The 144,179-nt window shown below is 42.9% G+C and overlaps 1 long non-coding RNA gene across 2 annotated transcripts; it reads left to right on the forward strand.

Moving 5' to 3' along the window:
- Positions 1–32,881: 32,881 nt before the first annotated feature.
- LOC119564462 lies at positions 32,882–92,121 on the forward strand. 2 transcript variants are annotated; one of them, XR_006291031.1, is made up of 3 exons: positions 32,882–32,967; positions 79,243–79,330; positions 81,686–92,121. It is a non-coding gene; the product is annotated as an uncharacterized LOC119564462 (long non-coding RNA). The 2 variants fall into 2 exon arrangements; XR_005223356.2 differs by lacking the exon at positions 32,882–32,967 and adding an exon at positions 73,601–73,621 and having other exon boundaries at positions 79,273–79,330.
- Positions 92,122–144,179: the final 52,058 nt, after the last annotated feature.

The raw sequence follows: 144,179 nt of genomic DNA on the forward strand, positions 1-144,179 counted from the left end.
TTAAACCACATACTCTGGACTTCAGCCCTGTGCAGTGACCCTTTAAAGAGCCTGTGCACCATTTCAGTCCCACTTATCTTTTGAACCTCAGAATAGCTAACTCAAAATTTCAAGCACCAGTAAGTTATGAAGCCATACCATGTATACTTTTACAAAGACATAGTTTTAACAATCTCTTTAAAACTATGCAACCACAAATTAATCATTAAGGGACAGTCGTGCTGCCCTCACATTTTTAACTTCAGAAGGTCTAAGACATGACTACAGGCTGCAGTATCACTTTAAAATGGCAAATGTCATTTGTCTGAAAATGTTAATTTAAAAAAAGAATCATTCCTAGGTTGAGAGGAAGGGAGGGATTCCTGGAGGGATTTTTTCCCCTCGTTAAATAATTATAAAAGTGCAAATGTGCCATTATAATATTTTCAAATAATACATGTCAATTTTACATTCAGGATTATTTCAAAAACAATGATACAAAATGCCAAGTTTGAGGAAAAAACCCAAACAGTACATCCATATAAAGATGAGACCATGCCTATAAAAAGAGCCAAAGCAAAGAACAGTTGTCCATTGAAATGGACAGATTAAAGAAGAGAAAGTTAATGCTAAATTTGGACTTCCTATTAATGTTTATGAAACCACACAAGGGAACTGTGAACTAGGGATTGGACCAAATTAATCCTAATTGTGTTTTGTTGTCATTTGACCACTTAAATGGCTAATCCTCCTGTAGCAAGGCTGGGTTTTTTAGATAATGTATCTAGCTCAACCATTCTTTTTTAACTACTAGAATGTTCTGTATGTTTTGGACTGGTTAACATTTTGTTTGCTTTAGAAAATATTAAGTTACAGTATTCAACTGCAGTCACATAAATGGGATAGACTTATTAGAAATGTTAATCAAAACACAACACCCATCTTGCTTCCTTGTAAATATAATACCAATACTTTGGGCCAAGTGTTTTAAAAGGATAAGCCAAAATCCACAAATCACCTCCATTTGTGTGTGCAGATTATTTAAATTCACATGCAAATAGATATTTTCCAACACATATCCAAATGTGGATGCATAGAGACCTGGGCCTCTATATTTCAAAACACTGGCCTTTTGTCTGTTTGCTTATTATACTGATGTTATTATATTGGTCACTGGAGGGCTTCCATGTTGTTCCATGGATGAACAAAAATTGAATTTAGATATCCATAATAAATCCCCCAAAATTCAAATAAAATGAATTCATTACTTCATACTAGCTTGTACCATCACTGAAAATGCCACAAAAATTGTATTTAAATTACTCAGTTTTGCTTTAACATAAAAATAAAACTTTTCCTAGTTTTTCAATATGAATTTCTCTATAAATAGGACTACAAAATAGAATTTATATGCAGGCCAATACCATAAAACAGACTGTCTCAAGTTACAGTGCTTGGTATTTCCTGGGGAATATGTAAATTTCCCATCAAGTATGGACCAGAGTAGACAGTCCCTGTTCTTTTCTAACCTTCTGAATCAGTATGGTGATTCGTCTGCACGTGTAGCAAATGTTACCAACACAGAGTAAAAGTTTCTAAAGTTCCTAAGTAGCCTAGGAGTCCAAGTCTCATTGACATTCAAGATGCCTTTTAGGTGACTCACTTTCCAAACATTTCTTTAGTCAGTTCTACACCTCTTGAGATGGAGAAGGCGCTACCTTCTTCCATTATTTGCTCCAGGTGGGAGCGAGCTGTAGCAGAAAAGCAACAGCTCAGCTACATACTCACCTGCTGACAGAGGTCTCCCCTCTTCAATGCTGTGTAGTAAAGGGCTACAAATCTATGGGAGTAGAGTATGGTGATATGAGGTTGAGCTGAGACCATGGTGATATGCAAAGAGTTAATTTGATGGAGTATTCTACTGCCTAACCCTTGGCTTTCAGAGTGGAAATATGCTTGATAGCTACTGTATCTTAGAGCAGCAGTAACTCACTCCCTTTCATCCCTTTTAATTCCCTTTGGAGTTGGGAGAGGCACACCCCAGGACTGGAGTACATGTTTGCCAATGGCAGCTGAGTTGGTAAAGAAGCCAGAAAAAGTTGGCAGAGGTCCGTGTCCTACCTACATGGGGATAGCCTGGGATCCAAGGATTTATTTCCTGCATTTACCATGGTCAAGGATCCATGAGATTTGCAGGCCACTCCCCTAGCCATCATCAGCCCCCAACCCTTCCTCTCCGACGGGAGAATCCAGATGGAAGTGCAAGTTCAAACATACAGATATTTTGCTGTTTCTACACTCCTGTAGGTTTTTCTACGAGATGGTAACACGTTGTCCATAGTTCTCTGACTGGAGGTAGCTTGGTATCTCAGCTTCCACTTGTATCATTTTTAGCTCAGGGAGGGGAGGTGAACATCTTCCATTAGTGTCCAAACTAGAAATTTTTTTCTCCTTATATTTCTGCCACTGTGGCTACTCTAAACCTTTTTTCCCTTTTTGGCAAATATTTGCAGTGAGGGTTTAAAAACCCATTTGCGTTAAAGGAAAGCTCTAGCACTGCCACTGATAGTTCCTTTGAAAAGTGGCATTGAACAATGTATGTCCTTCTGTCCCCCTTAATGTGTTTGGGTGTTTTCATTCTTTACATTTATTATTAATATTGTGTAGGGTATTTTAGTTGCCAGTGTTGATCAGTGCAAATCCTGGAGGGATGTACATTTGAACTGGCAAAGAAGGAATGACTGGCATCAAGTTTAAATATTTATTGTCAATGCTGGGTTTTTTTGTCATGTCATTCACTGTGAAACTAATTCTAAAAATGCCATCTAACACCTTCAAGGTCTGAAAGGTTTGTGACAGCATATTTCAAATGCAGATTATCAATAGTCACTAAAAACTTTAACATTTTTGCTTTTGATCTGTACAGATTCAACGTAGGGAATAAAACAGTAATTTTTATGATGGGTCAAATCATGCTGTCTCAACCCAGATAAAACTCCCAAGGAAGTCTCATGGGAGTTTTGCTAAAAAAAGCTTCAGAATTTGGCCCATAAGCGAAGCAAGTAGGGCCGGTTTTGCACTGGTTAGTTCTGTAGGGACTGAAGGAGGTATTTCTTCCATAGCTGCAAAGCACCACCTCTCACAGTATGATTCTCAAAGTCAGAAATCCATCAATGCTGCATCTTTGCATCACCTATACCCATTTTTTTTTCTGGAATTGGTCACAGCATGCAGTATAGCATTTTGCCTACCCTCAGCCCCTATGGTAGAGGGATGTCAATGATATAAGGTTCCTTCAAGGCCATGGAGGATGGGATAGAATTTGCACTACAACTGATAAGGTAATGTATGCTATCCCCGTGAAATGTCCTTGAGCATCACATACGTATAATATTTCCTTCTTCATATATAGATTTTTCCACAGAAATATTTGCCTACCACCTGCTCTCAAGCATATATGGTCACTTCTCTTTAAAATCATATGTGGCTTGTAAAAAATAAAATAAAAAATAACACTCTGCTTGATTGACCCTAAATAATCCCCCCGCCATTACTAATGTCTTAATTTTATAGATGCTAGTAAGTGAGATGCTAAAGTGCATTGTCTCTGGTTTTAGCAAAGTATTGTCAGTTTGCACACTTTATTCACCCAAGCCATTTTAAATAAACTATTATCTGAATGTTTACACGCTTATCCATGAGAGGTTATAAAAAGGGCATTTACATTTTTTTGCCTAATAATACCTGTCTCTCCTCTATTTTAAGAATTACTTTGTTCTGTTTCACTGTGCTCTCATTCAAGTTAAGTTACATGCAGTCCTGCCTTATCTGTATTTAATACATTGTGAGGATATAAAGAATTAGGCAGTGACCCTTAACAGAGAGATGGAGAATAAATTAATGAATGCCTCGGTTTCTGCAGTAAATTCATTCTTTGGTACCCACTGTCTCCTTGATAAGAGAGAGAATTTGAAAGGGAGAATTTTTGAATGACCTTGTGCTTTTGTTCTGGCACACAAGTTATTGGCTGAGTTCCACTGTAAAGAAACAGGTTGTGGTATTACTACTACCTGACCCCATTAAGTGCTCACTGCAGTTTGGTATAATGGCTTGTATGGGGAAAGGGGAGCGAGAACAATTTGACAAAATTCAGCATTTATTCATGTAGTCAGGGTTAAATTGGTTTAAAATAAAATAGTTGAGTAGAGTGTGGTGCTGCTGAAGAGGGCTGACTTGTCCGTTTTAAGTACCCTCTTTGAAATCAAAGCAAAGTTATTGTGTTTCAGAAATGCACATGTCAGGAGGTTTCCTGTACAAATAGAGTGAGGGAATGGAAGTTGCCTTTCCTAGTAAAAATAATTGACATAAACAAGTTGCTATTGTAAGGAATCCTGGGGAAGTCAGTGGGTTCTATTTTCCTTTCATTGCCTTAATACTAACTTCTATTAGTACTAATGAATTATCCATTTTAGTGCCTTGCTTCAAATGGCTAATACTTCATGTGAATGGAAATTATACGCATAAATCTTTTCTGCACCGATATAATAGATTGTAAGATCTGTGAGGCAGGAACTGTTTCTTACAGCCCCGAGCAAAGCAGGACTCCAATCCTGATTGGTGCCTCTGAGTGCTACTGTAATATAAATAATAAGGACCAGATTCCAACACCTTTGCTCTCATATTGAGTAGTTTTTTTACTCCACAAGTAATCTTATTGGGTCAGATAGTGCTCTGCCTATGCTGTCATGCAGGAGCACAAAGGGAGTAAGACATACTTCCTTGGGACAGACCTTGGGATTGGGGCAAGGAAGAAAGCAGATTCTGTGTGCCCACTACTCCCATCCCTAGCAAATGAGTGGGAATGGATGGAGTTTTGGCCCTGTCCCACCTATATGCTGTTCAACATAGGTGAGCTAGTGCAAAGGAGACTAACACAGTCCTGGTCTTGGCCACTAGCAGATTAAACACCCCTGGAGCAAATTGGGTGTAGAGACACAATTCTTTCCCTTTTCTGCTCCTGGAATTTATAGAAGACAGACTTCATATGCAAAAGCAATCTCCTGGTTTACAATGAGATTTATTGAACAGTACCTGACTCTGTAAAGTGTTGTAATTTGACCCTGTATAATTAATAATAATAATAATAAATTAATTAATGTGCCTTACTGTTGTGCACCTTTACAACACGGTTGGCTGTAATCTTAGACAAAGGCATTTTATTATATTTGTCATGTTAGATAATAGCAATTTGAAATTTTACATAAGGATAATTCATTTAATATTCCTGCCATAACTTTAAGTCAATATTATAAGGCAGTACTCAACTCTCTCAGCAATTACAATAGAAATAAATACATTTAAAATAGCTAAAGGTATGACATTTTATATTTAGTACAGGAACAAAGTAATCTGTTCAGAACCAACAACTCCCAGAACTCCTGTCATAAAAACAGATTCTCCAGAAAAAAATATACTGGCTTTGATTAAATTCTTATGGATATTTATTATTATATTCTTAGCAGTAACCATCAATATTAATTATTTCTAAGGAAGTATGATAATAAACATGGTTGGAGGAATATCATATCATAGCTTTTGTGTTATTCCCAGTTCAAGAAAAAAACTTAAATCAACTGATCTTTATAATAGTTATGGGCATAATAGTCAGCTCTCCTATTATTAAATCTCCAGCCACTTCACATTAAGCATGGTTTTTTTAAATTTAAATACAATCAGCATCCTTCTGTCAGCAAGTGCTGCCCTTGAAAGGAAAAACTTCAATAATTGTCTCTGCTATTAAGTGCCAAGTCAAACAGGAAAATGTTAGAGGGGAGAGTAATGAGGAGTGAGGAGGTAAAGCATAACCTAGAGTCCTCTGAAAACCTACGGAACAGACTTGGGGTTATACAGTAACACATACCTTTGCAGTCTTCTCTGCCTGGGAGGTAACTATGATAGAGGTAATGCATTACAAACAGAAGGTGATGTCAAGTAAGAGAGTTCACAACACAAGAGGACTATTAGCAACAAGAAGGTCAGGGAAAGTGTGGGACCCTTACTGAATGGGGGAGGCAACTTAGTGACAGATGATGTGGAAAAAGCTGAAGTACTCAATGCTTTTTTTTGCCTCGGTCTTCACAGACAAGGTCAACTCCTAGACTGCTGCACTGGGCAGCACAGTATGGGGAGGGGTGAGCAGCCCTCAGTGATGAAAGAACAGGTTAAAGACTATTTAGAAAAGCTGGACGTGCACAAGTCCATGGGTCCAGATCTAATGCATCCGAGGGTGCTAAGGGAGTTGGATTGCAGAGCCATTGATCATTATCTTTGAAAACTTGTGGCAATCGGGGAAGGTCCCGGACGACTGGAAAAATGCAAATATAGTGCCCATCTTTAAAAAAAGGGAAGAAGGAGAATCTGGGGAACTACAGACCGGTGAGCCTCACCTCATGGAGCAGGTCCTCAAGGAATTCATTTTGAATCACTTGCAGGAGAGGAAGGTGATCAGGAACAGTCAACATGGATTCACCAAGGGCAAGTCATGCCTGACCAACCTGATTGCCTTCTATGATGAGATAACTGGTTCTGCGGATATGGTGAAAGCAGTGGACTTGATATATCTTGACTTTAACAAAGCTTTTGATATGGTCTCCCACAGTATTCTTGCCAGCAAGTTAAAAAAGTATGGATTGGATGAATGGACTATAAGATGGATAGAAAGCTGGCTAGATAGTCAGGCTCAAAGGGTAGTGATCCATGGCTTGATATCTAGTTGGCAGCCAGTATCAAGCAGAGTGCCCCAGGGGTCTGTCCTGGGAGTGGTTTTCTTCAACATCTTTATTAATGATCTGGATGATGGGATGGCTTGCACCCTCAGCAAGTTTGCGGATGACACTAAGCTGGGGGGAGAGGTAGATACACTGGAGGGTAGGGATCGGGTCCAGAGTGACCTAGAAAAATTGGAGGACTGGGCCAAAAGAAATCTGATGAGGTTCAACAAGGACAAGTGCAGAGTCCTGCACTTAAGACGGAAGAATCCCATGCACTGCACAGACTTGGGACCGACTGGCTAAGCGGCAGTTCTGCAGAAGAGGACCCGGGGATTACAGTGGAGAGGAAGCTGGATATGAGTAAAAGTGTGCCCTTGTTGCCAAGAAGGCTAACGGCATATTGGGCTGCATTTGTAAGAGGATTGCCAGCAGATCGAGGGAAGTGATTATTCCCCTCTATTTGGTACTGATGAGGCCACATCTGGAGTATTTCATCCAGTTTTGCATCCAGTCCCTGCGGCTCACGCTGCTTCCCACAGCTTCCATTGGCCGGGAACAGTGAACCGTGGCCACTGGGAGCTGTGGGAGCCCGTGCCTGCAGATGGTCAATGTAAACAAACTGTCTTGCGGCCTGCCAGCGGATTACCATGATGGGCTGCGTGCAGCCCGCGGGTCACAGGTTGCCCACCACTGAGAGAGGCTGTTCTCAGTGGTGGCAGATGACAGAACAAGGAGCAATGTTCTCAAGTTGCAGTGCGGGAGGTCTAGATTGGATATTAAGGAAAACTATTTCACTAGGAGGGTGGTGAAGCACTGGAATGGGTTACCTAGGAAAATGGTGGAATCTCCAAGCCCTGGCTGGGATGATTTAGTTGGTGTTGGTCCTGCTTTGAGCAGGGGGTTGGACTAGATGACCTCCTGAGGTCTCTTCCAACCTTAATCTTCTATGATTCTATTGGAATTATGATTTAATGTAGGTGATTAGCCTAGTGCATTTAAATGATCATTGAAGTTGTTTCTGTTTAAGTAATGCTAAACATTGCAGTGCTCGTCATCATGGGATGTCTGATTGTTCTAGCAGGCTGATGAGTTTGTGCCCTTCAAAAACAGAGACTGGTTGCTAATGTGCTGACAGAATGATACTAGATTTAATACTGAAATAATGTATATGTGCCTAAGGACATCCTTTTTTTGTTTCATATAGTATCTTATAAGCATAACAGGCCATAGGGTTATGATTCTAGAATAAACTGTTCTCTCATATACCAACTGTAGAAACGCTGGACAAGAGAGACCTTTAGGAGAGAGTAGACATGTATTTTTATTTATTTTTTCAAATATGTCTATTGCATAACAAACAAAAACCCTATGTTAAAAGATTTTAAGGTGGCAGAACCAAGCACATAGATGTTAGAAAATGCCAGAATTAAGGTTGCCTTAATTGCATGGTCAGCTTCAATTCTGGCATTTCCTAACTTTGAGTGCTTAACTTTGCAACCTTAACGTTCTTTTAACATACTTTTTAAAAAGTGTAATTTCCTATTGAAAAAAAACCAACCTCCCCACGAAATTCCATCACATGAATATTGACCTCCAACTCAGGTCATCAGCAGGTTTTGAATCTTTAGATCTACAGCACAGACAACTACTGTTTGAGCTAATAGAGTAACCGGTAGCAGTAGTAGGCTGTTATCCTCTCTGTGAAGCAGTCACTAGAAGGAACTGAGACACACACTTTGCAAGTGAGTTTCACAGATATTTGCTGATAGCAAAGGAATTAGAGATTACATTCCTGAGTTAATTTCTAAGTTCTGGAGGGGAGTGGGCTCTAGTAGTTACAGACCTTTCTTCCCCTGTGCCCCCAGCTTTTCTTCACCCCTTTCTCCTCTTATCCACCGACCTCATCCTTTGCTCCTATCCACCCCTCCCACGCCAACCTCCCTGGCTCCTGCCCCCTTCTACTTCTCTGCAACGCTTACCCCCTGGGTTCTGCCCCCTCCTCTTCTGTGCCTGTCTACCCTCTACCCCACCCCTCAACTACTCTATCCCTCTCCCTCTGAATCTATATACTCTCCCAACCATCTCTGCTCCCACCCACCTCCTGGCTCCTAAACCCTCTCTCCCCATCTTCTATTCTCCTCCATCCCTCCGCCTTCCTCCTCTTCATCCTTCCTGCCTGGATACCATCAGGGGATGCATTGAGATTACAAGAGAAACTGTATCCTTATTCTCTGTTCCTATACCCGGCACCACAGAGGGCCCTGGCAGCAGGGATGAACAATTGCATAGAAAGTCCTACTAAGCCCTGCAGCTCTGGGCTGGGACATGCTCAATACAGAAGGAATCTTTGGAGAATTTAGCTGCCAAACTCTTCTGAATGTGTTTGAACTGAGATTTTTCAAAGTCTTATAACTTGGTCACATTCAATCCGATTTTCATAAGGATAGTGAAAAGGCACATTCCTGACTCTAGGAAATTGTCCTGCCAAATTTCAAGTCACCAAAGTATGGGGTCACTACAACTACTCAGTGAAATGGTTGTAAGACATTTTTGAACATAGACAAAACAATCTCAGTCCTGGAAATGGCTGAACCATTTTGGCTGAGACTTTCCCAAAACTTTCAGCCTGAGGCAGACACCTGGCACGGAAAATTTTCATCCCGAACTGCGAAAGTTTGGCAAATTTATAAGTGACTGAAACAAGAGTGCTTTAATGGAAAGTGTCAGTGTGACCCTGGGAGTCCCTCAGTGCCAACTGGAAGAACGTGCTCTATACCATGACCCACATCAGGCCTGACCCACTCATTGCCCCAACATACTGTTGTCATAATCTGTATCTAAAAGGTTTCATGTAAATTATTATATGCAAATTGACAACATGCTGGTCCTGAAAATTATGGTGATGCATGTATAGAATGTGTACAAAATGTATGCTGGAAAGATCTTAAAATGTATTTGGCAGGCAGTGCATAAAGCCCAGCCAGCCCTAGACAAAGCAATGTGTATTTACTTGGTCACAGAAGACAGTGAAAAGTACATTTACATATAAGGTAAATAAAGTAATCAAGCTAGCAAGTCGTGGAGATAACCACTTAATGATCATGATGGAGTCTGACTCTTGAAACAGAGCTAATGAACCTTCTCTCGATAAATAGAGGCTATGAACTTTGGGGTAATATAAGGGAGGGCAAAGAGACATGCAAGTCATCCATCACCTGAGAGATCAAAGAAGCCAGCACTTTGTATCTGTGAAAGATTGGTCCCCCTGCTAAAACAGAATGGAGAATGCTGCCAATTTGATGTGAGTAAGAAAATATGTTAGGCAAAGATATATCTTGCTAAAATTAAATTTTAAACACTAGAAAGTATGTTATTTTTTGTTTTGTTTGTATTTTTTGTTTTGTTTGTAACCCTTTCCTCTCTCTTTCACTCTTATTTGAAATCATGTAAATCTGTTCTTTGTTAATAAATTTATTCTTAGTTTTACTACAAACCACCTCAGTGCTGTGTATTAAGGTGGAGTTTATACCCTAGCTGGACTAACAAGCTGTTGCATGTGCAGGCTCTTTGGAAGCAGTGAACTTGGTGTTATGTCTCTGAGTATCCAGGGAGAAGGACTGGACACTGGCGGGGAGATGGTTTTGGGGAGACTTGAGACTGGAAAGGTTGTTGGGGGTCATCCGGCAAGGAGTAACTAGGCTTGTGGAAGCCAGGGAGCTGTGGGGATGCTGCTGGTGTCAAGGCTCTGAACCAAAGCTGCATAGCACAGAGGGATACAAGTCAGGCAGCAACAGAACCCCTCACTGGTCTAGGTGAACCCCCAAAGTGTCACAGACAACCTTAACTTTAGGCAGCACTACTACCTCTATCTATAGTACACCTAGCAGATCTCTTTGTGCACACACACACTAAAAACATTGACATACCTTTTTAAATCTAAAAAGAAATACTAACATTTCTAAAACAATTCCCCATCTATCCTCCAAAAACAAACAAAAAACAAACAGCTTTTTACCTACCCCTCCCCCACTTAACCTAGTCCTTCACAAAAAAATATATGGCTGAACTGCTCTTCTTCCTAATCAGTTGTATTAGTATATTTTAAAATATATACTATAGATCTATCAATATATTCATTTCTTTGGGAAAGTGATAAGGATTAATCTGTAATCATGTAATCACATTAATGGAGTAATGATGCTCAGAATTTTTTTAATGGTGATTGCTTCCTTGCTTGAACTGTTAGCCCCTTAAACAAATGAAAAGATATGAGGTCAGCCTATTTGCCTCCCAAAAGTGTACCTCCCACAAATTATAACTGATGTCATGCCAATTTCCTGGAGGCTGATATGTTTCTATTGTATCTTGGGACAAACTAGTTCTAGAACACACAAGAAGAGAGGCTATTCTTGACTATATCATGAAGGCATAGGCTCAAGAAATAACTACAGGTGAGTCACAGGGTAAGAATGAGCACAATATAAATATGTTCAACATTCTCTAGGGATTGTCCCAAAAACCAATCATTGTGACACCAAACTTCTACAAAATGGGACTTTTTAAAACCTGAATCAAGAATGAGGTGCCACTTAGTCTCCAGTCTGAAACTGAGAAACTCTGGGGCACTGATTACAAAGTTCCCGATCATATTTCTAATTGAAATTTAGAGCACCTAAAATTCCCATTTTATGGAGTATAAAAGTTTTCTTTCGCAGTCCAAGCTTCCCAAATACTGATGAGCTACCCTAACATTCAAATACAGGTATCTCCCAGGTGTCCCATTATAATCGCAGCATAATGCAAAATAGGCTAAATTAGCTGGCTAGTTTACTTAATGGTAATCCATTATTCCTGTGCCTAATTCAACTTCAGTAACTCAAACATTGTTAGTGTTTGGCATCTTTCAAATGTTTTGCCTGTTGAGCTCTTTGCCTGCCTCGTTTCCCTACCATTGATTTACAGTTATAGAGTAGAAACTCACTAAACAGCACTTTGCTGAACCCGTAAATTGCACAAATACAACAAAAAATGATCTCTCCCTACTTTTCATCAAAGATTTAATAGCTGAGTGCTGTAGTGAGATTTCAAGTAACTAAGAATTCATGCAGAACATTTCCTAGTCTATGATGCATTATTATTAGAAGTAATTTAAATTGCACTTCACAATTAAATGTGCAAAATATTTTGTGCTACATTACTCCTGCTTTATGTCTGTGTACCTGGTAATCTATAAAATTCAATTATTTAAAATAAGTCTTTAATGCAAAATAATGAAATACTACTGCTTTATAAAACACTTCAGGATAATTTACACTCCTGTTTTTCAAAAGTCCTAAATTTCAGAATCCAAACAACTTCCCTTCTTCCGTACCCTGTACACATAGCATTAAGGAAGTTCCATTAGTATAGAAACTATTTGCCAACGTGAAATGAGAGCTCTTCTTTGGAAAAAAACAGTCTGGAAATGCTCTAATAGTTTAATTGACTGAAGATCTATGACAAAATGTGAGCAACATAGTATATTCAAAGTACAACTTCCTGGGTGCCAAGAGAGTGTCTCTAGTTGTTTAAAATCAAGACAAAAGTGTCATTATGTCTTGTTATAAACTGAGATCCTAGATAATTTCTCAAAAGCTGCAAAATTCACCAAAGATCCCATTATATGTAGAGCTTCCGGCCTATTATATGTTTTGTAGAAATCCTATTGAATGCAAGAGACCTGATTCTCATTTATACTAAAGGTACTTTGGCAATGTGAAGGGGCTGTAAAATGAATGTAAATGTAATTTGTTTAAAGTTTAAAGCCCATTTAGGCTGCCAAAGTTATGTAAAGCTCCTTTAGTGTAAATGAGAATTGGGCTCAAGATCATCAAACTATTTAACCTCCTTTGAATAGTTACTGCACTCCATCTCTACCAATTGAATTTCAGCTAATGTTCCATAGCAGAAGAGTTCCAGTCTTTTCCTGGGCATTAACTGATAGCCTATTTAAATCATCATTTTGCCAACATGTATCTTACTATGTGGACATTTCATCAGCTAAGGAATACCACATGCATGAAGTAAATATGGTAAAATCCTTTAACACAACATTCCTTACTAATTAAATGTCTCTCTTTTATAGGTATTTTATGGAGAGCTTATATACTAAGTCTGTCTATCTGTATGTTTCTAGAGAGACACAAGGTAGGTGAGGTAATATCTTTTATTTGACCAACTTCTGCTGGTGGAAGGGACCGACTTCTTATTTTCACAGAGCTCTCCATCAGGTCTGGATTGGAGAAGGTAACCAGAGTGTCTGAGATAAATACAAGATGGGACAGATTGTTAAGTGTAAGGGTTCACCCATGCTGTAGGAGACCACTCAAACTTAAATGGATACTTAAGGGTTAGCATGCAATAGGGAGTGTTCCAAATTGTTGTAATGAACCATAAAACCAGAGTGTCTGTTAAGTCCATCAGTTTTAGCGTTCAGTACAGTTATGAATTTAAGTTCCTCGGCTCATCTTTTGAAGGTGTTATACAGCCTTTGAGGATGAGGACTGAGATATCAGATATGGTGTGATTGCTTTGTGAAAAGTGTTTTCCCATGGGTATTAGGGTGTTTTTATCTAATCATTTTTCTATGTAAGTTCATTCAAGAACATAGTGATTGTCTGGTTTCACCCACATAATTGTTGTTGGGGCATCTGATGCACTAAATGAGGTACACCGTGTGTTATGATTGGCATGTGTTGGAGCAATGAATCCTGAAAGGTGTGTTGTATGGGTTTCAATTATTGTAGCAGTGGGGACATCTCTGCAGGTTTTGCATCTGTTGTTCTGGCAGGGTGTGGTGCTGCTTTAAGTTGGTGTGTCCTGTGGGGAGCTTGCTTCTGATGATGAACTTGGCAAGACATAGGCACCTAAATCCCAGTTTTAGACTCAACTGCAATCAACAATAGCTCTGCTTAGCTGCTGTCTAACCCTGTAGTTACCTGCATTCACTCAGCACCTCAGAGTTCACTGTGAAAGTTCCCTAGGTCCCTATGTTTCTCCCTCTGGGTATGCGAACTGCTACCTCACTCTAGGCATCTGGATGCCTATCTTGTGTGATCCACGATCAGGGAGAATATAGGTGCTCCTTCACCTCTCTTGCCTGCAGGCTCCAATCAAGTAGGTGTGTTCAGAGGCTGCCTACCAGATTGGGTCCGGTTCAAAATCTGGATTTGAACAGGGGTCTCCCATACCTCTCAGGAGAGTGCCCTAACCACTAGGCTAAGGAATGTTTTGAGGTGGAGCTCTTTCAGTCTCTCCTGTTGAAGCTATTGCACTTGTATAAATAGAGTATTTGGAACAGGAGGACTGAACCTTAGGTCATCCACCTCCTAAACTGGTGCCTTAGTCACCACAGTCAGTCTCTCTCTCTCTTTCTCCCTCCCTCTGTCATTCCTTCCCCCCTCCAACACTTTTTCAGTATTGAATCCAAAGTGGGACAGTTTCAACAGGAGAGACTGAGAGAGCCCCACATCAGACTATCCCATAGCTCGGTGGTTAGAGTTAGCTTCTATAAGGTGTGGGAGACCCATTTTCAAATCCTTTCTCCCCCTCAGGCAAAGGGAGGAACTGACCTTGGGTTGCCCACATCCCAGATGAGTGCTCTTGCACTGGCTAAAAATTATAAGGTCACCACCTCTTCTTCCTTTGGTGTGGAGTGAGACAGACACCTAGTTCATTCTCACAAGAAATGACTTAGGCACCTAACCCACCTGACTCCTGGAGAAGGGTTCCCAATTATGGATCACTAGCAGAGGAAAGCACTTCCCCGCAGCCTGGACTTAGGCACCTATCTCTAGGAGAGGAAAGGGGCTTAGGACACATTCCCTGTCATTGGTCTCTCCCATTGGCTAGTTTATGCAGCTCCCCACCTGTGCTGGCTTTTGTGAATCACATCCTAGATGTTTGTGGATTGCAGTGTGGTTCCTGTGATTTTCTAGGCATCTGAAAGCTAGGCGTTATAATGTTCAGTGTTGCTATGCCTAAATCCCTTTGTGGATCAGGCCTCAGTGACCAAAAGTGTAGAGAATAAATAGCTTTTTAACAATTTTTCTTAATTTCATCAGCAAGTCCAAACTAGATACGGTAGCAGTAATATAAGTTTTAAACTGAGAATAAGATCTTTCCCCCTCTCCAATACACTTGAGTAGTTGTACAACAAATAAAAATACAATAAAATAACATTAAAACATATATGTATAAAGATGTCCAGTTTCCATGGGAATGGGGAATGCCCACTGCAAAGACTGTCTGGCATGTAGAGGACTGAGAAATCACTCTTCTCCCAGCCCTAATTTAATTACACAGTCTTAGGGTCCAGTACGGTCAAGGGGGAAAAAAGCTAAGTGGGAAGACTGTGTAATTAAATTAGGGCTGGGAGAAGAGTGATTTCTCAGTCCTCTACAATCATGCCAGACAGTCTTTGCAGTGGGCATTCTCCATTCCCGTGGAGACTGGACGTCTTTGCTGTGAGTCTGAGCTCAGGACCATCTCTTAGAAAGATCTCCCCAGATTTCTCTGCCTCCATGTAGCACATGGGGCAGACAGTGGGGGTTGCTTGGTAGCAGAAGTTTCACAGTGTTTTAAATAGATTTTTAATGTCTGTAAGTTTCTTCATTGGCTTTGAAGTTTCTTCTCAAAACTGCTAAACTTATATATGTATTTTGAGAAGGGTTAGCAGGACAGCACCGCTTCTCTCTCAGAAATGGCAGACACAGCCAGCACGTCACAGGAACCCAGCACCTGGCCAGAATGTGGGTGAATTCCACATGGAGAAATGAGTAGGCCACAAGAACCCAGCTCCCAGCCAGTGTGTGGACAAGGTACAGGCCAAGACAGTTAAACAGGCTGCATGGAAGTTCCCTTCACTGAGACCAGAATCACTAGTATGGAAATAGGAGAAAGTTTTCAAAGCCCCCAACTGGTAGGCATGGGACCTGTATTCCCACAGCTCATAGAGCAACCAGGAAAGTTTCACTGGAGCCTGCTGGATCTCAGAGGAAGGCAAGGTCCTCCTGCAGCAACCAGGAGGGAGAAATTCTTGTTCTCATACCAGCACATAGGCAAGGCATATGCTAAGATGGCTGAGAAGGCTACAGTGCACCCCCTCTCCTCAGAAGCTGTTTTATCTGTGAGGCCCCAGCTGCTATGAAAGGTGCCAACTCCTGTGACCGTTCTCATACCAACAAATTATCTGTCTTCATTGGCGCTGGCTGACTCCTCATTCTGCCCAGTCAGTCCCCACTTAGTCTGGACTCAGCAGTAGGAAGCATGGGGTGAAGTGATTCAGAGCCCTTTCTTGGGAAATGAGCCTACCTCCTTCACTCCTTCCAGCCCCTAGAGGTCCCACAGATGGTCATAAAGAGGCTGTTTTCCTTAGGGAGATGTGCTGAGTACATGCCCATAGGCTGTCCTATTAATTTCCCTGATCACACACTCACCCCCTCACAGGGCCCCTACCCTCTTCTCAGGGGTTTGGCCCAGGGCCTGGTGAAGGAAATTGGTCACAATCAGCTCTTAAAGGGGTATTCAATGTTTTAAGACCTCTCACATGAGAGTCTCCCTCTAGATCCTCTAAACAGAAGGATGCAGCTGTACTGCTGTAGCGCTTTGGTGAAGATGCTACTGTGCTGAGAGGAGAGCTTCTCCTGTCAGAGTAGTTAATCTGCCTGCATGAGAGGCGGTAGCTAAGGCTACAGGAGAAGCTCTACCGTCGACATAGCACTGTCTACACCAAGGCTTAGTCAATATAACTATGGAGCTCAGGGCTGTGGATTTTTCACACCATTGAGCAATGTAGTTATACTGATACAAATGTGTCGTGTATACCTGGCCTAAAGCTGAGGTATACTCTGGTAAGCTCAGACTCTCAGACAGGCTTCCCAGAATTAACCACAAATGTTCTTATGTTTTTAGAAAATGAAACACCAAAAAAACCCAACCAAAACATCCTGCAAAATTGAAGAAGAGCTGTGTAACTCTTCTTCACCAGCTTTAGGAGGGGGTAATTAAGGTGGAATGTGAATTCTCTATTGAGACCTACTTGTACCTAAGGACTAAAGGTTCTTCATCATTCTGCCTATGGTTAAGCCTGCTGCAGCCTCCTTAGTAAAGGACATAGTCACATCAGCTGTGGGACTATTCCTGCCCAACCCAAACAGGAAAATAGGATCATCACTTAGACTAAATCTGGATACAGCAGCCTCAGTGCAATCTCCCATTGTGCAGGTTTATGCGTGACTGAAAGGTCATTGTGTGCATGCAAAAACCCACCATCAACAAAAAACCCTGAAAACTAGATTTTTCCGAGCAGCTTTTTCAGGACTAATGCTTCCTCTGACTTTGATATGGCCACAGTGATGATACTCACTTTCTCATTAACCCTCAACTCTTGGTTCTCAGACCTGATTTAGAAGCAACTGTAATCTCCTCTCAAATTCCCAAAATACACACACAAAAAATATTGTGCAACAATGATCTATCCTAATCCAAAATCCATTGCTGCCTAACCCATCAGCTGGGAAGCTGAGAGGAAGGAACTTTAGTCTCTCATTCTGAGAAGGTCATCGCATCTTGGAGGAAATTCTGGACCACGTGAGGTTTAGATATTAGTATTACAAGGGACCAACTGTGATGCTGGCAGACTATGTGCCAGCTCATGCCAAAGCCCCAGGCCTCATTGAATGCTTACAAATGCATAGCCAGGCCAATACACTTTTGTATTAGTACAGATCAAAGTGACTGTTAAATGTATAAGAGTGCATTTGGTGTTTAAACTTCAAGAAGACTAACGGGATGTTACTTGCATTGTTTTCACTTACCTGTATCCCATTATAATGTAGTAGCAAACATTTACATTGTGTATACACTGTAACTAAATAACCCATCAAAGGAGGAAGAAGCCTTGTGGAATGCAAATGAAGAACTTTGACAGAAAAGTACTAATTTCAAAGCAAGTGGTCATTGTGTGCGATGATCGGAGTTCAGAGACTCTAAATGCATTCCTCACTCTCAGTCATCAAAGGAAGAGCCTACGTGGGTAGTGACCCTGTAAGCTTGTTTTAAGTGAGAAGAAGCTATAAGTATGGATTGATGGAGGAATCTTACTTCTCTGGACTGTTTGAATTCTAACAGAGTGAACCATAGGTGACAACTTTTCCTGGCACTGGTGGGTGCTCAACTCCCCACCCCCAACCCTGCACCAACTCCACCCCCTGTCCTGTCCCCATTCCAGCCCCTTCCCCAAAGTCCCTGCCCCAACTCTGCCCCCTCCCTGCCCCTATTGGACTCCTTCCCCAAATCCCCGCCCGGCCCTGCCTCTTCCCTGAGCATGCCACATTCCCCTTCCCACTCCCTCCCACCACTTGCCGCCGCAGAACAGCTGTGTTGCGGTGTCAAGCACTGGGAGGGAGCAGAGAACGCGGCGCGCTCAGGGGAGGAGGCAGAGCGGAGGAGGAGGTGAGCTGGGGTGGGGAGCTGCTGCACCCACCAATTTTTCCCTGTGAATGCTCCAGCCCCGGGGCACCCACAGAGTCGGTGTCTATGGGGTGAACATAAGAACGGCCATACTGGCTCCGACCAATGGTCCATTTAGCCTAGTATCCTGTCTTCCAACAGTGGCCAATGCTAGGTGCTTCAGAGGGAATGAATAGAACAGGTAATTGTCAAGTGATTCATCCCCTGTTGCCCATTCCCAGCTTCTGAGAGACTTTTGGTAAACTGGCAGATTACTACATCTCTGCTATCATTTGGAATTATAGGCTATGACTCGCCTGTACATATATTTTACCTGCTTTAACCTTTCAATAACTCTCATTTCCTTTCCTTAGCCAATAAACTTTTAGTCAGTTTACTATAGAATTGGCTACCAGCATTGTCTTTGGCGTAAATACTAGGGTGCCAATTGCTCTGGGGTAAATGACTGGGCTCTTGGGACTAGGAGCAACCTCATATGGTGTGATTTTTGGTGTAAATGACTTTTTATCGCAAAGTCCAGTTTGTCTGGGTGGCAATATAGCCTGGAGAGTCTAAGGGTGTTGTCTGTGATTTCATGGTAAGACTGGTAGAGCGATCCAGGCATTCACATTTGTTACAGGCTTGGTGAAATCTAATTCTGGAACACACTACCAATTTGGGGTGTCTGGTCTGTTTTCTGATAGTCTGCCCTGAGATAGACACTCATGGTCGTGAGTCACTTCAGAGAGTGTGACATCAAGATCAGGGCAAATTCAGCTGGAACAAAGGACATTCGAGTATTGTTACAAGATGACCTGACATGGGACTCAAGGCCAATGCTTTTTGGAAAGACAATTCAGCAACTGCAGGCATACTGCACTGTAAGAAGCCCATGCAATTCTCTTATCACCACCATGCACCAGATTCCTGAGTATTACCAGTCCTCTGACAATATGCAGATTCCTGACATGATCTTGATCTGTATACTACAACCTCTCAGTTTCACAGTTAGTAGATCTCTTTGTCTTAACACTGAAAGTATCTTGCCTCCTGCCACCTGTTTGTCTAAGGGTGTTTTGGAGTGCTCTTAATGAAACTTGAATTACATGTTCTATCAAACATAGTAGTTCTGTGAACTAACCAGGCCTTGGCTCTCAAAGTCAACACAGTCATTCTCATATAATAGGAAGTGGTCTTGTTATGGTTCTGGATAATAACATCCTAAGAACTGCTCCCTTCACCCCCCTTCCCTCATATCAAACTATCCCATATCTCACCAGTTAAGGCACTCACCGGGGAGATGTTAGATCCCAGTTCAAATCCCTACTCCCCTTTAGGTGGAGAGGTGTCCCACATCCCTTGTGAGTACCCTAACCATTGGGCTAAAAGTTATAAGGGAGACCTCCTCCTCCTCCATCTTTGGCTGGCTTAGGCGAGGAGCAGCCTAGCCTTCTGGTTTTGTTTTTTTGTGTGAATCCCATCCTGAAGTTCCCATCTCCCCCCATTCATTGTATAGGGAGCCTTGGCTTTGTGAATCCCATTGATTTTCTAGGTGCCTAAAACATAGGTGTGGTGACCCTCAAGTTTTTTTGTGAATCTAGTCCTTAATGTTTTTCAGCTTTGGAAATGATCATTCTGAGGAGTTCTTCCTGGGAATGGGCCTAAGTCCCGGCTCAGAACAAAGATCTGGGCTGACCCAACTTATATGGAGATGGGGAATGTCCACTGTAAAAACTGTCTGACACGGAGGATATTGGACTGAAAATTCACAAGTAAGAGAGAACTTTCCCTGTCTCTCAAAAAATATTGCAAAGTAGGGAAATGTGAATGTCATTGTATTGGGGTATCAGCTTTTGTGGGTCTGGATGTTGACTAAAATATCCAGCAAGTATCAGAGCAAATTTTAAAAATGAATTTGCTTCTTATGTCTCTTTAATATTCACTTTCCACACACCTTTGGGGTAACACATTTCATTCACACTAATGCTCATGGAAGTTTTAGTTTCCACACTAAGGTATTCTAACTGGAAAAGGTACATTTATATGGGATAGAATGCTGCTTGACACAGCAGATAACACTTCTCAAAAACCCTCACCAGAGACCTGGAACAGAAGCAATTTAACAAGCCAGAAAAGGAGCTTGGTCAATATTCATTGCAAAATTCAGGTTAGAAAACAAAGCCTGTTTGAATTCTGTCAGCACCTAAACTCTGTTTTGTTTTCACTCCTGCAACTTAACATTTTTAAAAAATAAATTTAAAACTCCTCCCCAGGTATGCATTTGTAAGCCCAGTGTAGTTTTGCAGCTGCGCTCTAAGCCCATAAAATAGGTGTTTAAATGCTGACATAGCCTTATTCAAGGGCACACAAACAGTGCAACTACAGTACTTCACTTAGTAAATGTTGAGTCTACTTGTGTTTTCAGAATAATGTGCATGATCATCTTATACGAATGAAACTGGATCCCAATGTTTTCTTAAAACAAGGAGAACTTTAGTGGGATAAGATCTTCTATTAAAGATGCTTCTAAATGTGCCAGTTAATGTTAAAAGTAAACAGTGGGGCAGTAGCTACAGAATTCTTTGGAATATCTAGAACTTCAGCAGGACCAGAAGTAAACTAATAATGGCTAAGATGAGTTTTGGTGTCAGCTGAACATAGAATAAGAATTTCAATTTCCATTACGTTCCCAGCTTCTCAGGGAACCTAATCAGCTGTAGCTCACGAACGGTTATGCTCAAATAAATTTGTTAGTCTCTAAGGTGCCACAAGTCCTCCTTTTCTTTTTGCGGATACAGACTAACACGGCTGCTACTCTGTAATCTAAGTTTAGCATTGATAAAAGTATCAAAATAACAGATCCCTAGTTTAAATTCTCATATAGGGCAATGCTGTATGGGCATTGTCAAGTGCCTAACTGACTGCTTCGTGGAGCAGTTAGTCCTGGAATCCACAAGGGGGGAGGCAATTCTTGATTCAATCCTAAATGGAGCACAGGATCTGGTCCAAGAAGTGAATATACCTGAAACGCTCAGTAATAGCCACCATAATGTAATTAAATGTAACATCTTTGTAGGGAGTATGTGATGGGGCATGCATGCCCCACGCTGGGACTGCAGGAGATTAATTCCTCTCTTTGGGCTGAGGAGGCAATGCCCCCTTGACTCTGCTGTGCTTGCTCTGGCTGGAGGCCAGGTATAAAAGGGAGCAGCCCAGTTCATTTGTGGCTGACTGCTGGAGAGGAAGGAGGTGTGTTGCAGGCTCCTGCTGAAGGACTGCCAGAACTTCACTATGTGGAGGCCAGCCAGACGGCAGCGACCCCTGACCCCCAGGCTCCAGACGCCACAGAGGGAGGAGAAACAAGGGGAACCACGAGACCACAAGTTGTGGAGAAGCGGATAGGACCTAACCCAGGGAGTCTTTGCGGGGAGATGGTGGGAGAACTGGAGACTTAGCTTTGTGCGTTTTGGCTGGATCCCTGCGAGCTGGTAGCAGGCAACCCTCCCACAGACAGGGCCCTGGCTTGGGACCCAGTGGAGAGAGAGGGCCCGAGTCCCCCTGTCCTGGCTGCCACCCACCTGGGGGTGGTGGCCTGCCTCACCAGCTCTATTGACTCTGGCCTCTAGGCTGCCCTGATCATTCAGGCAGCTCTGCTGACTGGCCCCTAGGCCACACAGCCCTGATTGTGAGGGCAACCCTATTGACTCTCTCTATTGACTCTGGTTGCTAGGCTGCACAGCCCTGATAGAGAGGGCGGCAATAGGGACTCTGACTGCCAGACCACCCCACCAGGATAGAGAGGGTGAGTAGACTGACTTTGGCTGTTAGGCCACATTACTCGGAGATCTGGAGGGGTCGTGCAGACTCGCCCATGGGCCTATGATGACCCATGCCCCATCCCAAAAGAGAACAAGGTGTGCATGATCTGCGACGGGGGAGAAATACCAAAGAAGCCCACCACAGTAGCATTTAACTTCAAAAAGGGGAGCTACACAAAAATGAGTAAGCTAGTTAAATGGAAATTAAAAGGAACTGACACAAGAGTGAAATGCCTGCAAGCTGCATGAAAATGTTTAAAATACTCCATAATTAGGGCCCTACCAAATTCATGGCCATGAAAAATGCATCACAGACCATGAAATCTGGTCTTCCTCATGAAATCTGCCCCCACCGCTCCCAGCCATGGGGGAGGGGTCACTATACAGGGAGCAGCCATGGAGCTTCTTGCAGCTGGGGGAGGTTCACAGAGGTGGGTCTCACCTGGCCCTGGGAGCAGCCCCTGCAAGAGAAGAGGAAGTTCCATCCCTCCCTAGGCAATAACATGACATTCCCACCCCCAACCCTCTTTTGGGTCAGGACCACCATGGTTATAACACCGTGAAATTTCAGATGTAAATACCTAAAACTGAAATTGACAATTTTTTAAATCCTATGACCATGCAATTGACCAAAATGGACCTTGAATTTGGTGGGGCCCTAGTCTTTCGTGACTGATTCAACTGAGTTTTCACCACTATCAGCAAATTGCTTAAAGTTAGATTTGGTTTACTATACCCAATTAATCTAATGATCACCTGCTAAAAATGCAGATCCACCCCCATTCTTTGGAAAAAAACCAGGCTTTCATCTAAAAAACAAAACAAAACTGGAAGTCCAAGATGCAGACCTAGTGTTACCCTCACTCTTTCTCAATCCATTCATCAGTTTCCACAAGTACTGACACTGTGTTTCCATCTTTATAAAAGAGTTATGCTGTTGAAAAAAGGGGTAGGATTTGGGAGGCTGCATAGAGGCCTCTAAGAATCAGTTTTCATAGAGCAAGTGCCCTCATTAAATTGTATCACTTACACAAACCTTTACAGATGAGGTTAAAAAATAATGATACTAAGTGATGGAAATGTATCCCACATCTTCCATGAGCCAAAAATTCTTTTTCCTAGACCACTTTTTTTCTTGTTTACCTTTCTTTTGAGGATTACCAGTTTTTCCATTCAAAAGCCTCTGTTTTTGTATATAACAACACAATATGGGGACAAGTACGAAAGCAAAGCCAATTGCCAGTTTGCATTATTGTAAAATCTTGCAACCTCTATAGCAGGGATCGGCAACCTTTGGCACGCGGCCCGTCGGGGAAATCCACTGGCAGGCCGGGACAGTTTGTTTACCTGCAGCGTCCGCAGGTTCGGCTGATCACAGCTCCCACTGGCTGTGGTTTGCCGTTCCAGGCCACTGGGGGCTGCGGGAACCGGCGGCCAGCACATCCCTCAGCCCACGTCACTTCCCACAGCCCCCATTGGCCTGGAACGGCAAACTACAGCCAGCGGGAGCTGCGATCGGCCAAACTGGCGTAAACAAACCATCCTGGCCCACCAGTGGATTTCCCTGATGGGCTGCATGCCAGAAGTTGCTGATCCCTGCTCTATAGGGACTAGACTCTCTAAAGGGAAGAGTGATTACTATCCTGTCATAAACATGAAAGCAGAATTGCTTTTCTGCTTGGTTTAGGAGTAGCAGCCGTGTTAGTCTGTATCCAAAAAAGAAAAGGAGGACTTGTGGCACCTTAGAGACTAACAAATTTATTTGAGCATACGCTTTCATGAAAAATAAAAAAAAATCAAACCCTTCTGCTCAATGTTTTCAGGACTCTGATCAAAAGTTTTCAAAAAATGGCTGCTTAAAGTTAGGCTTCTAAATCCATATTTAGGCACCCAAATAAATGACTTGATTTTCTAACATACTCAACACCTGGTGGCTCCCATAGAGGTTAATGTCAACTGCCAGGTGCTCAGCATTTTTGAAAATCAAGACACAGACGTAGGTGCCTAAGTGTGGATTTACGGCCTAATATTAGGCAGCCATTTTTTGAAAATTTTGGCCTTTATACCCACTGTTGTTGCTTTTGTCTCCGTTTATATTTAACTCAGACGACTTTCAATTTTACAACTGGTTTTGGTCCATTTTGCATTCATTTAGCTCTTATGATAGTAAGTGAATGTGTATGAACCAAGCTCCAAGGGTGGTCAGACTTTTTGCAGACTTTATCCATGCTCTGTCACTCCAACTCAGTCCTAGACTTCTCTGCCACCAAGACACTCAATCATGTCCAGTTTGTGTGGTGATTGGATGGGGAGATGAGCCCGATCTCCAGCTATTTCTTAAATATATGTTCATTTAATATATTTAAATATATCTTAATATGTTTAACTATCTTTAAAATCTAATAAAATTGTGGTCTTTAAGTGTGCAATTCACAAAGTTACTTAGTCACCTAAACCCAGATTTAGGTGCCTAAATTTGATTTTTAGGTGCCTACGTCCCCACTGCAATCCACAAAACTCTCGCTGAACCCTGTAGGCCTAAACTCACTCAGAGACTGATTTTCAAAGTAAAAATTCCTTAGGCACCTTGGTTTTTGGCTGTGGGCACTAGCATTGCTGCCTCACTCTAGGTGTCCAGATACCTATCTACCACCAAAGTCGCAGAGCGATTCACAAACCAGGGGTTCAGCTGCCTAACTTGTCCAAGATTCAGAGGCCTGATCAGGGAGGCATGGTCAGCAGGAGCCTACTGTATTGGGCCCTATTAATCCAGGAGGAGGAGGTGGTGGTGTGCTAACCTCTGAGCTATGGGATATTCTGATGTGGGGCTCCTTCAGTCTCTCCTGTTTAGGCTGTTGCACTCTGGATAAAGAAAGAGAATGAGATAAAGGAGAGAATGATTGGATTTGCCGTAGGTGCCCTAACTACTAGACTGCAGAGTTATTCTATCTCTCCTACACACACACACGTGCGCATGTGCACTCTGCCTCTCTCCTGGGAGGCAGGAGATCCCTGTTCAAATCCTTTCTCTACCTCTGCCAGAGAGGGATGGAAAATTGATCCCGGGTCTCCCACAATCCAAGTCAGAAACTAGCCAGTGGATCAAAATTTATAAGGTGGGCACCACCACCCCTCATTTTCTGCGGAGTGAGGCAGGCACCTAACTCATTCCCACAGAAAACTATGCAGACACTCAAGCTGAAGAGGGGGTTCTCATTCATGGATCGCAAACCTCACTGCAGCTGAGACTTAGATGCCTATCTCTGAGAAGGGGTCGGGTTTTAGTATATTGGTGTCTCCCATTGGCTTACTTAGGCAGGGAGCTGCCTAGCATTTTGGATTTTGTGGCTTACATCCTAAAGCTCCTTTCTCTCCCATTCATTTCATAGGGCACCTCAGCAACTTACTTGCGGATCACAGTGTTGTTGCTGTGATTTTTTTTTTTTTTAGGTTTTTAGTTTGGTGCTGTGTTGCTCAGCATTGCAATGCCTAAATCCTTTCCTGGATTATTCTCTAGGACCCCAGTCCTGCAATGAGATCCACATGGAAAGGCCCCCTTTGATTTGATTTAATTTAATTTAATCTGTCCCCCTCCTAAAGAATACAGAATCATCCCCTGCTCTGGAGTTTTATCCAGTCTAATTTTAAATATCCCAAGTGATATATGCTACCCAGCTTTAACCTTACCATTTTATCATTCTCCATTCTTAGGAGTAGATTCACGACTAGCCCACTCTGCAGGCTGTTTAACAATATGTGGAAATATAAAATCCTGAGCTAGTTCTGGAAATATGCAGTGTTGCTGCTTTCCCAAATTTTTGCGGTGCAACCATTTCAGTCTATGGCAGAGTAATTATAAACCTATTGTATTATTCTTACACACTTTGTGATGCTGTGTATAAGAAAGGTGACCATTTATATCACCATTATTACCACTGTTACATGATTACCATAAATTTTGTACAAAGTATGAAATTTAAGGTATCAATAGAAAAGTTATGAATGCTAAGTATGATTATCTTTATATGTATGTATCATCAAATTCATCTGAAGTTATGAATATTGGTTATGCACTTGAATCTTAAACGTGTTGTATTCCTGGGTAACACTCCCCACCCCCACCCCAGCCCCCCCAGATAGATTTATATTAGGGCTAGACAGTTATATGCTGGTAGCCCATGAAGGACACTATACTCTTGCAATAGGCCATTGAAGAATCTCATTTCACCTAGCAGGCCTTTCCTGTGGATGCCTCAGACAGAGAGGAGCCAATGGCCATGCACTGTGAATCAGCAAAACATGTAGGGGCGTATGATATGCTCATGTGACCCTGGACTCCATCTTGGGCCACTAACTTTCCATACACAGGGGCTGTGGGTTTTGTTTGGGACAGTAAATTTCCATGCACATGGTGAAGGATATAAAACACTGGAGACATCTCCATTTTGCCTCTTTCTTGCTCTAATTCTCTTGACTGTGGATTTACAACTAAAAGGAGTATCTTGCATTATGGACTGAGGACCTGCCAATCATTTGGAAGTTACTGGAGAGACTTTTGCAAGCCAGTAGTCTATTCCATCACTACTACAAACTTAAGACAAACAGTCTTCAGTTATCAGAGTAGCAGCCGTGTTAGTCTGTATCCGCAAAAAGAAAAGGAGTACTTGTGGCACCTTAGAGACTAATAAATTTATTTGAGCATAAGCTTTCATGAGCTACAGCTCACTTCATTGGATGCATGTAGTGGAAAATACAGAGGGGAGATTTTATATACACAGAGAACATGAAACAATGGGTGTTACCATACAGACTGTAACAAGAGTGATCAGGTAAGGTGAGCTATTACCAGCAGGAGAGCAGGGGGTGGGGGGACCTTTTGTAGTGATAATCAAGGTGGGCCATTTCCAGCAGTTGACAAGAACGTGTGAGGAACAGTGGCTTGGGCGGGGGAGGGAAATAAACATTTATCACTTTGTATGGGGAAATAGTTTTACTTTGTGTAATGACACATCCATTCCCAGTCTTTATTCAAGCCTAATTTAATGGTGTCCAGTTTGCAAATTAATTCCAATTCAGCAGTCTCTTGTTGGAGTGTGTTTTTGAAGTTTTTTTGTTGAACAATTGCCACTTTTAGGTCTGTAATCGAGTGACCAAAGTGATTGAAGTGTTCTCCGACTGGTTTTTGAATGTTATAATTCTTGATGTCTGATTTGTGTCCATTTATTCTTTTATGTAGAGACTGTCCAGTTTGGCCAATGTACATGGCAGAGGGGCATTGCTGGCACATGATGGCATATATCACATTGGTATATATCACATATTTAAACTTTAAATATGAGTCTTCACTTAGTTTACTAAGGATTGGCTGACATGGTGTATTTGGGTAAGATTTCAGATACATATTGACCTGAGGATAAATGTCTGATCCTTTGGGATTAGTGAGAACCTCACATACGGTGAAATGGGTTTTCAGTAACCTCTATTAGAGCTGTTTGTCTGGATGGGAGCCAAGGGCTGGAATTCCTAAAGGGGACTGTGTTTGGCTTCTGGTTAACTGGCATGATACTGTGGAAGCTCTTTTGTTACTGGCTTGGTGAATCTAATTATAGAATAAATCACCCATTCTTAAGGATAGTCTGCCCTGATTCTTGCAGTCTGCTCTGACTGTGGCATTCTCAGTATGGCACCCAGTCACACTTTACACCTGGAAAAATATTCTATCGATCATTATATATTCTACATACTGCCCAAGAAGTCTATGGCACGGTAAATGTGCAAAAATTACTGGAAAACATTAATATTCCTAATGTCTATCCAAATGAGATTTGCTGTGTCTCCTGAAAATTTCAGACTCTAAAACATGCAATAAAAGAAATAAAAATAAGCAATCTGTAATTTCTAAAAGCAAACTAGGTTGAGTTTACAACCTTGTGAAGTGTGTAATTCAGGTTATCTATAAACATTTATTAGCCAGACATCTAGCAGATAAGTTCTCTATCTTCTTTCAAAATCTAGCATATATCTTAGATATCTTTTAGCACACAGTCTTTATTCAGATCCTCTGAGAACATTTTAAAGTTTTCTGCTTAGAATGGTGAAAGTGATGAGTTTATTTTGGAAATCTCTTATCTGGCACAGGTCATGGTTTTTGGATCTGGGTCTGGAAATTGATAATGTTTTGATTTGCTCAGATCTAAACTACAGTTATGATCTTGGAAGGGTTTTAAAAGCACAGTGGTATGAAGACTGCCCTGATATGATCCTGCTAATGCAAATTAGAGTTAGACAGGGGGAAAAAATCAACTGTTTAATAAATGACTTACTTGGGATCAGACTACTGGTAGCTAAATTCATTAAGAAGTTAGGGGGAAATTAGCCATCTAATAGTAACACCTAGTTTTTAATGAAGGTTTATATATTTAGATCATCTGGCTTTGAAAATTGTTTCACACCCATAATTATTTTTAGGACAGGAAGGCAATACCTGAAAATCACAAGTACGCTAAAATTGATTGTTAGACTAATTTGTCTGAATGAGACTACATCTTTATTGAAAACCTCATCTACCTTGCTTACAATGCTAAGCTCAGACAAGTAATAAAAATAACCTCCATTTATTCAGCACCTTTTATCTTAAAGGATCCTAGATTTTTGGTAGACTGCTCATATAGGGCCAGATTCTAATATGCTTACCAGTTTTGAACAGTACCTTTGTCATAAATATAAAGGGAAGGGTAAACCCCTTTAAAATCCCTCCTGGCCAGAGGAAAAATCCTCTCACCTGTAAAGGGTTAAGAAGCTAAAGGTAACCTTGCTGGCACCTGACAAAATGACCAATGAGGAGACAAGATACTTTCAAAAGCTGGGAGGAGGGAGAGAAACAAAGGGTCTGTGTCTGTCTGTATGCTGCTTTTGCCGGGGATAGACCAGGAATGGAGTCTTAGAACTTTAGTAAGTAATCTAGCTAGGTATGTGTTAGATTATGATTTCTTTAAATGGCTGAGAAAAGAACTGTGCTGAATAGAATGACTATTCCTGTCTGTGTGTCTTTTTTGTAACTTAAGGTTTTGCCTAGAGGGATTCTCTATGTTTTGAATCTAATTACCCTGTAAGGTATCTACCATCCTGATTTTACAGAGGGGATTTCTTTACTTCTATTAAAAGTCTTCTTGTAAGAAAACTGAATGCTTTTTCATTGTTCTCAGATCCAAGGGTTTGGGTCTGTGGTCACCTATGCAAATTGGTGAGGATTTTTACCAAACCTTCCCCAGGAAGTGGGGTGCAAGGGTTGGGAGGATTTGGGGGGGAAAGACGTGTCCAAACTACGTTTCCCAGTAAACCCAGTTAGAGTTTGGTGGTGGCAGTGGAGATCCAGGGTCAAAGGATAAAATTAATTTGTACCTTGGGGAAGTTTTAACCTAAGCTGGTAAAAGTAAGCTTAGGAGGTTTTCATGCAGGTCCCCACATCTGTACCCTAGAGTTCAGAGTGGGGGAGGAACCTTGACAACCTTTGAAGCCCATTTATGGAGTACGGTGCTCCTCAGTATGAGTAAGTGTCTCTGGATCTGGGCCATGTTGATCATTCACCTGTCCCTAGAAGGCAATCCTTCTGGGATGGAACATGGCAATCATTTTGTGCCAACCTCATGGCACAAGAGAGAACCTGAAGAGAAACATCTACATCGTGCTTTGGAGGATAGGATTAAAAAATTATCTGCACAAACTGGAGAAATGAGCTAAAGTAAATTGGATGGAACTCAATAAGGACAAATGCAAAGTATTTTACTTAGGAAGGAACAATCAGTTGCACACCCACAAAATGGGAGATGACTGCTTAGGAAGGAGTACTGTAGAAAGGGATCTGGGGGTCATAGTGAATCACAAGCTAAATATGAGTCGACAGTATAATGCTGTTGCAAAAAAAGCAAACATCATTCTGGGATGTATTAGCACGAGTATTGTAAGCAAGACATGAGAAGTAATTCTTCTGCTCTAGTCTGCACTGTTTAGGCCTCAACTGGAGTATTGTGTCCAGTTCTGGGTGCCACTTTTCAGGAAAGATGTGGAGAATTTGGAGAAAGTCCAGAGAAGAGCAACAAAAATGATTAAAGATCTAGAAAACATGACCTATGAGGGAAGATTGAAAAAACTGGGTTTGTTTAATCTGGAGAAGAGAAGACTGAGAGGGGACATGATAACAGTTTTCAAGTACCTAAAAAGGTTGTTAGAAGGAGAAGGGTGAAAAATTGTTCCCGTTAACCTCTACAAATAGGACAAGAAGCAATGGGCTTAAATTGCAGCAAGAGAGGTTCAGCTTGGACATTAGGACATCATTTTGTGCCAACCTCATGGCACAAGAGAGGACCTGAAGAAAAACATCTACATAGTGCTTTGGAGGATAGGATTAAAATTCAAAATGATCTGGACAAACTGGAGAAATCATCTAAAGTAAACAGGATGAAATTCAATAAGGACAAATGCAAAGTACTACACTTAGGAAGGAACAATCATTTGCGTACATAGAAAATGAGAAATGACTGCCCGGGAAGCAGTACTGTGGAAAGGGATCTCGGGATTATAGTGGATCACAAGCTAAATATGAGTCAACAGTGTAAGTAACACTGTTGCAAAAAAAGCGAACATCATTCTGGGATGTATTAGCAGGAGTGTTGTAAGCAAGGCACGAGAAGTAATTCTTCTGCTCTACTCTGTGTTGATAAGGCCTCAGTGGAGTATTGTGTCCAGTTCTGGGTGCAACATTTTGGGAAGAATGTGGACAAATTAGAAAGGGTTCAGAGGAGGACAGCAAAAATGATTAAAGGTCTAGAAAATATGACCCAGGAAGAAATATGGAAAAAACTGGGTTTGTTTAGGCTGGAGAAGAAAAGAATGAAATGGGACATAACAGTTTTCAAGTACCTGAAAAGGTTGTTAGGAGAGGAGGGTGAAAAATTGTTCCTGTTAACCTCTACAGATAGGACAAGAAGCAATGGGCTTAAATTGCAGCAAGAGTGGTTCGGCTTGGATATTAGGAAAAACTTCCGAACTGTCAGGGTAGTTAAGCACTGGAAAAAACTGCATAGGGAGGTTGTAGAATCTCTGTCACTGGAGATTTTTAAGAACATTCTATTTTATCATCAGCTTATTTTAAATACCCCCTCTGTGCTCCCTGGTGTGACTGCACATTTGCAGTTGTCTGTGTGGAACATCTTGGAGGATAGGGGCCTAATACATGAAGTGAAGAAGAATCTCATATCCAGTTGAAACTAGAGGCAATCTAGGAATGGTGAATAATACTGAAACTTTTCATACTTCAGTATAAGTGGTCAGAACCTGGACTTTACATCTCATCCAAAAGAATCTAAAATATAGTCAGACTACTGTAGAATTCCAGTGTAGATATTAGACTGTTCTAACATTGCTTCTCAATACTAGAAATAAGAGTACAATTAAATGAATGCAAACATTCTGTTTTCAGAGGCAATGGCAATGATTTACTGCTCTTCACATAATTCCCCTCTTCTTGGCTCCATACCGAGGTTCTTTGCACTGAAAAGGCTCTTGACAGCTAGTGGAATACCACAAGTCCATCACAGCTGTCGTGGTTGCTGTTCATCGTATTTACATATCGAACAGCCACACACATGGAGGTGACCAGCAGAGAGAAAACATTTTATGTATCGTTTTCTGGTCCTGTAAGAACAACAACAAATTTGAAATTGCTAGGCAGGGTGTAAGGCTCGGGGTAAGGCTGAATGTGACAAGGGAACAGTTTCAGAGTTGGTTAAGAACCAGCAAGGTCTGCATTGGCTATTTTCCCCTCAAGATTTATTTGTAATTGATTTTGTTTTTTACAGAGTTGCATGTTCTTTAAACAGTTTAATTGCTTGTCTCAATTTTATTGTTTAGGCTACGGATGTTTCGTTCAGTGTGCAGTCATGGCCAGTAAAGCCAAATAATTCAGAATAATTGGTCATACTATAATTAGATTTGATTGTGTGTTCTTGTGTTTAATAAAATGCTCCAGATACACATTAAGTTTATTTGCTTGATACAAGTAATTGGGATGGGACTGCAGGTGCTTGGGTAAAAGGAAAGAAAGGTTTGTCTGGTTTTATTGCAGATGCTGTGGTGTGGTGGTGAGGTACCCACCTGAAGGGCTGGGGACTTAAGATACAGCTACACAGCAAGTGGCAGAGTCTCAGAGCCCCAGTCGACAGACTTGGGCTCAGGGGGCTTATGCTACAGAACTAAAAATAGCGATGTAGATGTTACAGCTTGGGTTCTGAAGCCTAGGGAGGGAGCTGGGCTTCACAGCCTGAGCCGCACTTCTACACAGCTGTTTTTAGCACTGTAGCATGAGCCCCAGTCTGTTGACCTGGGCTCTGAGACTTGCTGCTGAAGGCTGTTTAGATGTACCCCTAAGGTCCAGTCCCCCTGGTCCAAAGTTTCCCTAATAATTTGTCCACAGTGGAACAGCTTAAACAGGAGATTTTGAGAGGAACCTTACATCAGAATATCCCATAGCTCAGTGGTTAGAGTACTCTCCTGAGAGGTGATAAACCCCTTGTGATAGGGTATACCAGACCCTTTTGGAGGCCTCATGGCCCTGCCACACCCCATTGCAAGGGGTCTATAACCTCTCAGGAGAGTACTCTAAGCACTGAGATATGGGATATTCTGATTAAGGTTCCCCAGAAAAGGGCAGTGGAGAGGGTCCTTCAAGCTGCCTAGAGTGGCTGTGTAGGACACTGCCAATCAAGGCCCAGCAGCCTAGTATAAGAAGAGTTGCAGGACCATAGGCAGGTCAGTTCCTTGCTAGAGTTGGAGGAGTGTGACTGGCTGATGGATGGAGCTGCAGAGCCTCAGACAGGGCAGTGCTGCCAGAAGCTGGGGAAAGCGAGAAGGAGGTGTGAGGTGGTTGCTGGGACTCAATTAGAACAAGGCCCTGGGGTAAGGGTGATGATGATGTGGGGCTTGGGGAAGTCGCCCAAGGAATTAGAGCAGCAGTGTGACATAGATAAAGGGACACAGTGGATGGCTCCTATCTACGGGGTCCCTGGGTTGGGACCTGGATTAGTGGGCAGGCCTAGGTTCCCTCCACCCCCTCATTAGCCACTAGGGGAATTGACCTGAATGTTGAGGCACCGAATGGTGGTGGCCCAAATGGAGAGCTGTGACCAGAAAGGATATGATAGGCTGAAGATGCTCCCTTCAGGGAGGGAGCCCTGGGCCACTGCTCTATCCTGGAGCGGGGAAGAGTGCAGGCACATTTACTCAGCCAAGGGGGTGCTTGTCAGAGGTGTGTGTGCCCTGTTACACCCCTGTCATAAATATAAAGGGAAGGGTAAACCCCTGTAAAATCCCTCCTGGCCAGAGGAAATCTCCTCTCACCTGTAAAGGGTTAAGAAGCTAAAGGTAACCTCGCTGGCACCTGACCAAAATGACCAATGAGGAGACAAGATAATTTCAAAAGCTGGGAGGAGGGAGAGAAACAAAGGGTATGTGTGTCTGTCTATATTTTGTCTTTGCCGGGGATAGACCAGGAATGAAGCCTTAGAACTTTTAGTAAGTAATCTAGCTAGGTACGTGTTAGATTATGATTTCTTTAAATGGCTGAGAAAAGAATTGTGCTGAATAGAATAACTATTTCTGTCTGTGTATCTTTTTTGTAACTTAAGGTTTTGCCTAGAGGGGTTCTCTATGTTTTGAATCTAATTACCCTGTAAAGTATTTACCATCCTGATTTTACAGGGGGGATTTTTTTTTATTTCTATTTACTTCTATTTCTATTAAAAGTCTTCTTGTAAGAAAACTGAATGCTTTTTCATTGTTCTCAGATCCAAGGGTTTGGGTCTGTGGTCACCTATGCAAATTGGTGAGGCTTTTTATCCAACATTTCCCTGGAAAGGGGGGGTGCAAGTGTTGGGAGGATTGTTCATTGTTCTTAAGATCCAAGGGTCTGGGTCTGTAGTCACCTAGGCAAATTGGTGAGGCTTTTTACCAAACCTTGTCCAGGAAGTGGGGTGCAAGGTTTTGGGAAGTATTTTGGGGGGAAAGACGTGTCCAAACAGCTCTTCCCCAGTAACCAGTATTTGTTTGGTGGTGGTAGTGGCCAATCCAAGGACAAAGGGTGGAATATTTTGTACCTTGGGGAAGTTTTGACCTAAGCTGGTAAAGATAAGCTTAGGAGGTTTTTTTCATGCAGGTCCCCACATCTGTACCCTAGAGTTCAGAGTGGGGGAGGAACCTTGACATGGTGGCAGAGTGGTGGGATTAACCTGAAATCATTTTGAGATCCAGTTGAGATTTTTTTTTGAACTAGAAATACAGATTTTAAAAAAGGAGATTTTTTTTTTCTTTCCTTTGGAAAGGAAGTCCAGAAGCAGCTGAAACTGAAAGCAGCTTGTTTTTTTCTCTGCTTTGTGGCCAAGCAGAGACAAAAGGGGATTATCTTTGTGAATTGCAGGTTTTCTTTGCCTGGAGGCAGGGTACTTAACTCCTGCAGGGAAATTCACAGTCTTCCAACCCAGAGTTTTTTTTTTTCCCTAAAAGTAAATAGAAGGGGGGGTGTTCTACCCATTTGCCTGGAGACAAAAGTGGCAAGGGTTTTTTTTTTTGGATTTTGATTTTTTACAAGGAGCACAAGTTTAAAAAGGAAACTTGGTTTTTCTTTGGGCTGGGTAAACAGGTTTCAAAGTAGCTGGAAGTTTTTGCTTTGATTTGGGCCCAGAGCAGAGACAAGGGAATTGTCTTTTTTTTTTTTTTGTAGGCTGACAATCACTATCAGAGAATAGGTATTCTATTCCAGCACAGCAAAATTTTACAGCCAAGTTTTTTTTTTGTTTATTTCTAAACCTCGGGTGTAAAGTTAGTTAAAAACAGAGAGGTTAGAATGACAAAATCTGCGGCTCGACTACGGCTGGAATTAGCCAGATTTCAGGCTGAGGAAAGACAAAGGGAACATGAAAGACAGATAGAACTCATGCGGCTGAAGAAGGAGGAGAAGGAACAAGAAAGGGAGGCAGCGAAAGAGGCAGCGAAAGAGGCAGAACAACACCAAGCGGCTGCTCACAGGAGAGCTATGGAAGCAAGGGACAAAGAACTGGAGGAGAAGGAAAAAGAGAGGAAGTATGTGGAGGAGATAGAGAAGATAAAGGCTCAGGAGAATATCCCAACAAACCCTAGCTATCCTTCTCCAAGTACCACTTCCCATCCCAGAAAGTTCCCCACCTACAAAGCAGGCGATGATACTGAGGCCTTCCTAGAAAACTTCGAAAGGGCCTGCCTTGGGTACAACATCTCTACTGACCAATACATGGTAGAGCTGAGGCCGCAGCTCAGTGGACCCTTAGCTGAGGTGGCAGCTGAAATGCCTAAAGAACACATGAACAAGTATGAACTGTTTAAATCCAAGGCGAGAGTCAGAATGGGGATAACACCCGAGCAGTCTCGTCGGAGGTTCAGAGCCCTAAGGTGGAAACCAGATGTGTCATTTACCCGACATGCCTACCACATTGTGAAGCATTGGGAGGCCTGGATATCCGGAGCAAGTGTTGAATCTCCAGTAAATTTGCCCTTCCTAATGCAAATGGAACAATTCTTAGAGGGTGTTCCTGAGGAAATAGAAAGATACATCCTAGATGGGAAGCCCAAAACTGTAATCGAGGCAGGAGAGATTGGAGCCAGATGGGTGGAGGTGGCAGAGAAGAAGAAAACTGGTCGCAGTTGGAGCGGAGACCAGAAGGGACAACCCCAGACCACACCCTATTACCGGGGGCCGCCCAAAGCCCCACCTACCTCCCAAAGAACCCTCCAGACCCCTTATCGTCCCTCCACCCCGTTCTCCAGCAACCCTCCTCGCCCCAGTGACCAGTCAGCTGGACGATGTTTTAAATGTAACGAGCTGGGGCATGTAAAGGCCAACTGCCCCAAGAACCCCAACAGATTACAGTTCATTGCACCGGAATCGCACCAGAGGTCCACAGGCCCAGATACCTCCCAGATACCCTTGGAGCGGAGGGAAACTGTGAGTGTGGGCGGGAAGAAGGTCACCGCGTGGAGGGACACCGGAGCACAAGTGTCAGCTATCCATGCTTCCTTAGTGGACCCCAATTTAATCAACCCAGAGATCCAAGTGACGATTCAACCCTTCAAGTCCAACTCTTTCGATTTGCCTACAGCCAAGTTGCCTGTCCAGTACAAGGGCTGGTCCGGAATGTGGACTTTTGCAGTCTATGATGATTATCCCATCCCCATGCTGTTGGGGGAAGACTTGGCCAATCATGTGAAGCAGGCCAAGAGGGTGGGAACGGTCACCCGCAGCCAGGCTAAACAAGCCGTGAGGCCTAGCTCTGTTCCGGAAACTTCTATCAGGACCCGGTCAGAGGTGATGGATCCGGACCCCAGACCAATGTCTGCAACAGCAGTAGTGGATCCAGTCCCAGAGACCCAGACGGAACCAGTCCCAGAACCGGAACCAGCCGAACAACCAACACCAGACCCATTGCCAGCACTGAATCCAGTACTTGCAACCTCAACACCAGAGGGCCCCACCGACCCTGAACCGACAGCAGCCGATAACCCGACACAAGAGGCTCAGCCGGAGCCTGAATCCCAACATAGTTCACCAGCGGAGAGCGGTTCACAGTCAACAGAAACAGCCCCATCCCCTATATCGCTTCCAGAGGGACCAAGCCTAGGTCCACAATCCAATAAGGAACTGATGTCTCCAGCATCAAGGGAACAGTTCCAGACCGAACAGGAAGCAGATGAAAGCCTCCAGAGAGCTTGGACGGCGGCACGGAGCCACCCACCGCCTCTCAGCTCTTCTAATCGATCCAGGTTTGTTGTAGAAAGAGGACTTTTATACAAGGAAACTCTTTCTGGTGGACACCAGGAAGACTGGCATCCTCAGAGACAGTTGGTAGTTCCAACTAAATACCGGGCCAAGCTCTTGAGCTTAGCCCATGATCACCCTAGTGGCCATGCTGGGGTGAACAGGACCAAAGACCGTTTGGGGGGGTCATTCCACTGGGAGGGAATGGGCAAGGATGTTTCTACCTATGTCCAGTCTTGTGAGGTGTGCCAAAGAGTGGGAAAGCCCCAAGACCAGGTCAAAGCCCCTCTCCAGCCACTCCCCATCATTGAAGTTCCATTTCAGCGAGTAGCTGTGGATATTCTGGGTCCTTTTCCGAAAAAGACACCCAGAGGAAAGCAGTACATACTGACTTTCATGGATTTTGCCACCCGATGGCCGGAAGCAGTAGCTCTAAGCAACACCAGGGCTAAAAGTGTGTGCCAGGCACTAGCAGACATTTTTGCCAGGGTAGGTTGGCCCTCCGACATCCTCACAGATGCAGGGACTAATTTCCTGGCAGGAACTATGAAAAACCTTTGGGAAGCTCATGGGGTAAATCACTTGGTTGCCACTCCTTACCACCATCAAACAAATGGCATGGTGGAGAAGTTTAATGGAACTTTGGGGGCCATGATACGTAAATTCGTAAATGAGCACTCCAATGATTGGGACCTAGTGTTGCAGCAGTTGCTCTTTGCCTACAGAGCTGTACCACACCCCAGTTTAGGGTTTTCCCCATTTGAACTTGTATATGGCCGTGAGGTTAAGGGGCCATTGCAGTTGGTGAAGCAGCAATGGGAGGGATTTACACCTTCTCCAGGAACTAACATTCTGGACTTTGTAACCAACCTACAAAACACCCTCCGAACCTCTTTAGCCCTTGCTAAAGAAAACTTACAGGATGCTCAAAAAGAGCAAAAAGCCTGGTATGATAAACATGCCAGAGAGCGTTCCTTCAAAGTAGGGGACCAGGTCATGGTCTTAAAGGCGCTCCAGGCCCATAAAATGGAAGCATCGTGGGAAGGGCCATTCACGGTCCAGGAGCGCCTGGGAGCTGTTAATTATCTCATAGCATTCCCCACCTCCAACCGAAAGCCTAAGGTGTACCATATTAATTCTCTAAAGCCCTTTTATTCCAGAGAATTAAAGGTTTGTCAGTTTACAGCCCAGGGAGGAGACGACGCTGAGTGGCCTGAAGGTGTCTACTACGAAGGGAAATGTGCTGGTGGTGTGGAAGAGGTGAACCTCTCCATGACCCTTGGGCGTATGCAGCGACAGCAGATCCAGGAGCTGTGCACTAGCTACGCGCCAACGTTCTCAGCCACCCCAGGACTGACTGAACGGGCATACCACTCCATTGACACAGGTAATGCTCGCCCAATTAGAGTCCAACCTTACCGGGTGTCTCCTCAAGCTAAAACTGCTATAGAACGGGAGATCCGGGATATGTTACAGATGGGTGTAATCCGCCCCTCTGAAAGTGCATGGGCATCTCCAGTGGTTCTAGTTCCCAAACCAGATGGGGAAATACGTTTTTGCGTGGACTACCGTAAGCTAAATGCTGTAACTCGCCCAGACAACTATCCAATGCCACGCACAGATGAACTATTAGAGAAACTGGGACGGGCCCAGTTCATCTCTACCTTGGACTTAACCAAGGGGTACTGGCAGGTACCGCTAGATGAATCTGCCAAGGAAAGGTCAGCCTTCACCACACATCTCGGGCTGTATGAATTTAATGTACTCCCTTTCGGGCTGCGAAATGCACCCACCACCTTCCAAAGACTTGTAGATGGTCTCCTAGCAGGATTAGGAGAATATGCAGTCGCCTACCTTGACGATGTGGCCATATTTTCGGATTCCTGGGCAGACCACCTGGAACATCTACAAAAAGTCCTTGAGCGCATAAGGGAGGCAGGACTAACTGTTAAGGCTAAGAAGTGTCAAATAGGCCTAAACAGAGTGACTTACCTTGGACACCAGGTGGGTCAAGGAACTATCAGCCCCCTACAGGCCAAAGTGGATGCTATCCAAAAGTGGCCTGTCCCAAAGTCAAAGAAACAGGTTCAATCCTTCTTAGGCTTGGCCGGTTATTACAGACGATTTGTACCGCACTACAGCCAAATCGCCGCTCCACTGACAGACCTAACCAAAAAGAAACAGCCAAATGCGGTTCAGTGGACCGAAAAGTGTCAGAAGGCCTTTAACAAGCTTAAAGCGACACTCATGTCTGACCCTGTACTAAGGGCCCCAGACTTTGACAAACCGTTCCTAGTAACCACAGATGCGTCCGAGCGTGGTGTGGGAGCAGTTTTAATGCAGAAAGGACCTGATCAAGAATTCCACCCTGTAGTGTTTCTCAGCAAAAAACTGTCTGAGAGGGAAAGCCACTGGTCAGTCACTGAAAAAGAATGTTACGCCATTGTCTACGCTCTGGAAAAGCTACGCCCATATGTTTGGGGACGGCGTTTCCACCTGCAAACCGACCATGCTGCACTGAAGTGGCTTCACACGGTCAAAGAAAATAGCAAAAAACTTCTTCGGTGGAGTTTAGCTCTCCAAGATTTTGATTTTGACATCCAACACATCTCAGGAGCTTCTAACAAAGTGGCTGATGCACTCTCCCGTGAAAGTTTCCCAGAATCAACTGGTTAAAATCGTCCTTGAGATGTAGAAAATATTGTTAGTCTTTATGTACTTGGTAGTATATTTAGAGATGCATGTGTCTTATTAACTCTGTTTTTCCTAGAGCTCCAGGAAGAAATCCCAGCCAGTGTTTCACCCTAGCTGAGATTTGGGGGGCGTGTCATAAATATAAAGGGAAGGGTAAACCCCTGTAAAATCCCTCCTGGCCAGAGGAAATCTCCTCTCACCTGTAAAGGGTTAAGAAGCTAAAGGTAACCTCGCTGGCACCTGACCAAAATGACCAATGAGGAGACAAGATAATTTCAAAAGCTGGGAGGAGGGAGAGAAACAAAGGGTATGTGTGTCTGTCTATATTTTGTCTTTGCCGGGGATAGACCAGGAATGAAGCCTTAGAACTTTTAGTAAGTAATCTAGCTAGGTACGTGTTAGATTATGATTTCTTTAAATGGCTGAGAAAAGAATTGTGCTGAATAGAATAACTATTTCTGTCTGTGTATCTTTTTTGTAACTTAAGGTTTTGCCTAGAGGGGTTCTCTATGTTTTGAATCTAATTACCCTGTAAAGTATTTACCATCCTGATTTTACAGGGGGGATTTTTTTTTATTTCTATTTACTTCTATTTCTATTAAAAGTCTTCTTGTAAGAAAACTGAATGCTTTTTCATTGTTCTCAGATCCAAGGGTTTGGGTCTGTGGTCACCTATGCAAATTGGTGAGGCTTTTTATCCAACATTTCCCTGGAAAGGTGGGGTGCAAGTGTTGGGAGGATTGTTCATTGTTCTTAAGATCCAAGGGTCTGGGTCTGTAGTCACCTAGGCAAATTGGTGAGGCTTTTTACCAAACCTTGTCCAGGAAGTGGGGTGCAAGGTTTTGGGAAGTATTTTGGGGGGAAAGACGTGTCCAAACAGCTCTTCCCCAGTAACCAGTATTTGTTTGGTGGTGGTAGCGGCCAATCCAAGGACAAAGGGTGGAATATTTTGTACCTTGGGGAAGTTTTGACCTAAGCTGGTAAAGATAAGCTTAGGAGGTTTTTTTCATGCAGGTCCCCACATCTGTACCCTAGAGTTCAGAGTGGGGGAGGAACCTTGACAACCCCTGTTCTAATCTCTTCTCCAGGCATCGAGGAGAATTGAATCTGCGTCTCCTGTGTCCCAGCTGAGTGTTCTAACCATTGGGCTAGAAGGAGCACCTGGGTGTTACTACCTTGTGCTGGTTTTTTGTTGTTGTTGTGGCATTAGGCAGGTGCCTAACTCATTCCTGAAGAAACAGGTTAGACAACTAAGCAGCCTGACTCCAGGAGAGGGTTCCCATTCGTTGCTCACTAGCAGAGCTAGGTGCCTCCCTGCAGCTGTAGCTTGGGCACCTATCTCTGTGACAATGGAAGGGCTGAGGACAACCCCCTCGCCCCCCGTCATTGGCATCTCCCATGAGCTAGCTTATTGTAAGTTTTTTTTATTTACATTTGGGATTGTTTGTGCAGACAGGAAGCTCTCTGGGGTAATGACTGTCATTTTTTGTTCTGTGTTTATACAGCGCCTAGCACAATGAGGTGCAGGTCCATCCCTGGGGCTCATGGGCACTACCACAAATAATAATAATGATAGCAAGTTCTGAGGGACTGAACAGAGAATTTGAATCTGACTGCTTTATTTGAGGTTATCTGAGGCTAATAAATGGGGCCTCTCAGAAGAAGCTTTGATTTTGCTTTCAGCAGAATTGCCTCCGGCTGTTTTTGTTGGACAACTGAAATCGGGGCAAGGCCATACCTATGCAACTTGCTTTTAGCTAATAGGGTCTCCCAAGTGTCACAGAGGACATCATATAAGGAGAAGGGAGTTGTCTCTTTCTGCCAGAGCTTGTACTCTTGTTCAGCTGGAGTGTCCTTGAGCAAAGACCAGTCTGTCCTTTACCTTTCTGGGTTAAGACAACTGGATTTGCCCATGAGCCTCCAACTGAAAACAGATTTCTAGCCACATCCTAGTTCAGAATCCAAGCTCAGACACTCCAATCCAGCATCTGCTATGATGATGATATGGGGAGATGATCAGTTGCCCCCTATAAACTTCTTTCCTTCCTTTTTCCTGTCTTCAGCCCATTCCCTCTGCACTGGAGGTTGGGGGAATAAGGTGGGATCTAATGGGGCTTTTGCTTCTCCAAAACACTTGTTTTTTTTTTCTGTAGTACACTGTAGCAAAGGACAGGTACAAGAAAGTCCAGTGTGCTAGGGTATTTTGTGTAACTTGTAATTAATATTAGCAAAATTGTTAGCTTTGTAAGTGGGCATGATTTTTTTTATATTGAGTTGGAAACTCTATTTGGAAATAGACACATTTTCTTGCAAGGACCAATAACCAGGGTAACTACAGAACTTAGAAGGATTTATCTCCTGTAAATAGATGCAGGAAGGAAAGGAGTGGTACTTCACAAGGATGATTCTGATCTATATATTTGGTAAATGGTGATAATTTTGTGTTGGTGGAAGGTACCATATTGGCAGCTCTTGAAGACTTGAATCCTACTTATCCTCAGAGTAAATACAGCACAGGGAGTGGCGGAACAAGCTTCCTGCAAACACATTGCTCCACCAATGTGCCTAAATCCTGTGCTGCAAAGACTTCCTCTAAGGATGCGAGGTCAAATGAATCCTTTTCTCTCTGCTGAAGTTGCAAACAAGAGGTGATAATTAGGACCAACTCGAGCTGGTAGGGGAAAGTGGTGGGGTTTTTTTGTTTTTGTTTTTATCCTAGTAAATATATAGAACTATTCTTGGTTTTTTTTTCAAAATTAAAGAAAGTCAAATTCAGCTTTATCAAAAATTTTAAGTTGTCCAAAAAAATTGGCCCACTACAGAGCTGGCGGAAAACCCCCAAAATATTTGACCTTTTTTTGTTGGAAATTTTTGTGAACTTTTTTTAATTCAAATTTGATTTTTGTTTCAATGAAAATTTTTGTTGAAACATGGTGCTGCAAAACTGCAGGAAAGCATATACTTTCCAATCTCTGACATTTTCCCCTAGATAAACTATTAAGAGCTGTTGCATCTTTGAGGCTGTAAGTAGAAAAAAAAGTACACTATAGTCACTGGCACATCTTTACATGCCATCTATTGTATGGTTTATCAGATCAGTTATACCTGCCTTGTGAAAATGGTGAGCTCCGCAAGACTATTGCGAACAACATGTGAACAGTTTGATACTTAATGTGGAGAAGCGGTGTGCCCTACTAGACAGAGCATTGGACTAGGATTCAGGACACCTGGGTACTATTCCCAGTTCTGCCACTCACCTGCTAGATGACCGGTGGCAAGTCACTTCACCTCTTTGTGTCACAGTTTCCCCATCTGTAAAATGGGGGTCAATGATTCTGATCCCTTTTTAAGTGCTTTGACATCTATTAACCCAAAGTGCGATATAAGAGCTAGGTGTTGCTACCTATTAATCTTCACGTTGATATGTTCTCTATTTGTCAAAGTGGATGGTTCCAAAGAGACCGTCAGCTGCTGTGTAACTACTTTTAAAGTGGATGTTTTGCTCTTTAGGATCCTACTTGCTTTCTGTACATCGACACGTCTCCAGTTTTGCCCATATAAGAATGTCAGGATATAGTTGTGCTAATTTTTTCTTGCTGTCCATGTAGCTAGTAAACTTGAGAGCCTGGAATACTTTAAGACTTTTTGCTTTTGCAACTGGCAAGAGGTGGGTGGTCCTATTCTGGCCTCCAGAAATCAAAAGTAAGAATACGCCATTTACTCCCACATGCCTTTCACTACATGCCCACTTACAGGAAGTCAGTGCTACTGCTAACAGCAATCCAAGATGTTGGTGCACCCAAGATGCATATAGTTATGCTTGAAGTTCTGTTTCTACAAAGAGAAAATAATAAGGTATGTGAGTACCATAAAATGAAGTAATCTCATGTTAAAAATCTACTTCAGGCTATAATTAACAAGACATGTTTCTGTAAGATTGACCATATCTTTTTCCCTATGATGCTAGTGATTTTTAGGAGGGTTTTATTATTCCAAACAAAATGTAAATTTTGGATTACACTTTAAGATGGAAAATCTACTTTTGAAAAGTAGAAGTTCTGTATGCTGACTCTGCATTTTTGAGTTACTCCAACTGTCTGATTTCCTTTAACAACAAAAAAGGCAACAGACTTGAAATCCAGGGTTGGCATCTTTGCTAATTCTGGTGTTATCTATTTCTTTCAATATATACAATGCACCTACCACCCATTGCTGGTCATACCCAGTTTGAAAAGCTCATGTATAAATAGTTTAAAATGACTATTTTTAATGGAGCTAAATGAATTGCACATGCACATTTAACAAAAAAAAACACCTCTTTTTATTGGACTCACACCTTGAGGAAAAGGCAGAAAATGACTCATGGCAGAAGGCAGTTCTAGATTCGAAGGGCCTTCCACTGAAAATATCATGGCCTCAGTCCCCAGGACCACACCTCTGCTGAGCTTGACTGTCCATTAAGAGTTTTAAAAATCAAAGTCAGCATCTTGAGTTGCACCTCAATGAACTGGAAGCCAGTGTAGTCTCTAGTATAATGTGTTCCGTGTGTGAAATATTACTAAGTGGGGAGACACATCTGACATTAGCTGAAATCTGAATGGTCTTCACATGTGCTCTTAAACTAGGAGAAGATTTTTTGATAACCCAGAGCCTAGTAACATGTATTCCAGCTGCTGGCGGTGGTTTAAACCAATTATGCTTATTACTGAAAGCAGCTAAAAGGAGGACTTTCTGAAACCTTAAAGGAGTGAACATGACCCTATGCCCTCCTGACTTGAGCGTGTGTGTGTGTGTGTGTGTGTGTGTGTGTGTGTGTGTGTAAGCATGTGGTTTTTGCAAGATTGAAAGTCTGGTAATAGTTAACTATTGCTATACAGCTGGTTAACTGATGGAAAATTCCCTGCCTAACAGGCTGGAAATCTCCACACTTAATTTAGCTTCTGCTTACCAGTGTTGGGGTGTGTATGTATTGGGGCTTTTTATGAACAAGCTATGTAATACTAACAAATTGGATTGAAAAAAGGAAGAAATCTGAGCTCGATGGACACTTGAATGCTTGGACATCTCAAGTTCCCCGGCAGACGGCCGGCTGGCCACTGGACATTTGCAGTTATTCACTTGAGGCCTCCTCAAGACCCTGAGTAAATAGGGATTTTTGGGGGGGGGGGTTTACTAACCTGTTGTGGACATGTAGAAGTACTTGAGACTACAAGTATAGCTTTAAGTGAGAGCACTCTTGTATCATACTGTTTGTGCAAGCCATCTATCACGAGGACGGCCATGTCTCCATTAGGGTAGCCAACCCTCCCAGTTTTCCCGGTAGTCTCCCGGAATCGTGCTCTACCTCCCGGAAGCTACTGCAGCCAAGCCAGGAGATTTTAGGTGCTAACAGTCTGGGAGGGCAGTGGGGCTAAGGCAGCCTCCCTACCTGCCTTAGCACCACACCACTCCTGGAAGCAGCTGGCACGGCCCCTGAGGGTGGGGGTAGGGGGTCTCCACGCACTGCCCATGCTCCAAGTACCAACTCTTCAGCTCCCATTGACCAGGAACTGTGGCTGGTGGGAGCTGCAGGGGCAGTGCCTGTTGGCAGGGACAGCCATGTGTGGAGATGCCCCCCCCCGCCCCCCCCCCCCAGGAGCCACTGCCAGAAGAATGTGCCATTTGCTTTTGGGAGCCACCCTAGGTAAGCACCACCCCCTCTTACTCCCTCCTGCACCCCAGCCTAGAGCCCACACCACCTCTTGCACTCCAACCCCCTGCCCCAGCCTGGTAAAAGTGCGTGAGGGTGGGGGAGAGGAAGTGATGTATGGAGTGAGGGATGGAGTTAGCTAGGGCAGGGCCTTGGAGAAGGGGTGGGACAGTGGTGTGTCCTTGGGGCAGGGCAAGGGTGTTTGGGTTTGTGCAACTAGACAGTTGGCAACCCCTGGTCTCCATTGATTTATTTTGTGACACCAGCTCACACAGAGTAAAGTTACCAAGAGCTTTGGGTTTAAAGAACCCCAGGTAACAAGACAAAAATGGAAATAAGCATTTTTGGCTACTGCTGCTGTTTGGGCATCTAGAAGGAACTAGGGCTCTGTTATATCTGGACCCAGCAGAGAAGGGGATGCAGACACAGAAGAGCCCATTTAAGCACAGCTAGCTGTCATAGAAACTTTTGTATTGTTCATGCAGCAAAACTGAAACAACCCAAAAGCGAGGCTTTGTGCTGCGGAGGGGAACAGTGCTCAAACATTTAAAGGGTCAGGATATCACAGGATCCAACAGTAATTCTAGGCTGCAACTTCTTTATCACAAGGTAGTCATAACTCCTCCATCGTCTCCTCTGAATGCTTCTCCAACATTATTTTTCTTTTAAATCTGGATTGAGTTGCAGCCAGCTACTTCTTGGCCAGCCACTGGGAAATCACACAAGTAAGGCCTGATAAAACAGGGAAACTGAGCTGACTATTAGTAGCATGCTAGTGGCATTGGAACTCAGACCCTCACTACAGTGTTATTTATATATTAAATAAGAGGGCTGACAAAATAGAAATACACTTGAGAGAGAGAGACCTCTTGAGTCAGAAGAGCAATTACACAGCACTACCCACTGGGCTCTCTCCAAAAAGAGCAAACTGAACTACCCCATTGCTACTCCATCTGTCTCTGCCAAAGATGGCAGATGTGCCATCTCTGTTCCATGACCAACAACACCAAAGACAGCTGATAAGTCTAAGATGATCAGCATGGTCATTCAGCCTTTTCTCATTATCAGGAAATCATTGACCAATGAAATTGGCACAGGCACTATCCAATACCTATGTCTAAAATCAGATTGAAAGAAGCCATTATTTGTGGATAGTAAGTGGACATAAAGATGTGGGAGGGTGTGCTGCTTGTACCAGACACGTCTCATAAAATAGACCTTCTCTGAATGGCAAGTCTCACATACAGCATACTTCTGAAGCACATCTTTAAGAGGTGCTTGTTTGGGACCACTGTCACTTTCCCCTCTTTTGATTAAGAATATGTTGATTGTTGTAACACTAAAAGCGAAGTGTCTTCCCCCCCACACACACCAAAACAACTTCACTAATTGTATAATTCTGCTTATACAAGATGAATTTGCTTATTAGGATCTTAAATAATAAATTCTGCCTCAATGCATATGGAGTTTTACTATCTGAGTTCACTAAAATCAGGTTCTTCTGTGTTTACCTCTGAAACCTTTTTTTAAAAGGTGCAGTTGTCTCATAAGGTTTCAAGTGAAGTGGAATACGATGGGAGTGCTCCCTTTTCATTGTGCTGCAGCGTAGGGCTTGGTGAATGTTGTTCAGATGTTACTGGAGTATGAGCAACAGAACAAAAATAAAGGAAAGCACAGAATGCTACTCCAAGCCACTTCTATGTTGAAGTTGCAAATGGCCACTTAGAATGTTCCAAATAAATGTCATGCCTAATTTTTTTTTTTTTTGGTTTTTTTGGTGCATGGTAATCTTCCTTCCCTGGGGACTTGTCTTTGAGGAGATGGGAAGGCTTGTGTTCTACAATGCTGGGATGAATCTTAACTCCTGCTAGGAACACCCAAGCTGGATAGACCAAAGGGTAGGGACTAAATGAGAAGCAGCCCCTGGTGCTTTAAGTAGGGGGTTAAGCAATAGGTCAAGAAGCTTATCTTCAACTCATTACCAGATGCAGCATACTTCCCTGCCCCCATCGCTTCCAGTAAGCTCCTTTTGTGGTGGGGAGTTGGAGTAATGGAGATTGGCAGGGAGTAAATGGAACCATCTCCACTCTGGCCCTACTCTGCCCACTTGCTCAAAAGAGGCAAGGTGTATTGGGTATACAGCCCCCACTGTTCTCCCTGTATTTGTACTCAAAATCTAGTAAGTCCTATGTGGCCTTATGCCCCCTTCCTCCCTTGTGTAGCTGTGTAAAGTCACAATCCAGCTATTTAATTAAATAGGGCATAAATCCAATCCAAGCTATGTAATGATACAGGAAATGAGAAATACTTAGATACAACTCCTGGCACCCTTGCTATTCTAAGCCATGATTTCATGTTGAGAGAGAAATGCTTTCAATATGTTTAGCAGCTCAAAATATTACAGACTTTGATAGCCATTGCTTCTAAATGGCTATTGTTATGACCTATGGTCACAGAATTTTTTTTTCTTGTGCTTTCCTTTACACTTCTACCACAATACTAGGTTTTCCAAAGTTCCCATTTCTCTGGTTAAGGTAACATCTATTGTGTCCAGAGGTTAGTGCACCTTGGAAGTCTGTATAAGTAGTTTCTTTTGATCATTTCAATTAGGAGAACTGTCAAAATAATTCTTTGCACTTAAGGGACTGCGTTTTAACATCATGGCATTTACAACTATTGTATTTAATGTAAACCTCAGTTGCTTTCTGGAGTTTTAATGAAGTCTTTGACCAGAATATGCAACAACAATGTTTGGGCAAATATTCATTTTCTAATCTTTATTTGCTGTTTCCTTAACTTTGAATTTTCTTGACAACTTGCTATGACCTTGTATAAGGGTGTATTTATTTATTATTATTATTATTATTTATGATCACTTTAATCTAAACTCTTTTGTTAGCTTCACTTTCAGGGGAAGGGGCAAGTTAGATATAAAAAACTTATGTCTATGTAGTGTTTCATCCCAGTGGATTTCGAAGTGCTTTATAATTGTTGGGTTAAATGAAGCCTGCAATGAAATGGAATTACATTCAGAGTGGAGGACAACAGTCAGGGATAATGCTACATAACAGAGGTGACAGGAGAAATTATTTACAAGATAGTTTGCTTTTTTAACGTTCTTTACTGTAAAGCAAACAAGAATTATTTTAATAGAGATCCTCACTTTATAGAAATCAGTATTTCTGATTTAAGAAGCTGGCCTCTTTTCTCCTTGAAATTCTTCCATAGAGTACTTTACTTGTATGCTGTGGAAACATAAAACACTGATTTGATCATGCCTGAATCTGACTTGAATCTGTGTAAGTAGGGATTCTAGGTTTCAAGTCTGAAGTTTATTATAGGTGGAGTAGGTAGTGATGCCTATTAAAGTAGTCCCACACTTTTTTCATTATACTACATGTTTTTCATTTTCTTCTAACATTGCCAGATTTTAAGTTTGCGATACATTTTCCATGTCAGGTGTCTGTTCTGGACTGAATTTTTTGGAAACTTTCAGTAAAATGGGTCAGCCATTCCCAAAGACAATCTGTCCTATGCTTGCACTATTCTCATTGCTGGTTCCCAGGCAGAGTGGTGGTGGAGGAGGAGGAATAGGCTTAACTTGAATACAGATGGTAAGGAATAGGAGAGGGGAGGGTGAAGAGATGTAGGGCAGTTGAGAGGATTGGAAGGATAGGAGCATGATCCAGGATCAACAAGGGGAGACAGGAGCAAAGGAAGATGGGGAGGATAGGAGCAGGGATGGGGTAAGGCAGGAGATATGTGGGAGGGGAAGATAAGAGCAGAAGTGGGGGAAAACACAGTGACAAGAGCAGGAGCTAGAAGTGGAGGGCACAGTTACAGGGTGTAACTGTGTGCCTCTGTGGGTCACAACTGAGAATACCAAATTCAGGACAGACTGCTGAGAAATAACACCCCAAAACTGGAGCTTATTCTCCCATGAGATATATCAAACCAGCAACAAAGGTAAACTTCTGTTTCACCACAGTGGCTAACAAAAAGTCATAAAAGCAGTTTCCTTAGGTTTCCAGTCTTTGTAATACCACTGAAAACACTAGACTTAGCCCTGGTCTACACTATGCCCTGGTCTACACTAGGAGTTGAAGTCGAATTTAGCAGCATTAAATCAATTTAAACCACTTTCCTCAAATAAAAGGTTCTTCTGATACAAAAGGACCAGCCACACACCCAGGTCAATATACAATTCATTTCTTACCCCAAAACCACGCTGTTGCCAATCCTTTAGTATCTAAAGCATGGATCAGCAACCTTTGGCACGCAGTCTACCAAGGTAAGCCCCATGGCAGGCCAGGCTGGTTTGTTTACCTGCTGCATCCACAGGTTCGGCTGACTGCAGCTCCCACTGGCCGTGGTTCACTGCTCTAGGCCAATGGGGGCTGCGGGAAGTGGCGGCCAGCACATCCCTTGGCCCGCGCCGCTTCCTGCAGCCCTCATTGTCCTGGAGCAGGCTACATATGTGGGCCTGCAGGTATGAGCTTGCCCTGTGCAGATTTTTCTATACAGTGCAAGAGTTTTATTTTGGGTTTACCTCCCAAAAGAGGTGTGCACATGAGTGTTGGGGGGGTCTTCTCACACAGAATTGACTTCAGTCTGGGTCTGCAGTGGGGTGTGGCCCTACCTGTGTGTGTGTGCTGCAAGAGGCCGGAAAGCCTAATTCAGCAAAGCAGGGAGAGGGAGCCAAGGCTCGTTGAGCAGGAGAGACTCAGTGAAATTCCAGTACCTCAGGTGGCATCCCAGAAGGGGGGCTCAGCCCATCACAGTGTGGTCCTCAAGGAATCTCTCCTGTCATATGGACATCAAAGAGCTAAGGGCTGCCCGCCTCACCTGTCAGGCCGCCTTACTTCATACCAAGGAGTAAAGCCTGTTTGTTTTCACAGACAATGCTGCAATGATGTTTTATTTCAACAGGCAAGGGGAAGCTCACTCTTTCCTGCTTTGTTAGGCAGCAATTCTGCAATGGAACTTTTGCATAGCCAATTCAATCAACCTCAAGGCCTCTTACCTTCCAGGGGTGCAAAATGAGCTAGAAGACTGCCTCAGCAGGTCATTTATGAGTCACCACAAGTGGTTTCTGCAGGCTGCGCTCACAGTGTAGGGCCAATACAGTGAATGTATCAATAACGTCTCCCACACCACTCCCAAGAGAAGGAGGCGGGTGGTGGTGGTCGGGGACTCTCTCCTCAGGGGAACTGAGTCATCTACCTGCCGCCCTGATCGGGAAAACCGAGAAGTCTGCTGCTTGCCAGGAGCTAGGATTCACGATGTGATGGAGAGACTGCCGAGACTCATCAAGCCCTCAGATCGCTACCCCTTCCTGCTTCTCCACGTGGGCACCAATGATACTGCCAAGAATGACCTTGAGTGGATTACTGCAGACTACGTGGCTCTGGGAAGAAGGATAAAGGACTTTGAGGCACAAGTGGTGTTCTCGTCCATCCTCCCTGTAGAAGAAAAGGCCTGGGTAGAGACCGTTGAATTGTGGAAGTCAACGAATGGCTACGCAGGTGGTGTAGGCTTTGGATTCTTTGACCATGGGATGGTGATCCAAGAAGGGGGAGTGCTAGGCAGAGACGGGCTCCACCTAACAAAGACAATTTCCTGGTGCCAGTGCTGGAGGAACCAGCTAGGGGCAGAGCGCTTCTTGACCTGCTGTTCACAAACCGGGAAGAATTAGTAGGGGAAGCAGAAGTGGATGGGAACCTGGGAGGCAGTGACTATGAGATGGTCGAGGTCAGAATCCTGACACAGGGAAGAAAGGAGAGCAGCAGAATACGGACCCTGGATTTCAGAAAAGCAGACTTTGACAACCACAGGGAACTGATGGGCAGGATCCCCTGGGAGAATAATATGATGGGGAAAGGAGTCCAGGAGAGCTGGCTGTATTTTAAAGAATCCTTATTGAGGTTACAGGGACAAACCATCCCGATGTGTAGAAAGAATAGTAAATATGGCAGATGACCAGCTTGGCTTAACAGTGAAATCCTTGCTGATCTTAAACACAAAAAAGAAGCTTACAAGGAGTGGAAGATTGGACAAATGACCAGGGAAGAGTATAAAAATATTGCTTGGGCATGCAGGAGTGAAATCAGGAAGGCCAAATCACACCTGGAGTTGCAGCTAGCAAGAGATGTTAAGAGTAACAAGAAGGGTTTCTTCAGGTATGTTAGCAACAAGAAGAAAGTCAAGGAAAGTGTGGGTCCCTTACTGAATGAGGGAGGCAACCTATTGACAGAGGATGTGGAAAAAGCTGAAGTACTCAATGCTTTTTTTGCCTCTGTCTTCATGAACAAGGTCAGCTCCCAGACTACTGCACTAGGCAGCACAGCATGGGGAGGAGGTGACCAGCCCTGGGTGGAGAAAGAAGTGGTTCGGGACTATTTAGAAAAGCTGGACGAGAACAAGTCCATGGGGCCGGATGCGCTGCGTCCGAGAGTCCTAAAGGAGTTGGAGGATGTGATTGCAGAGCCATTGGCCATTATCTTTGAAAACTCATGGTGATTGGGGGAGGTCCCAGACTGGAAAAAGGCTAATGTAGGGCCCATCCTTAAAAAAGGGAAGGAGGATCCTGGGAACTACAGGCCAGTCAGCCTCACCTCAGTCCCTGGAAAAATCATGGAGCAGGTCCTCAAGGAATCAATTCTGAAGCACTTAGAGGAGAAGAAAGCGATCAGAAACAGTCAGCATGGATTCACCAAGGGCAAGTAATGCCCAACTAATCTAATTGCCTTCTATGACAAGATAACTGGCTCTGTGGATGAGGGGAAAGCAGTGGACATGTTCCTTGACTTTAGCAAAGCTTTTGACACGGTCTCCCACAGTATTCTTGCCAGCAAGTTAAAGAAATATGGGCTGGATGAATGGACTATAAGGTGAATAGAAAGCTGGCTAAATTGTTGGGCTCAACGGGTAATGATCAATGGCTCCATGTCTAGTTGGCAGCCGGTATCAAGTGGAGTGCCCCAAGGGTTGGTCCTTGGGCCGGTTTTGTTCAATATCTTCATTAATGATCTGGAGGATGGTGCGGATTGCACCCTCAGCAAGTTTGCAGATGACACTAAACTGGGAGGAGAGGTAGATACACTGTAGGGTAGGGATAGGATACAGAGGGACGTTGACAAATTAGACGATTGGGCCAAAAGAAATCTGATGAGGTTCAACAAGGACAAGTGCAGAGTCCTGCACTTAGGACAGAAGAATCCCGTGCACCGCTACAGACTCGGGACCGAATGTCTAGGCAGCAGTTCTGCGGAAAACGACCTAGGGGTTACAGTGGACGAGAAGCTGGATATGAGTCAACAGTGTGCTGTTGCCAAGAAGGTCAATGGTATTTTGGGATGTATAAGTAGGGGCATTGCCAGCAGATCGAGGGACGTGATCATTCTCCTCTATTCGACATTGGTGAGGCCACATCTGGAGTACTGTGTCCAGTTTTGGACCCCACACTACAAGAGGGATGTGGAAAAATTGGAAAGCATCCAGCGGAGGGCAACAAAAATTAGGGGACTGGAACACATGACTTATGAGGAGAGGCTAAGGGAACTGGGATTGTTTAGTCTGCAGAAGAGAAGAATGGGGGGGGATTTGATAGCTGCTTTCAACTATCTGAAAGGGCGTTCCAAAGTGGATGCATCTAGACTGTTCTCAGTGGTAGCAGTTGACAGAACAAGGAATAATGGTCTCAAGTTGCAGTGGGGGAGGTTTAGGTTGGATATTAGGAAAAACTTTTTCACTAGGAGGATGGTGAAACACTGGAATGCGTTACTTAGGGAGGTGGTGGAATCTCCTTCCTTTGAAGTTTTTAAGGTCAGGCTTGACAAAGCCCTGGCTGGGATGATTTAGTTGGGGATTGGTCCTGCTTTGAGTAGGGAGTTGGACTAGATGACCTCCTGAGGTCCCTTCCAACCCTGATATTCTATGATTGGTCAATTGTTTTATATATATATATATATATATATATATATATAAAACAATATATATATATATGGATGAATAGAGAGTGTCTCCAGAAATCATACTTCCTCTGTTTGTAATAAGGGCTGGGAGATGTCTTAGCATATGATACTCTTTTGGTGGTTTTCATTAATCATTTCTGAACACAATTGGTTAAGGTCAGAGAACAGATTTTGGTGGAAAATGGTGTGTGTGTGTGTGTGTGGAGTTATCTGGCAAGGAGTTATCTGCTAGCTAGGTTGCCCCACTGTGATTCTGTCTGACCAACAGAGCTTCAGTGTTAATGATTTCATTTCCATAATAATTATTGTTTAAATACTTACTAATGATTCCAGAATTGGATAGCTCGAACCAGGCAGGTAGTAGGAGGAACCTGCAAAGGAGTACTATTGCTTGGGAAGGGAAAAGCCAAGTAGTGCCCATCAGTGTCTCTGCCCAGATGTAGCCAGACACATTTTCCAAAAGTGGGGGACTCCTCACGCCTATTTGCAAACAAGGCCAACATAAATATCATCTGTTTTGCTCCCTACAAGGCCACCGTCCCAGCTCAATCACAGATGCTTTCCTGCTACCCTCGTCAAGCATGTTTTACTACGCTTTCTCCTGAGTCCCATTCCTGCACTGAATGCTGGTTCTACTTGATCTTAGCAAGGCTGAGTTATATTAATAGTCCCAGAATGGCCTTGCCAATATTGGTTCTCCACTCTTCTGGACCTGGTGGTGGCAACTCCAATTTCACTTTTACACCTGGATTTGATCTCCCAAGATCATGGTCAGCTGCTCCACCCTCTGAGCCCTTCTCTTAACAGCCTGGAAGTTCCATGGCTAAATCCCAGGCAGGAGTCTTCCTCGGAGTAAGTTCACCATGTCTTGCTGAATAGTGCAAAGCTTTTCATTGGAGCTGGCTAACCTGTCAAAATGGAGATGTTTTTCTATCTGGGCTCTTCAAACCAGAGTCTCACCAATGCAGTCCTCTATGCAACGCATATCTATTGCACCTAAAACAGCATGGGTTTCTTCTATCAATTTCTTCTATCACAGTCCCACTGGCAGTAATATCAACTTTCCATCTTCATGTAGATAGCAGTCTGTATTCTCGAATGACATGACAATCAGGTTTATGAAGGTCCTGAAAAGGTTAAACCCTTAAATAGAGAACCTATTTCCCTTTGGGACTTGAACCTACTTTTGCCAAAGCTTATGGGACCCTCATCTGAGCCTCTAGCAACATGCTCCTTAGTACACCTTTCTCCAAAGGTGTCTTTCCTGCAGGGCCGGCCAACAACATTTTGGCACCTGAGGCAGGGAGCTCAAATGACGCCCCCATGTCCTCTCGCTTGGGCCAAAACTTTGAAAGGTCTCAATTCTGCCTTCTTCCTGTTCTACTCCTCTCATGGTATTGCTCTGCTACCTACCCCAATAAAGGAGAACTAAAAACTTAAATGCCTTGTTCAAACATTTTAAGTAACACTTACCTTTGCTGTTCAGGCATTTGAAAGTTAACTTTTCTTGTCTGCATAATAAACACTGGCATTTTTATCTGTTTGAATAATCAAAGTGATGCTTTCCATGCCTTCTTGGTTGCAAAGATTTGAACTGCTTCCTGAAGGTCCACAGTCTGGGCCAGCTCATGCTCTATTGAGATGGTTGCAAGGCCGACCAGCCTCTCCTGTGTCATTGTGGAGCGCAGATGTGTTTTTATTAACTTCAGCTTGGAGAAGCTGCGTTCTCCACTGGCAGCTGTTACAGGAAGTGTTAGAAGTATGTGCAGAGCAACAAAAGCATTTGGAAAGAGAGTGGTCATTTTATTTGTGCACATATATTCCAGAACAGCCTTTGGAGTTGATCCTGCTGAAATGTATCTTGAAAGGGCTTTCAGTTCATCACCTAAATCACTCGCATCAATATCACGCATGTCATCATGTGTCAACACTGTCTCTAGTGTCCTGCATTGCTGGTCTAGGTCTTCAGGTATAGTGAGGAGTTTCGGAATATCATACAACATCCCAAATATACTGCTGTGTTCCTTGAGCTGCATGAAACATTCTTCAACTGACTGTATTGCACAATCTAGCACCTGGTTAAAGAATTCAACTTTGAATTGTTGTTTGGGGTCTCTTATGGGTTTATCCCGTGCCTCATAATCAAAATGTCATCGTCTTTGGTGACTCTTGTATTCTTGAATGGGTGGGAAAATAGCTTCAGTGTGAAGTTCCTCTGCCAACTTCTGTGCACTCTTCAGAACGTTTTGAAACCCCTCATCTGACCAGTAAGACTGTAGGTATGACTTTGCTTTGTCCAGTTGTTCCATTGCTCCAGATATATCAAGGTGAACACCTTGGAGTCTCTTGCTTACAACATTTATTTCAAACAGTATGTCATGCCACAACACTAAGCCACACAGAAATGTGAAGTTATGTATGTTTCTGATTCCATTTCCCTCTGCCACTGTTCTCCCATGAACAATTCCTGTCATAGCCTTATCCTCCATAATAGCAACGATGGCATCATCTATCATTCCAATTTGGTGTGTGTTAGGCTTTATCACCTCCATTCGACTTTCCCATCGTGTGACACTCAGTGGTTTCAGTGTCAGAGGATGTCCAGATGTTGCTTCAAAATTTGCCATCAATGAGTTGATGCAGAGAAAAATATATAGATGCTTTGAATTACATTAAAAAATTCAGCAGCCTCGCTAGAAGCTGATGCTGCATCATTGACCACCAAGTTCAATGAATGAGAACTTCATGGAACAAAAAAATCTCGAGGGCTTAACTCTCAGATCTGAGTTTGCACTCCTCTGTTCTTTCCTCTCATGTTGACACCATTATCGTAGCCCTGACCTCTCATGTCCGCTATTGCAATTCCCATATCTTCCAGCTTTTAAAGAAGCACATTTATCATACCAGCTCCTGTAGTATCATCAATGTCAATAAATTCTAGAAAATGCTCTCTGACAGTCACCATTGCAGGGACATTTTCACTACGTTCTGTTACAAAACGCACCATTAAAGTCATTTGTTCCATATGGCTGATGTCAGGTGTGCAGTCCAGAATAACAGAGTAATATCTTGCTGACTTCAGATCTGTCACAATCTTCTGTTTGACTTTTGTTGCCAGTAACTGTTTGATCTCATTTTGAATTGTTTTTCCAAGATGGTGGTGTGTGTACATTTCTTAGATGCTCCTGGAGTACAGCATTAAACTCAGCCATCAGCTCCACAATTTTAAGGAAGTTTCCATTTTTTGGCACATGCAGCTGATCTGAAGTACAACGCAGTACTATGTTTTGGGTAGCAAACAAGCATTCTCACAATGGCAATGAGCCTTTTCAGAACATTTTGCCAGTAAAGAGACTCTGATGCAATCTTCTCTTGATGCTGATCATCTATGGTTGCATTTAACCTTAATCTCATCTCAAGCTCTTTCCACCTATGGAATGCTCTCTGGTGATTTGCTGTCTTCTCATGGCATGCCAGATTTCTAGCCAGATTTTTTCCAGTCCTTTGTTCCTGTAGAACCCAATGTGGCTGGAACATTAGACTGGCAGAGTTTGCAACAAAAACAGTATGCAGCATTCTGGGGTTTTGAGTACATAAGCCATGGCCTCTCCACTTTGTCACCATTGGGGATTTCACGCCAGCAATGTGTTGGATGGAAACTTCTATTTTCATTGTCTTTGGGGAACATGAAGTTTTTCACTTGCTGTGGCCCATGCAGCACAAGGAAGTCCTTCAGGCTACTGCTCAAGTGGGTCCACAGTCCTGGATCATCTAGACTTAAGGAACTAAACTCAGCAGCAGTTGTTTCTTGTGCCTCCACCACACTCTTCTCTGATCTACACTTTTCTTCAGGAATGAGCATAGTTACATCCATTTGAGATGGAGATACGGATGCTGCAGTAGCTGCCAGGTCACCTGCGCTCTGACTAACTGGACGATCAGGCATCTCCTCACCACTCACATCCTCACTGGGGCTGGAAGGCTCACCAGGAACATTTGTGTCTATGTATCTCAGGAGAGCTCCTTCCTGCTTTGATAGAAAAGCTTCCTTTGCTTTCTTTCTTTCTTCTAAATGCTACCCAGAGGGGAGTTTTCTTCCTTTACTCATGACTGTTCTGTGCCAGCTTTTGTGGCTCTCAACACTCAATTGAAGGGGACAAATAAGCAGACTGGTAGCAGGGCCTGAGTGAGGGAAGATATCAGCGTCTTAAGGGCCTAACTGGCTCCTACTACTTCAGTTGACTGCCTGTTCTCCTCAAATGGGTTCAGGGAAGCAGCAGGAAACAGGAAGCTCCCTGAGAAGCTGGTGTTAATCAGTCCAGGCTCCTGGGGGTGCTAGAGAGGTACATAAGAGGCTCCTCCTCCTCTCTCTCCCTGCAGCTCCTGCTTTCTGTTATTCCCTCTCACCTTTTCTCCTGCCTGCCTGTTATGTCCCTTGTGCCCTCATTCCTCCAGCACAGCACTCCATCATCTCTGTGCATCTAGAGTAGAGAGAATACATATGCACCAGCAGCAGACCCAATTTTCTACCCTCTGGGTCCTAGTGGCCCCCCCACCACAGTCTGGCATCTGAGGTGGCTGGCTCAGTTCGCCTCATGGTAAGGCCAGCCCTGCTTTCCTGGTGGCTATCACTTCAGCCAGGAGGGTGGCTGACCTGCATACTCTGACATCCAGACCACCTTATACTTTTTTTTTAATGCCCTCATCTAAGATTTCTCTCAAGTGGTATCAAATTTCATATTAACCGGTCAATGTACTCACCTGCATTTTACCCAAACCCCCACACCAATAGAGAAGAGCAACTGCTTCATACCTTAGATGTTAGAAAGGCAGTGGCTTTCTACACAGATGGGACTAATTTTTTTTTTTGGTCAATTCAACTGTTCATGGGTATAGCAGACAGAATAATAGGTCTGTTTCTTCACAAATTTTGTCTTGGATTAACTTCCTGTCTTCATGTTTGTTATGATCTGGCAGGCATTTCCCTGCCAGGCAAACTGACGGCATGTTCCACAAGATCAGAAACAGCCTCAGCAGCATTCCTTGCACAGGTCCCTATCCAAGACATATGTAGAGCAGCAACCTGGTCTTCAGTTCACACCTTCCCATCTCATTATTCCATCATTCAATACTCTGGAGATATTCTAAATTTGAATGAGTTGAACTCTAATCTGTGTGTATATGAACTCTGATTCCTCTTCCTGCATTACTGCACATGAGGCATCATGAGTGCAGTGCATTTGTGCAATCACTCAAAAAAGAAAAAATGGTTCCTAACTTTTTTGTAATTCATCTTTGAGATGTTTTACACATTTCAATTCCATGACCTCCCCTCCATCCATCTGCATTGGAGTCATCTGCCAAGAAGGAACTGAGGGGTCCAGGCTCAGCTGGACCCTTTACACTGGTGCACAGTGACGTGAGGAAGTACAGAGGGCACTCAAGCCACCCCAATGGGTATCACTGAAGGAAAAATTTCTGACGACTGTGCACGTGGTGTGTGCACACCAAGAGTGGATGGACATGTGCAACACAGCTTGAAGAACAACAGTTACAAAAAGTTAGTAACCATTTTTTATATGGCCACACTTTTAATGCAGGACCCCTGCCTCATTTTTTTTCTTCACTCTTGTCTGCAGGACCCTTGCCTCATCTGCTGCATAAAATTGAAAGGGGGTGCTGAATAAGGCAAAGGCTAGGGTAGTTTTTTTGGGGATGTAACATTTATGTAGTTTAGTCTTACTTTCTGCTGACCAGGATGATGCTGGTCACCTGCAAATGTGACTGTTGCACAATTAATATGACAAACCACCTTATACTTTCAACTGGGTGTCTGCAAAGCTGGGAATACAGAAAACAGATTTTCCCCCTATGTGTATAAGGGCAAGTGACCTACTAATCATTGAGGAGATCAGCATCTGACATAATGACCAAAAGTCAGACAGTCAAGTTAAGGTCCCTGGAATTAGTTTTGGCTCTGATAAATGCCATCAGAACTTGAGTAATGTGTGACAGATTAAGTCAGTGATTTATTAATTATCTGTGTTAGACTGAAAATATTTCATGTAGGATTGTCTCCACACATGTCCTTCAGGAATTATTTTTTCGCAGTTGCTTATTTGTCTTTGCTTATAGGCTGGCTTCAGAAGCATTTACCTTTAAACCTGGGGGGAAACGATGAATTCATGTTTGGCTTTCTCTTGAATAAGATCAAAGCCTATGTACCTTTTTAAAATTTCTCTGGTATATTTCTCAGCATTTTGTGCATTAGCTCTTTAGAGGTGAGATCACTTCATGTACAGGAAGAGCCAATTCAAACATACATTTCACACATTAATGGGAGTTACTTTCATAAATTCCCAGTAGGCTGATGAGAGATGAAACCTGTCTATTGCACATCCTGTACAAAGCATTCTTCGAAACATTCATTCAATTCCTTAGGTAATTGCGTCCATTTGTTACCAACCATCTGCATGTACCAATATTTATCCCACAGGAATTCTAACTTCCTGGCACAATGATGAAAGTTAATTTAGTCAATGAACATAATGGATGTACCCTATTAATATATTGCATCATTTTCCAATAGCATGGAATCTGTCTATGCATACAGTATTTTCAAACCACATTAGTCATAGGAAAATATCGTCTAGTGCAGAGGTTCCCATGCTGTGGCCCATGGACCCCTGGTGGTCTACCAAACACTTGCTGGTGATCCTTGGAGAGCTGGCTGAGCACATGGTTCTCGCTCTTTCGCCACATTTTCAGTCACAACATTTCATTAAAAGACAGATAAAATATATTAAATACATGGCTAATATTCCTGTTCCCTGTAAGAAACTGCTGTGGCTGCATTATCTGGTCAGTGCAGGAGCAGGAAGTAGGGGCAGGGGCAAAAAGTGGCTTCATGCTCTAATTATGGTCTCCTGGGAATTCTGTGAGGGACTGGGCAGCTGCTCTAAATAATGCCCAACTATCCATGGCCCTAGGTGCTGTTCTGGCATCCAGAGATCTGTCAGAGAGACTCCCTGCCAATACTCACTTATCTGGGTGCTGAGAGGAGAACATGGCACATGAGCAGCTATGTGAGACCTATGCCACCTAGAAATTCTCATATACAAGGGGAATCCTTGGATAGCTGATTAGGCTATCTTTCTGGCTGTGTTGCATTGGTGGAGCAGCTGCTGGAATGGGTCCCAGGATAAGACCCATGATATTTACATCCATATTTACATTAAAGTGTTAGGAAATATTTCACATATCTAAATGCAGTAAAGCTATCAGGAGAGGTAATCTTCTGATTCTCATTGACTTTATCAGGAATAGTTTATTTGGAACTAGCAAAATGAATACATTATAAAAGAGGTCTGTATGAACTGCCTACAAGCCTTAGCATGCATGTGGCCTGATTTTTCCTCTCATTTACACTGGTTTTACTCCAGTGTAACTCCTTGAAGTTTCTCTTGATTTACATCAGTAGAAGTGAAAGGAGAATTTTAAGTGCACCCACATTGGCTTATAAATTTTGTGCCTTGCCTTTCTGTTGAAAATGAGGTCCCGTCTTTTAAAGACATCTGACATATACATTTTTGTACTGGTAATTTATTTAGTCAGAATTCTCTCACACCTAGCTCAGGCAATTGTACAGAGAGCCTAAGGCCAACTGAATCCTGATAGCTACTAGACATCAGTAAATAACAGAGGCCAGAGGTTTAGGGTGAGTTACTTTAACTGATATATTTATTTACAGTGCTCACTGTAAGGTGAAATGTACATAATTAAATAAGACTTGGGAAGTACTGTAGACTGCAGAAAGGAGGTTATTGCTGAAGTAACATGAGCTATATGGCTGGAGTCTGAATGAAGTCTCACATCAGTGTCAACATACAAGGATTTAGTGAACACTATAAATGAACACATATATGGCAGATCATACCCATGCCAATGCTCCAGGATCCAGCCAAGCTGGGACGCACCTGGCCTCCCAGACGGAGGTCTCGACAGGAGGGGATGGACCGGAGGACCCCCTCCCCCGCCAGAGTGGAGAACACGACGTTGAGGGTAGGAAGTGACCCAGGGGAACTTTAGAGACAAGCGGCGTTAAAGCTGCACTGACACATGTTGTGGGCAGATCCCCGCTGAGCTAACCGCGAGGGGGAACCCTGCCAATAGTCAAGCCCGGGGTCAGGACCTGGTGGAGAGGGCGGGCCCAGGTCCCCTTACCACTCCGACATTGGGATACACTTCACCGCCTGAGAGGGCGAGTTATATGGACTCTGTCCACTGGGCCACGCTGCCCAGATACACGGGGCGAGTTATATGGACTCTGGCCGTTGGGCCACGCTGCCTGGATATGCTGGGCGAGCATGGGGAAACCGGCCATTGGGCCACATTGGAATGCCCTTAAAGGGACGGGCGTGGGAACTTAAGCGTGACAAGGCCCCGACACCCCATCCACCCCTGCCAGAAAGCGGTGCTGTGGTGCCGGACCTGTCACAATGCCTCACAACCATATAGAGGTGTGGTTAGCACAACTGCCTGATAGACCTTTAGCTTAGTGCTTATTTTGACACCCTTATCTTTCCATAGGTAGTGTGGCAACATTCCAAATGCAGAGCTGCCCTGGGCTATGAGATGGTTAATTTCATGATCACGTGCTGCACTCTGCAAAAGTAGGTAACAAAACTTCTCCATGGACTCGAGGAACACTGTCGATCTTAATAGTTGGGTGGACATGTGCATACCCTAGCACAGCATGGTACAGTATTTCAGTTTTCTTTAGGCTAATTGTGAAACCAAAATAATTGATTGCACAAGAGAAGTGATCAGTTATAAATTGAATGTCATTGATCAAATGAGCAGCTCGTGCACAGTCATCAGCAAATAAAAGTGCCTTAAGTAAATCTGCCACTTCTGTGTGATCACAGAAGCATTGCAGATTAAGCAACTTCCCATTGGTGCAGAACTGAATAAATGCTTCTCGGTCAGTGTTGTGAAATGCATCCATAAGCAGAGCCGAAAGAGTGTGGGAGCCAGCACACAGCCCTATTTGGTGCCATTAGTGACCGGAAAGGGGTCTGATATCTTGCAGTTTCCCACCACTCTGGCCATCATACAATTGTGGTAGGACCGAATGACAGAAATAAATTTTGCAGGGCATCCAAAGATCAACACAAGCTTACAGAGTCCCTCATGCTTTAAAGACTCAGAAACCTTGGCTAAATCAGCAAACCATATAAAGGCTGTGGTTTTGCTCTCAACATTTTCTCTGAAGCTGATGGCTGTGAAGACCAGGTGTATAGTGCCCCGTCCAGACCAAAATCTACCTTGAGACTTAGGGAAAATGGTTTCCACAAAATAGATATTAAGTCCATTCAATATAACCCATGCAAGGATTTTTCCAGGAACAGAGAGTAGGGACACAGCACAGTTTGCCCTAATACCCTTACATTTATAAAGTGAACAATGCTGGTATCCTTGAAATCCTGTGGCACCGACTCTTGCTCCTAGATAATGCAGAAGAGCCTTGTAAGATGTCTTGCAATATGGTGGACATACTGCTTGTAAATCTCTGCTGGAATGCTATCCAGTCCAGGTGCTTTCCCTTATGACATCTGCTTGACTGCTGTTGTGGTCTTGTATAAGGAAGGGGCTAATGCAAGCTCTTTTAGTGGGTGTTGGGGAACAGCATTGATTGCTTCCTCAGAGATGTTCAAAGGGTGGTTGAGAAGCAAACTGAAATGTTCCATCAAGCAAGTATTTCTTTTTTGTCAGTTAAGAGTTGATTGTCATCCCGTATGAATAGAAGGATTATCCTGTTGCACCTGGGGCCATACACAGCACAGAAATCAGCAAAAAAGCTTTTAAGGTCTTTGTGGTCTGCTGCCAGTTGTAACTCCACCACTTTCTTTTCCCACCACTGGTTTTTCATTTGCCAAAGTCCGATCTGAACCATCTGTTTTGCTAGATGATATGCAGCCCTCCTAGCTGCCAAATCCTTATCCTCTAAGTAGGCTTGATGGATAGCATGTGGTGAGTTCAAGAGCTGATATCAGCTTTTTTCTCCATTGTCTGTCAGGGCCGTCCTTACCCATACGTAAAGCACATAGCTGCGTAGGGCACCAAGAAATGTGTGCCCTGCGCAGCTGCATGCTGCTCCAGCCCTGCTCCAGCTCTTCCCCAGGGCCCCTGCCCGAGCCCCACCTCTTTTTGCCCCCACTCCCCTGAGCTCTGCAACAGGGCTGGGCCTGCACTCACCGGCAGCGGGAAGTGCAGACCCGGCCCAAGCCGTGCTGGAGGGTAGTTTTCCCCTGCCCCCTAAGCCAGCCCCTCTGCTCTCCCCCCCCCACCCCCGCAGAGGCCTGCCCCTCCCCTTCCCCTCCTGCACCCCCACAGCGGGGCTGCATAGGGCCCCAGAATAGCTAGGTATTACCCTGCTGTCTGTTATCTGTGTTTGGAGTGGGTGTTTAAGGAGAGAAGGTTTTCTACTGATGGTAGGCACAGTATGGTCTCTCCCTGCCCTGTGCTCAGTCCAACAGGTGCTCTAGTGTGATATGTTCTAAACTTCACTCAGTTTTATTTGTATTTTGAAATATTGGTTAAAACTTTCTCCTCTCCCCCCTTCCCCCCCCCCCAGTGGCTTTCAGTGTTCCCTAGCACTGGGCTGTCAGTGTAATACTAACACCTGTGCTACCTCAGGCTTAACCCCTCTGCCCCTTTACATGCAGTATATTGAATTTCCACAAATTGCAGGGTTCAGCTATTTTTGCCTCTTGAAAAATAAGAGGTCTTTTTCACTGTACTTCTGTGCCATTATTTGACATTCAAATGAAGCTTAATAAACCAAACACAGACTGCAAAGTAACGTTTAAATTCCGTGAATATGAGTTCCCCTTTGCACTTTGGGTGGCTCTGTGTTATTCTGGATTTTTATGCTTTTTGGTATGAACCATTTTGTAGTAAAGGGAATAGGAAAAAATCTTAAATTGCAATGAGAATAGCAAAGAATGCAGGCAGTGCCATTCTATAGGTCTCAGTTTAGCTTTCTTAGTGCTGTTTATATTGATACCATACCTATGTTTGTGTCAGGATTTTAGCATTTTTTACCCATTACCCCATTTTTTCTTCAAGACAAATTTCATTTAGGCCCCAATCCACATGTTTAATTGAATTGCTGGATTGGAGCCAGAGTATTCAGCTGTTTGCAGGATCAATCCCCAAGATGTCTCCACTGTAACCAAATTAGGGCTGCAGTTATAATATTGAAGTATTGTTGTTTGATGAAGAGAATTGCTCTTAGAGAACTATTGTTTTAGGTTCACTTTTCTACAAGGCGGCACCTCTGGCCTTTGGTTTTCCTGCTCCTATCCTCTCCGTCCTTGTGGCTGTCATGAACTTGAGTCCAATATGCAGCTTCCCATCCTTTAAATATAAAGTAAAAATGGTGCAATATATTTAAAAGCTGTAATCTCCTCAACGGAGCATTTGTTGTTTGGTGATGCCATGCTGTTTACATAGAGAAATGAAATGGCATCTTCCTCATTATCCTCCTTCTCTCACTTATTTTATACCCATTTTTTCATGTTCTCTATGTATATAAATCTCCCCACTGTATTTTCCACTGAATGCATCTGATGAAGTGGGCTGTAGCTCATGAAAGCTTATGCTCAAATAAATTTGTTAGTCTCTAAGGTGCCACAAGTCCTCCTTTTCTTTTTGCAAATACAGACTAACACAGCTGCTACTCTGAAACCTGTTATTTTATACTTGTTACTATTCATTTTTATTCCAAAAAATAAATAGCAGAAAAGGTGGAAAATTGCTCAGTATTGTGAATGATTCATACATCTATTTATATTAGGCAACATGGTTTCTCTCTCGCTCTAAAGATTCATAACCCTCTTTTCCTATTCTGGCCTCTCTCAATCTCTCAGAGCTATAATCAGTAATTCACCGACAGCTGTGCTGTCTTTTAACATTCACTTATTATTTAAAATCTTAGTCCTTGACATATTTTTTTTATCTTAACTTATGCTGGCATTTTCTCAGTAAAATTTACTATCTAGAACAACCATAGTGAAGCATTATTGAAAACCACAGACCCACTAATCATGACAGGAAAAAATGGGTTGTGAAACATGTGTTTAAGAGAGACACAACCTACAAGCTTTAGAGTACAGTATGGACCTACGTCCATATTCTCTAATAGCCTGGTGAACTCATATATCATGCTTTCTCCCTTGGAATGATGTTTTAAATACCAAACAGATTTAAAGTATTTTGTGGTCTTCTCTGGACACAGACTTCCTGGTGGTTTGGCCCTAAGTCTGTAAGGGGGAAAAACCGGGGGCCAGAGGATGGTGTAAATTGGCATAGAGCCATCCACTTTAATTGAGCTATGCAATTTACAGAAGCTGAGGGCTGTACCATACTTAATCACACAACCACCAGGGGTACCTTCCTGCCAGCTTTCAGGTAGGGAAATGATGTATTAGTTGTGAATGTTTAGATCCACCACTAGGGGGCTTAGATAGAGTTGCCAGGAACGCCTGGTCAAAAAGGGACCCTGGTGGCTCTGGTCAGCACTGCTGACCAGGCTGTTAAAAGTCCATTCGGCGGCGCAGCAGGGCTAAGGCAGGCTCTCTGCCCTGGCTCTACGCAGCTCCAGGAAGCAGCCAGCATGTCCGGGCAGCCCCTAGGCACTGGGATGGCCAGGGAGGCTCTGTGCATTGTTCCTGTCCCAAACGCCAGCTCCGCAGCTCCCATTGGCCAGGAACCATGGCCAATGGGAGCTGTGGGAGCAGAGCCTGCGTGGATGGGCAGCGCACAGAGCCATCTGGTCACGCCTCCACCTAGGGGCTGCAGGGACATGCTGGCCACTTCCAGGAGCTGCCTAAGATAAGCACTGCCTGGAGCCTGCACCCCAATCCCCTGCCACAGCGCTGAGCCCCCCTCTCTCCCAGAGGTTGCACCCTGTCCTGCATTCCGAACCCATTGGCTCCACCCCACAGCCCGGAGACCCCTCCTACACCCCAAACCCCTCATCCCCAGCCCCACCCCACAGCCCATACCCCCAGCCAGAGCCTTCACCCCTTCCTGCACTTCAACCCTCTGCCTCAGACTTGAGCTCTCTCCCACACTGAAACTCCTTCCCAGAGCCTGCACCCCCACCCATACTCCAAACCCTTCAGCCCGGAGCCTCCTCCTGCATCCCACACTCCTCATGCCTGGCCCCAGCCCAGTGAAAATGAGAGAGTGAGTGAGGGTGGTGGAGAGGGAGAGGGATGGAGTGAGCGGGGGCAGGGCCTTGGAGAAGGGGCAGGATGGGGAAGGGCCTCGGGGGAGGGGCAGGGGTGAGACAAGGGTGTTTGGTTTTCTGTAACCAGAAAGTTGGCAACCCTAGCCTTAGAGCAAGGAGGCAGACTGTGTAAACAAGAAATAAAGGCAGTCTTGCGCCCCTCCCCCCTTCTCCTCCCTCTCCATTTACTGTGTGCTAGATTTCTGTAATCTCTAAAGGGAGGGCAGCAATATTTCCCTCCTCCCAGCAACTTTGAGACTGTGGCTAAGGGGAGGGGAGGGAGGCCATGAGAGAGAGGCCATGAAAGATCAGTCCCAGCCCCATAAGTGTGTGAAGCAGCAGTAGGCTTTGTACTTCCTCCTCTTCACTTTGTGGGAGCTGCCTAATAGCTTATGAGCTAATGTGTGGAGAAGAAGAGACAGTTGAGAGAATTGGATGAAAGAGCCTTGCTCTCCTCCTCCTGGCTCCTCTCACAGGAAGGGGAAGGAAAAATATGTCCCCTCCCTGCCTCCACATCCTCCCCAAGGCCTAAAGTACATGGGAGGAGGCAGAGGAGACCTCTGGAGATAGGAAAGTACTTTTTGAGAGGACCCTTATTTTGGAGAATGCCCCCAGAGGGGACAGGGATGCAGACCACAGATGCGGGTGACAGAGCACTGAGGGCCATGGAGATACAAAACATGGGAGATAATGCAGAACATGGCGGGAAGTAGGACATAGCACTGGGGGAGTGCCACAGAGGGCCCAGAATGTGCTGGGTGGACATGGAGCCCTGGGAAAGACAGAGCCCTATTCAAACACATGAATGTATGCTTCTGTGCATGTGGATGCACTTGTCTGGCATAAATGTAGACCATGCTGCTACTAAGGAGCTTTTGGAAGGGGAACTGAGCTCCAGTGTGCAGCCAGTTCTTCATCCCTTGCCATGTTTAGGGCAAAATATGAGTCCACTGGTGTTATTTCTGCCCCAACATTTTTCTGTGGTTGCCTCTATGGGCCCATACTCTTTACCCCTCAGCTCCTTATACAGATGCTTGGACCATGTAATATTTTGTCTGAAGAGAACTCTCAGTGAATCACACAATTAATTTTGATAATGGACTATAGTATTTTCCAAAGTATTAACCAGTGTGGAATATTTCCAAAAGACAGTTCTCCTGAATTATATGCTAAACCTTTGAAGAAATATTGTTTTTAATAGTATTAGTTGGTAGTAAGTAAGGCTTATAAATAAAATTGAAATATGAATTGCTGATTGCAGTACTGAAAGATTAGAAGCTGTGGGTTATCATTTGGTTGACTACTATAAGTGGCAGTCATGAGCCTGTCAAAACACATAGCTTAGATTATTACTTAATTCAATAACTCTAAGGCAGGGTTCCAGAGAAATAATAATACGGGTTATGTAATTACAGACTATTCTAATGCCCTGCCACAAGGGACAGTGTTAAGGCTACAGAAATAAACTTACCTTGATCATTTCCTAACTCTTGAGTGCAATCTTAACATTATTTTAATACCATTTTTAAAATGGAATTTCCTAAGGGTCTTTCAAGCTTCCATACTGGATGAGACCAGTGGTCCATCTAATTGACCATGCTGTCTCCAACAGCAACCAGTTGCTGCAGAGGAAGGTGCAAGAAGCCCCTCAAAAGGCAGTTATGGGATAACATGTCCCCAGGGAAAGATCAGACCCCTTCCAAAACTCAGTCTTTCAGTAGTTTTACATAACTTGTTTAGTCTGCTGAAAGTCTATATCTGTCTAATGAAAATGCTGGAGTTATGGAAGTATGATGAAATAATGCAATATTTGGAACAATAAATAAATATCCTAGTTTCTATCCTAAATTTCATAGTTACTTCTCTTTACTAACAGTGCTTTGCATCTTGCATCTGCATTTCAGCCAGATCTACATGACTTTCTGGCAGAACCGATGGAGAACTGTAGTACTGAGATGGATATAGTGAATGCTGAAGATGGACTATATTCTAGGCTGTTTATAAATTGCATCCTCATGACTCAAGTCTTCTAACTGAGGATGGATTGACAAATTCTTCTTAAAGAGAAAGATACTGTTTTTTCTTCTAAAACATAGTACTTTTAACCATTAATGAGGGTCTCTTCTATTGGCTGCTATGTGCCAATTTGCCTAACCAGATTATACACTTCCAGTTTATTTTGACCAAAAGAGATCTCAGAATAGATCTGTAATAAAAGAGCAGCACATTTGCAACTTAATATTATTTGTTCACTTTTACACAGGGAAACTTCTTTAGTCTTCTTAGTTAGTTGTTTTCTATTACTTATTAATAGAATAATAACTTGTTGAAATTAGACTTTTTATGTACAGGGAGGAAGTATATTGCTTAAGTTTTATATTTCACTTAATGAGTCATTACTTTCATTCCTGAACATAGGCTACAAATTAAAGATCTACAGTATATATTTTACATTCTGTTGGAGATAGATAAGGGTACTGTGGAAAAATAGTATGTGATCATGTAATTAATGTCATCATAATGCATATGCACAAGAAAGTAGAGCTGTGTTGCACAGGGAATCTTAATTCTGGCATTTCCTAACTTTGTGAGCGTTTGCAACCATAATAATCTTCTAAAATACATTGTGTGCATAATTTCCTAGGCTTTTAAAAAAACAAACAGAAATATCAGACATTCCATCATGTAGTATCATATGGATACTCACATGAATCATCAGAAGGATTGGAACTTTTGGATTCAATGCACAGAGCTCTGACACTTGAACTAACAAATAGTAGTTATAGCAGTAGTAGGTTGTTATCCTCTGTATGGACCAGCACTAAAAGGGGTGAGACACTGTGTCAGTGGGTTTCACAGATACTTGTTAGCTGCAGAGGAATGGTGAAACTCAGAAATCTTTGGTTAAATTCCAGGTTCTGGCATGGGAGGGGCAGTGTTCTCTAATGAGCACAGACTCTTCTGCCTATTACCCCTTCTGCCCCTTTCCCTGCAATTCATTCTTGCCCTACTCCTGCCTCTTTTCCATCCCTGGCTCCTGGTCCTAGTGCCATTCTCCTTGACCATCCAGTCCTAGTCTCACCCCCTAAACTCCTCATCCCAGTCCCCACCTCTCAGTTCCCTTACTCAGCCATTTCAAGTTCACCCCATCCCCCAGTTCCTTGTCCCCAGTTTCCTTGCCCGCCCAGCCAGCCCCCAGTTTCCCCCTCCTAATTCCTCATCGATTCTCTCTGCCCACCCCCTTGGCCTCCATTTTCCCTCCTCTTCACTCATGTTTCCCAAGGCCACTGGCACACAGTTCCAGTCTCCCACACTGGGCTCTCTTCCTTGTCACTCCCCAGACTCACTCCGTTGTTCAGTCTCTGTGTCCCCCTCCACCAGTTGTCCTATTCTCCTTATTTCACCAGTTCCAGTGTCCCCCTTACTCCTACTACTAGTCCAAGTTTTGTCTCCTCCCTTGGTTCCTTGTCCCAATCTATTCCCCCATCCTTCACAGGTGTGGCTCTTGTCTCCTTTGCATTCGAATGAAGCAAATTCCTCCTTGCTGCCTGGGCATCAGAAGGGTGGTCACTGAGAGCAAAAGAAACACTCTCCATGCTTTCAGTTCTGGTTCCCCACTTTGACCCATTCTGCAGCAACCCAGAGCTCAGTTGCAGAGAAAGTCTTGGTCAACTACAGGCTGGATCATGCCTATTGTATATGGAATCTTCAAGGAACTGAGTGCAAAGCTGTGGCAATCCTCTAGTGAGCATGTATGAGCTGTGATAGTTCAAAGGCTTATGACATGGCCAAATTTAGGCAGATTTTCACGGAGATGGCAAAAGGTGCATCCCTGGAAAAGAGGACATATTTCAAGTCTCTACTCCAAGTCATGGAGGTGCTAGAGCTTCTCAAAGAAAAGGTCATGAGAATTTTGTAAGATGGGCAAAACAATGTATTTTTTTCCCTACCTTCAATCTTGGAAATAGCTGGACGGTTTGGGTTGAAATTTTTCAAAAACTATGGCAGACACTCGGCATGGAAAATTTCAACCCCTGTGGTTCAAGTCTGGCAAAGTTATAAGCAACTAAAATGGGATCTGATAATGGGAAGTACAGGGCAACCTTAATCATAGGCAGTGCTACCGGCCCTCCCTATAAATAAGCTTCTAAAGAGTTGTTGTAAAGTTACAGACACACACAACACACAACACACACAATGGGGATTCTCTGCTGGCATAACCCTGTTCGACTTCAGCGGGGTTACACCTGTAGAGAATTTAGCTTATGGTCTCTGGCTCAAATGGTTTACAGTCTTAGGGTCTGAAACAGTAAGCACTTGTTACCGGGCATAGTGCTTACTGTGATAGCCCCATTGACTTGAACAAGACTTCTCTTTGTAGTAAGCACTATACTGCACTGTTTGTTTGCAGGATCAGGACCTAAAGAATACCACCTGGGAGTGTTTCAGCATCAGAATAGTAACTGCTCTGCCATATCACTAATGTGATCTTTCCATTAGTTTTCTTATCAAGAATACCATTCAGTAAGAAGACTATAGCTCCTGGCATTCCTTAAGACGTTATAATTCTTAGTCCCAAGTGGGGCAAAGGTAAGTCAAACGGTATGAAATCTAAATGATCTGAGTACGGCTTACATTTGCCTTTTGTCAAGCAACACTGAGCAAATTTAATGTATGTTCACTGCCAGCTAACTGTTTCTTTTTTCCTCCCAACATGTCTATTATGCCTATTTTGTGTGTGTACCATATTTACACTGATAGCTTGCGTGGATGTGACTATGGAGGATTGCTCCTGCTAAATAAACAAGGCAAAAAAATTACAGTATTGCCTGTCAGAGTTATTTGGCCTACGTTTTATTATAATTGGATGCTGACAAGATGCTGCCAGTAGTGAACCAAATTTGTTGTAAAAAATTAACTTTCATAAGAATATCTGAAATTAACTTGGAGCCATTTAGAGCTATTCAACTTGTCCAACACCTTTTTTTCTCCTGCAAGTGTGACAAAAGTTTGCAGAGGGAAATATCATGCTCTCATTTTTTGAGGAATTTTTGCCTTTTTCTTGGCAAAATGACATTTTTTCATCTGTCTGAACTGCCTTTGTTTCACAAAGATCAATGGAGAAATTAGAGGCAAAATAAAGAATTTGCTAAGGGTGAAAAATCTCTTCAATCAGCCTTCATTGGCTGCCTGTTGTGCACCATAACTGAAACCCAGACTTAGAAGTGACCCTACCAATCTGCTCCTTTCCTATCCACTCCTGAGTTGGCTGAGCCCAAATGAATCAGATTTGGGGCATTCGTACTTGCAGGTGCCATAGCTTGTCTGTCCGTTGGACATATTCTCCATTTGGAATCATGAATGATGGCCAGAAAGGAAGCATTGGTAGCGTAATAATAATTAATCATTTATATGTTTCACTGTTTCTTGAGTCTTGTATTAAAATAGATAAGATCTTCAGGGCAGGGACTGTTTCTTACTTAGCATTTCTGCAATGCCTAACACTACAGGCCTCAGTCCTGATCTGGGCACTTTTGTAATAGAATTACACATGGGGAGGGGAAACCCCAATGTTAAAAATGTTCTATAGGATGCAAGTTAAGCATTCAAAAGTTAGGAAAAGCTAAATTAACAGTTGAACATGCAACCTTCATTCTGCCCCCTTGTGCATCTTCTATTTCCCCACCAACCCCGGTGCAGTTGCTCCAGCACCTCCCTGGTATTCCCAGTGCAGTTGGTGGTGGTGGTGGTGGTGGTGGCAGTGCTGCTGCTTTAGCAGCAATGTGAACCTGGCCTCGGAGTCATAGGCGCCGACTCTGTGGGTTCTCCAGAGCAGGTACACCCACAGGAAAAAATAGTGGGTACTCAGCACCCACCAGCCACAACTGTTTGGTGGGGCGCTGCCAATCTGCTGTTTGGCAACTGGGGGAGCGGCATGGGGAGGGCAGAGAGCAGCGAGCGGCAAGTGGCAGGGGCCTCAGGAAGGGGCGGAGCAGCAGTGGGAAGAGGCCCAGTGAGGGCGGAGCCTCCGGGGAAGGGGTGGAGTGGGGGCTGGGGCCTCCGGGCAGAGCAAAGGTGGAGCACCTCCAGGGAAAAATAAGTCCATGCCTATGCTCAGAATGTTTAGTGTTTTGGGCGGGCTGGCAAAATTTCTCATGAACATAAATGAGAGAAGGGAAATGGCTGTTTCGACTAGTTCATATCTCAGCTGAATCTAAATGAAATTTCAGTGGACAAAGAAAAGTTGTTGTAGTCCAAATGGCTTCCTCCTGCTGAATAATCAGACTTGTTGCAAACACTGGAAGTGTGAGAATTCCTCAAAGAAAAGATCACAAGAATCCTTTATAGTGGAAAGTGTTAGGCAATCTAAATATAGGGGTCACTAATGTTTAATCACTCCAACTTCCCTTTTTATAAAATAATCTGAGAGCTGGGGGAGAGTGAGCGGGGCCTGGTCTACACAGAAAAGTTATATTGGCATAACTACATCAGTCAGGATGTGAAAAAAGCCACGACTCTGACTGATGTAGTTATGTCAACATAACCCCCATAGTAGACACAGCTTTGTCAACAGAGCAGGACTTCTGTCAACAGGTAACTTCGTATGGGGAGGTGGTGTTCCTACACTGATGGAAATACCTCTTCTGTTAGTGTACGCTATGCCTACTCTACAAGACTATGCCGACATAGTTATGCCTGTGTAGTCTCTATAGTATATCTATATCCATATATAGATATAACATATTGAACCAGAAAAGCCTGATGCAGATAGGAGAAAGATATAAATGGATTTGGAGTAGTAAAAACTGGAATCCTGGAATAAAACAACTAAATTCACTAAAACAAAAACACACAACTAAAACACTGATCCACAAAACAATACTGGTGGTTTTAGATTTTAAGAGTACTATGTCTGATTCTGCAACTATGCTGACTGATTTATGTTCTTGATAAGGTCACCTGAAGATACAGTATGTATACGTTTGTCAATATGATAACTTCTGAGGACACTGAAATACATAAGAGTTCACCTTTGTTTCAGACAGAAGGAAGCAATCTGACAATGTTTTAGGTAAGCCCAAATAATTTGAGGAAGACATTAATAATGCATTTCCAACTAACAAAAAACCAGGCATTTGATGCATTCATATTTATTAATGTAATATTAATGGTCAAGCTTTTTATAAATGACGAGTGATTTTCATGAACTGCTGAGCACCCATCTCCAGAAAATCAGGCACTTTTAAGGAGTCTCAACTTGGGCACCCCAAAATCACAGTACCTAAAGTCACTTGTCATTTTTTTAAAAACCTTGACCCATAGCTACAGTTTTTCACCAGGGTTCTCAGAGATTTGGAGACCATAAAGAGGCTCCAAGTTTAGGCTGCTTTAAATCAGTGGTTTTCAAACTGTGGATTGTGACCCAGTACTGGGTTGCAGAATATACGGCACTGGCTCCGGTCAGCACCGCCAACCGGGCAGTTAAAAGTCCCATCAGCGGTGCTGCCTGGCTGAGGCAGGCTAGTCCCTACCTGTTCTGACACCACGCTGCGCCCCGGAAGCGGCCAGCTGTAGGTCCGGCTCCTATGCCAGGGGGCTCAATGGCTCCATGCACTGCCCCCGCCCAAAGCACCAGCTCTGCACTCCCATTGGCTGGGAGCTGGGGAGGAAGGGGTGGTGACTGTAGGCAAGAGCTGCACAGAGCCGTTTGCACACCTCCATCTAGGAGCCGGACCTGCTGTTGGCCACTTCCGGGGCACAGTGTGGTCTGCGGTGCCAAGACAAGCGGAAAGCCTGCCTCTGCACCCCGGCTGCACCGCTGACTGGGAGCTGCCAGAGGTAAGCCTGCTCCCCAGCACCATGCCCCAATCTGCTGCCCCAGGCCTGATCTCCCTTCCTCAAACCCAGGGCCCCTTCCTGCACCCCAAACCTCTCATCACTGGCCCCACTCCAGCACCTGCACCCCCAGCCCAGAGCCCTCCCAGACCCCAAGCCCCTGCCCCAGCCCTGAGCCCCCCCAAACCTGGAGCCCCCTCCTGCACCCCAAACCCCTCATCCCCAGCCCCAGCCCAGAGCCTGCATCCCCAGTCCAGAGCCCTCCCCCCGTCCTGCACCCTAACCCTCTGCCCCAGCCCTGAGCCCCTCCCATACCCCAAACCACTCATCCCCAGCTCCACTGGGTCACGGGCATCAACAATGTTCAACTGGATTGCCAGAAAAAAAGTTTGAAAACCACTGCTTTAAACCTTCAATACTGAATATCCCATATAATGACCACCATCTTATTGGCCATGGCTGACTTGAGAAACTTCGTTGTTGTTGTTTGTAATATCCAGACCTAAATAGAATAGGATTCCTTTTAGAACCAAGTAGTTTACCTCATTATTCAGCCAGAATATTGAATGTATTATTGCAGTCTCCCCTTAGTTGCTTAATACTCTGTTGTTAAGCACTCCCATCCCAGTTTTGCAGTCTGGTCTTCAACTGGTATATATCCACATAGCTCCACCTGGTCTCCTCATTCCAACATTTTAAACTCAAAGTGTATAGATAAGTAGCCCATCCCAAATTATTGAATTTGAACTTCAAAATTCATAAGAGTTAACCAATCGCAACTAAGATATAATTCTGTTCCAAACCTGCAAGGGATTATTATGAAAAGGAAGTCCAAAAATCACAATTTGTTAGCAAATACCTTGACCGTTTCCTTCCACGAATGTATGTTCACCAAAACACCATTTTTTATAGTTTCACTTTGGCACCCCATATTTTCACTTTCGTATGAACCTTGGTAGAGTAATGATGATGTCATCTATATGTCAGATGCCTGTGTGGAGGTATACTGTTGCTGTGGTGATGGTTGTTGGAAGCGAACTAGCAGATCATTATAGGTAGAAGGTACAGATCATTATAGGTAGAAGTGCTTTTTGTGTGCTTTTTGTGTCTTCTAGCATGTCTCTGGTGGTTAGCCTCTACAGCTTGCTGAAATAAAACCTGATACCTTTTGTCTGTGTCTTGTGGCTGTTCTTGGATAATGTAGTGGATATTGTATAAGTGAACAGGTGTGAAAGTAAAAATGCTGAGCTTGATTCTGATCTCACGCTGGTTTTATGCCAGTGTAACTCCATTAAGGGAGGTTGGTCTTGTGGTTGATACAATAGATAATAAACAACAATAATAATTAACTAAGCATTGGGTTGGAACTCAAATGATCTGGGTTAAATTCCCAGCTTTGACTAGGACTTCCCATGTAACCTTGGACAAGTCATTTAATTCTCCTGTGCCTCAGTTTCTCATCTATAAAACAGGAATAATATCTGAGGATAAATTCATTACATTTTGTGAAATGCCTAGATACTACAGCAGAGTAGGTAGATGAGTATGTAGATGGATATACACTTCATAAGTGAGATCAGAATCAAGCCCTTTGTGTGATCTCTCAGATGAAACAACTTAAATGTTGAACATTAATATGATCTATATAAATGGATACCTGCCAAAGATCTAATAGGTAAAATGGAAATAATCTGGGATATGATGGACTTGGGAAGGGTGGAATTATACCATCATTGCAATATCTTTGTGATGGGTGGCCTCAAACATTAAAATGGGGATTAGACATACTGTATACATTGATCACTGGTGGAAGAAAAAGGAGAGGCAAATGCAGTAGTTTTGAACCCCCTTTTATCAACTGCTGGGATGGTGGCTTGCTTATAGGTGGTAGAGAGGATGAGAAAAGAAACCTAGAAGCCACAGAAAGTTGTCTTTCTTGGCTACACAAGGTCCCCATAGGTGTGTAAATAGATTACATGTTCTGCTATCACACATGCTGAATATTGTAATTGAAAGCTTTACTGGATCATATATACATATTGAACTAGATTGTGGCTTTTAAGCCACAGCCCTATGTAGGGCCACACTGCTCCAGGAGGAGAACAGAAGGGCTTAGATAAACACAACCTCTCTGGGCCTGCTTTTGAGCTTGGAGGATGACAAATCTGCTCTCTCCATTAAAATGGAGCAGATTGCTTCCCCTTGGTGCACCAGCCTCACTCTGTGGGAGAATGCAAAGATGAGGGAAATAGGGGATGGTGGGAAATTGGGCCCTGACCCCCTCTCCCTCTTCACAATTCTCCTCTTTCTCTTCTGAGCCCTGTGAAGAGGAGTAGGACCATGCATTCCCCAGAGTACAAGGTTGGTTACTGTGAGCTGCACAGCTGACAAGGAGAAAGGTAGTTGACTTCTTGCTGGTCCAGTGGTTGCTCACAATCTGGGCCATAACTAAGGCAAGTGTAACTCAGAAATCAGGAAGTTTTATTGTCTGTCTTGTGCTGAACAGCAATAGCTGCTTGGTGGCAGAGGACATGGTAGGATCCAATCAACTTTTCTGCTACTGTCAAGAGACCCTGATTAATGACTTTGTTTATTTTCTATAGCTTCTAGGATTTTTTTTCTTCTGTTGACATTCTGTCTCATAGCAAACCTTAATTTTTATCAGATATTTCATTGTTGTGTGAAAAAGGGATGACGTTTCACATTTTCTCAGATTCACTTCAGTGAAGAATATAATTGTGTGATCTTTGTATCAAGGGGACATTTAAAATAATTTTAACTGATCTGAATGAAATAGTTTTCCCAGACATTATTATTATTTATTTAGCAAAGCGCTTTTTGCAAAGCAACAAACTGCTATACTGAAGCATAATAAAACGTTAAATGGGAATGATCAAAATTGGTAAGATACAAAAATGAACTGATTGAAAAGAGACTAATTTGTTTCAAGTGTCTAGAGCATTAGTTGAGTGTTTAAATAAAAGGGAGCAGTATCTGTCAAAGCCATTTGGTTTGAAAAACCAGCAGCAGTGGTTGTGGTGATTGCTGAACAAGTAACCTCAGCAAATAATATCAACAAATTCAGTCACTTTTTCTCGTTGCAGAATGGCTATGAACAGATCAGGATTTTCTCACATTTATTTAAAACTTACTGTGTTTTGCAAGTTATTTGTAGACAGGGGCCCTGGAACAATTTGTGTAGTGGGGGTGCTGAGAACCCTTGACCCAAACTGTAAACCCTCAATGATGGAAACCACTTCAAGCCAGGAGCTGCTGCCATATCCCCAACACCCCTATTTCCAGCACCTATGTTCGTAAAAGGGAAGGAAGAAGGCTTACTCTCTGGGTCAATTTTGATCAGTTTGCTGCAGGTATCTGACGTTCATTATTTGAAATTTGAGCTGTTCTGGTTGGTGGGGGTGATCATGTAAGTCACATGATGTTGTTTCTGTTCTCAGAATGGATAAGCATGATCATGAAGAGCATAATCCTGCCAGTTTTTCCACATGGGCAGACCCTTGCTCCCATAAAAAGTCCTACTGAAGTCCACCTGCATGGAACAACTTTCAGGATCAGAGCCACTGTTAAGAGGCAGACTTGAGGAAGTTAAGGAAGATGTAAATATCTCTGAGAGAGGGAGCAGGCTATGGAAATGTAGCAGATAAACAGGTTTAGGGAATTAAAAAACAAACGCTTTTTCCTTGCTGGTTCACACAGTCCTTGCCTGAGCAATCTTTTCTAGAAATGGTAGGCTACTGATAGGTTCACTGGCTAGGTACAGAGTTTTAATATACGCTTCATAAACAGGAGTGCCCCCTTTTAATTGCACAAATTTATCCATGATCCATTTAATTGTTCAAAAAATCTATTGTGGGGGTCGTTCCATTGATTTCAATAGGGTTTAGCTCAAGCTTATAATGGAGAGGCTTTCCAAACTCTCTTCTACACCTTTGCAGAATGGGGCAAAGATTGTACAGTAGTCCCAGAAACCTTGAGTCCCATTTGTACACCCTTTGCCTTCACCATCCCACAGCTCTCTGACAGGTCAGCTTCAGAGGAAACATGCTTCCAGGTAATTCCCAGGCAGCAACTTCTTAACACGGCCTGGGGCCACCTCAGGTTGCATTAATTTTTCAATGAATTTTCCAGAGGCCTTGTAATGAATGATGTGCATCCTTTCTCCATCCTTGCATGCTCCCATTCCTGGTCACAGATCCATATCCCTGCAGAGGGGACATGCCACCATCTCTGCCCTATGGCCTGGCAGGTTGCATTGAGTTTGGTTTCTTTCCATTCACGGTAGTAGAAGTGAGAATATGGCCCTGAATATAATAAGCATTGTAAAAAGCTTTTTCATGTTTGTCTATAAAATGACAAGCTAATGAGAAGATTAAGAAAAAGAAATAAAATATGGTAACAAAGTAAAGAAATCTTTAAAAATATCTTTAGTTATCAGAATTGTTTTATATAGATTGTTAGGACAGCAAACACACCTAAAATAAAACTAGCTATTTTCCCATTGATTTTTCTTTTAATGGCAAGATTCTGTTAAGTCCCAAGTCTGATTTCTGTACTTCCCAGTTTCTCTCATGAATTAATTTTGGCCATTACCACCATAGGAGGATACATCATTAAGTATAAACCTGCTTTATTCCCCCTCCCCGGATATCATTGGTAAATATTAGCTACACTCACTGAGCTGTAACTGAATTTACTGACAGTGAAATGATTCTTTTTGAAGACATGTTTATGTTAGGTGACAGCTGGAGGGTTAGTAATAAATATTACTGGTTACCAAACACAGTTTATCAGTCAAACCTACCTCATATTTTAAACTGTATTTTATTTTGTTTCCAGATGTTTTGTTTACATTGTCCTGTGTTTCAGAACTATGGCAAATGGACTGAGAGGGCTTGTTCACAGATAGCATCAGAGCTATTACCAGGTAAGAGAGCAAGGTGAACATTTTCAGCATAGTGAAACTCTTTGGGGAATTAAGTGCATTGAGCTTGTTGTAAATGGAAGCTGCTCACTAATGATGAGGGCCCCAATTCAGCACAGCTCTTAACCATCTGCTTAACTTTAAGCCTGTGCTTAAAGCCCATTGAAGTCAATGCATTGCTTCATAGTTCTTGCTAGTTGCACAGCATCCTCTTTTACCTATAAAAGCCAACCCCTTGGAGCATGGGTGGTGGAACCAGGAGAAAATGGGGTCGTAACATACCTGCAATGGAAATACTGTGGAGACTCTACCCTTATGTAAACTTGCACATGTGGTGGGAGGGGGCAGAGGTGAGAGCAAGACCCGGGGGGCTGGAGTGGCCGTGGTGGCACCCGGGATCAGATCAGTGAGCAGGTAGGAACCATTGGCTCTCCCCAGTCTGAAGCCAGCTCAAGTAGTCTCCACCTCACGTAGCTCCCCTCATTGCCCCTCTTATACTTCTGCCCCACATCCCATTCACAGTGAGCTTCTGCCCCACCCCACCACCCACCTTGCAAAAGCAAATCCCTGATTCCTCAGACTAAAAATGGTACTAAGCTTTCCCATCCCAGCCCTGTCTCCTACGTTCTGAGATACATTTGCCATCTGTCCAGAAAAGAAAAACTGTTAGTCATTAAGCAATTTTTTTTTAATGACCAAGCCACTCAGCAGTGTCTGGTGAGAAGCAAGTACAACCCAAGATACCCATTCATTTTCCAAAAGAAAGGGGTCAAAGAACTATGTATCCTTCATAGCTACAAGATTCAGTCTAGCATAATTTTGCAACTGCTTTTCAATATCTACCAGCTGTCTAAATATATGTCCATACAGAGGCACGCTCAAAGAAGCAGTTATCCTCAAAGATGCACTGTAATTAAAAAAAGGGACAAAATAATTCAGTAAATAGCAGGGTGTATCTCATATTTATTCCAAAACAAAAATGACAGAAAATCCATTTAAGGATTCAGAGTCAAAACACTGAACTGACCTGTCAGATCATTAAGAAAACACAGTGCTTAAATGCCAGGAAATAAATTCATTACAAAATTTACATTGTCCTCATAATTAAAAAAATTATTCTTATAAACTGTAAATAATGCATGTTTCAATATAACCTTAACTCTGACCCAAAATGAACACTCTTCTTTCACAAGCAATTTCAAAAGATAAAGGAAACACTAAGCCTTTTTGAATATTACATGTTCAGATTAATGACACACAGAGTATGCTATTATGTCTCCTTAATTTAGAAGTATGTTTGGGGGGTGAAAAAAACAGTAAAAGCAATTAACCTTGGAATGAATAACCAAGGGAAGTGGTCATGGCAACATCACTACCGATATTGAAGTCAATGACATTAGTGGGAATGATTTAATGAGCAGCTGTGCAAAATGTAGGTCATTCTACATAGTACAGATGATTGGATTTTTTTAACCCTAGTATCTATGAAGGTATGAAACTGAAGGCTTCAGTTTCTATGGCTGTCATTCTGTCACTTTTCACTTCCTGGAAGGACCCTCCTCTGTTGGCCATCTTCCCTGCTTAACGTGGGTGCAGTGCTGTTGCTGCTGCTAAAGGGAGAAGTGTGGATTTCTCTCTCCACCCTACCATGATCTGGCCACCCTGTACTGTCCTTTACTTCATTTTCCCTTCCCTTTTTTCTTTGATCTTCTTCTTTTGTTGTTGTAGTTATTTTTTGTGCTGTTTGCCCTTCCCTGTCATGTTTTTTACTTCCTTCTTTCCCTTCCCTTTTCCAGTCCAGACCTCTCCTTGTCCATCTCCTCTCCCAGTCTCTACCTACAGTGAAGAACGTGGGAGATACTATGTTATTTTTATGAATACCATGTGCACCTCTGTTTGATAGTTGTTGTGCTGTCTGATACATGGGTTCAAAGGGTTAACTCCTGTAGGAGCTCTCACCATGTTCACAGGAAGGCAGCCAATGACTTTAGGTAAGTACCAGTTACTGGTACTTAATGGACAATACAGGTGTTCAATTACTTCAATGTTTTGCCTATGATCAAGCTGAATCTCTAGCTTCTGACAGGGAAGGGGGCCTTTAGGTGGAAAACCTGGACCAAAAACCTAAGCTCATGGGACACAGTGTCTGCAGGAAAGTAGGCGGAATACCAGTCCCCAGAAGTAGGGGTACCTGGATGAGTTGTGCCTGCCTAACCTTTGAGGGAAGCGCTAAGCTTTAGATAAAACAAGATGTACATAAGCTTCTTTGTTGTTATGTTCCTTTGGATAACTAAGCAATACTTTGTCTTGAATAAGCTGTTCTACTGGTCATAGCTCCTGAAAGGAAGTCTCTTGCAGGTGCCAAACCCAGTTGGATCTGCTGAGGAAACTTCATCAGTAATCATGGATGCTGCATCCTGCAGACCTGATCTATGAGTGGGAGCATCACAGAATTCATTCTGAGAGGAGTGGAGGTGCAGGGCCTGTCACTTCAAAAGGTGCACTCAGGAAAGACCAGAGATGGGTTGAGGTACAGCTAACTCTCTAACTGTGACATCTGCCTAGGGAGACCTTTTAACCTTTAGAGGACAGGTTGCCCCAATCCTGTCTCCTCTTTTCTTTGTCACATTTATATTTCCATTTCCTCGTCACATTTATATTTCCATTTCCTCCTTCCCCCTACCCATTTTTGCATATCCCAGAACACGTGTTGTACAATCCCCATCTACGTGCACAGCTGTGGAGGTTCCTTCAGTGCACTGGAGGTTGGTTCTAGTGGGTGTCACCAGTCAGAGAGCTCCTGGACTATAGCTGGCAGGGTTGGGTGGACCCTCCAATGCTCACCCTGTGCATGGGGCTGCTCCCCCACATGTTCCTCTCTGTGTGCTTGAGGAGGTGAAGACTATCCAGTTCCTTGCAGATCCTGGGAAGGAATCCTCTGAAGCTTGACATTAGGTCCCTATCCTATGAGCTCTCCTAGTTGCTTGCAATGAATTCACATAGGCCAGCTTTCATTCCATGTTGCTTACAAAGCCTGCTTGGGACATAAGTGGGTGCCACCTTCACATAGCTGTGAGGATGGGCATATTGTTGGCATGGTTTACAGTCTCCTACCACCTGCCATTTCGGCAGTGACTCGGAGAGGAAACCGTGGAGCATGCTTCATTCCTTAAATCACACATGTGGGCAGAGTTCCTTTAAGCATTGTCCACTGATTTCTTAGAGTCTCTCTCCAAACAGTGGGCATTATCCAGGGTTCTCTGCTCGGTGGCCTCCTCTGGTTCCCTCATTCTGACCCTATGACTTGCACTCCTGTTCTCGCATACTTTGTCCCCCATGATTAATTGATCCTTGTTCCTCTATAGCTTGCCTCTCCCTGCCTTTTGTCAAGGGAGGAGCCCCTTTGGCCCCACCCATCCCTACAGGGATCAGATAGTCGGGCAACTTCATGAGCAGTCAGTTCACATTATATTAAAAAAACAAACAGACAGACAAAAACCCTATTGTTACCAGAATACCAGGATTATCGAGGAGAACGACGTGCCATACTGAAATTACAAATGGATGATTTAGAGCGAGCAGCCTACTTTTACAAAAGAAACCTGTTACATCATATTCATTTATTTTGTAGTTCATGACAATAATCAGTTCTGCACCCTTGTTAGATATGTGACAAAAGCGCTCAAGAAGATGAAAATTACTCTGCAGTTCACCAGCATGAAAAGCCATCTGGGCTAGTTGTCTTCCAGACTATCTTCCTGCTGTGCTAACTCCACCCACAAATTATAACTCACTAATAAGGAACATGGTGGGGCCGTGAAAGTTACTTAAAAAAAAAGCCCCATTAATCACAGTAGCAGCCAAGATACATTCAATGTGAAAGTTAAAGTTTAAACCTGTAGGGTCAGATTCTGCCAAGCTACTCACACTGCATAGTCCCTTACTGCATGAGGAAAGAAATGCAACTTCTCCCAGAGGGAGGTACTACTTAACATGAATAATGGGGGCAGAATCTGGGCCATCCTCAGGTGAATTATATTTCAGTCTGCTGGACGGGTGCCTGTTGGCATGTTTACAAATTGAAATAAATAAACTATAACCAATTAGTTATTGAAAGTGCAGTCAGACTTATCTGATGCCATTTACCTCCTCTATGGCTGTATTGTGACTATTCTGAAGATTAAATAACAGATGTGAAGGAAACATTTAGTTTTTTGCCAGATCATTTTTCAGTAACCAATAATTCCTTACTTTAGTGCTCATTTAATGGTCTCACCTTCTTTTTTTTGTCCAATAAAGTTAATGAATCTCTTATTGCTTTTCTAAATAGCCTTAGCTAAATTATTCATTTTTCCTGTTTGTGAATACATTCTTTACATCCTATAGAAATTAACAATGCTACAATATTTTGATTGCTGTGACTAAAGAGCTTTGATTTTACTGGCAATTAACTTTAACTGCTTATCACTTGTTCACACTGGTCTTGAAGGTCGGTTCAGTTTTGTGTGGCAGGAAACACTCCTCTTGAATCAACTCTGCTATCACTTTACCATTTAAATGCCTGCTAATGAATGTTGCCAGTTCATTTAACTTCAGTTAACCCTCAAATTTAACCTTTTAAAGAAATTTAATTAAATCTCTTTGTGCACCCCAATTTTTTCCACTGGTTAAAATTGAGAACTGTATTGAACTGTGATCACAATTTCCCAAATCATCCTCACTAGGTGTTTTATTTAGCATATCTTCACTGGCTCATATTTAGTCCAAAATGGCTAGTTGACTCAAAGACATAACTAATTTTAGAAAATAGATTCTCTACAATACAACTTCTATTCTGTTCTTACTGATCTGTGATAAACTTCTAACTGTGACTCCTAGCCTGCTAGGATTAACTATCTTTAGTGTCTCTTATAAGATTTCAGCAGCTTTCTTTAGTAAAGATTTCCTATAAAAACACTTGACCTTTGCCTCTTAATACTTCAATCCAAATTGCCTCAACAATTCCTCTTATTTAAACAACAAAAAAAACCCCAAACCACCCCTATCCCTCAGCTGTAATTTATCATCACTATCATAGACTGCAACTTCACCCCCTTCCTCCTGTGTCTCATTAATATTTTCAAATATCTAACCTAACTCTACCCATCACCCACCTAATTTAGTAATTCCTACAGGGTGAACCATGTCGGCTCCTGCACTGGTACACTAGTAGGAGGAAAGGGTGCAGGTATCCTGGATTCATCCTCAGGAATAGGGTAAAAAAGAGGTGTGCCTTCTAGCGATGTTACTGGGTGACCTCAGTAGCAGTCACACCTGTAACTGACAGCAGAAATTAACAGCATAGCTTTTGTATTCCCAATCCCAAGGGGATGAATAGAATTAAAAAAAAACACTTAAGAATGTTTCTTAATTTTTGGCTTCCACAAATAGTGAAAACTGTATATGGCACTTGAGAGGAAATCACTTACCACCAATTCCCTTCAAAACGCAAGAAGTCTGCTCTTTCACTTATAATTGCCAGTTAGAGAAAATAAATTGGAGTACAGACAAAACATTTGCTCCAATGAATTACAATAGCATTTGATAGCAGTTACAACCTTCAGATAAGTCAGGTTTGGTCAGGTAGGTCACCTACAGTATATATTTCACAGAGTCTTTTGCTGCAACTGTAAAGTAATTTCATTTATTTTTGAGAGGAAAAAAGCAATTTGACCTATCTAAACTGATATAACCCCTGATGGGAGAAATGCCTAATAAGTTTATCAGTTACCTAGGGTAGCAGATGATGGGGATAGAATAAATAGGAATCACATTTACAGTTGAGTTCACCTTTGGTGCATGTACTTTTGTTTAGTTTATTTAAGTTTTATATATCTTTCTACAGATGTTACGCAATGCAATATAATGAAGATAAACTCTTTGGCCCTGATTGAGTCTCATTTCTTTTAAGGCCCCTTTAAACTGCTAGAGAAGTGTAAATGGATATTAATGAGAATGAGAATCAGTCCCTTTATCTTAAAATTAAGGGTTTGGTGGGTAGGTTTTTTTAAATTTACATTTATAAAGCATATTTCCTGCCAAAATGCTTTTCAGCCTGTATAACACACCACTGCTGAAATACATAACAGCTGGAGAGGAAAACATGAGACACATGGAGCATAATATAACTTCAGTAAAAGAAGAAAAAGTTTTGGGCAAGGAAATTGGTGTAAACCATTAATCTTAGGAAAGGGCTTATGAGATCTTTGCAATTCACATAGTAAAGACAGGGCTGCAGCTTTAAGGCCTCATAAAAGACCAAAATATATTAAATTGCATGCCAGTTTAGTCTGTCACCTCAGAAGGAGTAAGGGCTAAGTCAGTCCTGTCAGGATTTGAACCTATAGTTCAAGGGAGTGTGGTGATCCTTAGACTGCTGCTTTATCACTTTATATTATGGCTGGATAAACCATTTTATCAGACCAAATAACAAACATTGATATACTCTTGCATCCAAATCCTTAATCATAAAAAGAGTTTTCAGGCAGAGTCCTCAATCGATAGAGGATTTTTTCTCAGAGTGCTGTGTATAAAAAAAAGTTCATATTATTGTGTAGCTATCTTTTTGCATATCTACCTTTATATCTATCCATCCATTCATCTGTCCAATTCAATCCAAATCCTAGTAACTGGGTCAGTTTTCTGCAGTGGCTTCTTGGTGAATTAGAAAATGAAAAAGCAGACAACATTCTCCCCCCCCCCCCCAAAAAAAAACAAAAAAAAACAAAAAAACAAAACAAAACACAAACCAACCAATCAAACACCATTCAATCATATTTGGTTTTGGTGCATAAATATTTTACTTGGTGAGGGAACTGGGTTTTTCACCAGCTTTCTCAACCTAAAACATTTTTAAAAATTTTTGATTTTCTCCCTTTCACTGGAGGGAATCAAACTGGTTAACCCTAGCATTCCAATACAAATATAATATAAAAGTTGTCAATATTTTGAATGTATAGATGAATGTGAGCAAACACTTTTATGCTCAGAAATGATGATCAAACAATTAATATTCTAATAAATATATGAGAAATGCTGGAGTCTCTTTCTGCTCTGTACTGTGCCTCAGAAAGGAGAAAGTAACGTTGCACTTTTACTTAATCCACACTGGAATAGCTATATGGAGGTGACAGCAGTTCTCTTTGCTTTTGCATTTGCTTTTTAAGGATTTCTTTCATCTATGACATGACATTAAATTCTTTGGACCAAGAAATATAGGTCCTGATTCTCCATAGCCCTGTACTTTGTGTAGTCATTTACACCAAGGTGAGGTGATTGCACAGTAGATGTAAAATGCTACCAAATCAGAATGGTACCATTTAACACCCATTTTGCCCTGGTGTAAATGTGAGTCAGACCTACAGGAGACAGAAGGTGCCTCAAAAAATTCTCTTTACAGAGTACCCTAGGAAGCATTCCTCAAGTCGGAGAAGGTTTGGGAGCCTGGAAATTTTGCAGGGAGACAGGCCTTCCAGGCTCAGAGATCCACAAAGTTTATGACAAAGGGACTCCTCCTCTGCTCTGCAAAGGTTAAAGCTATCCTGTATATACTACTGCTCCTTTCAGCTGGCCCCCCATCCCTATGGCTCCAGTTTGCCACAAACAGTTTGCTAAGCAATGCTCTAATTGATTGCAGTGGGTCTTACAGAATTGATCAGTAATGTCCACATTTCTAATTTGTTACCATTCCCCTCTCTTAGGGCTCTTTCCTTTGACAACCTAATGAAAGGAAAGCAGTAGCTAGGAGACAATTATAAACAGCAGCACATTAGGCAAGTCTGCATATTTTCCCCTTTGTGAATAGTATGTTTTGAGTTCACAAACGTTCCCCTCTGACTCCAATACATGTAAATGAGGAATATTGATGACAGTGTAAACCCTTTCCGGCTGAAACTCGCTCCAGCTGAAAAGATATTGATGTGATGCCAAAATTTTAACACATTACCCTTAAATTGTTCTACCTTAATCTGCGATGCTGTTGTTCATCATTGTACTGTGATAGTGCCTAGCTGCCCCACTCATGGGACACATACTAGGCATAAAAGAAACATGTAACAAAGAGATCCCACCTTGAAGAGCTTACAATCTAAGTAGCACAATCTGTGACCAGCAATATATATGACATCCCCTCAGTAAAAATACTCTTCCCTCTGTCTGTTAAAAAAATACATGCCACTGATTGGTCAGGTAGGGAGTGGGTCCCCTTTGCTTTTTGCAGGGGGCAGGTCTCCTCTGACTAAAGGTGGTCTACCCTGCCTGATGCAGTGTTGCTAACCTTTGAATCACAAGTAATGTGATTTTGGCCCCTTGCTCAAGCCAGTCTCCAGCCATAAAACTCCCACAATTTCCATCCTAGCATGGGGGAAATCCCCCAGGATTGGCTGCCCTCCCCACTTCTCTGCCTCCTGGGTATGACTCAGGCACAGCTCTCATTCCACACTTACCCCAAAGTCCTCTCTGCTCCTGAGGTGGGTAGGTAAGGGGGGAAGGGGGAGAGGCCAACATCATTCTCACGAGAGGAGTGGGGGAGGAGGAAAATGTCCAGCAGTTCAGGGTGGCACTGCTCCCTCCTCCCCATCTGTGAAAAATGGCTCAGGAGGACTCCACTCTCTTCTCCTCCCCTTTCCGTTCCTGCACCACAAGGCTTTGGAAGAAAAGGTGAAGAATGCAATGAAATGTACTCCATGCAGGCCTGGAAAGGGGTAGAAGAGGACCTTATTGCAGCTGCTCTCTGGGCCTGGAGAGAGGGGAAATGGTCTGGGATGTCCCTCTGCTTTCTCTCTCCCAGATATTGTCTGCTCCCCAACACCATCTTTCTCTCTCCCTCAGTGTCTGCTTCAGTTATTTTCTAGCCTCCCTCTACTATCCCTAGACACAGAGAATGGTGTAAAAGGCCACCTAAACTACCTCCTCTGGCCTTAAAGTCAGACCTAAAATCTTCTGACATGGGAGGAACTGAGAAACACACCTTGTTGGTCCATTCCCAGACCATTTTAAGTAAGCTATCTTCCACTAATATAATGCATTCAGAAATGGGTAGCTGGTCATTAGGGACTAATAGGGCTAAAACCCACTAATAATGTCATGGTAGTGTGACTGATGTTCTACAGGGTGCAGAACTGCCCATTTCCATTGGAGGACTACTGGTGCAGCTGGTGAGCCCTTAACCCCACCACTACCCACTGAATAGAAGAAACCTCCTCCTCTAGCCTCTTCTTTGCCTGAGCCAGGAGAAAGCCTTATCCCACCCCACCCTCTCTCTTCAGTAGTATCATCATACCCCCAAAATGAGATTTTAAAATAAATCTCATGATTTTGAGACCAATTTGTCCTTTTTTGGGGGGAGGGGGGCTGTCTTTTGATTTTTGAACTCCCTCTGCCCCTCCCAGTGTATGGAGCAGTTACAGTGGTGCCAACTCTCCCAGATATAGAGTAAAGTGATTCTCACCCCCTGCTGCAGGAGCTCTTACCATGTGCCTGATGGTACAGAGCTTCCAACCTCAAAATTCTAATAATTCTATGCCCCCTTTGGCCCATCTCTCAGCTCAGCAATTAATTATACACCTTCCCAACCCCACTTCTGCAGCTCCAGAGGAGTTCTTCACCTTCCCAGCCAGCACACACAGAGGATTGGGCTTATTAGACCCAGTTGGGGAGGATTCCGAGACTGATTAGTTGACTGGGTGAGTGACTCAAAAAGAGGATCTAAGTTCAGTCAACTGGGGAGTTGCTTTAAGCCAGGAAGTATCTTAAAACAGGAGGGAACTTTTAGTGCACTGTAGCAGGGTCCATAAGGAGAGTTAGTGCATGGCAGGCTAGTGCAAGGTACATTTACCCCACATCTTGCTGCAAATTAAGTGATTGAGTAGACAAGCCCTGAGAGGAAGAACTCAGCTAGGACACAAGCTGCAAGGAAGAGCGCTATGAATCCCTGAACCCAAGGGGACAGTCTACAGAACAGCCTGGGCAGGATTAGAAACAGAGCCTCAAGAAGGAGTGTGAAACCCCTGAACTGGAAAGAGGCTTGGGAAGTCAAAACTAAAAGCACAAAGCCCTCCAAAAACGAGGGCCATGAAGACCTTGAACTGGTGGGGAGAGTTACAAGCTAGGAAAGCCACAGCTTGAAACATTCAGCCCCAGGAAGAGGGCCTGGGAAACCCTAAATCTAAAAAATGCACCCTTTATGGGCAGAGCTAGTTAATCTGATTAGATTAGCCCCAAAGGAGGGGGCATATTAGTCTTAAAGACTCTGGGTATAAGTGGGCTATTCTCACAATGAATGAGGGAGAGTGAGGCAGGGTTCCTGCCGGGCCATCCCTTGCCATGAGAGGGTGTATGCAATATTCCTACGTATGCTATTTTAATATTTTATATTATAATTTATATAGGACTGTATGTGTACATAATAAAATCAAAGCCAAATAAAAGCACAAAGGGTTGTGATGATATAAAATCAGTTATGGAATCTGTTTTATAATGAAACTGTGTTATAGGCAGTGCAGGTAATGACAGCTATAGTTTAGGTTGCATAACACTTTCCATTATAAGACCCTCTTTTTCAGTTGCTTATAATTTTGCCTAACTTTAGACCATTCAGGCTAACGTTTTCCAGGCTACGTCTCTGCCTATGGCTGATTTTTTTAAAGTTCCAGCTTAAAATAGATCAGCCATTTCTCAGAGATTAGTGGGAATATGGTGTTTTGCCCATATTAAAAAAAATACAACTGTTTTGTAGAGATGTTACAGTGCCTCTGTGTTTTAGAGCAAAGGTTTGAAGTTTGGCAGGGGGCACCCCTGTTTCTGGGAATACGCCTGCTACATCTTTGTATAATTTTTCTTAAATTTGCCTAAGTTATAAGCCTCTGAAAAAAACACAGTTTGCACATGCTCAGTAGAGATTTGTTAGTATTTGACAGCTAAAGATTCCATCCCCTCTTGACTACCTTATGCCAATTGGACTGTTCATATGCCATCCCTGGTGAGTGACTGAGCATGCTCCATCCCAGCACTGCAGGACTGAGCTCCTCCTGGGTACTGCACACCACTGTGGCACCAGAACTGAGAACAAAGAGAGTGTTCTTAATGGTTCCCCTTCTCACATTCAGAAGAAAGAGGGAGAAGCCTGACCTGAATGAAGGATGGAGAGCAAGGGAGTGGGGGGAAGAGATTCAGGGCAGGAGGACAGAGGTAGGAGTTCAGGAAGGAAGAGTGATAGGAGTAGGAGCTGGGATGGGGGAAAAGAAGCAGGAAGCATCGGCAACGAAGGGATAGTTGAGAACAAGTAGGGGGCAGGAGCATGGAAGAATAGGAACAGAGAGGGAAGGGACTGGATGGAAGAGAAGATAAATATAGGAGCAGGGAGTGGTGAGGACAGAATTTGGAGCAGAAGGAGAAACAGGCAGGGAATGGGAAAAGGAGCAGAGGGAGGAGGGCAGTGGGGGAATAATGGTGTGGGAACAGGGACAGGATCTGGGGAGATAGAAACAGAGGGGACAGTGAGTAGAATCCTGAGGTCTGATTTACAGAAGTGCTGAATAGAAGCTTTGCTTAGGCCCTTAGGGTCTCAAATTGGGCTCCAAATGTAGTACTTTGGTAATTTCTATCTTGATCTATGTGTCTTATTTGCTATGTTGAAATGGAGGTAATATATCATTTTACCTCACAGCCTGATGGTGAAGGTAAATTCATTCAGGTTTTTCAAGAACTAAGTCATGATGGTGAGACCTGCATAGAAAAGCCCATGAGGAAATGAATAATTCCATATGCAGTGCTGGCAGGGCTGATTCTAGAGACAGGTGAGCAGGGTGGCCACCCTAATTGCTAACTTCCAGGTGGGCCCCATACCTCTTCACTGCTTGACCTCCTCCACACACCTGCAGCCACTCATGGGAGATGGGGTGGAGGCAGCACTGAAAACATTTTCCTCGTCCGGCAAATCAGCTGGGGCTGCTCTTGAGTGTAGGGTTTGGATGGTGCCCAGTAATTATGCATACAGCCATACTTAGAATGATGAGGATAAAAAGAAACATTGAGCTTCCCATTCAGTCAGCACCACCTATCCTATGCACTGAATGAGGCAGGGGTCCTGTGCTAAAAATTGTATGTGATCATGATAAAGAGTGTATCATAGTGTATAAAACATAATAGGTCCAATTAAGCAACTTTTGAAAGCTGGATTTTGCCATTTTAACATTTTCTTAATTCATTTTTTGTGGGGTGGAATAGGGCTGCAGAATATTGTTACTAAATGCTGCAGTGTTCAAACAACAAGTGTGTGTCCAGCTTATATTTTTTTAAAATAAAACTACTTCCTTTTGGGTCTGGGTCTGTTCCCATTGCAGTCAATGGCAAAACTCCCATTGATTTAAATTAAGCTCTTTATGGGGCTCCCTAGTGCATTGTGGTTTATATGGTTATCAGGACCACCTGATTAAAAATGCAAGTTTTGAATTGTGCTGTTTTCAGTACATTATACCTTAAGAAGGGGTTTTTGTTTGTTTGTTTTTACTAGTTATGTCCTTTCTGAATATAAGTGGCAGGTTTTTTCTTTAAAAATACTGTGTTTTGTTATCTTGTACTATGGTGATGATCATGCCTATGGCATACTTTGCTGCTTCAGCCTAAAGAAGAAGAAGAATATTAGAGAAATATTAGCTTGTTTTCTTATTATTTTTCTGAGCATATAAAGCACAATGCTAAATACAGATTTTAAACCATTTATGTTGTCAAATTCAAGTGAATTAATAAAGCTCTCAATTTTTGCTTGTCTGGCTCGTCAATATATTCATGATCCTTCATTGTACGTATAGGTTTACACCCTGATTTTTATGCACGTGACTAACTTTAAGCATTTGAACAGTACAATTTACGATACATAAAAAAGTAAAACATTCAAAGCAAAATGAACTAGTTAGCTGCATCATTAATACCTTTCTAGAGATGCTTATAACTACTGCCAGATATTGTTGTCTGACAAACATTAAAAAGAAGAAGTGATGATTAAACCATCCATAAATGTGACACCAAGTCATAATTCAAACAGTCGCACCACGTTGATGGATTGGTTAGGGTTTTTGATGGATTGGTTAGGAGGTTTTTTTTTAATGAAAAGGTAACTTCTTATTGGTATTGCTAGGGCCAAATTTATCCTTGATGTTAGTGGATGAAACTCCACTGAAGCAAATTGCGTTATGACTGATCATGTTGTCCAGTGAATAACAAAAGAAAATTTACTTATAGTTATATTCTAAAGATTAATAAGGGATTATGTATACCCATCTGCACAAGTGCTTACATTTAAGTATATGAGTAGTCCCATGGAAGTTACTTACAGAGAGTCAGTCAGAATTTGGCCTAAGTGTTTTTCCTTCTGTATAAAGTGTGTGTTTGTGATTTGGCTGGTAATATGTAAAAGAACAGTAATTTGAGGAGGAATGGAAGCAACCTAATATGACTGCCCTCAAAACATCCTACTATAGCAGTTCTAGACGCTACAGGAGATGACTGTGGAAGTGATATCTCAGTTACATAATATATAACATTATGAAATGTCCTAAAAGGAGGCATGATTAAAAAGGAAACTAAAGCTTTCATAGCAAGTAGAAACATGAATCAAATATGTCAAAGTAAGATGATCACAGAAGCATTAAAGGTCTTAGTGTTCAGCACTGATTTAAGGATTTCTCTGTTGTTACTGACAGGTTTCAGAGTAACAGCCGTGTTAGTCTGTATTCGTAAAAAGAAAAGGAGTACTTGTGGCACCTTAGAGACTAACCAGTTTATTTGAGCATGAGCTTTCGTGAGCTACAGCTCACTTCATCGGATGCATAGCATATCGTGGAAACTGCAGAAGACATTATATACACACAGAGACCATGAAACAAAACTTCCTCCCACCCCACTCCCCCGCTGGCAACAGCTTATCTAAAGTGATCATCAAGTAGAGCCATTTCCAGCACAAATCCAGGTTTTCTCACCCTTCCCCCCCCCCCCCCCCCACACATACAAACTCACTCTCCTGCTGGCAACAGCCCATCCCCCTTTGAAACCCCTCTTTATAATGCGCATGATAATCAAGGTGGGTCACCTCCAGCACTAATCCAGGTTTTCTCACCCCCCCCCCACACCCCCCCCTCCAAAAACCACACACACAAACTCATTCTCCTGCTGGCAACAGCTCATCTTACAATGTGCACAGCAATAATCCAAGTTTAACCAGAACGTCTTGGGGGGGGGTTTGCAGGAAAAAAACAAGGGGAGACAGGCTACCTTGCATAATGACTTAGCCACTCCCAGTCTCTATTCAAGCCCAAATTAATAGTATCCAATTTGCAAATGAATTCCAATTCAGCAGTTTCTCGCTGGAGTCTGGATTTGAAGTTTTTTTGCTTTAAGATAGCGACCCTCATGTCTGTGATTGCGTGACCAGAGAGATTGAAGTGTTCTCCGACTGGTTATGAATGTTATAATTCTTGACATCTGATTTGTGTCCATTTATTCTTTTACGTAGAGACTGTCCAGTTTGACCAATGTACATGGCAGAGGGGCATTGCTGGCACATGATGGCATATATCACATTGGTGGATGTGCAGGTGAACGAGCCTCTGATAGTGTGGCTGATGTTGTTAGGCCCTGTGATGGTGTCCCCTGAATAGATATGTGGGCCAGTCCTTGCCTACAGACAGCCCCCCAACCTGAAGCGAATACTCACCAACAACCACATACCACACAACAGAACCACTAGCCCAGGAACCTATCCTTGCAACAAAGCCCGTTGCCAACTGTGCCCACATATCTATTCAGGGGACACCATCACAGGGCCTAACAACATCAGCCACACTATCAGAGGCTCGTTCACCTGCACATCCACCAATGTGATATATGCCATCATGTGCCAGCAATGCCCTTCTGCCATGTACATTGGTCAAACTGGACAGTCTCTACGTAAAAGAATAAATGGACACAAATCAGATGTCAAGAATTATAACATTCATAAACCAGTCGGAGAACACTTCAATCTCTCTGGTCACGCAATCACAGACATGAGGGTCGCTATCTTAAAGCAAAAAAACTTCAAATCCAGACTCCAGCGAGAAACTGCTGAATTGGAATTCATTTGCAAATTGGATACTATTAATTTGGGCTTGAATAGAGACTGGGAGTGGCTAAGTCATTATGCAAGGTAGCCTGTCTCCCCTTGTTTTTTTCCTGCAAACCCCCCCCCAAGACGTTCTGGTTAAACTTGGATTATTGCTGTGCACATTGTAAGATGAGCTGTTGCCAGCAGGAGAATGAGTTTGTGTGTGTGGTTTTTGGAGGGGGGGGTGTGGGGGGGGGTGAGAAAACCTGGATTAGTGCTGGAGGTGACCCACCTTGATTATCATGCTCATTATAAAGAGGGGTTTCAAAGGGGGATGGGCTGTTGCCAGCAGGAGAGTGAGTTTGTATGTGTGTGGGGGGGGGCGGGGGGGAAGGGTGAGAAAACCTGGATTTGTGCTGGAAATGGCTCTACTTGATGATCACTTTAGATAAGCTGTTGCCAGCGGGGGAGTGGGGTGGGAGGAAGTTTTGTTTCATGGTCTCTGTGTGTATATAATGTCTTCTGCAGTTTCCACGATATGCTATGCATCCGATGAAGTGAGCTGTAGCTCACGAAAGCTCATGCTCAAATAAACTGGTTAGTCTCTAAGGTGCCACAAGTACTCCTTTTCTGTTGTTAGTGACACAGTCATCCCTCCAGCCCAAAATTCAAAGTGAGGGGGTAGAGTTGAGAGCTATCCAGACATATGAAACTGCATGTGCAACTAATACACGTTATTAAAAGCTTGACTCTTTGACATTCTGTTTTCGATTAAATTCATTAAACCAATTCAGTGAAATTCAAAATTCTGATAAATAATTGTTTTACATTTTCTCATTAATTGAAAATGAATAGAAAACCCCCTCATCTACCTGCTTATCTTCTATGAATTTGTCCTGTCATGTTTTCTAGTAAAAAAAATAAAAATAAAAATCAGTAAGTCATCTCTGACGCAAACTTTGCTATAACAATCTTGCTATCGGTACAAACTATTGCTGCAGTTCTGAGAACATGCTAGCTTTTTAGGTAGATCAACAAACCTTTCCACTCCATGCTGCTTTGATACGGCTTCTCATCATATTTGAGATCTAGGTAAGAAGAAAAAAACAATAAGAACATAAGAAAGGCCATAGTGGGTCAGACCAAAGGTCCATCCAGCCCAGTATCCTGTCTACCGACAGTGGCCAATGCCAGGTGCCCCAGAGGAAGTGAACCTAACAGGTAATGATCTAGTGATCTCTCTCCTGTCATCCTTCTCCACCCTCTCACAAACAGAGGCTAGGGACACCATTCCTTACCCATCCTGGCTAATAGCCATTAATGGACTTAACCTCCATGAATTTATCCAGTTATCTTTTAAATCCTGTTATAGTCCTAGCCTTCACAACCTCCTCAGGCAAGGAGTTCCACAGGTTGACTGTGCACTGAGTGAAGAACTTCCTTTTATTTGTTTTAAACTTGCTACCCATTAATTTCATTTGGTGGCCCCTAGTTCTTATATTATGGGAACAAGTAAATAACTTTTCCTTATTCACGTTCTTCAGACCACTCATGATTTTATATACCTCTAACATATCCCCCCTTCGTCTCCTCTTTTCCAAGCTGAAAAGTCCTAGCCTCTTTAATCTCTCTTCATATGGAACCCATTCCAAACCCCTAATCATTTTAGTTGCCCTTCTTTGAACTTTTTCTAATGCCAGTATATCTTTTTTGAGATGACAAGACCACATCTGTACGCAGTATTCAAGATGTGGGCATACCATGGATTTATATAAGGGAAATAAGATATTCTCCGTTTTATTCTCTATCCCTTTTTTAATGATTCCTAACATCACGTTAGCATTTTTGACTGCGGCTGCACACTGCATGGACATCTTCAGAGAACTATCCACGATGACTCCAAGATCCCTTTCCTGATTAGTTGTAGCTAAATTAGCCCCCAGCATATTGTATGTATAGTTGAGATTATTTTTCCCAATGTGCATTACTTTACATTTATCCACATTAAATTTCATTTGCCATTTTGTTGCCCAATCACTTGGTTTTGTGAGATCTTTTTGAAGTTCTTCACGTCTGCTTTGGTCTTAACTATCTTGAGCAGTTTAGTATCATCTGCAAACTTTGTCACCTCACTATTTACCCCTTTCTCCAGACCACTTATGAATAAGTTCAATAGGATTGGTCCTAGGTTTGACCCTTGGGGAATACCACTAGTTACCCCACTCCATTCTGAAAATTTACCATTTATTCCTACCCTTTGTTCCCTGTCTTTTAACCAGTTCTCAATCCATGAAAAGATCTTCCCTCTTATCCCATGACAACTTAATTTACATAAGAGCCTTTGGTGAGGGACCTTGTCAAAGGCTTTCTGGAAATCTAAGTACACCATGTCCACTGCATCCCACTTGTCCACATGTTTGTTGACCCCCTCAAAGAACTCTAATAGATTAGTAAGACATGATCTCCCTTTACAAAACCTTGTTGACTTTTGTGCAACAATTTATGTTCTCCTATGTGTTTCACAATTTTATTCTTTACTATTGTTTCAACTAATTTGCCCGGTACTGATGTTAGACTTACCGGTCTGTAATTGCCATGATCACCTCTCGAGCCCTTCTTAAATATTGGCGTTACATTAGCTATCTTCCAGTCATTGGGTACAGTAGCTGATTTAAAGGACAGGTTACAAACCATAGTTAACAGTTCTGCAATTTCACATTTGAGTTCTTTCAGAACTCCTGGGTGAATGCCATCTGGTCCCGGTGACTTGTTACTGTTAAGTTCCTCAATTAATTCCAAAACCTCCTCTAGTGACACTTCAGTCTGTGACAATTCCTCAGATTTGTCACCTACAAAAGGTGGCTCAGGTTTTGGAATCTCCCTAACATCCTCAGTCGTGAAGACTGAAGCAAAGATTTCATTTAGTTTCTCTGCGATGACTTTATCGTCTTTAAGTGCTCCTTTTGTATCTCGATTGTCCAGGGACCCCACTGGTTGTTTAGTAGGCTTCCTGCTTCTGATGTACTTAAAAAACATTTTGTTATTACCTTTTGAGTTTTTGGCTAGCTGTTCTTCAATCTCCTTTTTGGCTTTTCTTATTACATTTTTACATTTAATTTGGCAGTGTTTATGCTCCTTTCTATTTACCTCACTAGGATTTGACTTCCACTTTTTAAAAGATGCCTTTTTATCTCTCACTGCTTCTTTTACATGGTTGTTAAGCCATGGTGGCTCTTTTTTTAGTTCTTTTACTGTGTTTTTTAGTTTGGGGTATACATTTAAGGTAAGCCTCTATCATGGTGTCTTTGAAAAGTGTCCATGCAGCTTGCGGGGATTTCACTCTAGTCACTGTACCTTTTAATTTCTGTTTAACTAACCTCCTCATTTTTGCATAGTTCCCCTTTCTGAAATTAAATGCCACAGTGTTGGGCTGTTGAAGTGTTCTTCCCACCATAGGAATGTTAAATGTTATTATATTATGGTCACTATTTCCAAGCGGACCTGTTATAGTTACCTCTTGGATCAGATCCTGTGCTCCACTCAGGACTAGATCGAGAGTTGTCTTTCCCCTTGTGGGTTCCTCTACCAGCTGTTCCAAGAAGCAGTCATTTAAAGTATCAAGAAATTTTGTCTCTGCATTTCGTCCTGAGGTGATATGTACCAAGTCAATGTGGGAATAATTGAAATCCTGCACTATTAATGAGTTTTTTATTTTCATAGCCTCTCTAGTCTCCCTTAGTATTTCATCTTCACTATCATTGTCCTGGTCAGATGGTCGATAATAGATCCCTAGTGTTATATTCTTATTAGAGCATGGAATTACTATCCATAGAGATTCTATGGAACATGTGGATTCATTTTAGATTTTTTATTTCATTTGATTCTACATTTTCTTTCACATATAGTGCCACTACAACCCCCCTCCCCCCCGAAATGTTCTGTCCTTCCGATATATTTTGTACCCCTATGGAATTTCTGAGAATGCCACCATAGAGGTCCTGGATTTTAGTCTCTTTCCTAGCAGCCTAAATTTGGCCTCCAGGACGTCTCTCCTACCCTTTCCTCCGTCATTGGTACCTACATGTACCACGACCACCAGCTTCTCCCCAGCACTGCACATAAGTCTATCTAGATGCCTCGAGAGATCTGCAACCTTCGCACCAGGCAGACAAGTCACTATATGGTTCTCCCGGTCATCATAAACGCAGCTATCTATGTTTCTAATGATCAAATCTCCCATTACTAACACCTGCCTAATAAATGCCTCATTCTATTTTTTTTTAAAGTACAGCTGCTGGGCTGGATTAACGTATTCAAATAAAAAATAACTACCTCTATGGCTCCAGAGGGGAGTTTTTGATTGTGACTTCAACAAGACAAAATAATTCCTAGTGGGAGGGGAATGGAGAGGGACGATACAGGATGTATTCCAAAGCCTATTGAAATCAATGAGATCCTTTCCATTCTCTTCTTTGGCCTTTAGGGTCAGGCACATAAAGGAGTATTTAATCTCCTTCCTCTTGTTTGGTCTATGCAGTATGTACCAAAAATAGTTTACATACGCTGGCCAACTTCCCCCCACCTCACCCTCTGAGAGCAGACCTCTACAAATACAGTCTGGAGATCTGACCAGGGATCTACCAGATATATTTTAAATTCTTAGCACTAAATGCCAAGTGTGGAACTCTTTTCTCATTTTAGGGTAACTGTGACAGAATACACCCCTGTGTTCACGCTCCACATACTACTGTAATAATGTTTGTACAAGGTATTGTGACACCTCTTGCTTGCCCTGAAAGGGTTAATGTAGATTGAGAAGGGGGTTAATTAATCTGAAAGGCCACAGCAGAGGGAAATCAAATGATTAAGTAATCCCCTGACTGAGTGAGGGAGCCCAGCTGAGGCATAAGAGCCAGGCTGGGTTTATAAAGACAGGAAAGTAGGAGCAAAGAGCAGGAAAGAGTTATTGGGGAAATCTATAGTTACTCTGTGGGAGAAAGGAGGAGTTTTCTAGCGCTACAGAGCCAAGTTACTTCTTGGGAGGAAGGAGTTGTGAGGCTGGCAAACTCAGTGAGAAGGAAAAAACCAATGGTTAGGGAAAGGCAGTAAGGTCCAGGAGAGAACAGACCTTAGCTGCTGATTAGAGAGTCCCTGAGCTGGCAGTTGGAGTAAAGAGTGGGCCCAGGTTCCTCTGCCAACCATTGAGGAAGTGGCACTGTAGGGTAATGAATGTGAAGCTTGCCTAAGACTGAGGAGAAAATCCTTTGATCCCTTGGAAGGGGAAAATGTGTATAGTGACTTGGCTGGAGGGCTGAGTCCTGAAGAGGCAGTAGTAACTCATGGAACAAGAGGGGGCCTGCATGGGGAGGGAGAGAGATAGTGAGCAACTGTGGAAAAGGGTGTTGCCCTCATAAAGCTAATCCCCAGAATGGTTAGGCAGTGGGGCTATCTATCCGTGAGTCCAGCACCATATCACAGGTATGACTTGTGAGGTATCACTTAAACTCAAATTACTGATCAATAATATCAGTGCATGTTGTGACATTATGCATATAAGCTGAAATTCTGACTGAAGCATGTTTTCCAGATAAATCTGGGGAGTAACTAAACCAGTTCCTCCAAGACAAAGGGCAAGCTGCTACCTCAGCCAGGGGTCAATAAGGCTGATATACCATTAGCTGCTAAATTGACGATTTTCAAACTTTTGAGCTGAGCTGCTCCTCTTTGAGTTAAAATTTTTGGTTATGCCCCCAGGTTGGGGATGGGACTGGTGGCCAGGGGCTCCTGCTGTCATCCCCTTTCCCTAGCAGGGGCTGGTGGCACTGCCCTAAATGTTCCTACATTACAGGCCCCCCTCCTCCTCCCCCCCCCCCCCCGGGAGGGTGTGCCCCACAATTTGAAAATACCTGCTAAATGGCCATCCTTTGGCAGGGAAAGGAGCTGGAAGAAAAATCTCTATATTTTAGCAAAGAAATAGCATGGAGTTTCCTTTCTTCACCAGCCTGCCTTTTGCCTTACTCCCAGCTTTTGAAAGTGGGGACAGGGCTATAAAAAGAAACGGGTAGACCCTGCCAACCCCCCACCCCCATTCTCTGCACCTGAAAAGACAAAAGGCAATATATGTTGGACTTTGGGGGAGGGGTCCTGACCTGAAGAATAACACCATTTCATAACTGAAGAAAGATTACTCATAAATGGGCAAAAACTGATACTTCCCCTAGCCATCTACTTCATCACAGACCCCCACCCCCACCCCAAAAAGCCATGGCCACAACCATTCATCTGGAAAAAACCCCAATCAAGAAAATCCAAAGGCATGATGAAGCCTATTTAAGAAATTAAATGTAACATGTTACTGATTGCTATATATAGATTTGAGAGAAGCACAGTAGCTTAAGTTGCTCATGATGTAACTGAGTAAACTCTCCATATGCTAAAAATGCTAAAGTATTCATAGAAGATCAGTTGAACTTAATCTTCTTTTGCAAAGAAATGTGGAGCCATAAAGTGCATTGGAGATGTCATGGTTTTGAGAGACAAATACAATGCACTGACTCATGCAGTGTTTAATTCATCTTTTAAATCCCCTTTAATATAAATAGTTAAAAACAAACAGTTTTGTATTCCTGAAGGCTATTGCTGTCTTATATATTTTGAGCACTACCTATTGTATCTGTAGGGTCTTGTGCCTCACCTTTCATAATGGTAGTTGAGCTCTGTCTTCTAATTCCTTAATGAACATATGCTTTTTATGGTTAAGCTCCTAAGGGGCAATCCTCGGCTGGTATAAATTACATAGTTTTACTGACTTGGAGGAGGATCTGAGAATCTTCCTGGTTTTCTAGTTCAAAAAATAATTCTCATGCTGAAGAAATATTCAAAAAAGTGCCAAAGTACCACAGTGTGTGAGATTTCAAATGACATTGCAATATCACTCCTTATACTAGGAGAATAAAATATTGATCCAAGATCTACAAAGCTTGAAAAAAAAAAAGCACAAATGAGGGTTTTTACATGATGTGAAGTAGAGAAGAGAAAAATGTGTGCTGACTTTTCAGAGAGCTGAACCAATTTATTTCAATTTTCCTACTTGCTGTTTCTTCTACAATTTAAGGTTCTCACCTTGCAATAATCCTCAAAATAGGAGGATCCCAGAGTCCTCCCTCCTATCTGTGTGTTGTTGCCTTTTAGATTCCATAAAGGTGAACTGCAGAGATTAGAGCTAAAAAATTCAAACATCTTAGTAAGATCTCAAAGAGGGGGAAAATTGAATAACACTGCATTATAACAAAATCGGAAACAATTACAATCTTAGGGAAGGAAGCAATTTTACCCTACCATGCTTTTGTCTAGTGAATATTTCCACAGGAAGAAAAGACGCAGGACTGAGGAGTCTATAGGACTAGAAAGAAAGATGGCTGCCGAACAGCTCTGTCACTGAGGTGGGGATCTAATTACAAAGCAACAAGCTCAGAAAATGTCAGCTGAACCAGAAAGCTGGGCACAGAAAGTAGAGGGAAAAGAAACCAAGGGAAGGTTCCAAACAAAGAGTTAAGTGGACAGATCAATGGGGTCCAATACCAAAGATTAGTAAGTGCAAGTAGAAGTTTACCATGCCATGTTGTGAGAAATCAGCAGGGTGGCAGCACACAGACATCATAGTTAAGCTTAGACAGGACACCTGGCTGTCACTGAGATTAGATCAGATCTGGTGAAAGAGGAAAAAACAGACCAGACCCCATTCTTAAACAGAGTTCTCTCTGCTACAACCCACCCTGGCTGAATAATTATGAATTGGCTGGAAAGTGATCTGGGTAAAGCCAACCCTGACACAACATAAGCAACTCAGCTGGAGGTCAGGTGGGGGCCCCATATTGGTGAGGTAATTGCTAATGATTTTCTAATGGACTGGTACTTTTTCCAATGATTGTTCAGTGAGATCTGCAAGGGATGAACCATCTATAACTTTGGGACCAGTCAGAAGATCAGTGAAGAATATCTATAAATTTTGGTAAATATCTAGGGAAAGACTTGTCAAGTGATTTATTCTGTTTACCTCAGGCTATTTTCCAAATTAAACTGTCTGCTTCAATGGAACTTTCGCTGACGTGTTTCTCTGTATTCTTTGTTTGGCTTCAAGGTGAGAATCATTGCTGTGTTTAGGGAGGGGGGCAATCAGGCCACTATTATACGGTTATTTTTTTCACACATGGATAAGAAATGTGACCAGTTAACAGAGAGGGTTAATCCATATTTGAAAGTCAGTGGATAACCTGGAGCAGGAGTCTATCATAACCCACAAAGCACCAAGACATTACCAGGTGTCAAGAGTACATATTTTTGTTAAGAACCAAAGTGAGCTTTTGAAAAATCAAGTAGTGTTGTACAATTAATAGATAGTGGGATTGTCAGAGCTGGCACTGGAAAGAGATATCAGGTTGCTAGATTGTATGATTTCAAAAAACAATCCACTGTGTACCTATATCTCTCACAAAGGCCTTCATTCTGCAATGAGATCCATGGCCACGCAGAGTCCCATTAAAGTCAATACAGCTAAATGCTTTCACAAAGATCTGCCTTTTTCAGGCACAAGGTTCTTTCATAACCATATTAAAAATACAGTGCTTGTTCAGATCTCAGAGTTGGGAGACTGGGGGAGGGGTGGGGGAGTATAGTTAAATTGAAATATTCCACTATCTCAGCTATGAAATCTCTTTGGACCTAGACCACAAAATGAAAGGAACCTTTGGCCTTTTTGTTGACAGCAGCGAAGGTTGTGTAACAAATGGAGTGTGACGAAAACAGCAGAGATGCAGAGAACGGTTAATGAATAGAACGGCAGCAGCAGTGAGACCGAGGGCCTGTCTACACGAGACAGTTGCAGCAGTATAACTTAAGGTGTAACTATAAACTGATGTTTTTAAAACAATGCAGTGTAAACATTCTCAGGTTGATTCGAGAGTAGCTTACTTTGATTTAAATAATGTCATTAGGAACAGACTTAACTTTAGTGACATAAGTCATTCATTCTGAAATCAGAGCTATTTGCACTGGTTTAGTTATATTGATGATAAAGCCAATGCAAGTTTCTCATTGAGATGAGAAACAAAGGTAAAGCTTTGCAGGGCAAGAAAGAGTTGCTGAGTCAAGGGCGATGACTGTGTAAACAAGCAGTCTGAACACACCCATTTTTGTAACAGTTTTTCTTAACATTAATCAGTATTATTGGAGTTGCTTAAAATTACTTGGCAATTAGTGATAAAATTCGCTGGTGGCTCTGTGAAAATAATTACCAAAACAATTAGTCTCAACTAGGGCTGTCAAGCGATTAAAACAATTAATTGCCCCGTTAAACAATCATAGACTACCATTTATTTAAACATTTTTGGATGTTTTCTACATTTTCAAATATATTGATTTCAGTTACAACACAGAACACAAAGTGTACAGTGCTCACTGTATTTTTTATTACAAATATTTGCACTGTAAAAAACAAATACTTTTCAAGTCACCTCATACAAGTACTGTAGTGCAATCTCTTATGAAAGTTAAACTTAGAAATGTAGAATTATGTATTAAAAAAAACCTGCATTCAAAAATAAAACAATGTAAAACTTTAGTCTGCAAGTCCACTCAGTCCTACTTTTTGTTCAGCCAGTCACTCAGACAGACAAGTTTGTTTACATTTGCAGGAGATATTGCTGCCCGCTTCTTGTATACAATCTCATCTGAAAGTGAGAACAGGCATTTGCATGGTGCTGTTGTAGCCGACATCACAAGATATTTAAGTGCCAGATGCAGTAAAGATTCATATGTCTCTTCATGCTTCTACAGCCATTCCAGAGGATATGCCTCCATGCTGATGAGGCGTTCTTCTCAATAATGGTCCAAAGCAGTGCAGACCAATGCATGTTGGTTTTCATCATCTGAGTCAGATGCCACTAGTAGAAGGTTGATTTTCTGTTTTGGTGGTTCAGGTTCTGTAGTTTCCGCGTTGGAGTGTTGCTCTTTTGAGACTTCTGAAAGCATGCTCCACACCTCATCCCTCTCAGATTTTGGAAGGCACTTTAGATTCTTAAACCTTGGGTTGAGTGCTGTAGCTACCTTTAGAAATCTCACATTAGTACCTTCTTTGCATTTTGTCAAATCTGCAGTGAAAGTGTTGTTCATTTTAATAACATGTGCTGGGTCATCATTGGAGACTGCTATAACATAAATATATATGGCAGACTGCAGGTAAAACAGCAGACCTACTATTCTCCCCCAAAGAGTTCAGTCAAAAATGTAATTAACATTTTATTTTTTAACGAGCATCATCAGTATGGAAGCATGTCCTCTGGAATGGTGGCCGAAGTATGAAGGGGAGCATAGAGATGGTTAGCATATCTGGCACATATCCTTGCAATGCCAGTTACAAAGGTGCCATGTGAATGCCTGTTCTCACTTTCAGGTGACATTGTAAATACAAAGCCAGGAGCATTATCACCCATAATTGTAAACAAAATTGTTTGTCTTAGCGATTGGTTGAACAAGAAATGGGACTGAGTGGACGTGTAGGCTCTAAAGTTTTACATTGTTTTGTTTGAGGGCAGTTATGTAACAAAAAAAAATCTACGTTTGTAAGTTGCACTTTCATGATAAAGAGATTGCACTAAGTACTTGTATAAGGTGAACTGAAAAATAAAATTTTTTAAATCATTTTTACAGTACAAATATTTGTAATAAAAATAAGGTGAGCACTGTGCACTTTGTATTCTGGATTGTAATTGAAATCAATATATTTGAAAATGTAGAAAAACATCCAAAAACATTTAATAAATTTCAATTGGTATTCTGTTGTTTAACAGTGCGATTAAAAGTGCAATTAAATGCGATTAATTTTTTTTAGTTAATCGCGATTAATCAAGAGCCCTAGTTTCAACGCTTGGTAGTGTGATACAAATCAAAGTTAGGATGACCTTTCTTGAAACATATTTATTAACACTGACCATGTTACTCATGAGCTTTTAACTCTCTAAAAAGGAACTTGAGACAAGAGATCTCAACTCAAAGATGCACAGTTTGTAGTTGTAGATCATGGTTTTCTGAAATCCATTTGATTGAGAGCTGATCTAGGAAAACAGGCGTGTGAGCACACTGTTTTTTGCACATCTCTCCATTCAAGGGAATGGATAGCAACAACTGAAACTTGTCAGAAATGGGAAAAGGGAGAAGAAAGGTCCCGTTCCTGGCCCAGGGATCCCAAAAGGGTATGCCTCTGGAGAGGGTGTAACATTCAGTAGGAATCATGAAACTATAGCTGGGTGACTTTTTTGGCCAAAAATTTTTAGCCAAACAGATTCTACTCAAACAAATTTCACAAATTTGTGAAAATTTCAAATTAATTTTCTTTTAAATCTGAAAAAAATAAAATCATTTTGTTCTAACATTTTCTAAATAAAATGTCTTGATTTTTCAATTTAAAATAACTTTGTTTGAAATTTACTTCATTTTATACAATTAAAAGGTAAAAATACATAATTAAAAAGTTTCATTTTGGGGGCAAAGAAAGCATTGCCTGGGACCCAAAACAAAATGATTGTATACTTATCAGTTAACCCTAAACTTTTTAAAATTGTGTTGATGTGAATTTTTTGTACAATCAGCAAACCAAAAAGTCCATTATGGCACAGCTGTACACGAGCCCCCAGAATGAAACTGCTCGTTTAAAAGAATATTTTTGGACCATGCCGACAGAATCTGGTTGCATAACAAATTTTGGTGGACAAAGAAGAAGTTTGTATCTGATTCAAGCAAGCTGATCTTCAGTAGGTTTGAATTAAATAGAAATATATAGGTGCCTGTGTTGGAAATAGCGATGGTTGTGGTTTTATTTTATTAGAAGCTTTTGTGAGTTGATCATGGCTGGTGACCTATTCACCAAACGATGCACATGATCATGTTACCTTTCAGAATCTCAGGCTTGGTCTACACTACAGAGTTAGGTTAATGTGAGGCAGCTTATGTCATGTGAGAGTCTACACTGCAGCTTTGGTCCAGATGAGGTAAGTGACCTACTACATCGACATAATAACTCCACCTCCATGAGAGGCGTAGGGCTTATGTCAGTGTAGTTAGCGAGATGCAATGTCCATGTAAACACTGTGAGTTACTTACATCAGCTGTTGGCTGTCACTCCCTGCTTTCTATGTATCTGGCTGCTGGGCAGCAGAGTCCAAAATGGTAACCAAAGCGGACACCTCTGGGAGGCCACTAAAATTGATATAAATAACGCCATATCTATGCGTCGACCTAACTATGTTGACCTAAACTTGACACCTCCTGCAGAGGTGGAGTTAAGTCAGCGTCATGGGTGAGTTACGTTGGCAGGAGCGAAATTGTAAAAGTGCCTTATGTCGATCTAACTCTGTAGTGTAGACCAGACCTTACACATCTAAGTAGCTTTGTGGATCTGGGTCTGAGGCAATGTCCACACTACCATGGTAAGTCAACCTACACTACGCAACTCCAGCTACGTGAATAACGTAGGTGGAGTCAATGTACCTTAGGTCGAGTTACCGCAGGGTCTACGCTGTGAGGGGTCAACGGGAGAAAATGACCCTCATTCCTTGAGGTAGCCTTTCACAACAGCGCTGATTTACACTGATGAGGTTAGGGCAGGAACCATGGTTCTGGGCACAAGTCGGGAGTTAGGATCCAAGGATCCATGATGGGACTTCACAATCAGACAGAACTGCAGTTCCCATGGAGATTAGGGAGCAGGAAGGGACATTCATAGGACAAGAGCTACCCCTTGATTCTACCAAGGGGATAAGCAGAAGGAAAAAGAGAAAATGCCTCAGGGCTCTGAGGTGGCAGTGTAGGAGAAGAAAGAGACCTTAGGGCTCAAGGAAGCTGAAGAGGAAGATGCTCTTGGGCATGGGACCAGAAGTCAGGCATGCAGAATGCAGGTATCTCACATGTTTTGTATGTGGGGGTTATTGACAGGAAGGGATGCTGTGCAGATAAGCAAAATGAATTAACAAGATTCTAATTTAGTGAGGGGGAGGGATGTTTAGAGGCTACATTGCAGTTTCATTTCTTTCCTGCTTCCTAAATAGCAACAACAGATTGAAAAAAGCCTTTTTCCTCCCAGAGGAACCCAAAACTTCACCCTGGCTTTCCCTGGGCAGGACCCCTATTGCCATACTTAAACATATGCCCCCCCAAAGCCCACTTCTTGATGACAGAGAAAGGGACAAAAAGAGTAATATCATTGTCATTTTTATTTGTGGGATGTGCTCAGTCACTATGGTGAGTGGGGGGCCATGTAAGAAACAAGATAGATATATTTCTGCAGTGGAAAGGATGGATTAGTATACACAGTTCTAAACGTCTGGGCAATGCCCCTTCTGATTATGAAACGATATATAATAGTCACTACAGGTTGAGGAGAAAAATTAAAATGCATTGTACAAGATTTTGCATCAGCATTGCAATTTCTCTCATTTTGCTTGTTTGTCTAAAAACCATGCATGTGTGTGGGAGGGGCGGGGGGTTGCTGTTGCAATGCTTTCTCCATCTATCAGAGTAGGATGATAGTAGCATTAAATTTCCATCCTTAACTTGTAGGCTCCCCCTTTTAGACATAATTCTTTTTACTCGTTCTAGCTGTTAGGCCCTCATTTTGTAAACTCTTACGTATATACTTAACTTTTACTTTACTACCGTGAGTAGTGTCCCCTCAAAGTCAAGCTTATGTGAAAATGTTCACAGGATTGTAGCCTTTCTGTGTGCATCTAAGCCTTTCTAGGGAGAGTTATATCAGCATTTCAAAAAAGTCAATATATTTGATTTTTCAGATAAGTTTCAGGTAAGCTACAAATCTTGCACAGTAAAGGTGCTGCTTCAGTCTGAGATAAGCTCCTTTTACTCTGCTGCACCAGTCCTCTGCAAAAGGGAAAACAAGGATAAAAAATTTAGGTTATGCATCCTCCTTCTCTTTTTACTTTAAACACCCTCAGCCAGCAACAGACCAAAATTGGTCCTCTGTTATTCACTTGCAACTTCATCGAAATCACTCTGGGAACAGTTGGAACCTCGATGATCAAGATTGTCACTGGGTGTAAGGTGCAGTGCCAGTGGTCAGTCAGGGCTCATCACTTTTCATGAGAGAGAGCAGAAAGCCACAATTAGGATGGTCATAGGTTACATAGAGTACCAGACATTTCTATTAAAACACACACACGCCCCGCACCAAAAAACAGTCCAGACATTTATTTTTAAAGCTCTTTTAAATGACTCAGCTCCTGTATTCCATGTAGCTTTTTCTATAGTCCCCCATTACTGTAGTATCTGGTAGCTTCACAATATTCCTGTGAAATAGAGAAGTATTTTGCAGATGGGAAACTGAGACCCAAAGAGATTAAGGACTGGATCCACAAAGGTACTTCATTTCCTACTCCCCAGATTTAGGCACCACTACAACCCCCAAAAATCTGCTTGGCTGCTGCCTAACCCTGTAGGCACTTAAACTCACTCCTCACCTAAGTTTTCAGGGTAAAAATTCACTGGATACATAGGTGTGGGAATCAAGGATGGGGGGCGTGCTGCAGTGCTCCCAGGTTTTGCGCAGGGTCACAGCGCTGCCAGACTCATGCCCGGGGTCCCAGCTGCAGGACCCATGCCCAGGGCTCTGCTCCCGCCCCCAGCTATGGTCCCAGCCTCAGCTCCCTTACCTCTGTCTGCATCCCCCTCCCCATCCCAGAGCCATGGCCTGGTCCTGGCCCCAGGTCTGGGGAGAGGGGGCACAGAGAGGGATACAGTGAAGTGCAAAGTAAAAAGTTTGGGGACCACTGGCTTTTAGCATGCCCACTGTAAAAAGTGTTCCAGCACCACTGACTGGATACCTATGGTTCAGCCTCTGGACATGCACACACCAATGCTTCTCTATAAGCAGCTGGATGCTTATCTCCCTCATAAGCCCTAGAGCAGGGGTCTTCAACCTCTGGCATGTGGCCTGTCAGTAAAATCCACTAGCGGGCTGGGATGCTAAATCCACATCCCTCAGCCAGCGCCGCTTCCCGCTGCTCCCATTGGCCTGGAATGGCGAACCATGGCCAGTGGGAGTCGCGATCGGCCGAACCTGCAGAAGCTGCAGGTAAACAAACCATCCCGGCCTGCCAGTGGATTTCCCTGACGGGCTGCATGCCAAAGGTTGCCGATCCCTGCCCTAGAGCAATCCATGAAGTGGGGGAAGTCTGGTATTCCTCGTAACTCACGAGCAGGGCCTGGTCCTATAAGTGTGCTCAGAGGCCACTTAACTCCAGACAAAACAGCTGGAGAGGGGGAACAAGGAGACCCTCCCTTATAACTTTTAGCTCAATAGTTAGGGTACTAAGTTAGGATGTAGGAGACCCCCAGTTCAATTTCTCCCTTCTCCCTGAGGAGGAGTTGGGATCTGAACAATGCTCTGCTACTTCACAGGTGAGTGCCCTGGGCTGTAGGATATCCCTCGACTTCTCCTATTGAAGTTTTTCCACTTTAAATAAATGAATAATTAAATATTGGAGCAGAGGAAATGTGAGAAACTCTAGCCCAATGGTTAGATCACTCACCTAAGTGGCATATCCCTCTTCAAATCCCTTCCCCTCATTTGGTGTGTGTGTGGGGGGGAAGGACTTGAATCAGGGGTTTCTCACATTCCATCTGAGTACCCTACTCCCTGGGATAAATGTTACAAGGGAGCACCTTCTCTCAGCCATTTTGTGTGGCATTAGGGGCCTCTCACCCCAGATTAGGCCCTGCATGCAAGTTAAGCAGAGGAACACCTATTTTCCCCCACTTCATTGATAGCTAGCAGACACAGGTTCCTACGGAGGCACCCATCTCTGCAAGAGGGAAGGGGCTTAAGACACACTCCTCTCATCAGCATCTCCCATTGGCTAGCTTAGGCAGCTCCTTTCCTAGCATGCAGGGTTTTGTGAATCACATTCTAGAATGTCTCTTCCCCTTCATTGTACAGGGGAGCTTAGCGTGGCTTATGGATCACAGTGTTGTTCCTGTGATTTTCAAGGCATTGCACCACTCAGCATCACAATGCTTAAGTCTTGCTGTGGAGCTGGGCCAAAGTGATTAGCCAAAGGTTGCACAAGAAGTTAGTGGTAGAGGTAAGAATTGAATTCATATCTGCTTTAGCACAATGCTATCCTTCCTTCCCCTGCTTCTCCACTTCAAGAGGGACAGATTTCAATTATATGACTCAGTGATTTTTCATGCCACACAATACATATACACATATTTACCTCTATGGTTAGCTTCACAATCTCATTAATTTGTGCTGTTTTAATTATTAGCTTGTACTAATGCCCCAGTTGTGAAAAGTTGTCATCCTCCTGCAATTGGTCAAACAGATAAAATGCACATAAAAGGCCTTTTAGTGGAAAAATAAACTAAAATAGGACAAATCTGCAAAGCACTCTCTCAACCACAGATCTAACTTGGTATAATAATTTCACGTGCTTTGCATGTTGTGCTATGTTTATACTATGCAATCTGTTGTAAAGTTTGCATAAAATATTTAAAATAAAAAGTTTAAGGATTAAAATTGGTATAAGGAAGTAGCTCTTTGCTAATTATTAACTAATATGCACTAAACCCAGAAAAGTAGTATTCACCAGAGTCAGGTAGACATGTGGGCACTTTGGTTAGAATCGATTCAACCCAACTCTTTATCTACCATGGAGTGGTGGGGTGGGTCAAAGCCTGAACACATTGTCTTTGAAGTTAGAGGACGTTAGTCTTCAGGCTTAAATTAATGAGCACTAAATTAATTTAAAGAGAAACATGATTTAATGTACAAACAGGGTAATGAGAAACAGGATAAAGAAGCATTGAGCATAAAAATATAAAATCGAATTAAGACAAAAAATATTTGCTGAAGCCGAATACACAAGATATTAGTCAGTGAAGCTCAGGCAATATCATGCCATGTTTACCTCAGGCCTGATGCAACACTCTTTGAAGGTAATGGACAGATTTTTTTGACTTCAGTGGAGCTGAATGAGGCCCAAAGAGCCCTCTGGACTTCTTTCATTTCATCATGCAGCTTTTCCAAGTAGTTGCATTCACTAAAGACCCTGTTGGTGGCTGAAAAAGGGACAAATCAGTATGTGTTAAGAGGAGGAGGCTGTGAGGCCCTATGAAATTTCACTTCTCTCCTCTCCTTTCTGAAGATTCCAGCAGGTTGTGGAAAGTCCTTGGGGTTGGTTGAACACTGTTTATGCACTATGAGCCCCTTGTCTAGTATTTTGAAGTCAAGAAAGCTTGGGGAAGGTCAAACTGGGTCCAGAGCTTCTCGGGTACCAGGAAACACGTGACAAGAGCATTAATGATATGGTTGAACAGCTATTCAATTTGCAGGGCCACATGCAGGCTTTCCTACTGAAATGTAAGTCCTGAAGTCATTTAGTAATGGCTAAGATTAAGGGACAGATCAATGCATTGGAAAAGGAACTTGGCCTCTTGCAGGATAAAAAATCAGTGCGAGCTCTTAAGAGATCAGCATTTAAGGATGCAACTCCAGTGCCTGCGTGGGCAGGTTGTGTCTACAGTGCTCCAGGTGCAGAAGGAGTTTACAGCTGAACAAAACAAAAAATACCAGACACCATCTGACTGGGAAGAACTGGTCGTGGTGGTGGCTGACACTCAAGCTCGGAGAGCCATGGCCATAGGAGAGGAGCAATGCTCAGAGTCCCAAATAACTGAACTCAAGGAGGAGCACAGCAATAGCACAAATGGGGAACAACTGAACCACAACAGCAAACTGGTAGGAGAGTTAATCAAGTACAAACTTAAGGGCCAACTTACAGGTGGTGGACCTCATCATGCTAAGTACAGAACTTCTTCTTTGGAGGTGAGGATAGCACAGTTTGAATGGCAGTGGGATGTGGAGTCCAAGATGTGCCAGGCAGCCAAGGTGGAAAACAAACTAGTCCTTCTTGACAAATACCCAAGATCTGAAATGGAAAGAGTATGAACAAGCCCTACTACTTCTGATGGAAGGACTCTGGAAAAAGCAGCCAGACAGGATTAAAATGGCTGCCAGACATCATCAACCAGCTGAGACTGAAGGTGCAAGACACCATGGATGGACAGCACATCCTGAAGAAAAAAGGCAGCGCTGCACTGAAGGTTTTGAACGGCAGCTGCATCTGGAGTGTGACTGAGCAGACAAGGTTCAGGAAAGACTGGAGGAGATCCTGAGCAACAGCAAGATCTGGATACCTACCCCTTCCAGGGCTAGTAGCTGAGATCAGAAGTGGAGGTGAAATGGAAGATGGAGAAAGAGGAGAAGAGGCTGCAAAAGGAGCAACTGCAGAGTTTGGAGACAGCAAAGCATGCGGAGAACTTTCTGCTTCAGGAAGAGCTGAACAAGCTCTCCAAGAAACTGAAGAAGCAGCAATAGAGTTGCTTGAGGCTACAGATGGAAAAGGAAGCTCTTTACCACAGCAGGACCAAAAGTGACGAGATTAAGCAGAGGAAGGATGAGGACCTGAAATCAACAGCCACCCTCTGGAACAAGTTAAGGAATAGAAAGGATTAACAAGGGTGGGCCAGGAAAGGGTGGAGCTGCGTGTCTACAAGCATGTACAGTGAAATGGAGAACAGTCAAAATTTACCAAGGGACTTGCATCCCTGTGTGGGGTAAGAGTTAAAGCATCTTGGAGAACTGTGCAAGGAGACAGGTTCACCTCCCAGTGAAAGACTTGATGTTGACTGTCCCAAATACAGGTGTGGTGTCCACAATAGAAGCTTCAATAATGGTGGCAGCCTCTCCAACCTCTAATGGAAATAAGAGAGTTAGAAGATGGGGTCACATGGCTGACAGGGTCAAGGCAGAAATCATGGCACTGCTCAACACTTACAGGACCAAAAAGCAGCAGCTTTGCAGGTGTGAGAGGAAATACACTCCTCAAGGGACTGGATCTTTGTGTAAGCAATAAAATGAGGGCAAGAATTAGCCCATCTGAAGAGGATAGAAGACCAGGAACAGCACTTGCTGTTACAGAAAGATCTGAGGGTGCAGCAAAACCCACAACAGAAATAGGTAGAAACTAAGGCCACTTATACAGCCCTGAGAGGAGAGGGCATGAGATCCCTGCTTCCTTTGGTTGAGAAGCATCAAATGGAACTTCTGCTTTGCAAGAAGCCAAGCAGCAAGCCCCGAAAGAAAAGTACGAATGCCAGAAAGAGAAGCCAGGGTTCTAGCCTCTAGCCCTCAGTCCAGACTGAGCTCCTGGAGTATATGAGATATATATATTTCAAGTGCAGATCCAGGACATGCAAAAGGAACTCAGAGAGAGATCAGTTACCCTTTGTGAAGAGCCAGCTGAAAGGAGAGTGGAAGAAATTACAGAATGAAAAAAAACAGACTGGTACAGTTTGGAGGAAGAAATGAGGCTCCTCTCTCCAACCAAAGATTTGGAAACAGCAGCACAAGACCTTAATTAAAGGAGCATTAAAAAGAAGTCTAACCTAAAGGTAAAGATGATTCCCCTCAGGACAGGAGGATAAAAACAGTTCTCTAATGGATAACATCCCACACACAGTGGTATAGGTCGAAGAGGGTCAGAAATAGGCTCTCATAAGTTCTTTACTCAAGACTTTAGGGGGAAAAAGATGTAGTTGATAACACTTAGAAATCGTTATGGGGAATTAGGCAAGTGAAAGGATGTGTATGTGAGTGTGGAAGACTGTGCCCAAAGAGACTGAGAGACAGCCAGATGCAGGTTTGCCAATGGCGAGAGCCTAGTGCTGTCAATCACCTCTGATCCGGTCAGAGGACTAGACTCAGAAGGTATGATTCCTGCAAAGAAGTGGATAGCAATGTCCCTTAAATGTGAAATGAACATCTTTCTCATATAGTTTCTTTATTGCCTTGGGTTTCCAATCTACAGTGATCTTATCAACCTGCTATATTTTCTTTACTATTAATTGTAAGTGGGCAACAAACACTGACTAAATTGTATGTATTACAGATTGGCATCACCTCTTAGCCATGTTCCCACTTTTTAACCTCTTTAACATTTGCAGGACTCACTGTTGATGATGATTTTAGAAAAACAATCAGAATTGATCATTGCTAGATAGACGCTTAAAGTTACAGGGTCATGTAGGTACAGATAATCTAGCTGTTATACTGTATGGCCCTGTTGTAATCAGTATGGATTCAGTTGACAATTCTGTGAAAACCTAGCAGGTTCTTCTTTCCTTTCATCTGACCCAGCCTACACTGGCTTAAAATGTTTTATTTCATCTGCCATTAAAATTAATACAAACTGAGAATTATGACTTAAGTATAATTTTCTCACTTCAATAGGGCATATTTCCTGCTGCAGGTTGGTGAAGTCAGTGTATTTTACCATTTCCCTAGCAGCACTGAATTATCAATTGACATCTATAGATTCATACTTGATGTAAGGGTATCAGGTGTCCTTTACTGGTCTTTCTTTCACAGACCTGCAGTGCTTCCTAAAATCATTTAAAGCCAACTCTGAGCCATTCTGCAGCATTATCTGCTTTCAAACTCCATATCAGATAACACAGACACTGTCATCATTATCTTAGATATTGGTATGATACTATCCTACTCTTTGAGGAGTGGTTTGATTTAGGTGCAGGCAGGAAACACAGCTCCCCAGGGAGTGGTGCTGATACAGATGCCTGAGGAGTGGTGGTGGCTCTGCGTTTCCCTATGAATGTACCATTCCTCTGTTCATACCCTGAGACCAACAAGAAAATCAAGTTTCCTGCATAGGGCAAAATCATACACTAGATTAAATTGTTATTGTTTGAGAGAAAAATTGCCGTTAGCCGTTTACAACTTCATGTTAGCCCTGAAGATCCATCTTTTCCAAAGCTTTTCTATCCATAATATTTATATGGCCTCATCACCACAGTATATGAGTACCTCTGTCTTTAATGTGTGTATCCTCACAACACCATTTGACATAGGGAAGTGCTATTATTCTTCTGAGGAACTGAGGCATACAGAGACTAAGGCCCAGATTTTTGTCATTTTTCCACTCAGTGTGGTAAGAATGAAGTCTCGTTTCCAAGAGTGATTTAAGCACTTGGGCCCAGATCCTCAAAAGGTATTTATGCACCATTGATTTAAGACTTGGAGCCTCAATCTCATTGAAAATAAATGGGATTTAAGGCTTGTCTACATGCAGAGCCGACTAGGCATAAGCAGACTAAACAATTGCTTAGGGCCCTGAGCAGTTCAAGTGGCCCCCTATTCACTTTTTATTATAAAAATGTGGCTGTTTTAGTGTTGTAGTGGCAGGGAGGTCCAAAAATATTCCTACTTAGGGCTCCCAATAGGCTAGAACTGGCTCTGTCTACATGGTACATTAGTTTGCACTAGAGTGTTGTAAATTCCAGTGCGCACACAAACTGGCCTGTGTGGACCCAGCTGGTGCCACTAAAAGTTCCCCAGTGCGTATTCATGTAGTCCTGTTTTAATGGGCTACATTAATCCACACTAGGGAACTTTTCAGGATCCACACTGCCCACTTAGTATGCGTAACACACTAGTGCACACTGGGATTTCCTAAGAGCCTTTGTCACATTTGAAAATGACTTGGGGCTTACCTACACTGAAAATTTACATCGGCATAGCTACATCTCTCAGAGGTGTGAAAAATTGACACCCATGAGAGGCGTAACTATGCCTATCTAACCCCCAGTGTAGACAGTGCTAGGTTGATGTAAGGATTCTCTCCCATTGCTGTAGTGAGTGTCTACACTGAAGTCTTACAATGGCTCAGTGCAGCTACAGCTGCAATGCTGTAAGTGTAGACATGCCCTCAGGCATTGCAATCCTGAGCAGAGCAACCTCTAGCCATTGGACAATCATTCCTCCTCTTTGTAGCGTAAGTCCTTTTGTACGCCATAGCTTTACTGCTGTGTCCCAGAAACTAGTCAGTTACCTCATCTTAGCTACCTTATTTTTAAAATAATGTTGCTAAGTTTTGACTTAAACTGTGACTAGATTAAAACATTAAAGCACATCGTGCCTTGCCTTTTCCTTTGCTTTCATTAACACAATACATTTAGTGATCCATAGGATTGTACTTCTTACCATTTCTCTCTTGGTTTGTCAATTAATCTTTTCTAATCATGATTCATACACTGCAAGATATTAATCAATATTTATGTATATCCTGTGTGTGTCCTTATAAGGAAAGAGAAGAATATTGCCTGCAACAGTTCTGAATCATTCTGTAGGCAAAGGATTTGTAAAATTGTCATATTCCTTTTCAGTCATTTGGAATCCTGATACAAAGGAAATATTTGATTTCATTTGATCTTGGCATTCATTCCACCCACTACAAACAGAATCATTTACTTTATGCTTACCAATAAGCCATAGTTTAGCTTTTTGCCTGAGCAACAGAAGCTTTTACATTCAATGTCTGCCAGCTTTTATCTTACAATGACAATGATGTGTCACTAAAGGGGCCTATGCTACAGTTATGAGGGCTATATAGTACCTGGATAGATCTATTTTATGATATAGACTCCAACTAAAATGTTTTCTACCTTGTTGCCTAGCATTATCAGCTCAACAATATACTGAATTGACTAGTCATTTTCTGGATTCCGAATGAAACTGCCAATGGGCATAATGAGCATCTTTCAACCAGTTCATCTCATATACATAGTATATACAGCATGAACTAATTTGTGGATTTAAGTCACTTGAGCTTTTTCCACCTTTACAGCAGCTGTTAAAAATTGCATTTGTTTCAGTTCTGACACTGTGTTACACTAATAAAATAATACCCGTAGGATCTTATAAGAGGGATATGGCAAAATGCCATGTTTATTGTAAATACAACAGTTAGCATATGCTTTTCAATCTCTCTCTCTCTCTCACACACACACACACACACACACACACACACACACACACACTATGCACACAGTCCTGCCAGTTAATGTTAATAGTTACCAGTCCAGAGTCTGGATCAATCTAGTGGCCAGCCAGATTGGTCGCAGAGGGGAGTAGGGCTCTGTCAGTCGTGATCCGATGCTCCCGGAGTGTGGCAAGATGAACCCAAAGTCTCATGGCCAAGCACCCTGTTCTGATAATCGTTTTCTCTGTTAAAGTCTATGGATTTTTCTATGTCAGTTTCTGACTGGTTACTCCTTGATTGGTGTTAACATTTCAAAACACCTTTGAGAGGGTCATCCTGTCCTGGTTTCGATTTAATCAATTGTCTTTAGGGGTGCCAGCCTTCCCCTCAGGGTCGTCAGTCTGCCCTTCCTTCATTATAGATGCCCATTGATGATTTTCTGGTGTCCTTAACTCTCTTCACTCCTTCTTCCTTGACCATCTGGCTATAACAATGGCCTTCACACCTTATCTTTTCCTGATGCATGCATTCCTCATTCACACAGTCTCTCACAGAGAAGACGGAAATTAAACTTCACTAAATCTTGTGGTCAAAAACAGTTTACATTGTGCTCAGGCCTCCAACATTCCTTTAATCTAATTAACATAAAGAAAAGGAGTACTTGTGGCACCTTAGAGACTAACAAATTTATTTGAGCATAAGCTTTCGTGAGCTATAGCTCACTTCATTGGATGCAGCAGGAGAGTGGGGGGGAAACACCTTTTGTAGTGATAATCAAGGTGGGCCATTTCCAGCAGTTGACAAGAACGTCTGAGGAACAGTGGGGGGTAGGGAATAAACAAGGGGAAATAGTTTTACTTTGTGTAATGACCCATCCACTCCCAGTCTCTAGTCAAGCCTAAGTTAATTGTATCCAGTTTGCAAATTCAGTCCAATTCAGCAGTCTCTCGTTGGAGTCTGTTTTTGAAGTTTTTTTGTTGAAGAATTGCAACTTTTAGGTCTGTAATCGAGTGACCAGAGATTGAAGTGTTCTCCAACTGGTTTTGAATGTTGTTATTCTTGACGTCTGATTTGTGTCCATTTATTCTTTTACATAGAGACTGTCCAGTTTGACCAATGTACATGGCAGAGGGGCATTGCTGGCACATGATGGCAAAAGGTCCCATCGTCCCACGTCCCCCCCCAGCTCTCCTTCTGGTAATAGCTCACCTTACCTGATCACTCTTGTTACAGTGTGTATGGTAACACCCATTGTTTCATGTTCTGTGTATATAAAATCTTCCTACTGTATTTTCCACTGAATGCATCCGACGAAGTGAGCTGTAGCTCACGAAAGCGTATGCTCAAATAAATTTGTTAGTCTCTAAGGTGCCACAAGTACTCCTTTTCTTTTTGCGAATAGAGACTAACACGGCTGCTACTCTGAATCCTAATTAACATAGACACAATACAAAATTCTGTCTCTTATTAACTAAACTTTGTAACAGGTCCTAATTGTAATGCATATGGGAAAACAGAATCTCATAGTCCCAGAGGGTCATTCCTTTCTGCTATTCAAATGGGGAGGGCTAGCAGGATGAAATCAAGACATACATTAATTCTTATAGTACAAATATAAAATCCTACTCCTACAACTGCAATCACAGAGCATCTGAGACAAGTATTAAATGCATGTAATATTCTCTTCTAGTACTGAGTCTGCATCCTGCTCTGTTTTATCTTGTGACTGTCAAGAGAGAAAACATGTAAGTTGGGGTTTTGAAGCTGTGATAAGCATATTTTGGTTTTGCCCTATGTACTGGCGGTGATACACCCACACAGTTTGGCTCATTACCTTACTCATGACTAATTCTTTTCTGCAGGAAAAAAATGACACAACATAACAAATTAGTCAACTAGAGCTCAGAGTAGCAGCCGTGTTAGTCTGTATTCGCAAAAAGAAAAGGAGGACTTGTGGCACCTTAGAGACTAACAAATTTATTTGAGCATAAGCTTTCATGAGCATATGCATCCGATGAAGTGAGCTGTAGCTCACGAAAGCTTATGCTCAAATAAATTTGTTAGTCTCTAAGGTGCCACAAGTACTCCTTTTCTTCTTCCAACTAGAGCTGTAACTGAAAGAAAGTATAGCGCATTAAAGACTTATTTTCAATGCCAGATAAAGCCACTTGATTCTTACTACTAGCATATGACAAAGTTGGCAAATATTCTGTGGTGTCGTAGAAGCATAAAACATTCACAAGTCTTTGATGCCTTATTTGTCAGAGTAAGTTGTAAAAAATATTGTCTGTTTCAGAGTGGAAAGTAGAACAGTGTGAAACTTGATGGGTTTGTTCATGTGGGTTTGCAACCCCAAATGTTTATTCAGTGAATCCACAAATAAAGTAAAAAGGCTTCAGGTTTCATTATGAAAGTTTTGTGCAGATCAAGTGAAAAGTACCGAGTATCAAACAAAATTATTGAGACAAATGCCTGTTGTTCTTTCCAAACCTTAAAGCAGTTAGGGCTAAATTGTGGCTGGTTCTGAATGGAGCCCTAGAGTGGAGAGTGGTTTCAGGGATCCTCTTTCAATCCTTTCCCTCTGTATACAAGGCAGTCAAATTGACTGAAGGCAATGGAGAGTGGACCTGGATTGCAGCCAGCATTGTTGCCAGTATTCAGTGTCCCTAGAAGGGGGTTTTCTTTGGAGAGTGTGACCCAGATCATTACACAGCACAAACTGCACATTTTTAACAATAAACAAGGACTACCCATCAGCCCAGAAGGCATTATGCCTCATGCCTCCACACTGCTTGAACATTAGGGGTCCCTCAAATGTTATACTCTCATGGCCATGAGAATATTTATGGTACATTTTCAACATCCTAATATATATTTAGCAAAGTGAAATGTATATGACACTTTTTTAATATGGGAAATTTGCATAATTTGTTCAATTATTCCTGAATTTGGGGCTGTACACAACATTTGATCAGAAAACAGTGCCTAGCTTCAGCATCCTCCTTCCCCACTTCCAGCACAATGAGGTAAGAATGAAAATGCTTCTGCAGTGCTCTCCAAGAAACAGAGATTTAGAACCAAAGGTTTTTACAAGAGCCCTCCTACACATGAAACAAAATAAAGCATATACAATTTGTGACAAATGCTGTAGAAATAATATAGTATTGGAATTAAATGAATCATGTAGTTTGTTTGTGATTTAAAACTCTAGTAAGCAATTTTGATTGATAGCCCAAATCACACCCACATACCTCCACTGAGTTACATTTCTTGGACTAGAAAAGACTATGATTGAAAAAGCAGATTTTTTTTCTAGCTGCAAAAAGGTATAAAACACTTGGGGCCAAATTCATCTCTACTGAAGTCAATGGAGTTATACCACTGATTAAAGTGGTCCTTTCTGGACCAAATTCTGGACCAAGTGTAAGTAGGGCCATGTCTACACTTATGGGTAAATCGGTACTGCTGAGATCGACGTTGAGGGTGTGGAGTTAGCAGGTCTGGTGAAGACCCCGCTAAGTTGATGGCAGAGCGCTCTCCCATTGACTTGGGTATTCCAGGCCCCAAGAAGAGTAAGAGCGTCTCCTGTCGACACAACATGGTGTCAATACCACAATAAGTCAATCTAAGCTGCGTCAACTTCAGTTACGTTATTCACGTAACTGAAGTAGCATAATTTAGGTCAACTTATGGCAGTAATATAGACAAGGCCTAAGAAGTAAATTTGCCCCACTATTTTTAGTAATAATACTTCCTTAAACTAAAATATTTCTAATTTTCTCTCTCTTTCTCTCTCATATATATATACACACAGAGTTCTCAAACTGATCTGTCTCTGCCCCATAGAGCTAAGGTCAAGAGAGATGGACGCTTATTTCCCCCCTTCATTCTAAGTTCAGTTTAATTCCTGTGCAAAGCTGTTTCCCAAAATCCACTCTTGGACCCATATATCCACAAATGAGACAACCATGCCCCCTTTCTCTTCCACCCCTCACCCCACACACTTACTTTCTATCATTCTGTTTCTTCACCGGTAAGTTACATAATTTCCCCATGCAGCAGAATTGTATATAATAAAAGAATAGCTGGACTTGGAAAACTGATTGTATAAAATGGCAGCTTCCTCTCAACAGAACTTAAACTTTTGTATATTTGGGGTCTTAACCACTTACTGTGGTGACTTTTCTTTTTTACTTTTGTTAGTCCAGCAGAGTCAAATACAGCTAAAACTGAGCTAGCTGGCTTCTAGGCTTTGTACATGTTCCACAGAATTATTAAATAAGGCTTTTGTTTAACTACAATTTGTTATTAAGTTAACTTAGTTTGCTGGTGCAAACCTTTGTGTGGTCATACTTATATAGGTTTACCAGTGCCTTTTATTGATTTATTGCTTTAATTAAAAAAAAAAGTTAGTTAAACCAATGTTCCAATTGCAAAATCTGGTGATGAACGATGATGAATCAGGAAGAAAACACTGCTTGCCTGTCAGTGCTATGGAAGAATGGGCAGCAGTGGTAGTCAGAACCACTGCCTTTTTTGCATGTGAGCAATGCTTGTTGGATATGGACATCAATGAGAGAAGATGCTCATGGAGTCCATTATGCCCTTTTAAGGAGGCACTTGTGAGAGGATTGCCACTCTTCAATAATTCATGAACCATTGATTCCATATGGACACCTAGATCAAGCCTTTGTTTGCCCACTGGAACCAGTTTACTTTTGCATTCTGGAATGTCATTTGCCACTCCAGCAAGTAGGTACCCTGCCAGGGCAGTATTACTTTTGACTAACTGACATATTCATGAGAATGTATTAGTTCTGTTGTACTCTGAAATGCCTACTCTATGTCCATCTTTTCAATCTTGTAGATTCAGTTTTCCCCTTGAGGGAGTTATAGTTAGCTGTATTTTGGCCTTTCCAGAAACTGTTTACTCATGCCACAGGTGGATTATGTTAATTTCCTGTGGATCCCCTACCAAATTTTTCTCTGAATATGAGGTCAGACATGTCTCTAGCCCACTCAACCCAGGAAAATCTAGTAGTCTTAAAAGCCTTCTGCACTTGATGTAGCTTGTCCTATAGAAAAGGAGTACTTGTGGCACCTTAGAGACTAACCAATTTATTTGAGCATGAGCTTTCGTGAGCTACAGCTCACTTCATCGGATGCATACTGTGGAAATTGTAGAAGACATTATTATATACACAGACACCATGAAACAATACCTCCTCCCACCCCACTCTCCTGCTGGTAATAGCTTATCTAAAGTGATCATCAAGATGGACCATTTCCAGCACAAATCCAGGTTTTCTCACCCTCCGCCCCCCCACAGACAAACTCACTCTCTTGCTGGTAATAGCCCATCCAAAGTGACCGCTCTCTTCACAATGTGTATGATAATCAAGGTGGGCCATTTCCTGCAGAAATCCAGGTTCTCTCACCCCTCACCCCCCTCCAAAAGAAAACCTGGATTTGTGCTGGAAATGGTCCATCTTGATGATCACTTTAGATAAGCTATTACCAGCAGGAGAGTGGGTGGGAGGAGGTATTGTTTCATGGTGTCTGTGTATATAATAATGTCTTCTGCAATTTCCACAGTATGCATCCGATGAAGTGAGCTGTAGCGCATGAAAGCTCATGCTCAAATAAATTGGTTAGTCTCTAAGGTGCCACAAGTACTCCTTTTCTTTTTGCGAATACAGACTAACACGGCTGTTACTCTGAAACTTGTCCTATAGGACATTAGATCTGCTAGGCTTGTGTAGAAGTATTTGTTTCTTTTAAAGATTAGCACCTTTACACCTGCGTCTGACCCAGCAGACACTCACTCCATCTCCCTGTTGCTACACTGAGTATCTCACAGTAACAATGTCACACTCCCCAATGATCAAAGCATGTTACAAAATCTTCCTTTTGTGTAGGCAGAGACTTAAACTGCTCCAGTTTGGTGTCCAGATATTTCATTTATTCTAGGTTGGAGAATATAAAGGAGCCTGAAGATTTCAGTCAGAAAATGATATTTGTTGCTCTCTTCTCCATATGTGAAAAAATGTACCTTATCTGATCATAGATTTTCTTTTAGGGCTACTTTTCTATTAATTAAGTTTCACTTTCTGTTGATTTATTCTGTAGCAAGGTGGTCTGGTGCCAAAATGGGGATATGCATGCCATCTAGCTCCTCATTGCAGTTTGGGAACCCCTTTGCTGCAAAACCATCCACTATGTCCTGCACATTGCTATGAAGGACTGTGACTCTGGGCAGGAGGCGATTATGGCCCAGCACACTTGCATCACAGCAGCCCCCATGGCGGATTTCCCAACTCCAAATTGATTACTGACTGATCAGTAGCATTCGGGAGTTCCACAATGCAATTGCCATTTGCCAGCAACCTTGAATTGTTTCTTTCTATGTTCCACAGCAATCTAGCCTCCAAGGCATTTGTCGTGTTCTCCACAGCTCCTCTTGTGGCTCTGCAAACACTGCAGGAGCAGGCAGCCCATGCTCGCAACACTCATCGTAATAATGCAGAGTTGTGCAGGATTCATGCTTCTGTCACAGATGGCGGACAGTGAGTTGCATAGTGGGATAGATACCCATGGTACACTATTCTCTGCATTGATACAAATGCTCCTAGTGAGGATGCACACCACCGACACAAGGAGCGTAGTGTGGACACCCACACGCAATGTAATAACTGCAGTGGCTGAACAGTGACATAAGTTAGGTCGGCATAATTCTGTAGTATAGACGTGGCCCCACTTTGTAATGAATTAAGCTAAACAGGAACTCTTGTTGCAAAATAGTAGTGTCCACACCTGGTGTTGTTCAGGAACAGTGATTGCTTTTCAAATGTACACCCTACCTTAATCCACAGCAACTTTCAAGGACTTGTCCACCTTTGAAACACTACAGTGGCACAGCTGCAACGCAGTGGCATTTCAGCGTAGATACGACCTGTGTCAACGGGAGGGATTCTCCTGTCAGTGTATGTAATCCACCTCCCTGAGGGATCAGCTCTTGACCATTTATAGAAGTTCCATACAGACACTGATAGACCAGTGGTTTGCTCCAGTATGGCAAATCTTCTGTTCTTATGTGAAAAACTTCTTTAGCCTCTGTGTTCTACATCAGTAAACTGTTGCTCTGCTGCTTAAACTTCAGCCTGATATTTTTGTTTGTTTATAATTATTCTCTCGGGATAGCTGGACAGCATTTTATTATGGGAAAACAGAATAGCATTTTCTGTTTTGACCAGGCAATGCTTGAATTTGACATGAATATCAATGTTCACCAACCAGCCCCTACCCATGGGGGGAGGGGGAAGGGGAAGGAAGGTGGGGAGGCAGGGGGAGGGGAGATAAAACAAAAACCTGTTATGAAGAGTTCTGCTACTTAAAAGCTAAATTCTGGTACTCTTACTCACACTGAGTAGTTCGTTACTCCACAATTAGATCATGACTTTCAAGCCATGACTAATCACAGATTACCATACTACTCAATGTGAATGAGGGTGTCCAGATTTGACCCTAAAAGTGCCTAAAATGTGGAATACAAGCACATGTAGATACAATTCAAGACCTGTTGCTGTGAGGTTAAAAAACTAGCTGTGAGGTTAAAGAATTCTTTGTCCCGCAAAATCTGAATGTGAGGCACTAGGATTTTCCATTGCAGCTGGTGTTATGAAGCAGAAGATAGTTAATTTTGTTTTGAAAAGAGACAATCTTTCATGCAGTATTTGTTGATCAGTTTTGACTACGCTTATTCTTGCTGAGTAGTAATTTATTTCATGAGTAGACCCATTGATTTCAGATCTGGCTATTAATCCTGGATCTAAGGTGGAAAACTGTCTAGATATTTGTTCTGATTTGGCTTTGAATTATGACAAGGATGCATGAAGAATGATAACTGACGCGTTTTCACAAAGAAGTAGTGATGCCATGTCCGGGTGTTTGGTTTTGCTCCTCTTCCACTAACTGAGAGTCATAGGGACACATTTAGACATTTGAACTCAGAAAACTTTCTTTTTCAACATACCAGAGGAAGTGTTGGTGCTTTAGAATGCTGAACATGTGCCCACAGTGAAGGACACAACAAATTGAGCAGAAACAACTTATTTTAATTGTAACCATGGTTTCATCAGTGAGTACTTCTTTTGTTAGCACATCATTTTAAAGGGCGGTGGGGGGAGCCTTTCTTTATGATACCAAGATTGATTTGAATCCAACATGACAGAAAGTTGAAGGAAGACATGATACTTAATATAAATACCATAATATACTTCCTTATTTCCAAGAGATTTTTGAATTACTGAAAAATCCACAATTGAAAGCATTAATTGGCTAACTGGGTTATTATATTCTTTGGTGTAAAACTGAAATTATAAAGAGTGACACATTGTGAAATGCTAAAGTAACATGACATACTGATATTTATCTAGTATAACTCATTAGCTATTAAATTCTTAAGATTGATATCACCTTGAGGTTTTTTGACCTAATGAGTATTTGTGGATGAATTTGATGACTCCACAGTACCTAGACTCTGAAAAGACACTTTAAGTAAATATGAATAAATAAATAGTTTCCCAGATATTTCTCTCTGACAGCATGACTTGCTTGAAATTTTATACAAAATATGGAGAACTACAGTTTCTAAGACCCAGAGCTGGCTAACTGCTTTAGATATGTCAGTTGTAAGTATTGAGGTGACAGAGAATGAAAGATACAAACCAGTGGGGGAAACTTGTCAGAAACCAAATAAATGCGGATTAATTCCAGACTCTTTCCAGAAGGCAGCTTTAGTGGAAGAGAATTTTTTCATAAGCACATCAAATACTCAATGCAAGAGAACTAGCATTAGTACAATATTAAGATTCAAGATCAAGCACTCCAAAGTTTGTCTTTATATTATGAATTTCTAAAGACACCATATTTACTATTGTACATTTTAGGTGTTTTATGATATACTTAAAGGAATACCTTATTGTATTGCTATTATCAACCAAAATAAGGAATAGAAATATGAATGTGTGTAATGGGGTCATCTACCAATGTGATATATGCCATCATGTGCCAGCAATACCCCTCTGCCATGTACATTGGTCAAACTGGACAGTCTCTACATAAAAGAATAAATGGACACAAATCAGACGTCAAGAATTATAACATTCAAGAAGCAGTTGGAGAACACTTCAATCTCTCTGGTCACTCGATTACAGACCTAAAAGTTGCAATTCTTCAACAAAATAACTTCAAAAACAGACTCCAACGAGAGACTGCTGAATTGGACTTAATTTGCAAACTGGATACAATTAACTTAGGCTTGAATAGAGACTGGGAGTGGATGGGTCATTACACAAAGTAAAACTATTTCCCCATGTTTATTCCAGCCCCCACCGTTCCTCAGATGTTCTTGTCAACTGCTAGAAATGGCCCATCTTGATTATCACTACAAAAGGTTTTTTCCCCCCCTGCTCTCCTGCTGGTAATATCTCACCTTAAGTGATCACTCTTGTTACAATGTGTATGGTAACACCCATTGTTTCATGTTCTCTGTGTATATAAATCTCCCCACTGTATTTTTCACGGAATGCATCCGATGAAGTGAGCTGTAGCTCAAGAAAGCTTATGCTCAAATAAATTTGTTAGTCTCTAAGGTGCCACAAGTACTCCTTTTCTTTTTGCTTTGCATAGAGTGGCCCAAATTCTGCTCCCAGTTACATAGGAACAATCCTACACTACGGGAGTTGCATTGAAATCAGAAGGTAACCCAGTATTTTAATTTTGTTCGTAGCCAACAATGCAATCCTCCCACAAACAACAGTCATCCTCAGACACTAAGGGTCAGATCCTCAGCTGCTGTGTAGTGTCATCGAATTATGACATCAAATAGGTGTGTATTTATTGAGGTCCTGCAGAGATCAATTCTTGGCGCTACACTATTTAATATTTTGATCAATAACCTGGAAGAAAACAAAATCATTACTGATAATGTTTGCAGATACCCCCAAAAATGGGGGGAGTGGTTAATAACGAAGAGGACAGATCACTGATACTGGGCTCAAGCAAGTAATATGCATTTTAATATGGGAAAATGAAAACACAACAAAATCTAGGCCACTCTTATAAGATGGATGACTATCTTGGTAAGCAGTGACTGAAAAATACTTGGTAGTCACGGTGGCTATTCAGCAGAACATGAGCTCCCAGTGCAATGATGTAGCCAAAGGGGCTAATGCTATCTTTTCGTATTTGGCATTGGTGCAGTTGCTACTGGAATACTGTGTCCAGTTCTGGTGCCCATAATTCAAGAAGAATGTTGATAAATTGAAAAGCATTCAGAGAAGAGCCATGAGAATGATTAAAAGATTGGAAAACATAGCTTATAGTGATTGAGTCTAACAGAGAAAGTTAAGGGTGACTTGATCACAGTTTGTAAGTACCTATGCGGGGAACAAATATTTGCTGTCCAGCCTAGCAGACAAAGTTTTATTTAAAACAAATAAATAAATAAATCAGTGGCTGGAAGTTGAAGCGAGACAAACTGAGACCAGAAATGAGGTGTACATTTTTAACAGTGAAGGTAATTATCCATTGAAAAAGATTTCCAAGGGTTTGTTGGGATTTCCAAGATTGCGAAGGGTTGTAGTGGATTATCCATCACTGGTAATTTTAACATCAAGATTGGATGTTTTTTTTCTGGGAAATATGTTCTAATTCAAACAAGAATTAATTCAGGGACCTTCTTCTATGGCCTGTTATGCAGGAGTTCAGACCAGATGACCACAGTGGTCCCTTCTGATCGTAGAATCTATGAATTTATTAAGGCAATTGAGCTATGGCAATTTACCCCAGCTGAGGATTTGTGCCAACTGGCAAAATCCTATGCCTGCCTCATCAGCTACACAGGGATAGTGCCTTATTAATATTGTCACCTGATCAGAAACATGCATTTTGATATGATATTCAATCTTACAGAACATACGAAATCTGATGTCTGTTCTATTTGACATGACAAATATAAAAAGAAAACCCTTGAATATAAATGCCTACATTTGGATTTGTTTTCACTTGCTATCGATAAGAATAGAACTAGAGATGTCATAAACACAGATCTTTCAAAATTTGCATGTGAAGCTGAGACATCTAAGCATAAATATTTACCACAGTAAATATCTAGCATGCTGTCCTGAAATTTAATCTTGCAACTTTTTAAAATTTAATTGGGAATATGGACCATACTGCTATAGTAAGATGAACTAAAATAAATCTGCTCATTTGAAATAATCCATCCTGAGGGACTATTATTTAGGGGGATTGCTAAAAAGGTATAGAGCAGGAATCAGGAACTATACTAAGGGAAGGAGTCAAAGGTAATCAATTTCTGTATCAAAATCAACAATGCTTGTTTTCCCCAAGCATAAGAAGAGCCGCATCACAAGTGAGCGCAAGGGGCTGTAGGAAGCTATGGGGTTAGATGCCTTTTAGGACTATCCTATGCTTCTTTCTATGCCAATCTTTAGATTTGACTAGGAGGGAAAAATTATTTAATCTTGCACTATTGCTTCTTGTGCTGCACTTTTTTGTGGACTAATAGGAATTAGGTCTCTAGGAGGATCAAACCAGCATATTTCACCAACAGTACATCAATAAAAAATGAAAAAGGTAAGTAATGGTTCATCTTGGTATGCAATGCCTGTATGAAAGGTATGGCAGCAACCATCCAGCTAATCTGATTATTCAAAAATTGTCTCATCCCTGGAAGGGGATCTGCAGGGAGCCAGGCTGCAGAGACAAACAGATGATTTAAATGAGTCTGAGAATGACTGGTTTGTTGCCAATAATGTGTCTCTTGATTTCAGTAATCGGCCATCCTCTGCATCATGGAGGTGATGTTTAAGAATGCAATGCATAGTTGCTTTGCCTTTTTGCTGGATTAGCTGCTGCAGAATTTACTGTTTGGATGGGGAAGACAGGCCAAATGTTTAACTATTTCCCATGCTATTTTTAGGTTTCTTCCAGATTCGTCAGAGTCCCCCTGTTGATTTATAGAAGGTTGCTGTCAATAAATCTTGATTTATCCTCCATTCCTCCTTCAGGTTTTCAGAACAAATCTCTTTCAGTTGGTTTTCCATCACTAATCTTATCTCTGACACTAACTGCTCTTTTTCTCTCACAAAACATTAAAAGAACAGGAAAAAACAAATGAAGTGACCTGCCTCTTGAAAAATATTCTCCCACAAACAGCATAATTTTTCTCCTTGTTATCTCCTCCCTCCCCTTGTAGTCAGCAGGGCTGGATAAAGCATAGGCATCATAAGACCATGTCCCAGGTCCTAGAGTCTTGTGATTGCATCAGAATTTGAATTTACTTTCTTTTAAAGTGTCTACCTGTTATGGTTGCAAAGAAAAGCTTAAAAATGTGACCGTAGCACAGTAGCCTCTTAATGCCTCCCAAGCACACTCTCGTGGCTTGGGTTGCCTCTCTGGCCATCCCACTGCAATTAATCCTTCATTTGGGCCCCCTTTAAGAACTCACTAAGTCTCCAGTGACCTTTTAAACTCAATCCTTTAATATGCTTTTTACCAGTTCTCCTCCAGCTGGCAACAGAGTCTGTCAAAAATAGAACTCAAAAGTCCAGAACAAACAAACATTTTTTCAGATCACCTTCCTTTCTTGAACTCCAACTCACAGGGGCTATCTGGCCAGAGCTCTGCAGGAGCCATATTTGCTCCTCCTAGCTGAGAGGGCAGGGGGGGCCCTCCTGTGTCTGAGGATGGGGCGTGCTGCCAATTCAGGTAAGAGATATAGCCCCTGCTGTTGCCCCTGCCTCTGTGGGAGGGTTGGGGCTCTCTGCCACTGCTGATCTAAGCAAGGAGTGGGGGCATAGAGGCAGAACCATGGGGGTCCCTTGCTTTAGAATGTGTTGGGCCCTGGATTCCCTTACTGCAACCTTGGTCATCCATTGTTTGTTAGAGGTGGCTGAAACACAGGCTTTCCATTTCACAGGAAATTTCAACACTATTAAATCTGGTTTCATTCCAATTCAGACCAAACCAATTTTTTCAAAATTTCCCCATGAACCTCAAATTCCATGATATTTTTATTTTGGAAACACCAACGCACATTGATTCTAAATGAAATATATTCCCCAGGACTTCAGCAGATGCTGACTGCCATTCATATGGTTCCCCAGCATCCTGGGGCTCAAGCTGACCCAGGAATTTGGAAGCACTGGGGTCCCCGGCCCTGGGGCGGTTCATATGGTGGGGCTGTCCTAAGGCGATAGACCTGGAAGCCCAGGCTCCCAAGCAGCCTGCCAGGCAACCTGGAGGGGTTCTATTGGAATCCCTGTCTGTGATTCAACAAAAATTTATTGAACCCAAGACGTTTCTTTAAAAACATGGTATTTTCTAACAAAACTGTTTTGTCAGAGAATTTGTGACCAAATTCTGTAGAAGTCATTTTCTTTGTTATCCACCTAATTTTGATTGTGAGCTCTTTTGGGCAAGGGATTGTATATTCCTACATGTATTTTAAGCAACTTGCATCCCTCTGATGTTAGATAAATAATCACGTGGCTTCAGTTTATCATCTTTGTGTTGACAACTTGCAAATATATTTCTTGGCATCTGACCTCTCCCCCTAGGTTCAAACTTGTATCTCTGGCTTGGCCAGTATGATGAACACCAAACTCATCATTCTTCTTCCTCTCTTTTTGCCTCCTCTTTTACTTTTGGCCATTTCACCATCCTCCCTAGCATGATGCAATTTTGGGGTGCTCTCTTACATGATCTTGCCTTGCCCTGCCCTCTCCTCCTCCACGTCCCTTCTGAAATGACTTGTCTTTAGAATTTTAGAAGACAAGAGTCAAGGTTACTGTGACAGAGTGCTGGGCAACAATGTGTTAATGTCCACAGTGAATCTCATAGATTTTAAGACCACATGGGACCATCATAATCATCTAGTCTGACCTCCTTGCATGTTGCAAGTCACAGAACCTCACCCACCCACTCCTGCTGGTCAACAATGGCTGAGCCAGCTCTCTGGTCATGGCAGCTCCAGTTAAACACTGCAGAACAGACCTTGTTAAGAAGAGCTGTGTCTAATGGGTGGGTGGAGGAGACCTGGAAGGCTAATTAAACCATTAGGCAGAGGCTACAAAAAGGCAAAGGAAGGAAGTAGGAGGGGGAAAGCAGGCAGTGAGAGGGAGAGAGAGATTGCTCTTTTCTGCTTGCCTCAGGAGCTGAGGGCTCCCTAAGATTGTAGGAGTAGGGCTGTATATTGTACAAGGGTGGTGGAACCAACATTGTAAATAAACTGCACTATGGGTTTTACCAGCATAAAGGTTTCTGAGAAGTTTGTGGACTTGAGCAGAAGCAGGAGTGAGAGGCCCCTGCCACAGTTATGTATGGTCTTTTTGGTAGAGACGGGGGAGTCCTGGTATGTTGCTTGTAAACCAGGTGCCAGCTCCCGCCAAGCCTGTAGGTGTCAGCTGAGCAGTGACAAATTCATAGCTGGAAACCCAGCTCACCTATGTGTTACTATTGTTCAGGAGTTGGACTCGTAAGGATTGTTTGGACTCTATAAAATGCTTGTAAGTTGCTGCATGCATTAATCTTGTAATGTCTATTCCATGCTACAAGGTAAAATATGTTTGTTTCATAATTGTAAAAATACCTTCTCTGAACTTGTGAGCTTAGATGGGAAGAGTGACTCCCCTTTCCCAACCAGGAGTATTATCAAATTTAAGTGGGCCGTTGAAGGACAAAAGCTTTGTTGATTGCCCATGGAGAAGTGTGTGCAAAAGGTCTCATCCCCTCAGTTTGAATGCTGGATGAGGAAAATAAAAATACTTGACAAGAAGATTTTTCCTCTCTTTGCTCTTACAAGGGCCGGAGCTAAGAAACAAGAAGCAGAGATCCCCTGGTTTGACTTGCGTTAAACCTTGAAAAGATAGTCAATGCTGACAAATTATGATGTTGCTGTCACCTTTTGGAACCATAGACTGAACTCATTTGTGCATACAAATTGCCTGCTCTAATCTGTAAATATCTCTCTCATTTCATTTTCCTAGTTAATGAATCCTTAATTAGCTTACTATAGGATTGGTCTAAGAGATCTAAGGTACAAATTGATCTGGGGTAAGTGACTGGTCTCTCGGGACTGGGGCAATCTGAATTTTTGGTGTAAGTGACCACTTATCCATAAGTCCAGCTTGCCTGGGTGGCAAGATACACTGGAGAGTCTAAGAGGACCGTCTGTGACTCCCTTGTAAGACTGTTACAGTGATCCAAAGGAGTTCATATTTGTTACTGGGTTGGTGAAATCTAATAATAGAATGCACCATCAGTTAGGGGTATCTGACATGCTTTTGGCACTCTGTCATGAACTACCCCAGGCAGTATGACACCTAGAATTTCCAGAAGCCCTGGAATAGTGAAGGTGACTGGCTTTGCCTCATTTCTTTAGGTGTGAAATATACACCCCTGCAGAGGGCCCTCCCCTGAGCTTTATAGATGGGGGTCAGAGGGCAGAACACTCACGCACTTTATACTCCAACTCCTAAATAAGTTTGTATAGAGGCACATCTTGAAGCCAGGCTGAGCAGGCCAGTGAGGGGGCCAGTGGAAGAAGGGTGCAGACTGGGAGGCAGGCAGCGGAGTTTCATGGATTGTGGAGCTGATTTCATATATTTCCCCAGACAAAGCCCTTTTATTCGTACAATTTACCTTACATGCACCCTCACTTTGAAATAAAGTTATAACCACATAGTCTTCAGTCTCATTTCTTAGCTTCTTTCTCCCTTCCATGGTTAATTATTTAAAGGATTCAGCTTTTGTGTACAGTCAGTATGGTATTTATTTTTACAAATAATGTGTGTTAAATTGGCAGACAAGTGGGGTTTTAAAATATGGACCATCTGTTAAGTATTATTTTGTTAGCTGCTATCAAATTCATTTTTCTTACATCATAATAAGCCCACTTTTTATACATATCTAGTACTTCACACAAAAGTGATAAAACTAAGGAGTGAAGGATTTTATTGTGTTTTACAGAGCTGGGAGAGAATGATGATTAACAAATGCTAGTAACTGTAATGTAAGAGTCGAGGTATCCAGATACTGAATCTCATCCAGAAAAGGGAATGCCAAACAATTTTAATGAATGATTCTTAAGGAAGGTTAAACAGGGCAAAATCTCATCCCATTGAAGTCAATGGGAGATTTGCCATTGATTTAAATGAGCCCAGGATTTCACCCATAGCTCATGGGCCAACACATGCCATCTATAAACTCCATATTGCTGTATATCTTTATTTAAACAATACAGGTTCCAGTAAACTGGAAAATGTACATGCTTACTTTTTAATTTGTTATTAAGCTAAGTATCTTATAACCATTTAGCTGGCAAATATTTTATTTAAAAGATGTTTAAACCAGAGACAAAAAATATTTGTCAAGTCTTTCCCCCTTCTGTTCAGCTATTTATTGTTCACGTAGACCAGTGGTTCCCAAACTTGTTCCGCCGCTTGTGCAGGGAAAGCCGCTGGCGGGCTGGGCCAGTTTGTTTACCGGCCGCGTCCACGGGTTCGGCCGATCGTGGGTCCCAGTGGCCGCAGTTCACTGCTCCAGGCCAATGGGAGCTGCTGGAAGCGGTGCGGGCTGAGGGACATACTGGTCGCTGCTTCCAGCAGCTCCCATTGGCCTGGAGCAGCAAACTGTGGCCACTGGGAGCCCCAATCAGCTGAACCTGCAGACACGGCAGGTAAACAAACCGGCCCAGCCCATCAGGGGCTTTCCTTGCACAAGCGGGAAACAAGTTTGGGAACCACTGATGTAGACCGTACCTGTTAAATTTGTCCCTTTAAAAAAAACAACCCCCCCCCCCAAAATGGTGGTAATGGGGCAGATTCCTGCCGTGGAATGTCGATTCTGGGCCTGGGAAACAAGCATAGACTGGTGGGACCGCATAGTGTTGCAGGTCTGGGATGATTCCCAGTGGCTGCAAAACTTTCGCATGTGTAAGGGCACTTTCATGAAACTTTGTGACTTGCTTTCCCCTGCCCTGAAGCGCAAGAATACCAAGATGAGAGCAGCCCTCACGGTTGAGAAGGAAGTGGCGATAGCCCTCTGGAAGCTTACAACACCAGACAGCTACTGGTCAGTCGGGAATCAATTTGGAGTGGGTAGATCTACTGTGGGGGCTGCTGTGATCCAAGTAGCCAACACAGTCACTGAGCTGCTGCTATCAAGGGGAGTGACTCTGGGAAATGTGCAGGTCATAGTGGATGGCTTTGCTGCAATGGGGTTCCGTAACTGTGGTGGGGCGATAGACGGAACACATTTCCCTGTCTTGGGACTGGACCACTTTAGCAGCCAGTATGTAAACCGCAAGGGGTACTTTTCAATGGTGTTGCAAGCACTGGTGGATCGCAAGGGACCTTTCACCCACATCAGTGTGGGATGGCCAGGAAAGGTGCATGATGCTTGCATCTTCAGGAACTCTGGTCTGTTTGAACAGCTGCAGGAAGGAACTTACTTCCCAGACCAGAAAATTACCACTGGGGATGTTGAAATGCCTATAGTTATCCTTGGGGACCCAACCTACCCCTTAATGCCCTGGCTCATGAAGCCATACGCAGACACCCTGGACAGTAGTCAGGAGCTGTTCAACTATAGGCTGAGCAAGTGCAGAATGGTGGTAGAATGTGCCTTTGGATGTTTAAAAGCTCACTGGTGCTGTTTGCTGACTAGGTCAGACCTCAGCACAACCAACATTCCCATTGTTATTGCTGCTTGCTCCACAATATCTGTGAGAGTAAGGGGGAGACGTTTATGGCGGGGTGGGAAGTTGAGGCAAATCGCCTGGCGGACGATTATGCACAGCCAGACACCAGGGCGATTAGAAGAGCACAGCTGGGTGCCCTGCGCATCAAAGAAGCTTTGAAAACCAGTTTCATAACTGGCCAGGCTACGGTGTGACAGTTCTGTTTGTTTCTCCTTGATGAAAACCCGCCCCTTTGGTTGACTCAACTTCCCTGTAAGCCAACCAACCTCCCCCCTTCAATAACCACTTTCAGAGGCAATAAAGTCATTATTGTTTCAAAATCATGCATTCTTTATTAATTCATCACACAAATAGGGGGAAAACTCGCAAGATAGCCCAGGAGTGGGGGATAAGGAGGGAAGCACTGAGTGGGGTGGTGGATGAGGGGAGGAGGGAAGGATAAGGCCACACTACAGTTGAAAACTTGTTGAATACCAGCCTTCTGTTGCTTGGGCAATCCTCTGGGGTGGAGTGGCTGGGAGCCTGTAGTGTCGTTCCCCCCCCCCCCCCGCCCCGTTCTTGGGCGTCTGGGTGAGGAGGATATGGAACTTGGGGAGGAGGGCAGGCAGTTATACAGGGGCTGCTGTGGCGGTCTGTGCTGTTACTGCCTTTCCTGCAGCTCCACCAGACGCCTGAGCATGTCAGTTTGCTCCCCCATTAGCCTCAGCATTGAATCCTGCCACCTCTCATCATGCTCCTCCCTCCTCTCATCGCATTCATTTAACGCTTTCCTGGACTCTGCCATTGTTTGCCTCCATGCATTCTGCTGAGCTCTTTCAGTGCAGGAGGACTGCATGAGCTCTGAGAACATGTCATCACGATTGCAGGGTTCTTTTGCCTTCTAATCTGCACTAGCCTCTGGGATGGAGATGATAGAGGAAAAGCAGAAACATTTGGAGCTTCAGGAGGAAAAAAGGGAGAGTAGTATTTAAAAAGATACATTTTAGCAAAAAAAGGGAAGACAATTTCACACTGAATCAAGCGACTCACATTACATAGCACATGTGCTTTTAGTACAAGTTCGCATTTTGCCTCTTACATTGAGTGCCTGCCGGTTTGGTGTGAGAGATCACACACGCTAGGTTGGGCAACAGAATTCAGCTTGCAGGCAGCGATGGTAAGGCAAAAGGTTTTGGCTTCTTCAACCTTCATAACATGTGGGAATGGTTTCAAACAGCAGCGCCCTCCTTTCCCATACCAAGCAAAGTCCGTTGAGTTGGCCATTTAAAAGGAGGGGCTGTGGTTTTAGGATGCACGTGCAGCACAACCCAACCCTCCCCCCCCCTCCACCCAATTCTCTGGGATGATCACTTCACCCCAACCTCACTGCGTGGCTAGTGTCAGGGAAGATACCTGTCAGCCAAACGCGAACAGCTCAGCATGAACAGGCCTCCCCTCACCACGTGGTTAACAGCGGGGATGATTTGTTTTCAGCCAAAGGAAAACAGCCCAGCAGGAACGGGCACCTCTGAATGTCCCCTTGGCATGGTAAAGTGTCCTACCATGGAGGACAGAATAAAGGCTGCACTCTCCAGAAACCTTCTGCAAAGGCTTTTAGAGTACCTCCAGGAGAGCTTCATGGAGACGTCCCTGGAAGATTTCCGCTCCATCCCCAGACATGTTAACAGACTTTTCCAGTAGCTGCTGCGAATGCATCCCAAGTCTTCAGGGCAAATTACTCATTAAACATGCTTGCTTTTAAACCCTGTATTATATTTACAAAGGTACACTCCCCAGAGGTGCCTTCTCTGGCTTCCTGGTCCGGGAGCCCGCCTTGGGAGGGTTGAGAGGGTATTGGCTCCAGGGTGATGAACAGTTCCTGGCTGTCGGGGAGAAGGGATTCTCCGCTTGCCTGCTGTGCGCTATCCTCAACCTCCTCCTCCTCCTCATCCACAAAATCCTCATCCCTGTTGCGTGAGACTCCCCCCTTGCAGGTGCCCATGGACAGGGGTGGGGTAGTGGTAAGCCCTTCCCCCCCTAGAATTGCATGCAGCTCATCATAGAAGTGGCATTTATGGGGCTCTGACCCAGAGTGACTGTTTGCCTCCTTTGTTTTTTGATAGGCTTACCTGAGCTGCTTAATTTTCATGCGGCACAGTTATGTGTCCCTGTTGTAGCCTCTGTCCATCATGCCCTTGGAGATTTTGGCATATATATTGGCATTTCGTCTTTTGGAACGGATTTCTGCCTGCACGGATTCTTCTTCCCATACAGCGATCAGATCCAGTACTTCCCATTCGGTCCATGCTGGAGCTCTTTTGCGATTCTGGGACTCCATGGTCACCTGTGCTGATGAGCTCTGCATGGTCACCTCTTCTGATCAGCTCGCCACACTGGCCAAACAGGAATTGAAATTCAAAAGTTCCCGGGGCTTTTCCTGTCTACCTGGCCAGTGCATCTAAGTTGAGAGTGCTGTCCAGAGCGGTCACAATGGAGCACTCTGTGATAGCTCCTGGTGGTCAATTTTAGCGCTAAACCCCTTACTGGGGAGGAGTACAAAAATTGATTTTAAGAGCCCTTTAAGTGGACAAAACAGGCTTGGTCATGTGGACCATGTGGGTGCAGGGTTAAATCGACCTAACACTGCTAAATTCAACCTAAACTCGTAGTGTAGACCAGGGCTCAGATGACTAAACTACAGCATGATCCTCAGACCTAATAAAGAGATTTAGGGCAAGCAATGTTTGTCCTGCCACCAGGGCTGGAAGCGATAGGTGGGCTCTGAGCATGTCTAACTCCACACAAAATACTCAAGGGGATAGAGGTCTCCATTATAACCTTTAGCCCCCAATGAAAAGGGATTTGCATGGGCAGCATGTGAACCACTGGTTGGGGGAGGCTAGCCCCTAACCCCACCCCTTCCACCTGAGGACCTGCCACACGCCCCAGAGCCCCATCAGCTGCGGCTCCCAGCCCCTGTTCCAGGCTGGTTAGTGCCTGAAGTTTCCCCCCTCAGCCTCACAGCACACAGAGGCACTGCTGCAGCCCAGGAGTACCATGCAGCGTTGCCAGGTGTCTGGTTTTCGACCAGAACACCCAGTTGAAAAGGGACTCTGGCGGCTCCTATCTATGACCAGGCCATTAAAAGTCCAGTCAGCAGTGCTAGGGGCTAAGGCAGGTTAGTCCTTACCTGTCCTGGCACTGCACTGTGCCCAGGAAGCGGCCAGCAGGTCTGTCTCCTAGGCGGGGATACCACGGGGCTCTGTGCACTGTCCCCGCCCCCAGCACTGGCTCTGCACTCCCATTGGCCAGAAACCACGGCCAATGGGAGCTGGGGTGGTGGTGCCTGTGGGTGAGAGCAGCGCATGTAGCCTCTTGATCCCCCACCCCACTGCTTAGAAGCCGGACCTGCTGGCCACTTCCAGGGCGCAGAGCCAGGACAGGCAGGGAGCCTGCCTTAGCCCCCCTGCGCTGCTGACTGGGAGCCGCCCAAGGTAAGCCCATGCCCTAACTCCCTGCCCCAGCCCTGAGCCCCTCCAAACCCAGAGCCCCCTCCTGCACCTCAACCCCTCATCCCCAGCCCCACCCTAGAGCCTGGACCCCCAGCCTACAGGCCATACCTCCTCCTGCACCCCAACGCCCTGCCTCAATCCACAGCCCCCTCCCACACTCTGAATCCCTCAGCCCCAGCCTGAAGCCTCTTCCTGCACCCCAAACCCCTGATCCCCAGCTGGAGGCCTCACCCACACCCCAACTCCCTGCCCCAACCTGGAGTCCCCTCCCATACCCTGAACTCCTCATTCCTGGCCCCATCCCAGAGCCTGCACCCCCAGTTAGAGCCCTCACCCGCTCCTGCTCACCTGCCCCAGCCCAGGGAAAGTGAGTGAGCGTGTGGGAGAGTGAGCCCCCGACAGAGGGGGAATGTAGTGCATGGGGTGCGAGGCCTTGGGAAAGGGCAGGGCTAGGGTGTTCGTTTTGAGCAATTAGAAAGTTGGCAACCCTAGGGTCAGGAGGGAGAGCACGTGGCAGTGCTGCTGCAGCCCTCCCAGCCTCAGAGCCCCAGAGCATCGGGAGGGAGAGCGTGCGGTGGTGCACAGCCCCGCAATCCTGGAAAGGTGGGCGGCGTGGCCCCAGCCCCTGAAGCCCAGCAGCACCACCGAAGCAGGGCCCTGGGGGTAGAGTGTGGGCGGGGCCATGCCTGGCTGTTTGGGAAGGCACAGCCTCTCCCAGCCTCCCCTACCCACCGCCCCTGGGGATTTGAATGGGGTACTCTCAGTTCTCAGGTGAGTGCTCTAACTACTGGGCTACTGTTAAGGTTGCACAGGCACTTAATATCACTAAATAAAAGGATAAGCAAAATATAAGGATGCAACAGACAGTAGTATGGAGTATGTTCTATGCCAGCTTATCACTGGCTTGCTTAATAGATTGCTTTGTTATAAAAATATATACCACAAAATATACAATGAGAGTAATAATACTGAGTTAACATTGTCAGTGTAATCTTAGTTTTTTGTATTTCTTCACATTTAGTGATACTTAGGATCTCACAAGTGGCCCCATGGTGAAGGTAGTGGTGTTTCCCAGAACTGGACAAAAATGGGGAAGCCTGACCAGTCTGTGTTGGTGGGGAGGTTGGTGAGGGAAGTACCTGAAGGCTGGCATTCCTGTAGGAAACTGTGGGGTATGGTGGTTGTCCTAGTTGTGAAGTCTCTCTCTCTCTGGCTACAAGATAGTAAATGGTGTGTTCTGTTAAATGGCTTAAGTTCTCAATTTCTTGCTTTTGAGGTTTTGTGCCAGGTATATATTATGTGCAGCAGTCTTAACTGATACACAACATAGTGTTTTGTGTATAAATAAACACATGCCTACACTAGCTTTCAAACTAAAGGTGAACGGGTATTTCTGCTGCCCCAGTGCCTGCCCAGCAGCATGTATTGTCCCTCAACATGTGCCCTTTTTGTTGGTATGGTTGTAGGTCTGATTGTGAATCCAAGCTTATACCATATAGAGGTATGGTTTATATACCAGAATTCCTGCCTTTCCCTCTCCATCCCCTCCCCACATTTTTGTTAATTTAGAAGACAACTCTGTAGATACTGGTCACTTTGAAGAATTTTTTCCTTCCCGGTCCTCTTTCTACCAGTCTGTTCTGTGACCATCAATGAAAAGCTCTCTGGAATGAGTAGAATAACTACCCTTCTCTTTAAAAAAGGAGTTCTTGTGGCACCTTAGAGACTAACAAATTTATTTGAGCATAAGCTTTCGTGAGCTTCATCGGATGCATTCAGTGGAAAATACAATGGGGAGATTCTATATACACAGAGAACATGAAACAATGGGTGTTACCATACACACTGTAACAAGAGTGATCAGCTAAGGTGAGCTATTACCAGCAGGAGAGCTGGGGGGGGACCTTTTGTAGTGATAATCAAGGTGGGCCATTTCCAGCAGTTGTCAAGAACATGTGAGGAACAGTGGCGGCGGGGGGGGTGGAATAAACATGGGGAAATAACAGAAACAACAGACTGGACTTCTACATAGAGTGCTTCCGCTGATGTGCACGGGCTGAAATTGTGGAAAAGCAGCATCACTTGCCCCATAACCTCAGCCGTGCAGAACACAATGCCATCCACAGCCTCAGAAACAACTCTGACATCATAATCAAAAAGGCTGACAAAGGAGGTGCTGTTGTCATCATGAATAGGTCAGAATATGAACAAGAGGCTGTTAGGCAGCTCTCCAACACCACTTTCTACAAGCCATTACCCTCTGATCCCACTGAGGGTCACCAAAAGAAACTACATCTTTTGCTCAAGAAACTCCCTGAAAAAGCACAAGAACAAATCCGCACAGACAAACCCCTGGAACCCAGACCTGGGGTATTCTATCTGCTACCCAAGATCCATAAACCTGGAAATCCTGGATGCCCCATCATCTCAGGCATTGGCACCCTGACAGCAAGATTGTCTGGCTATGTAGACTCCCTCCTCAGGCCCTACGCTACCAGCACTCCCAGCTATCTTCAAGACACCACTGACTTCCTGAGGAAACTACAATCCATCGGTGATCTTCCGGAAAACACCATCCTGGCCACTATCGATGTAGAAGCCCTCTACACCAACATTCCACACAAAGATGGACTAAAAGCCGTCAGGAACAGTATCCCCGATAATGTCACGGCAAACCTGGTGGCCGAACTTTGTGACTTTGTCCTCACCCATAACTATTTCACATTTGGGGACAATGTATACCTTCAAATCAGCAGCACTGCTATGGGTACCCACATGGCCCCACAGTATGCCAACATTTTTATGACTGACTTAGAACAATGCTTCCTCAGCTCTCGTCCCCTAATGCCTCTACTCTACTTGCGCTACATTGATGACATCTTCATCATCTGGACCCATGGAAAAGAAGCCCTTGAGGAATTCCACCATGATTTCAACAATTTCCATCCCACCATCAACCTCAGCCTGGACCAGTCCACACAAGAGATCCACTTCCTGGACACTACGGTGCTAATAAGCGATGGTCACATAAACACCACCCTATACCGGAAACCTACTGACCGCTATTCCTACTTACATGCCTCCAGCTTTCATCCAGACCACACCACACAATCCATTGTCTACAGCCAAGCTCTACAATACAACTGCATTTGCTCCAACCCCTCAGACAGAGACAAACACCTACAAGATCTCTATCAAGCATTCTTAGAACTACAATACCCACCTGCTGAAGTGAAGAAACAGATTGACAGAGCCAGAAGAGTACCCAGAAGTCACCTACTACAGGACAGGCCCAACAAAGAAAATAACAGAACGCCACAAGCCATCACCTTCAGTCTCCAACTAACACCTCTCCAACGCATCATCAAGGATCTACAACCTATCCTGAAGGACGACCCATCACTCTCACAGATCTTGGGAGACAGGCCAGTCCTTGCTTACAGACAGCCCCCCAACCTGAAACAAATACTCACCAGCAACCACACAACAGAACCACTAACCCAGGAACCTATCCTTGCAACAAAGCCCGTTGCCAACTGTGTCCACATAACTATTCAGGGGACACCATCATAGGGCCTAATCACATCAGCTACACTATCAGAGGCTCGTTCGTCTGCACATCTACCAATGTGATATATGCCATCATGTGTCAGCAATGCCCCTCTGCCATGTACATTGGCCAAACTGGACAGTCTCTACGTAAAAGAATAAATGGACACAAATCAGACGTCAAGAATTATAACATTCAAAAACCAGTCGGAGAACACTTCAATCTCTTTGGTCACTCGATTACAGACCTAAAAGTTGCAATTCTTCAACGAATAAACTTCAAAAACAGACTCCAACAAGAGACTGCTGAATTGGACTTAATTTGCAAACTGGATAAAATTAACTTAGGCTTGAATAAAGACTGTGAGTGGATGGATCCTTACACAAAGTAAAACTATTTCCCCATGTTTATTTTCCCCCCTCTACTGTTCCTCACACGTTCTTATCAACTGCTGGAAATGGTCCACCTTGATTATCACTACAAAAGGTCCCGTCGTTCCCCCTTCCCCCCGGCTCTCCTGCTGGTAATAGCTCACCTTACCTGATCACTCTTGTTACAGTGTGTCATAAATATAAAGGGAAGGGTAAACCCCTTTAAAATCTCTCCTGACCAGAGGAAAAATCCTCTCACCTGTAAAGGGTTAAGAAGCTAAAGGTAACCTCGCTGGCACCTGACCAAAATGACCAATGAGGAGACAAGATACTTTCAAAAGCTGGGAGGAGGGAGAGAAACAAAGGGTCTGTGTCTGTCTGTATGCTGCTTTTGCCGGGGATAGACCAGGAATGGAGTCTTAGAACTTTAGCAAGTAATCTAGCTAGGTATGTGTTAGATTATGATTTCTTTAAATAGCTGAGAAAAGAACTGTGCTGAATAGAATGACTATTCCTGTCTGTGTGTCTTTTTTGTAACTTAAGGTTTTGCCTAGAGGGATTTTCTATGTTTTGAATCTAATTACCCTGTAAGGTATCTACCATCCTGATTTTACAGAGGGGATTTCTTTACTTCTATTAAAAGTCTTCTTGTAAGAAAACTGAATGCTTTTTCATTGTTCTCAGATCCAAGGGTTTGGGTCTGTGGTCACCTATGCAAATTGGTGAGGATTTTTACCAAACCTTCCCCAGGAAGTGGGGTGCAAGGGTTGGGAGGATTTTGGGGGAAAGACATGTCCAAACTATGTTTCCCAGTAAACCCAGTTAGAGTTTGGTGGTGGCAGTGGAGATCCAGGGACAAAGGATAAAATTAATTTGTACCTTGGGGAAGTTTTAACCTAAGCTGGTGAAAGTAAGCTTAGGAGGTTTTCATGCAGGTCCCCACATCTGTACCCTAGAGTTCAGAGTGGGGAAGGAACCTTGACACAGTGTGTATGGTAACACCCATTGTTTCATGTTCTCTGTGAATATAAAATCTCCCCACTGTATTTTCCACTGCATGCATCTGATGAAGTGAGCTGTAGCTCACAAAAGCCTTATGCTCAAATAAATTTGTTAGTCTCTAAAATGCCACTAGTACTCCTTTTCTTTTTGCAGATACAGATTAACATGGCTGCTACTCTGAAACCTTCTCTTTAAGCCCCTGATCCTACACATCTTACTGTAGGATCAGCTTGAAATGGTCCTATAACTGTTTTTTCTTGTTTCAAGGCTGAATTTTTCTTTTGAAAGATATTAATGCCAGAAGCCAAGCATTCATCTAACACCCCCACCTTCCAAACACACCAGTGTGCGAGTGCAGTGAAGGGGATAAAGAAACAGATTTAAACTTCAAGCCTCCAAGGGATTTATTGTGAAGATTAAGTGGTGGGGAGGGGGAGAAATGTTTTAAATATCATGAGACATTGATTCTTGGTTGCAGTTGCTCACTTCCTCTGTTGGGAGTCTACAGAAGCTGCATTGCTTAACCTTCCAGAGAGGGAGCATGTGGGTGCTTTATATCCTCATATTGCTCAGTGATGACTACTTTCAATGCTGAAATGTTGACCCCTCTGTCATGTGCTAGATCTGG

The sequence above is a fragment of the Chelonia mydas genome, chromosome 1 (assembly GCF_015237465.2).
Source record: "Chelonia mydas isolate rCheMyd1 chromosome 1, rCheMyd1.pri.v2, whole genome shotgun sequence".
Classification (NCBI taxonomy): domain Eukaryota; kingdom Metazoa; phylum Chordata; order Testudines; family Cheloniidae; genus Chelonia; species Chelonia mydas.